We start from the raw sequence: 144,179 nt of genomic DNA on the forward strand, positions 1-144,179 counted from the left end.
GAGCATAGTGAGGAGGAGCTGGGGAACCACAGTGTCAGATGATGCAGAGAGATCCAGGAGAATCAGCCAGGAGCAGGGACCATTCGATTTAGCTGTCAGTAGATCATTAGAGGCTTTAGTGAGAACAATATTGTGATGGTGTGATATGCTATGTGACATAGTAACATAGTAACATAGTTAGTAAGACCGAAAAAAGACATTTGTCCATCCAGTTCAGCCTATATTCCATCATAATAAATCCCCAGATCTACGTCCTTCTACAGAACCATAGTAACATCGTTAGTAAGACCGAAAAAAGACATTTGTCCATCCAGTTCAGCCTATATTCCATCATGTGGGTATCATTTATGTGTATATTTCTATTTTACTTATTTTCATGGTGTTCTCTTGTAGAAGGAGTTATTTGCTAATTGATGAATGGCTGTTGCTGCAATCTGATATCAGCCCCCTCAGTACTGTATTATATGCTAATGACATGTTGAACTAGCTTGTTGAAACAATGAGCCCTTGAGACCTTCCCCCTCCTGATCTGTGAATGAGGAGAGGGACTTGTAAATATCAGGGAGGTGAGACACAGATCAGTCTTGTGTGGAATAATGTGAACAGAGCACTTCAGAGAGAAGGCGAAGCATATGGACCATTTTTTATCCTCTGTCTGCTGGATTGTTGGACTTTTATTCTGTAACTGAACTGCATTCGTGTTCTGGAATATTTTATCCTTTGTGTGGTGGATCGTATATGGACCTTTCGTACTTTTACCTAAATAAAGGTCTTGGGATTGTTCACTCTTTGCTGGCTCTGTTGATTGTGTGGTACCGGAGTAGTACTCCATGACAAATATGTATAGATACAGTGCAAATGTTCAGTCACTAAGGTGCTTCCCAGTGGAAGGCCATAATATTGTGTGAGATTCCAACATGGCGCATTGTGATAGCGGAGGTGCTGTGCACACAGGATCATTCACAGAAACAGATGAAGGTTCTGCTGGTCAATGTCAGCACATTCTGATTTCAGCATATAGCAGTTTGGTGTAGAAGTGGCAGAACACAGACAATGACAAAAATGTAATTGACACTGCATGTTCAAATGCCAGTCATTGGGGCAGATGGACGGTCAGCAGATACTGATGGTGGTGGCAATGGGCAGTCACCAGATGCTGAATATAGAGGAGACAGGTGGTCACTAGATACTGATGATGGAGGTGACGAACAGTCACCAGATACTGATGATGGCGACAATGGGCGATCACAGATACTGATGATGGAGGTGATGGGCGGTCACCAGATACTGATGATGAAGTTAATGGGTAGTCACTAGATACTGATGTTAGAGGCGACGGATGGTCATCAGATACTGATGATGGAGACAATGGGTGGTCACCAGAAACTGATGATGGAGACAATGGGTGATCACAGATACTGATGATGGAGGTGATGGGCGGTCACCAGATACTGATGATGTAGTTAATGGGTGGTCACTAGATACTGATGTTAGAGGCGATGGGTGGTCATCAGATACTGATGATGGAGACAATGGGCGGTCACAAGATACTGATGATGAAGACAATGGGCAGTCACAGATACTGATGATGGAGGTGATGGGCGGTCACCACATAGTGATGATGGTGACAAGGGGCAGTCACCAGATACTGATGATGGAGGAGACAGGCGGTCAGCAGATACTGATAATGGAGGGGATGGACAGTCACCAGATACTGATGATGGAGACAATGGGCGATCACCAGATACTGATGATGGAGGCAACGGCCAGTCACCAGATACTGATGATGGAGGCAACATGCAGTCACCAGATACTCAAGATGGAGGTGACAGGCAGTCACCAGGTACTGATGATGGAGACAATGCGTGGTCACCAGATGCTGATGATGGAGACATTGGGCGGCCACAGATACTGATGATGGAGGTGATTGGTGGTCACTAGAAACTGATGATGGAGGAGACGAGCAGTCACCAGATACTGATGAGATTTACATTTCTCTTTTGTTCATTCACTTTAAATTTTGTTACATAATATAAATAATCTATTAACGCTTCCATCTTTAAAAGCTTCTTACTTAATTTGTAGTATTTTTTACCTAAACCTTTTGTAAAGTAGTGTTTGTATAAAGGTATTATCCCCTCAATCATTCCACTGTGTAACCTGCTCTGGTCCTGCTGTCTCCTTTCATTTGGTCTCAGGTGTGATCTCTCTTGGGTCTTCTCCCATGTCCCTGGCATCTCTTCGGCTGACTATCTTGTGACATTATGCAACGCCATGACATTGGGACACAGCCAGCTGGAGAAACTCTGGGCACTGTAATATATGGGACATGGCCAGTGAAAAGTGTACCAGTCACCGTAGACAGAGGAGGGATGGCTATCTCTTTTAAAGAAAAAAGTTTTCTCTTTCCTCCGAATCAATCAAAATTGCATTGGCCACCATTTTGCTGGATTTGTGGAAATAAAACAACTTTTTTTCTGAAATTCCATTTAAATTTGATTCATCTCATAGCGTTTCACTTATCTCTTATTTTAGACCCTTAACAGTGAATTTTAGTATGACTTGGATAACCCCTTTCTTTGCCAGTTGGGGAACCCATAGTTCTCGTTGGTAGGACATTTATGGCAGTCTGTACGCTCAAGTAGTGGTAGTCATCACCCAACTGGGAATCATCAGGGAGTTTCTGGGTAATGGTGACCAGGTTCATTGGAGCTGAGTTATAATATCAGACACAACCTATAGACAAGTGTGGCGCTCTTTCTAAAATAAAGCAGCCATATATTTTATTCCTATACATCCACCACACAGATTTTCTTGGCTCCTTTTCTGTAGTACAGTCTCTTTCAGCACAGTGAGGTTTTTCCACTCTCTAAACATTTCTCAATAATCAGATGCAGATCAATGACGAGTTAAGTGATCACAAGGAAAGTCAATTAAGGCAATTTGAGTTTAGAATTTTATTTGTTCGTCTCTTTATTGCTTATTGATTTCTTGCTTTGCTCTAACTTTGCAGCCGGACTGGAGCTGCGGCGCAAAATGACTTTCCTAATTCCTATTAGTCATTGGTCTTACGCTACAAAGTGGCATTAAAATAGAAATTAAAGGTTCGCGAAGCAAGAAATAACAGCAGCAGTCAGGAATGTCATTCAGATGTCAGCCAGTAAGGAAATAATAGGGTGAGGATCACAGGACGTCTGCTAGGAACGAGAGGGACACTTGGGGAAAGGACAATGCTTTCTCCTGTAATTGTGAGCTCAGCTGGAATGTAACACAGCGGTCACAATGCAGCAATGCAAAATGTGTCAAAAAAGAAAGTCTTCACTGCTTTAGATATTTATTGCTATACAGAAGATATGTCACCGTCATAAATGTCTGGTGGGTGGAGGCGCCCCTCCAGTATAAAGATGTCGCCTTTTTAGAAGACATAGATTGCCTGCAGCCTGCAGCAAGGGGTATGCGACTATCTCCACTCTCCAGTAACATCTGTAGGAGCCATTGAAGAAGCCAAACAGGTTTTTGAAACCCTCAGATGTGTTTGTGGGCTACTTGTGGCATCTGCCCCAATCATTCTCTATTTGATGGATGAGTGACTCCTAGTCTGGCAGCACAGCAATCAGTGGTCCCCAATATGTGGAGTTAGAATTGGCACAAAAGTAATATATATACAGTGGGGCAAAAAAGTATTTAGTCAGTCAGCAATAGTGCAAGTTCCACCACTTAAAAAGATGAGAGGCGTCTGTAATTTACATCATAGGTAGACCTCAACTATGGGAGACAAACTGAGAAAAAAAAATCCAGAAAATCACATTGTCTGTTTTTTTTTTACATTCTATTTGCATATTATGGTGGAAAATAAGTATTTGGTCACAAACAAACAATCAAGATTTCTGGCTCTCACAGACCTGTAACTTCTTCTTTGAGTCTCCTCTTTCCTCCACTCATTACCTGTAGTAATGGCTCCTGTTTAAACTTGTTATCAGTATAAAAAGACACCTGTGCACATCCTCAAACAGTCTGACTCCAAACTCCACTATGGTGAAGACTAAAGAGCTGTCAAAGGACACCAGAAACAAAATTGTAGCCCTGCACCAGGCTGGGAAGACTGAATCTGCAATAGCCAACCAGCTTGGAGTGAAGAAATCAACAGTGGGAGCAATAATTAGAAAATGGAAGACATACAAGACCACTGATAATCTCCCTCGATCTGGGGCTCCACGCAAAATCCCACCCCGTGGGGTCAGAATGATCACAAGAACGGTGAGCAAAAATCCCAGAACCACGCGGGGGGACCTAGTGAATGAACTGCAGAGAGCTGGGACCAATGTAACAAGGCCTACCATAAGTAACACACTACGCCACCATGGACTCAGATCCTGCAGTGCCAGACGTGTCCCACTGCTTAAGCCAGTACATGTCCGGGCCCGTCTGAAGTTTGCTAGAGAGCATTTGGATGATCCAGAGGAGTTTTGGGAGAATATCCTATGGTCTGATGAAACCAAACTGGAACTGTTTGGTAGAAACACAACTTGTCGTGTTTGGAGGAAAAAGAATACTGAGTTGCATCCATCAAACACCATACCTACTGTAAAGCATGGTGGTGGAAACATCATGCTTTGGGGCTGTTTCTCTGCAAAGGGGCCAGGACGACTGATCCGGGTACATGAAAGAATGAATGGGGCCATGTATCGTGAGATTTTGAGTGCAAACGTCCTTCCATCAGCAAGGGCATTGAAGATGAAACGTGGCTGGGTCTTTCAACATGACAATGATCCAAAGCACACCGCCAGGGCAACGAAGGAGTGGCTTCGTAAGAAGCATTTCAAGGTCCTGGAGTGGCATAGCCAGTCTCCAGATCTCAACCCTATAGAAAACCTTTGGAGGGAGTTGAAAGTCTGTGTTGCCAAGCGAAAAGCCAAAAACATTACTGCTCTAGAGGAGATCTGCATGGAGGAATGGGCCAACATACCAACAACAGTGTGTGGCAACCTTGTGAAGACTTACAGAAAACGTTTGACCTCTGTCATTGCCAACAAAGGATATATTACAAAGTATTGAGATGAAATTTTGTTTCTGACCAAATACTTATTTTCCACCATAATATGCAAATAAAATGTTAAAAAAACAGACAATGTAACATAGTAACATAGTAACATAGTTAGTAAGGCCGAAAAAAGACATTTGTCCATCCAGTTCAGCCTATATTCCATCATAATAAATACCCAGATCTACGTCCTTCTACAGAACCTAATAATTGTATGATACAATATTGTTCTGCTCCAGGAAGACATCCAAGCCTCTCTTGAACCCCTCGACTGAGTTCGCCATCACCACCTCCTCAGGCAAGCAATTCCAGATTCTCACTGCCCTAACAGTAAAGAATCCTCTTCTATGTTGGTGGAAAAACCTTCTCTCTTCCAGACGCAAAGAATGCCCCCTTGTGCCCGTCACCTTCCTTGGTATAAACAGATCCTCAGCGAGATATTTGTATTGTCCCCTTATATACTTATAGATGGTTATTAGATCGCCCCTCAGTCGTCTTTTTTCTAGACTAAATAATCCTAATTTCGCTAATCTATCTGGGTATTGTAGTTCTCCCATCCCCTTTATTAATTTTGTTGCCCTCCTTTGTACTCTCTCTAGTTCCATTATATCCTTCCTGAGCACCGGTGCCCAAAACTGGACACAGTACTCCATGTGCGGTCTAACTAGGGATTTGTACAGAGGCAGTATAATGCTCTCATCATGTGTATCCAGACCTCTTTTAATGCACCCCATGATCCTGTTTGCCTTGGCAGCTGCTGCCTGGCACTGGCTGCTCCAGGTAAGTTTATCATTAACTAGGATCCCCAAGTCCTTCTCCCTGTCAGATTTACCCAGTGGTTTCCCGTTCAGTGTGTAATGGTGATATTGATTCCCTCTTCCCATGTGTATAACCTTACATTTATCATTGTTAAACCTCATCTGCCACCTTTCAGCCCAAGTTTCCAACTTATCCAGATCCATCTGTAGCAGAATACTATCTTCTCTTGTATTAACTGCTTTACATAGTTTTGTATCATCTGCAAATATCGATATTTTACTGTGTAAACCTTCTACCAGATCATTAATGAATATGTTGAAGAGAACAGGTCCCAATACCGACCCCTGCGGTACCCCACTGGTCACAGCGACCCAGTTAGAGACTATACCATTTATAACCACCCTCTGCTTTCTATCACTAAGCCAGTTACTAACCCATTTACACACATTTTCCCCCAGACCAAGCATTCTCATTTTGTGTACCAACCTCTTGTGCGGCACGGTATCAAACGCTTTGGAAAAATCGAGATATACCACGTCCAATGACTCACCGTGGTCCAGTCTATAGCTTACCTCTTCATAAAAACTGATTAGATTGGTTTGACAGGAGCGATTTCTCATAAACCCATGCTGATATGGAGTTAAACAGTTATTCTCATTGAGATAATCCAGAATAACATCCCTCAGAAACCCTTCAAATATTTTACCAACAATAGAGGTTAGACTTACTGGCCTATAATTTCCAGGTTCACTTTTAGAGCCCTTTTTGAATATTGGCACCACATTTGCTATGCGCCAGTCCTGCGGAACAGACCCTGTCGCTATAGAGTCACTAAAAATAAGAAATAATGGTTTATCTATTACATTACTTAGTTCTCTTAGTACTCGTGGGTGTATGCCATCCGGACCCGGAGATTTATCTATTTTAATCTTATTTAGCCGGTTTCGCACCTCTTCTTGGGTTAGATTGGTGACCCTTAATATAGGGTTTTCATTGTTTCTTGGGATTTCACCTAGCATTTCATTTTCCACCGTGAATACCGTGGAGAAGAAGGTGTTTAATATGTTAGCTTTTTCCTCGTCATCTACAACCATTCTTTCCTCACTATTTTTTAAGGGGCCTACATTTTCAGTTTTTATTCTTTTACTATTGATATAGTTGAAGAACAGTTTGGGATTAGTTTTACTCTCCTTAGCAATGTGCTTCTCTGTTTCCTTTTTGGCAGCTTTAATTAGTTTTTTAGATAGAGTTTTTTTCTCCCTATAGTTTTTTAGAGCTTCAATGGTGCCATCCTGCTTTAGTAGTGCAAATGCTTTCTTTTTACTGTTAATTGCCTGTCTTACTTCTTTGTTTAGCCACATTGGGTTTTTCCTATTTCTAGTCCTTTTATTCCCACAAGGTATAAACCGCTTACACTGCCTATTTAGGATGTTCTTAAACATTTCCCATTTATTATCTGTATTCTCATTTCTGAGGATATTGTCCCAGTCTACCAGATTAAGGGCATCTCTAAGCTGTTCAAACTTTGCCTTCCTAAAGTTCAATGTTTTTGTGACTCCCTGACAAGTCCCCCTAGTGAAAGACAGGTGAAACTGCACAATATTGTGGTCGCTATTTCCTAAATGCCCAACCACCTGCAGATTTGTTATTCTGTCAGGTCTATTAGATAGTATTAGGTCTATAAGTGCTGCTCCTCTGGTTGGATTCTGCACCAATTGTGAAAGATAATTTTTCTTGGTTATTAGCAGAAACCTGTTGCCTTTATGGGTTTCACAGGTTTCTGTTTCCCAGTTAATATCCGGGTAGTTAAAGTCCCCCATAACCAGGACCTCATTATGGGTTGCAGCTTCATCTATCTGCTTTAGAAGTAGACTTTCCATGCTTTCTGTTATATTTGGGGGTTTGTAACAGACCCCAATGAGAATTTTGTTACCATTTTTCCCTCCATGAATTTCAACCCATATGGACTCGACATCCTCATTCCCTTCGCTAATATCCTCCCTTAAAGTGGACTTTAGACAAGACTTTACATAGAGACAAACCCCTCCTCCTCTCCGATTTTTACGATCCTTTCTAAACAGACTGTAACCCTGTAAGTTAACTGCCCAGTCATAGCTTTCATCTAACCATGTCTCGGTTATTCCCACTATGTCAAAGTTACCTGTAGATATTTCTGCTTCTAGTTCTTCCATCTTGTTTGTCAGGCTTCTGGCGTTTGCGAGCATGCAGTTTAGAGGATTTTGTTTTGTTCCAATCTCCTCACTGTGAATTGTTTTAGAAATGTTCTTACCTCCCTTCTGAGTATGTTTTCCTGGGTCGTCTTTGTTCAAGTCTAATGTTTTTCTTCCCGTCCCCTCTTCTTCTAGTTTAACGCCCTCCTGATGAGTGTAGCGAGTCTTCTGGCGAATGTGTGTTTCCCAGGTTTGTTGAGGTGTAGTCCGTCTCTGGCGAGGAGTCCATCATACCAGTAATTCACACCGTGGTCCAGGAATCCAAATCCTTGTTGTCTGCACCATCGTCTTAGCCAGTTGTTTGCATCAAGGATCCTGTTCCATCTCCTGGTGCCATGCCCGTCTACTGGAAGGATAGAAGAAAAAACTACCTGTGCATCCAGTTCCTTTACTTTCTTCCCCAACTCTTCAAAGTCCTTGCAGATTGTCGGTAGGTCCTTCCTTGCCGTGTCATTGGTGCCAACATGTATCAGAAGAAATGGGTGGACGTCCTTGGAGCTGAAGAGCTTTGGTATCCTATCGGTCACATCCTTGATCATCGCACCTGGAAGGCAGCATACTTCTCTTGCAGTTATGTCCGGTCTGCAGATGGCTGCTTCGGTGCCTCTCAGTAGTGAGTCTCCCACCACCACCACTCTTCGTTGCTTCTTGGCTGTACTTTTTGCTGTCACTTGTTGCTGTGTGCCCTTTTCTTTTTTGCTTGCTGGTATTGCTTCATTCTTAGGTGTGCCATCTTCATCCTCTACAAAGATTTGATATCGGTTCTTCAGTTGTGTGGTTGGTGATTTCTCCATGGTCTTCTTGCTTCTTTTGGTCACATGCTTCCACTCATCTGCTTTTGGAGGTTCTCTGACACTTTTTGCACCTTCTGTGACCAGTAGAGATGCTTCTGTTCTGTCTAGAAAGTCTTCATTCTCTTTGATGAGTTTCAAAGTTGCTATTCTTTCTTCCAGACCCCGCACCTTTTCTTCTAAAAGGGCCACTAGTCTACACTTCTGACAAGTGAAATTGGATTCTTGGAATGTGATTTTCTGGATTTTTTTTCTCAGTTTGTCTCCCATAGTTGAGGTCTACCTATGATGTAAATTATAGACGCCTCTCATCTTTTTAAGTGGTGGAACTTGCACTATTGCTGACTGACTAAATACTTTTTTGCCCCACTGTATTTATATCATAGCATAAATTAATTTCAGTCCAACACTTGCGTGCATCTACTCTGGAGCTTGACAGCTGAAAGATGCACCAATATCATGAAGTGGCACATGCAAAATGATTTGCAGGAACTTGGTCCATCGGCAACATTGGTAGTTTGTGGCTGTGATAACCTCTTCCTACCTGCCGGAATGTCCACTCCTGATTAGTAAGTTTGATGAGCTTTCATAGTTGCAGCGTGACGCACGCGTGATATCACAACGAATCTTCTAATCAGGAGTGGCCCTGGGGATGAAAAATGCTAAATGCTATAAAATTGCCTTCTCCAAGAAAACATATTGCTAACCCTTTCACTCCTCCTGACATAACTGTCCTTCACAGCCCGGGTGCGTATTTGCAGAGAGGCTTCCGTAGCTGTGCTACACAGCTTCATTGGCTACAATACTGTTGAACTATTTAAATGCTGCTATCAATCATAGATTGTAACAGTTAAATATCACAATTGCCCTCTTCCAATCCCACGGGGTCTCCTCCCCATCCTGCCCCGGGTCTGTGATTCCCAGGCCCCTCTCCCTGCCTCTGGTCTGTGATTCCCAGGCCCCTCTCCCTGTCTCTAGTCTGTGATTCCCAGCCCCCCTCCCTGCCCCTGGTCTGTGATTTCCAGGCCCCTCTCCCTGCCTCTGGTCTGTGATTCCCAGCCCCCCTCCCTGCCTCTGGTCTGTGATTCCCAGGCCCCTCTCCCTGCCTCTGGTCTGTGATTCCCAGGCCCCTCTCCCTGCCTCTGGTCTGTGATTCCCAGGCCCCCTTTCCTGACCCTGGTCTGTGGTTTCCAGGCCCTTCTCCCTGTCTCTAGTCTGTGATTCCCAGGCCTTTATCCCTGACCCTGGTCTGTGATTTCCAGGTCCTTCTCCCTGTCTCTAGTCTGTGATTCCCAGGCCCCTCTCCCTGACCCTGGTTTGTGATTCCCAGGCCCCTCTCCCTGCCTCTGGTCTGTGATTCCCAGGCCCCTCTCCCTGCCCCTGGTCTGTGATTCCCAGGCCCCTCTCCCTGCCTCTGGTCTGTGATTTCCAGGCCCTTCTCCCTGTTTCTAGTCTGTGATTCCCAGGCCCCTCTCCCTGAACCCTGGTCTGTGATTTCCAGGCCCCTCTCCCTGCCTCAGGTCTGTGATTCCCAGGTCCCTCCGCCTCCCTTTGGTCTGTGACTCCCAGGCCCCTCTCCCTGCCTCTGGTCTGTGATTCCTAGGCCCCTATCTCTACCTCTGGTCTGTGATTCCCAGGTCCTTCTTCCTACCTCTGGCCTGTGATTCCCAGGCCCCTCTCCCTGACCCTGGTCTGTGATTCCCAGGCCCCTCTCCCTGCCCCTGGTCTGTGATTCCCAGGCCCCTCTCCCTGCCTCTGGTCTGTGATTCCCAGGCCCCTCTCCCTGCCTCTGGTCTGTAATTCCCAGGCCCCCTGTCCTGACCCTGGTCTGTGGTTTCCAGGCCCTTCTCCCTGTCTCTAGTCTGTGATTCCCAGGCCTTTATCCCTGACCCTGGTCTGTGATTTCCAGGTCCTTCTCCCTGTCTCTAGTCTGTGATTCCCAGGACCCTCTCCCTGACCCTGGTTTGTGATTCCCAGGCCCCTCTCCCTGCCTCTGGTCTGTGATTCCCAGGCCCCTCTCCCTGCCCCTGGTCTGTGATTCCCAGGCCCCTCTCCCTGCCTCTGGTCTGTGATTTCCAGGCCCTTCTCCCTGTTTCTAGTCTGTGATTCCCAGGCCCCTCTCCCTGAACCCTGGTCTGTGATTTCCAGGCCCCTCTCCCTGCCTCAGGTCTGTGATTCCCAGGTCCCTCCGCCTCCCTTTGGTCTGTGACTCCCAGGCCCCTCTCCCTGCCTCTGGTCTGTGATTCCTAGGCCCCTCTCTCTACCTCTGGTCTGTGATTCCCAGGTCCTTCTTCCTGCCTCTGGCCTGTGATTCCCAGGCCCCTCTCCCTGACCCTGGTCTGTGATTTCCAGGCCCCTCTCCCTGACCCTGGTCTGTGATTTCCAGGCCCCTCTCCCTACCTCTGGTCTGTGATTCCCAGGCCCCTCTCCCTGCCTCTGGTCTGTGATTCCCAGACCCCCTTCCTGCCTCTGGTCTGTGATTTCCAGGCCCCTCTCCCTGACCCTGGTCTGTGATTCCCAGACCCCCTTCCTGCCTCTGGTCTGTGATTTCCAGGCCCCTCTCCCTGCCTCTGGTCTGTGATTCCCAGGCCCCTCTCCCTGCCCATGGTCTGTGATTCCCAGGCCCCTCTCCCTGCCTCTGGTCTGTGATTCCCAGGCCCCTCTTCCTGCCTCTGGTCTGTGATTCCAAGGCCCCTCTCCCTGCCCCTGGTCTGTGATTCCCAAGCCCCTCTTCCTGCCTCTGGTCTGTGATTCCCAGGCCCCTCTTCCTGCCTCTGGTCTGTGATTCCCAGGCCCCTCTCCCTGCCCCTGGTCTGTGATTCCCAGGCCCCTCTCCCTGCCTCTGGTCTGTGATTTCCAGGCCCTTCTCCCTGTTTCTAGTCTGTGATTCCCAGGCCCCTCTCCCTGAACCCTGGTCTGTGATTTCCAGGCCCCTCTCCCTGCCTCAGGTCTGTGATTCCCAGGTCCCTCCGCCTCCCTTTGGTCTGTGACTCCCAGGCCCCTCTCCCTGCCTCTGGTCTGTGATTCCTAGGCCCCTCTCTCTACCTCTGGTCTGTGATTCCCAGGTCCTTCTTCCTGCCTCTGGCCTGTGATTCCCAGGCCCCTCTCCCTGACACTGGTCTGTGATTTCCAGGCCCCTCTCCCTGCCTCTGGTCTGTGATTCCCAGGCCCCTCTCCCTGCCTCTGGTCTGTGATTCCCAGACCCCCTTCCTGCCTCTGGTCTGTGATTTCCAGGCCCCTCTCCCTGACCCTGGTATGTGATTTCCAGGCCCCTCTCCCTGACCCTGGTCTGTGATTCCCAGACCCCCTTCCTGCCTCTGGTCTGTGATTTCCAGGCCCCTCTCCCTGCCTCTGGTCTGTGATTCCCAGGCCCCTCTCCCTGCCCATGGTCTGTGATTCCCAGGCCCCTCTCCCTGCCCCTGGTCTGTGATTCCCAGGCCCCTCTTCCTGCCTCTGGTCTGTGATTCCCAGGCCCCTCTCCCTGCCCCTGGTCTGTGATTCCCAAGCCCCTCTTCCTGCCTCTGGTCTGTGATTCCCAGGCCCCTCTTCCTGCCTCTGCTCTGTGAGTCCCAGGCCCCTCTCCCTGCCTCTGGTCTGTGATTCCCATGCCCCTCTCCCTGCCCCTGGTCTGTGATTCCCAGGCCCCTCTCCCTGCCCCTGGTCTGTGATTCCCAGGCCCCTCTCCCTGCCTCTGGTCTGTGATTCCCAGGCCCCTCTCCCTGCCCCTGGTCTGTGATTTCCAGGCCCCTCTCCCTGCCTCTGGTCTGTGATTCCCAGGTCCTTCTTCCTGCCTCTGGTCTGTGATTCCCAGGCCCCTCTCCCTGACCTTGGTCTGTGATTCCCAGACCCTCTTCCTGCCTCTGGTCTGTGATTCCCACGCCCCTCTCCCTGCCCCTGGTCTGTGATTTCCAGGCCCCTCTCCCTGCCTCTGGTCTGTGATTCCCAGGCCCCTCTCCCTGCCTCTGGTCTGTGATTCCAAGGCCCCTCTCCCTGACCCTGGTCTGTGATTCCCAGACCCTCTTCCTGCCTCTGGTCTGTGATTCCCACGCCCCTATCCCTGCCCCTGGTCTGTGATTCCCAAGCCCCTCTTCCTGCCTCTGGTCTGTGATTCCCAGGCCCCTCTCCCTGCCCCTGGTCTGTGATTTCCAGGCCCCTCTCCCTGCCTCTGGTCTGTGATTCCCAGGCCCCTCTCCCTGCCTCTGGTCTGTGATTCCCAGGCTCCTCTCCCTGCCCCTGATCTGTGATTCCCAAGCCCCTCTTCCTGCCTCTGGTCTGTGATTCCCAGGCTCCTCTCCCTGCCCCTGATCTGTGATTCCCAAGCCCCTCTTCCTGCCTCTGGTCTGTGATTCCCAGGCACCTCTCCCTGACCGTGGTCTGTGATTCCCGGCCCCTTCCCTGACCCTGGTCTGTGATTCCCAGGCCTGTTTACCTGCCTCTGGTGAATGACTGGTGACTGCTGAGATTTTAAACAGAGGAGGCTAGTCTGAAATGGGAATTTACCAATTTTGGTTTTTTTAAAATCTTGATTTGCAATGCTAAAAGCCTCTAATTGTTTGGAAAACACATGTATAGCATTCAGAGTCATAGTTAGAAATTACTTTCTCATCTTGGCATCATCACAGTTATGATTAGAATAGGAACGGCGGCTTTCCCTGCACAATGACCTCTGCACAGGTCACAGAGCATGCCCACAGCTGTTTCTTACTGAAGTTAATTACTTATATTGGGACATCACTTTCTTATATTCCATGAGAAAGCTGTAACTAAAACCTGCGACGTGTTGTCAGAAGACGAGAGCTAATCAGCAGCTTGTGTCATTCACTATGACAAATAATAAAATAATAAACTAAAAAAAAGTAAAAAATAAATAAATAATGCAAGATGAATAAATATGATACAAATTTGTTTTGAATTTCCCAGAATTCTCATGAATTCAGGAGAATCCAAATTTTAGGTAATTCCTTTCCAAGCTGCAATTTTGCTGATTTATAAAAAAAAACAAGAATGGGTTAAAAAGTGTAAAAAAAAAAAATTATACTCACTATGTCCTGGTTCTCACCAGTTTAACTATGCAGCCCCTCTCCGCTCCAGACTTTGGTTTTCTGCCTTGTTCTGGCAGCTTAGACATGTCTGTCCATCTGACAAAATGTCAAACTAAGAAATCCCATGACGGAATAAGGACGTGTGTCGCCCTGACCTCATGATGTCGTGTGCAGTCTAGTCAGTGACAGGCAATGTCATGACATTTTAAGGCTTGGAGGGGGTCAAAGATGACAGGACGCGGGGAGACTGAAGACCATTGTACTGAGACGCCGCCAAATAATAAGATACATTCGATTTGCAATGAAGAAATTCAATTCAATTAATATTTCCTTCCCAAATTCGAGCAAATTTCAGAAGATTCGCTCCCAACTAATTCTAATCAGGAAAAATAAAATATGGTCAAACATTATCTTTAAGGGGTCAAAATATACTGTAAAACATTGAACATGATACAACTCTTTTAAGGGAAGATATTTGGTTCTCTTTAGAATGTAGAAGGAAACTTTATTATTCCTTAAAAGTACATCCTCTGGTAATAACGGAGGCTTTGTACAATGTATCCTCCGAAAATACAGCAAAAAAAAATGAGGTCGCAGATTATCAATAGTAATGGCTGATTTTTGTCTTTTAGAAACTCCACAAAAGTCTGAAAGCTATCTGGCTCCATTGTGATTACCGAGAATATTGTGATGACTTTCTCTATTGTAACATCCTATGTATTTCATTCAGATAACACCCATTATCTCTAATCTTATCCTGCTAAAAACATAATGATGTAATAAGGGCTATTCATGAATATAAAACAGTCATTATTACTCGCTGATAGGAAAATGTTTAACTGGGACTCGCAGCATTGACTCGAGGGAAAAAAAAAATCCTGCATTTCCCGCAAACTTTTGTAGAATTCGTCGTAGAACGTAAGATCCATTTCTTCCTCTCCTTATGTTTAATCTTCTATGTCTAAGAAAAAAGAAAGCGACTATGAAATTAAGCCGGTACTTAACTAATTCATCCGAATATGTGATGAAGACATTAGCATTTCAAGGGGGGGGGGGGGGGAAGATAAAATGTTTAAGCAGATTATCTCTATTGCCGGCGTTGGTAGGAGTGGATGATAGAGTGGGTTTATCTGTTCTAAAGACAATGAAATAATCATCGTGCTGGAAATAATGAAAAGTGGCTACGACTTAATAGATATTCTATTGCAAACATAATGATGGGTCATCTCTGGAATTTTAAGCTTTTTTTTTTTTTCTATTTTTCGTCTCATATATTCAATTGTAATATCATTAAAGGGAACCTATTAGGACATTTTTAATTTCCATTGTCCTTAAACGGCCACCATTGCCTCGTGCGGTAGGAGAGTAGGTTTATAACTGCTTCCTTATCTACACCATGTTCCAAATTATTATGCAAATTATATTTTTCTCGTATTTTCCTAACTGGTCGGTGCAAATGGCAGTCAGTCTAATAAAAGTCATCACCCGTTAGATTATACATCGAATTTTATTGAAGAAACCTCCCAATGATAACAGGATAATCTCCAAAATAAATAAAACCTCAAAATGCATTGTTCCAAATTATTACGCACAGTAGAATTTCTAAATATTTGATATGTTTTAAAGAACTGAAAAGTCTCATTTGTGGAATTTGCAGCATTAGGAGGTCACATTCACTGAAGAAAAAAGCTATTTAACTCCAAAACATCCTACCAGGCCAAGTTACATCGTAACATAGGAGCCTTCTTTGATTTCACCTTCACAATTCTTGCATCCATTGAACTTGTGAGTTTTTGGAGAGTTTCTGCTTGTATTTCTTCCCTCCCAGAGCTGCTGTTTGGACGTGAACGGCCTCCCACCCTCATAGATCTTTTGCTTGATGATCCTCCAAAGATTCTCCATAGGGTTGAGGTCAGGGGAAGATGGTGGCCACACCATGAGTTTATCTCCTTTTATGCCCATAGCAGCCAATGACACAGAGGGATTCTTTGTACCATGAGATGGTGCATTGTCCTGCATGAAGATGACTTTCCTCCTGAAGGCACGTTTCTGCTTTTTATACCATGGAAGAAAGTTGTCAGTCAGATACTCTATATACTTTGCAAAGGTAATTTTCACACCTTCAGGAACCTTAAAGGGCCCTACCAGCTGTTTCCCCATGAGTCCGGCCCAAAACATGACTCCTCCACCTCCTTGCTGACGTTGCAGCCTTTTTGGGACATGGTGGCCATCCACCAACCATCCACTACTCCATCCATCTGGACCATCCAGGGTTGCTCGACACTCATCAGTAAACAAGACTGTTTGGAAATTAGTCTTCATGTATGTCTGGGCCCACTGCAACTGTTTCTGCTTGTGAACACTGTTTAGGGGTTTCTGCCCCACATCAAGCTTTTGAATGATCCTACACCTTGAGGTTCGAGGGACTCCAGAGGCACCAGCAACTTCAAATAACTGTTTTCTGCTTTGTAATGGTATTTTGTCAGCTGCTCTCTTAATCCAATGAATTTGTCTGGCAGAAACCTTCCTCATTATGCCTTTATCTGCATGAACTCTGTCTGTGCTTTGTTTCAGCCACAAATCTCTTCACAGTATGATGATCACTCTTAAGCTTTCGTGAAAAATCTAATGTTTTCATACCTTGACCAAGGCAGCAGAGAGATCCTTTTTATTTCCCATATTGCATGAAACCGCTGGCCTGCTTAATAATGTGGAACATCATTTTTAAGTAGTTTTCCTTTAATCAGAATCACCTGGAAAACTAATTGTCACATGTGTTTAAGATTGATTTCAGTGATCCATTGAGCCCTGAGACACAATACCATCCATGAGTTTATTTGAAAAACAAAACAATTAAATCTTTATGACACTTAAGTCCAATTTGCATAATAATTCGGAACACAGTGTATATTCTTTGCTGTTGCAATAGATAAAAAAAATACTTTTAGCACCACAAATGAAATACCAGACAAAATCAATTGAGGGGGCACCACAGATATGTTCTGAAAGGATCCACCCAGACCTATACTTGAAAGGTCACAATTTTAAGAAAAAGGAATAGGTCATGCATAGGGGATCACCTGAGGCAGGAAACCAACAATTAAAATATTGAATTTTATTAGACACAAGAAAAACATGCAGCCTTGATGAAGCCACAGGCGTCGGGTCTCTGCTCTGCCTAGCTTAACTCCATATGGGTCTCTCTTATCACTAGCACCACTCCATGTTATTTGTCATGTTACCTGCCTCAGGTGATCCATTATGCATGACCTATTCTTTTTTCTTTCTTAACATTGTGACAAATGAAATACCAGTAATGCAAGGAGTCATGAGGGAGGGGACAAATTCCTGAAGAGTCATGTTGGTGCACCCTTTCTTGACTTTCCTCATTTTGACATAGGTCATCCCTAGTCAGCATATAAACATGCGCAAGGTGCACAAGTGTGACTGCTGCCTGTGCCAGATGGCAAGAAAGTTGGCTTGTGATGACGAATATTGACCTCAAGATTATCAATAAAGCTAAAAAGGAGAATGACTCCCAAGGAGAGTAACAACACCCGCAGGTGATACTACATGGTCATACTTTTTCAAATTTTTATTTTTTGTTTAATTTTACCAAAAAAATTGGATTTAGCAAAATCCAAATTGTGTGTGGTTCGACGAGCTGCCTAGAAAGCAAGAAAAGTGATAAAAAATAATCCAATACTCATCTCTCATTGGCTCTCCCCTCGTCCCATCACCGCCAGTCCTTCATCAATTGGCTCTTCTATTTTCCGTCTTCAATTCGCCAAGCCCAATGCCTTGACTAGGGGCGCAATGCATGTCAATGATGTGGATCCCAATCCATGTGACTTCATACTGCACACAGATGTGACAAAAGGGAAGTGGAAGGGAAAAAAGAGAAGATAGAAGAGCTGATCCGGCAGAAGATGAGGGGTGAGAAGTGAATATAGGATTTTTTTTAACCCTTCCTGGAAAATTTAATCTTCATCTTATTTAGTGGAGGCAAATTTAATTCCCATCCCCCCTAACCTGAATTGAGTGTATCTTCCCCAATGTGAAATGCGTATAACTCTAGTGAATAGTGTAGACTCTATTCTTTGGGGTTGGCTCTTATAGAGGAGTCCAAAGTCGGTAGTTTTCTGCTCTGAAATCCATATTTCCTAACATGACATGTGGAATGGAGTTATACTGATGAGATGCCACCTCAGATGGCATATACAGTGGGGCAAAAAAGTATTTAGTCAGTCAGCAATAGTGCAAGTTCCACCACTTAAAAAGATGAGAGGCGTCTGTAATTTACATCATAGGTAGACCTCAACTATGGGAGACAAAGTGAGAAAAAAAATCCAGAAAATCACATTGTCTGTTTTTTTAACATTTTATTTGCATATTATGGTGGAAAATAAGTATTTGGTCAGAAACAAAATTTCATCTCAATACTTTGTAATATATCCTTTGTTGGCAATGACAGAGGTCAAACGTTTTCTGTAAGTCTTCACAAGGTTGCCACACACTGTTGTTGGTATGTTGGCCCATTCCTCCATGCAGATCTCCTCTAGAGCAGTGATGTTTTTGGCTTTTCGCTTGGCAACACGGACTTTCAACTCCCTCCAAAGGTTTTCTATAGGGTTGAGATCTGGAGACTGGCTAGGCCACTCCAGGACCTTGAAATGCTTCTTACGAAGCCACTCCTTCGTTGCCCTGGCGGTGTGCTTTGGATCATTGTCATGTTGAAAGACCCAGCCACGTTTCATCTTCAATGCCCTTGCTGATGGAAGGAGGTTTGCACTCAAAATCTCACGATACATGGCCCCATTCATTCTTTCATGTACCCGGATCAGTCGTCCTGGCCCCTTTGCAGAGAAACAGCCCCAAAGCATGATGTTTCCACCACCATGCTTTACAGTAGGTATGGTGTTTGATGGATGCAACTCAGTATTCTTTTTCCTCCAAACACGACAAGTTGTGTTTCTACCAAACAGTTCCAGTTTGGTTTCATCAGACCATAGGACATTCTCCCAAAACTCCTCTGGATCATCCAAATGCTCTCTAGCAAACTTCAGACGGGCCCGGACATGTACTGGCTTAAGCAGTGGGACACGTCTGGCACTGCAGGATCTGAGTCCATGGTGGCGTAGTTTGTTACTTATGGTAGGCCTTGTTACATTGGTCCCAGCTCTCTGCAGTTCATTCACTAGGTCCCCCCGCGTGGTTCTGGGATTTTTGCTCACCGTTCTTGTGATCATTCTGACCCCACGGGGTGGGATTTTGCGTGGAGCCCCAGATCGAGGGAGATTATCAGTGGTCTTGTATGTCTTCCATTTTCTAATTATTGCTCCCACTGTTGATTTTTTCACTCCAAGCTGGTTGGCTATTGCAGATTCAGTCTTCCCAGCCTGGTGCAGGGCTACAATTTTGTTTCTGGTGTCCTTTGACAGCCCTTTGGTCTTCACCATAGTGGAGTTTGGAGTCAGACTGTTTGAGGGTGTGCACAGGTGTCGTTTTATAGTGATAACAAGTTTAAACAGGTGCCATTACTACAGGTAATGAGTGGAGGAAAGAGGAGACTCTTAAAGAAGAAGTTACAGGTCTGTGAGAGCCAGAAATCTTGATTGTTTGTTTCTGACCAAATACTTATTTTCCACCATAATATGCAAATAAAATGTTAAAAAAACAGACAATGTGATTTTCTGGATTTTTTTTTCTCAGTTTGTCTCCCATAGTTGAGGTCTACCTATGATGTAAATTACAGACGCCTCTCATCTTTTTAAGTGGTGGAACTTGCACTATTGCTGACTGACTAAATACTTTTTTGCCCCACTGTATTATACATGCTCAAAGTATTTTGGCAACCTCAATTAGCCAGATGCAACATGAGCTGGATTGTCAAGATAATTGCATGTCAATCAAGCCAAAAAAAGAGCTTTGGAAGTGGCCAAGTTGACTTTGGGAGAGCAGCACCACAAAAATGTCCTAAAATGTTGCGAATATTGTTTCTGAATCTATTTTTGAAGGTGGCTAATAAATAATCCCTACCAGTCCTACTGTACATCCTAACATTATATATTGTCATTATGAGATTCCTTCCCATTTTCACATAAGCTATTATACTGCTGATTTATTGGAAGGTGTTTGGCCTTCAGGACTCTCATCTCTTGAAGTGGAAACCCGTTTTCCGAGTTAGACGGACGACCCATTGATATGAAAGACCACTGCGTCATGACTGATATCTCAGTTAATATTTTACAGTATATGATGGTGCACATTGATGTTAAGTTACAGGCCGGGTACATTGTCTAAGATTGTTTTAAGAACTTTTGTCTTTTTTAGTTAACTGTTAAAATCTCTTCATGTCTTAGTCTACTTTACATTAAGTATCTTCAGCTGGTTCTCGGCTCTTGATGGTTTTGCTGCCGAACGACTGAAGCGATTAACAAGTCTTTATCCAAGAACCACATTGGCTCCTACGATTTTATTACCCTGCACATGAAAGATGACAACTATTTCATCTTTATTGAGTGGTTTATTCTCCAACCCATCCAATCAATCTTCAATATACAATACTTAACCCGGAGATAAATCTGTCTTAAGAAGCTTCTCATTGACATTTTAAGGCATTTGCCTGGAGCAATAATTAATTGATCTTTTACTTTTATGTTGGATATTTCCTCTGTAATTACTCATTCAACAGTCGTGAGGTTACCAATTAATATGCTTTATTAAGACGGAATGACAGCTATAGAATCAATAGTGGATACATTATTCCAATTTTAACTCCCCCTAACCCCCCACATCCCCTAAAAAATCTAAGTCTGAAAGTAAAGTTGAATATGAAATATTAGTTTTTCATCAACGGAGACTGATAACTTTGATGATGGTGAAGAAATGCCAAACATTGTTTCCAAGGTTGTAGATTTATAACAAATATCCTATTATGCCTACTATGAAAGGGACACTGCAATTTGTACATGTCCTGTGGATCAGGTAGGGTAATGGCAGATAAGCATAAGTGTGTCCTTCAAAGGGTTAAATAATTTACGTCACATGTACAGTAGATCGGACAGCCTTCTGTACCTTCCCAACAGCACTCTCATCCATAAGTTGGAGACAGAGTCATCATATCATTACAAGACAAGGTCAAATGAGTCAATTCTTTATTATTTGAAGGACGAGTCAACAGAATCATCTCTGTATCATCAGAAGAAGGAGTCCACAGAGTGATCTCAATATCATCAGAAGGAGGGGTCAACAGAGTCATCTCAGTGTCATCAGAAGTAGTCAGCAGAGTTATCTCATTATTATTAGAAGGAGTCAGCAGAGTCATCTCATTATCATTAGAAGAAGGGGTCAGCAGAGTCATTTCATTATCATTAGAAGAAGGGGTCAGCAGAGTCATCTCAGTATCATAAGAATAAGGGGTCAGCAGAGTCATCTCATTATCATTAGAAGAAAGGGTCAGCAGTTATCTCAGTAGCATCAGAAGAAGGAGTCCACAGAGTGATCTCAATATCATCAGAAGGATGGGTATACAGAGTCATCTCAGTGTCATCAGAAGGAGTCAGCGGTGTCATCTCAGTATCATCAGAAGGTGGAGTCAACTGAGTCACTTTTGTATCATCAGAGGGAGGGGTCAGCAGAGTCACCTCAGTATCATCAGAATGAGGGGTCAGCAGAGTCATCTCAGTATCATCAGAAAAAGGGGTAAGCAGAGACATCTCAGTATCATCAGAATGAGGGGTCAGCAGAATCATCTCAGTATGATCAGAAGAAGGGGTCAAGAGAGTCATCTTATTATTATTATAAGGAGAGATCAGCAGAGTCCTTTCATTATCATTAAACGATAGGGTCAGCAGGGTCATCTCATTACTATTAGAAGGACGGTCAGCAAGGTCATCTCATTACCATTAGACGGAGGGTTCGGCAGAGTCATCTCAGTATCATCAGAAGACGGGGTCAACAGAGTCATCTCAGTATCATCAGAGGGAGCGGTCAACAGTGACATACTGTCCAAATATATGTCCAAAGACATACTGATAGGGAATTTAGATTGTGAGCCCCATCGGGGACAGCGACGATAATGTGTTCAAGCTGTAAAGCGCTGCGGAATATGTTAGCGCTATATAAAAATAAAGATTATTATTATTTATTATTAACAGAGTCATCTCAGTATCATCAGGAGAAGGGGTCAACACAGTCATCTCAGTATTATTATAAGGACGGGTCAGCAGTCATCTCAGCATCATCAGATATAGGGTCAGCAGAGTCATCTTAGTATGAGATTGCTGATTGGCAGTAGAGAATACAGAATACTGCTGTCCCTCCTCCACAGACATTGACACGGCAGGCGGCGGGGTCCTGCATACAGAGCACTATGTGTATATTGTACGATTTGGTTGTGTTTCCACATCTAGGTCTCTCATTGTAAGTTTGAGACTTTTCATAAAGAGTTTGACTTTCCCGATATTTCAAAGGGCTTTGAAGTCAATATAGTCATAGAGCTAAAATGTAATTAATGAATAGAAGAGCACATCATACATCCCCTTTACACATTAGGCTACGTTCACACTAGCGTTATGCTAGTTTGCGTCGGGTGACGCAGCGGCGACGCATGCATCATGCGCCCTTATATTTAACATGGGGGATGCATGCGTTTTTGTTTGTTGCGTTGTGCGACGCATGCGTCTTTTTTGCCGCAAGCGTCGGACCAAGAAAACGCAACAAGTTGCATTTTTCTTGAGTCCAAATTTCAGCAAAAAACGACGCATGCGTCGCAAAACGCAGCGTTTTTGCGTGCGTTTTGGTGCGTTTTTATTTGCGTTGTGCGTTGCGTCGCCGACGCAGCGGCGCACAACGCAAATGTGAACGTAGCCTTAAATGTACAAAATGTCCTTTTTTATGCTGAATTCCTAGTTTTAGCAGAACTGTTAGCAGCATTACGACCATTGCTATTCGTGGACCCGCATATTCTGTTTCTATTACTCATGGGGCGTTTCATATCCGGTAATGCCGAAACATCTTGTATTCAGAAAACATGTCAAGCTTTTGTGCCGAGGTATTGATTGGGACGAAAAACGATCAAGCATATCTGTGCCCCCCATATCCTCTGGTATCTGCATGTGCATTCTATAGAAATATCTGAGAGCCATGCAGTGTGAACAAGGCTTAAATCCACATCCAAAAATATTACCATATACCGCAGTGATAGAATTCCAGGGTCTCTGGGGGGCTATCCAATGTGTCTTTCAACCCCTCCTCTACACTCCCTGACAGAAGTTATGTCGCTTATCCATGTTATGTAAATAAAAGCTTATAACCTGACGTTAAATTCATCCATTGGTTGTATAAATTATTCTTTTGAAAGCTGAAACCCTCCAAAATGGGATTTAGGTTAAGAAAATAAATTGGCATCAATGCAGAAATATTGATCAGTTAATGGACACAGAATGGTCAGATTTTGGCAAGACAAAGGTTTTGTTGCCCACAGAAAGTAATGTGATATTCAAACAAATAATTAACTTAAAATACAAATATATGTTGCATAACATTGGTGAATGAAGTTGTGGTGCTACTAGAGTCATATTTAATATTTTGTGTGACTTCCATGAGGTTGGAGGACTGCATACATGCGGTTCAACAATGATTCATATAATTTATTAATGAAGTCATCAGGAATAGCACAGAATGCCGTCTTACATGCCTCCCAGAATTCATCTAGATTCCTTGGTTTTGTCTTCCAAGCTTCCTCTTTCATCCTACCCCAAACACGCTCAATGATGTTCACGTCTAGTGACCGGGCTGGCCAGTCCTGGAGAACCTTGATCTTTTTTGCCTGGAGGACCTTTGTTGTAGAGATGGATGGATGAGATGGAGCCCCATCCTGCTGCAGCATTTGACCCCTTTTATGATTTGGAATATAAGAGGTAGCTAATACTCCTTGATATTTTAGGCTATTGATATTGCCTTCCACCTTTCAAATGTTTCGCACACCCCCATACTGAATGTAACCCCAGACGATGATCTTTCCACCACCAAATGTAACTGTTTTCTGGGTGTATTTTGGATCCATACGGGCTCCAGTAGGTCTCCTGCAGTATTTGCGGCAGCTGTGGTGTAATTCTACTGAATATCCACCTTCTGCCACTTTCCAGCTTCCATCTGTTTAGCAGCTCTGGGACTTTGCAAATGCCACGCGGTTTTTTATTCACCTTTTGTTTAGTACTGGCTTCTGGGCACTGATTCGACCATGGAGGCCATTTCGAGACAGAATCCTGCAAACTGTTCTAGTTGACACAGGGACTTGAGGTGACCAGGCCTGTTGGAGCTCTGCTGCAGTGGAAGAGGGGCTTGCTTTGGATTTTCTAACCAACAAACGTTCCTCCTGAGCAGTAGTCTTGCGGGGTTTACCAGACCTGGGCTTTTCAAACACATCTCCAGTCTCTTCAAATCTTTTTTTAATTCTTTGCACTTGACGCTGAGACACATTAAAGGTGCCTGCCACCTCTGCAGTGGATCTGGTCTTCAGCCTCTTGATAATCCAGGCTTTGGTCGCAGGGTGGATTTTTGGCATGTTGTCAGAGCTCAAGTTGCAGTTCAAGTGAAGGTCTGGGGTGCTGGGTTTCTTTTTATACACACACACTAATTAACCGATCATTTACTGAGCACAGTTGAGGATGTAAACTAGGATTGGGTGCATTATATTTAATGTATGTTTAATGTATTTGTCTATATTTGCCCCGTATTCACATGTAAAGCGCCATGGAATAAATGGCGCTATAAAAATGTATAATAATAATAAAAATAATAATAATTATATGACCAGGCGACAAAACCTTTGTCTTGCCAAAATCTGACCATTAACTGATCAATATTTCTGCATTGATGCCAATTTATTTTCGTAACCTAAACCACATTTCGGAGGGTTTCAGCTTTCAAAAGAATAATTTATACAACCAATGGATGAATTTAACGTCAGGCTATAAGCTTTTATTTACATAACATGGATAAGCGACATAACTTCTGTCAGGGAGTGTATATGATTGGTCAATAAACAGCAGATATCCCGCATTTTCCACATTAATCACGTGATTATCCACCTTACTATAGTTGTACATGCAAAACATATTATTAACCTCATCCTAAATGGGTAATTTTTTTTCAATTTGAGCTTCTATTAAATTTTCTCCCCATTTTTCCAGAACTATAACTTTTTTATTTTTTCTAACATTGGAAGGTTTTGTTTTCTTGTGGACAAAGCTGCAGTTTTGGTTGAAAGCATTCATTTCATTTGATCATATAATGTACTGAAAAAACGATTAAAACAAAAGTGTCAAATGTCAAAACGCAATCCGATTCCGCCATTGATACTTTAGTTGGTTTGTATGGTGTCAATTGTGCATTAAAATCGACCCAACAACATGATTTTGCAAACCATGTGTGAGCGCAGCGTGAGCCAGCGACGCTGATGAGCGATGTCATCACTACCCTGAGACTGTGAAGAGCGGTAACTTTACTGCTATTCACAGTCGCCGGGGACGGATTTGATGAATGATGGACTACTTCAGAGCTGCAAGGGAGAATTTTTGCTAATAAATTGGTGAACGAGAGACTTTCTCTTGGGTTTCTTTTTTTCTTTTTATGTTTTTCAGGTATTCATTTCTGGACTACATCGGATTCAGTGGATTATGGCGGACCTGCATGGAATTTTTTCTTCATTAAATGGGTGAATGGGAAAGAGCATGTCGAAGTCTGTATTCACATAAAGGTTTTTTTGTGTATGTTTATTTTACTACTGTGTTAGTAATGGAAGTGTCTGAAAGACCCCTCTGCATTACTAACCCCAGGGCTTGATGCCAGCTTTGATATTTGACAATTCACTGCTGTCATCAACCCCAACTACCATTACTTCAATTGCCACCACACCAGGACAATTGGGAAGAGACAGGCAAAGCACCAGAATTGGAGCATCTAATGTGATATTCCACTTCTCAGTCAGCTGGTATTTTTAGGCTGTAACAGATCCAATAACCAAGGATCTTCCCAGCCTGATAATATAAATACACAGCTGTCTGCTTTACCTTTGCTGGTTATCAAAAATAGAGTAAAGTGCAGGAAACTACACATGCAGAGCACTAGGTAGACATCTCACAGATATCTATCTATCACGACTGAGAGCACCTCTATGTACAGTAGATAATACAGGATCTGCTAACAATGACTGCTAACACCTCTGTATACAGTACATAACACAGGATCCACCATTCACAATAGGTGATGTCACAGCTCACCTCCTCCTCCTGTACAATGACTGCTAACACCTCTATATACAGTAGATAACACAGAATCCACCATTCACAATAGGTGATGTCACAGCTCACCTCCTCCTCCTGTACAATGACTGCTAACACCTCTATATACAGTAGATAACACAGGATCCACCATTCACAATAGGTGATGTCACAGCTCACCTCCTCCCCCTGTACAATGACTGCTAACACCTCTGTATACAGTAGATAACACAGGATCCACCATTCACAATAGGTGATGTCACAGCTCACCTCCTCCTCCTGTACAATGACTGCTAACACCTCTATATACAGTAGATAACACAGGATCCACCATTCACAATAGGTGATGTCACAGCTCACCTCCTCCTCCTGTACAATGACTGCTAACACCTCTGTATACAGTAGATAACACAGGATCCAGCATTCACAATATGTGATGTCACAGCTCACCTCCTCCTCCTGTACAATGACTGATAACACCTCTATATGCAGTAGATAACACAGGATCCACCATTCACAATAGTTGATGTCACAGCTCACCTCCTCCTCCTGTACAAAGACTGATAACACCTCCATATACAGTAGATAACACAGGATCAACCATTCACAATAGGTGATGTCACAGCTCACCTCCTCCTCCTGTACAATGACTGATAACACCTCTATATACAGTAGATAACACAGGATCCACCATTCACAATAGGTGATGTCACAGCTCACCTCCTCCTCCTGTACAAAGACTGATAACACCTCCATATACAGTAGATAACACAGGATCAACCATTCACAATAGGTGATGTCACAGCTCACCTCCCCCTCCTGTACAATGACTGATAACACCTCTATATACAGTAGATAACACAGGATACACCATTCACAATATGTGATGTCACAGCTCACCTCCCCCTCCTGTACAATGACTGATAACACCTCTATATACAGTAGATAACACAGGATACACCATTCACAATAGGTGATGTCACAGCTCACCTCCCCCTCCTGTACAATGACTGATAACACCTCTATATACAGTAGATAACACAGGATCCACCATTCACAATAGGTGATGTTACAGCTCACCTCCTCCTCCTGTACAATGACTGATAACACCTCTATATACAGTAGATAGCACAGGATCCACCATTCACAATAGGTGATGTCACAGCTCACCTCCTCCTCCTGTACAATGACTGATAACACCTCTATATACAGTAGATAACACAGGATCCACCATTCACAATAGGTGATGTCACAGCTCACCTCCTCCTCCTGTACAATGACTGATAACACCTCTATATACAGTAGATAACACAGGATACACCATTCACAATAGGTGATGTCACAGATCACCTCCCCCTCCTGTACAATGACTGATAACACCTCTATATACAGTAGATAACACAGGATACACCATTCACAATAGGTGATGTCACAGCTCACTTCCTCCTCCTGTATAATGACTGATAACACCTCTATATACAGTAGATAACACAGGATACACCATTCACAATAGGTGATGTCACAGCTCACCTCCTCCTCCTGTACAATGACTGATAACATCTCTATATACAGTAGATAACACAAGATACACCATTCACAATAGGTGATGTCACAGCTCACCTCCTCCTCCTCCTGTACAATGACTGATAACACCTCTATATACAGTAGATAACACAGGATCCACCATTCACAATAGGTAATGTCACAGCTCACCTCCTCCTCCTGTACAATGATTGATAACACCTCTATATACAGCAGATAACACAGGATCCACCATTCACAATAGGTGATGTCACAGCTCACCTCCTCCTCCTGTACAATGACTGATAACACCTCTATATACAGTAGATAACATAGGATCCACCATTCACAATAGGTGATGTCACAGCTCACCTCCTCCTCCTCCTGTACAATGACTGATAACACCTCTATATGCAGTAGATAACACAGGATCCACCATTCACAATAGGTGATGTCACAGCTCACCTCCTCCTGTACAATGACTGATAACACCTCTATATACAGTAGATAACACAGGATCCACCATTCACAATAGGTGATGTCACAGCTCACCTCCTCCTCCTGTACAATGACTGATAACACCTCTATATACATTAGATAACATAGGATCCACCATTCACAATTGGTGATGTCACAGCTCACCTCCTCCTCCTGTACAATGACTGATAACACCTCTATATACAGCTGACAACACAGGATCCACCATTCACAATAGGTGATGTCACAGCTCACCTCCTCCTCCTGTACAATGTCTGATAACACCTCTATATACAGTAGATAACACAGGATCCACCATTCACAATTGGTGATGTCACAGCTCACCTCCTCCTCCTCCTGTACAATGACTTTTTACATTCTCATTAGATGCTTCAATACAAAAGATTTGGTCAGAGTCATCGCTCTGCAAACATTAATGTCACTCTGTGCGGTCTGTGACTATGTGAGTAAGTAATTGCTACATTGCCCTTTAGAAAGAGATAATTCTTAAACCAGCAGAAAATAATGAGCAAATGTGAGAATAAACTCAGACGTACATAGATGATCAGGAGAATTTTACAGAAGACATTTTTTTTTTAAATTTAGTTCTAAATAATCACGACTTGTATCTAAGCCTCCAAAATGAAGAATAAAACTTATTGAACTTTCTTTTTTGGCAAAGAACTTCGCGAGATCCAAGAAGATAATGAGCTCCAAGAGTCATTCCTGTTCGCAGTCTGTGAACATCTCAGAGTCCTGAAACTTGCGATATCTTGTCAGAATCTACAGGAGAACAATCCAAACAAACAATCACATCCACGGAGGAAAAAATAGACTAATGAAACAAAACAGGACGAAGGAATTTACAAAAGTTCCTGGGGCGTTAGATCCATCACCATGGTAACTACTGCGCTACATTCTCTATCCTGAGAATATATTTAGGCCTTTTTTAGAATAATTTGGAATCAATGTTTTATTTACTATCAACACTGGAAAGTGCAAATCTCCATCAGCGGGAGCCATATTGTGCGGACCTCAGTGGTCGACCATGAATTTCTTATGCTACGAAAAATGCTGAATTTTAAACTGGCTCCTGTTGTTTTAGAGCAAAACTGTGTCTTAGTAATGCAACATTTTTCATTTTTGTACCATTTTTTTTTTTACACATCTCACTATATTGTGCAGGTTGTTTTAGTCGAGGTTGCTGAGAATCCACTTGACTATTACTTTGAGTATAAAGGGCTCATTTCATGGAGACAGTTCCAATATATATCTCTTATTATGTCTCAAGGAGATTGGCAAAACTTGGAATCCCCCCCCCCAAAAAAAAAAAGTCAGAATAAAGAACCCCTCTCCTCTGAATACAAAAAAATATTTGTATTTAAATATTTGTTCCTGGTATAACAAGTACTTTGCCCCATGACCAGCAGTTTTGTGTAACCCGCAAGTGGATTTGTGCAACATCATAACAGTTAGCATGTTGCACCATGTGCATCACTTTCTCGTTGAGCTGCAGGGTAATTTTTAGACAAATTTGGAGACTATTTTGACCCACTGTTTGTTTTAGGTCAAAACAATAAAATAATGGGACATTTAAGAATAAAGAAATCACATTGATACACATGTTAATCCATTTCAGGCAGGATATGCATGAATTCACACTTGGAAGACCACCAACATTCATGCGGTAGAGCAAGGGCTCATGCATAGAATGGCTACCTTGCTACACAGTATTTGCACCCATGGGGGGGCAGGGGGAGTGCTTTATTCTTGTGTTATTGCCCTCATTGATCCAAAGGATATAAGTGACCTATAGAAATGAGAGGATCAGACTGAACTGAAAGCCACCTGTTTGAAAATTTCAGCGCCCACGGCGCCAATCAGAAGATGCACAGAGGACAATATGGGTGACATGAGGAGTGGAGGGGTCAGAGAGGTGAGTGGTAAAGTGAGTAGAATGATTTTTCTTAGCTGAATCCGTGCATAAGTCATGTACCAAAAAAAACAATCAGCATTTTGGCAAATGAAGATTTTTGTAATATTTGAGTTTAATTAAATTCCACTCAATTCTGTCCGCTCATCCCTAATTACCAATATTTGGATTCACAAAATATATGAAGTTTTTGCCATATCTGGGTTTACTACAAATTAAGTTTTGATTATTTCTAAGCCCATATTCAAAAGCAATTGCCAGAATTTGTATAATTCAGCTTCAGCTGGGGATTGGTCTGAGCAACCATACCATGATTTAATGGAAGGCAGCACAAGAAATGGAACTTCCTTTGCTGCGGTCTAAGCAGTGAAGAGGTAAAATGGCAGGTCCAAAGCAGAACTTAGAACTATAGATTGTATGAACCACAGAAGTCTGCAGCGGTGATTGTAGCATGATGTGAGTGCAGCGCCCCAGAGACCTGGTCGTTGCAGTAGTGTCGCTCTGCCACTAAGGGGAATGATGGTACGTCTGATGGCACTAAAGGAGTTCACCTGACCAGGTATCACCAGCACACAGTACACTTCACACTCCGGCCACTAGGGGGAGCAAAAGGTTTTATTTATTAGGCCACTCCTCACACTGGTAAAACTAGGGGTTGGATAGAAAGTTAGTCAGAAGCTGACTGGGTTTTGTCCAGGCAACATCCCGTGGCAGGGGGTGTTGCGGGGAAGATTCAGGGGGGTCCCTGTCAGGCGTGGGAACCTGGCAGGTACCTAGCGACAAGGCAGAACGTTATGGAACCGCGCCTGCACTACCTTGCGGCGGTATCCTTAGAAAGGACACGAAGAGAAGGATATTGTGGAAAGTGAGAAACGAGATCAAGCACAAAGGAGAGCCAGTAGGAGTCGTGCCCCGAGAACGGCATCATCCTACTGAGGCGCGTAGCCGGTGACCGGAACACCGAGGAAGTAACTGACTCTAGTCCTTACTTCAAATACCGCAGGACAGTTAATTATAGGTTGGCTGTCTACCATACATCACCTAAGCAGACATAGGGGGCATGTTGTGAATTCTGTGATCAAGCTCCCTCCTGTGGTCACGAGTGGTACTGCGGCTTCTGAGTTTCCTTCCTCAGGTGATGAGGTTAAGTCGTTAGGTGCTGCTCTATTTAACTCCACCTAGTGCTTTGATCCTGGCCTCCAGTCAATGTTCTAGTATTGGTCTTGCTTCTTCCTGGATCGTTCCTGTGGCCTGTCTGCTCAGCATAAGCTAAGTTCTGCTTGTGTTACTTTTGTTGCTATATTTTCTGTCCAGCTTGCTTTTTTGGTTTTTCTTGCTTGCTGGAAGCTCTGAGACGCAGAGGGAGCACCTCCATACCGTTAGTCGGTGCGGAGGGTCTTTTTGCCCCTCTGCGTGGTTGTTTGTAGGTTTTTGTGTTGACCACAAAGCTATCTTTCCTATCCTCGGTCTATTCAGTAAGTCGGGCCTCACTTTGCTAAATCTATTTCATCTCTGTGTTTGTATTTTCATCTTAACTCACAGTCATTATATGTGGGGGGCTGCCTTTTCCTTTGGGGAATTTCTCTGAGGCAAGGTAGGCTTATTTTTCTATCTTCAGGCTAGCTAGTTTCTCAGGCTGTGCCGAGTTGCATAGGGAGCGTTAGGCGCAATCCACGGCTACCTCTAGTGTGATTAGGTTTAAGGATTGCGGTCAGCAGAGTTCCCACGTCTCAGAGCTCGTCCTATGTTTTGTGGTTTTTGTCAGGTCACTTGTGTGCTCTGAACTTCAAGGTCCATTGTGGTTCTGAATTACCTATTCATAACAGTACTGGAGGCCCAAAGTACTATGCTTCTCAATAGAGGGAAAAAAGAAGTTCTGAGACCATTTTTTTTTCTTTGCACTGTGTTTTGCCTTTTTTTTCCCCTAGACATTTGGGTGGTTCAGGACACAGGTGTGGTGATGGACATTAAAGGTCTGTCTTCATGTGTGGATCTTCTCACTGCAAGAGTACAAAATATTCAAGACTTTGTGGCTCAGAATTCTATGTTAGAACCAAGAATTCCTATTCCTGATTTGTTTTCTGGAGATAGAGCTAAATTTCTGAGTTTCAAAAATAATTGCAAACTGTTTCTGGCGTTGAAACCTCGCTCCTCTGATGGCCCAGTTCAACAAGTTAAGATCATTATTTCTTTATTACGTGGCGACCCTCAAGACTGGGCATTTTCTCTTGCGCCAGGAGATCCTGCATTGAGTAATATTGATGCGTTTTTTCTGGCGCTCGGATTACTGTACGATGAACCTAATTCAGTGGATCAGGCAAAAAAATTTGCTGGCTCTGTGTCAGGGTCAGGATGAGATAGAGATTTATTGTCAGAAGTTTAGAAAGTGGTCTGTGCTCACTCAATGGAATGAATGTGCTTTGGCAGCAATCTTCAGAAAGGGTCTCTCTGAAGCCCTTAAGGATGTCATGGTGGGATTTCCCATGCCTGCTGGTCTGAATGAGTCTATGTCTTTGGCTATTCAGATCGATCGACGCTTGTGTGAGCGTAAAACTGTGCACCATTTGGCAGTATTACCTGAGCATAAACCTGAGCCTATGCAATGTAATAGGACTTTGACCAGAGCTGAACGGCAAGAACACAGACGACGGAATGGGCTGTGTTTTTACTGTGGTGATTCCACTCATGCTATCTCCGATTGTCCTAAGCGCACTAAGCGGTTCGCTAAGTCTGCCACCATTGGTACGGTACGGTCGAAATTTCTTTTGTCCGTTACTTTGATCTGCTCTTTGTCTTCCTATTCTGTCATGGCATTTGTGGATTCAGGCGCTGCCCTGAATTTGATGGACTTGGAGTTTGCTAGTCACTGTGGGTTTGTCTTGGAGCCCTTGCAGTGTCTTATTCCATTGAGAGGAATTGATGCTACGCCTTTGGCCAAGAATAAGCCTCAGTATTGGACCCAGCTGACCATGTGCATGGCTCCTGCACACCAGGAGGATATTCGCTTTCTGGTGTTGCAAAATCTGCATGATGTGGTCGTGTTGGTGTTGCCATGGCTACAAGTCCATAACCCAGTATTAGATTGGAAATCTATGTCTGTGTCCAGCTGGGGTTGTCAGGGGGTACATGGTGATGTTCCATTTCTGTCTATCTCATCATCCACCCCTTCTAAGGTCCCAGAGTTCTTGTCTGATTACCGGGATGTATTCGATGAGCCCAAGTCCGATGCCCTACCTCCGCATAGGGATTGTGATTGTGCTATCAAGTTGATTCCTGGTAGTAAGTTCCCTAAGGGTCGACTGTTTAATTTATCTGTACCTGAGCACGCCGCTATGCGGAGTTACGTAAAAGAATCCTTGGAGAAGGGTCATATTCGGCCGTCGTCATCGCCATTGGGAGCAGGGTTCTTTTTTGTGGCGAAGAAGGATGGTTCGCTGAGACCTTGTATTGATTACCGCCTTCTGAATAAAATCACGGTCAAATTTCAGTACCCCTTGCCGCTGCTATCTGATTTGTTTGCTCGGATTAAGGGGGCTAGTTGGTTCACCAAGATAGATCTTCGTGGTGCATATAATCTTGTGCGTAGGGTTGAGCGAAACGGGTCGTTCATTTTCAAAAGTCGCCGACTTTTGGCAAAGTCGGGTTTCATGAAACCCGATCCGACCCCTGTGCGGGGTCGGCCATGCGGTACGCGACTTTCGCGCCAAAGTCGCGTTTCAATGACGCGAAAAGCGCCATTTCTCAGCCAATGAAGGTAAACGCACAGTGTGGGCAGCGTGATGACATAGGTCCTGGTCCCCACCATCTTAGAGAAGGGCATTGCAGTGATTGGCTTGCTGTCTGCGGCGTCACAGGGGCTATAAAGGGGCGTTCCCGCCGACCGCCATGTTACTGCTGCTGATCTGAGCTTAGGGAGAGGTTGCTGCCGCTTCATCAGAAGCAGGGATAGCGTTAGGCAGGGTCCATTAACCACCAAACCGCTTGTGCTGCAGCGATTTGCACTGTCCAACACCACCTTCGGTGTGCAGGGACAGTGGAAGCTACATTTTTTTTTTTTTTTCCTCAGCGCTGTAGCTCATTGGGCTGCCCTAGAAGGATCCCTGATAGCTGCATTGCTGTGTGTACGCCGCTGTGCAAACCAACTGCTTTTTTCAAAGCACAAATCCTCTTGTTCCTTCCTTTCTGCACAGCTATCTTGTTTGTTTGTCCACACTTTTTATTTAATTTGTGCATCATTCCACTCCTTATTGCTGCCTGCCATACCTGGCTGAGATTACTGCAGGGAGATAGTAATTGAAGGACAGTCCCTGTTTTTTTTTTGTGGGAGATTAAGATTGGCATTTCTGCTAGAGTGCCATCCCTGTCTGTGCCATCTCTCAGTCAGTGGGCCATAGAAAGCCTATTTATTTTTTTGCTTGGTTTTATAAATTCTCCCTGAAAAAAAAAAGGGAGATTAATATTGGCCTTTGGGCTTGTGTGCCAGTCCTAAGCGTGCCATCTCTCTCTCAGATAGTGGGCCATAGAAAGCCTATTTATTATTTTTTTAATTGGGTTTATAAATTTTCCCTGAAAAAAAAAAAAAAGTGGGAGATTAATATTGGCCTCTGGGCTTGTGTGCCAGTCCTGAGCGTGCCATCTCTCTCACAAATAGTGGGCCATAGAAAGCCTATTTATTTTTTTGGTTGATTTGGGTTCTAAATTCTACCTGAAAAAATCAATAAATCAATCAGTGGGAGATAAATATTGGCCTCTGGGCTTGTGTGCCACTCCTGACCCCTGTGTGCGTCATCTCTCACTCAGTGGGCCATAGAAAGCCTATTTTTTGTTTTATTTGTTTTCTAAATTCTCCCTGAAAAAATCATTTTATTTTATTTGGTTTCTAAATTCTTCCTGAAAAAATCATTTTTTTTTATTATTTTTTTTTCTAAAGTCTCCCTGAAAAAAAAAAAAAAATCAAATCAGTGGGAGATTAATATTGCCCGTTTTGCTTGTGTGCCAGTCTTGACTCCTGGGTGTGCCATCTCTCTCTCTCTCTCCAATTGTGGGCCATAGAAAGCCTATTATTTTTTTAGCTTGATTTGGGTTCCAAAATCTACCTGAAAAAATCACTACATCAATCATTGGGAGAACAATATTGGCCTCTGGGCTTGTGTGCCACTCCTGACTCCTGTGTGCGTCATCTCTCACTCCGTGGGCCATAGAAAGCCTATTTTTTGTTTTATTTGTTTTCTAAATTCTCCCTGAAAAAATCATTTTATTTTATTTGGTTTCTAAATTCTTCCTGAAAAAAATCATTTTTTTTTATTATTTTTTTTTTCTAAAGTCTCCCTGAAAAAAAAAAAAAAATCAAATCAGTGGGAGATTAATATTGCCCTTTCTGCTTGTGTGCCAGTCTTGACTCCTGGGTGTGCCATCTCTCTCTCTTTCTCCAATTGTGGGCCATAGAAAGCCTATTATTTTTTTTGCTTGATTTGGGTTTCAAAATCTACCTGAAAAAAATCACTAAATCAATCAGTGGGAGATAAATATTTACATTTGCGCTTCAGTGACAGTCCTGCGTGTGTGCCATCTCATTTGTTGCCAACAACAACAGAGTGTGTAACATTGTGCCTGATTTTCGTTGTGGTCTCACCCACCTGTAAAGGGGTAGCTAAATCATACTGAAGTTATAGCTCACCGTGTAAGTTGTGTGACAGCAACAAATACCGTTAGTTTGGTTACATTTTTAAAACAATGAGGAAGTCTGGTGGAAGAGGTCGTGGCCGGGGGCTTTCATTGTCAGCTGGTAATGAGGGTAGTGGTAGTGGTGGAGCATCAGGTGGTCGTGGGAAAAAAAATATGGCACCTAAGTCTGGAGCTGTGGAGCCAGGTTCGTCGTCTGGCTACACAAGGCCTCGAACGCTCCCTTTTCTGGGAGTAGGAAAACCGCTTTTAAAGCCGGAGCAGCAAGAGCAAGTTTTGGCTTATCTTGCTGACTCAGCCTCTAGCTCTTTTGCCTCCTCTCGTGAAACTGGTAAATGTAAAAGCAGCGCGTCGTTAGTGGATGTTCACGGTCAGGGACAAGTCGCTTCCTTGTCCTCTTCAGCAAAAACAACAACAGAGAAGAATGCAGCAGGCGACACAACGGGTTACTCCATGGAGCTCTTTACACATACCGTCCCTGGCTTAGAAAGTGAAGCAGTTAACAGTCCATGCCCATTACAAGTTGAATCTGACATGGAGTGCACTGATGCACAGCCACAGCCAGACTACTATGCTGGTCCTTTGACTCAGACCACAACATTGCCCTCGCAGGGTGCTGATCAAGAATCAGACCCTGATGAGACTATGTTGCCCCATCACGAACGCTATATCACCGACCGACACGGTGACACAGACGAAGTTGCACACGAGCTACAAGAAGAGGTAATAGATGACCCAGTTCTTGACCCCGATTGGCAGCCATTGGGGGAACAGGGTGCAGGCGGCAGCAGTTCTGAAGCGGAGGAGGAGGGCCGCAGCAGGCATCAACATCGCAACAGGTTCCATCTGCCGGGCCCGTATCTTGCCCAAAACGCGTGGCAAAGCCAAAACCTGTTGGAGGACAGCGTGGCCATCTGGTTAAAGCTCAGTCTGCAATGCCTGAAAAGGTATCCGATGCTAGAAAGAGTGCAGTCTGGCATTTTTTTAAACAACATCCAATTGATCAGCGCAAAGTCATCTGTCAAAAATGTTCAACTACCTTAAGCAGAGGGCAGAATCTGAAAAGTCTCAATACAAGTTGCATGCATAGACATTTAACCACCATTCATTTGCAAGCTTGGACTAACTACCAAACGTCCCTTAAGGTTGTAGCACCCTCGGCCAATGAAGCTAGTCATCAACGCAACATCCCTTCCGGCAGTGTAGGGCCACCATTTTCCGCACCACCTGCAGTATCTGTGCAGGTTTCTTTGCCAGGCCAAAGCAGTCAGGATCAGGGAATCACCAGTTTCGTAGTAGGAAACACTGCATCTAGGGCACCGGCGGCAACAATACCATCTCCCACCGTCTCTCAGTCTGCCATGTCCACCGGCACCCCCGCTAGTTCCACGATCTCCAGCTCTCCAGTCCAGCTCACCCTACATGAGACTATGGTTAGAAAAAGGAAGTACTTAGCCTCGCATCCGCGTACACAGGGTTTGAACGCCCACATAGCTAGACTAATCTCGTTAGACATGATGCCCTACCGGTTAGTTGAAAGCGAAGCTTTCAAAGCCCTGATGGACTACGCTGTACCACGCTACGAGCTACCCAGTCGACACTTTTTTTCCAGAAAAGCCATCCCAGCCCTCCACCAGCATGTTAAAGAGCGCATCGTCCATGCACTCAGGCAATCTGTGAGCACAAAGGTGCACCTGACAACAGATGCATGGACCAGTAGGCACGGCCAGGGACGTTACGTGTCCATCACGGCACACTGGGTGAATGTTGTGGATGCAGGGTCCACAGGGGACAGCAAGTTTGGGACAGTTCTGCCTATCCCACGGTGTAGGAAACAGTTGGCTGTAGCCGTTCGCACCCCTTCCTCCTCCTCCTCGTCCTCCTGCAGAAGCGAGAGCTCGTCCACAGACCGCAGTCGCACAACTACTCCATCCGCAGCTGCCACTGTTGCACACCAGGTCTCCCATTATGGGGCAGCTACTGGCAAACGTCAGCAGGCTGTATTGGCTATGAAGTGTTTGGGCGACAACAGACACACCGCGGAAGTTCTGTCCGAGTTCTTGCAGAAAGAAACGCAGTCGTGGCTGGGCACTGTAGATCTTGAGGCAGGCAAGGTAGTGAGTGATAACGGAAGGAATTTCATGGCTGCCATCTCCCTTTCCCAACTGAAACACATTCCTTGCCTGGCTCACACCTTAAACCTGGTGGTGCAGTGCTTCCTGAAAAGTTATCCGGGGTTATCTGACCTGCTCCTCAAAGTGCGTGGACTTTGCTCACATATCCGCCGTTCGCCCGTTCACTCCAGCCGTATGCAGACCTATCAGCGTTCTTTGAACCTTCCCCAGCATCGCCTAATCATAGACGTTGCAACAAGGTGGAACTCAACACTGCACATGCTTCAGAGACTGTGCGAACAGAGGCGGGCTGTTATGTTTTTGTGGGAGGATACACATACACGGGCAGGCAGTAGGATGGCAGACATGGAGTTGTCAGGTGTGCAGTGGTCGAAGATTCAAGACATGTGTCAAGTCCTTCAGTGTTTTGAGGAATGCACACGGCTGGTTAGTGCAGACAACGCCATAATAAGCATGAGCATCCCCCTAATGCGTCTGCTGATGCAAAGTTTGACGCACATAAAGTATCAGGCGTCTGCAGCTGAGGAAGAGGAAAGCCTTGATGACAGTCAGCCATTGTCTGGCCAGGGCAGTGTACAGGACGAGGTAGCGGGCGAAGAGGAGGAGGAGGACGAGGAGGATGATGGGGATGATTATATTTTTAATGAGGAAGCTTTTCCGGGGCCACTGGAAATTGTTGGCGCGGCAATGCCGGGTTCTGGTTTTTTGAGGGACACAAGTGACGTGGATTTGCCTGAAACTGCCCCTCAACCAAGCACAACCGCAGATTTGAGAACTGGAACTTTGGCCCACATGGCGGATTATGCCTTACGTATCCTCAAAAGGGACACACGCATTACTAAAATGATGAACGATGACGATTACTGGTTGGCCTGCCTCCTTGATCCTCGCTATAAAGGCAAATTGCAAAATATAATGCCACATGAGAACTTGGAACTAATATTAGCAACCAAACAATCAACTCTTGTTGACCGTTTGCTTCTGGCATTCCCTGCACACAGCGCCCGTGATCGTTCTCACACGAGCTGCAGGGGCCAGCAGACCAGAGGAGTTAGAGGGGCAGAAATCAGAAGTGGCGTTGGCCAGAGGGGTTTTCTGACCAGGTTGTGGAGTGATTTTGCTATGACCGCAGACAGGACAGGTACTGCAGCATCAATTCAAAGTGACAGGAGACAACATTTGTCCAGTATGGTTACAAACTATTTTTCATCCCTTATCGACGTTCTCCCTCAACCGTCATTCCCATTTGATTACTGGGCATCCAAATTAGACACCTGGCCAGAATTGGCAGAATATGCATTGCAGGAGCTTGCTTGCACGGCAGCTAGTGTCCTATCAGAAAGAGTATTCAGTGCTGCAGGTTCAATACTAACAGAAAAAAGGACTCGTCTGGCTACCCAAAATGTAGATGATCTAACCTTCATTAAAATGAACCACAACTGGATTTCGAAATCTTTTGGCCCACCTTGCCCGGCTGACACCTAGCTTTCCTATGAAAAGGTCTTGCCTGTGGACTATTCTGAATGACTTTTCCAATCTCGTAATTTTCTGCACCTGATTGTCCAGCATACGACATGTTTACACCTCACTAAATGGCCAAACTCCCCACACAGGGCCGTGGTATCGCCACTTGGCGCCAGCACCCGTGAGAGTGCTGTTTGTCTGAAGAGGTGGGTGTGCCCGCTTTTGTTCGACGGCACTGCCACTGGGTCCCTCATAGTACAATAAAGTGTCTCTGGCGGTGGTGGTGCGCACCCAACGTCAGACACACCGTTGTAATATGAGGGGCCCTGGGCCTGTACCGCCGGCCACAAGACAGTTCCCCCCCCCAGCTCAAACAGTGCTCTACCACTTGCAAAATTATCTCTCACAGCTCCACCAATGTTTAGTCTATGCGCTGACATCCTTCAATGCCTGGCACTGACAATACCATTGTATTGACATTTTTGTTATGTTAGGCCTTCGAAGCCTGTCTGCGGTCCCTCCTTCCACTAGGCCTCCACTGACCATTGTACTGCTGCCCGTGTACCCCTGGAACCAATTTTAAATTGCCAACAGCCCTATTTTTTTATGTTAGGCCTTCGAAGCCTGTCTGCGGTCCCTCCTTCCACTAGGCCTCCACTGACCATTGTACTGCTGCCCTTGTACCACTGGAACCAATTTTAAAATTGCCAACAGCCCTATTTTTTTATGTTAGGCCTTCGAAGCCTGTCTGCGGTCCCTCCTTCCACTAGGCCTCCACTGACCACATCACTGCTGCCCGTGTACCCACGGAACCAATTTAAAATTGTCTACAGCCATGTGTTATTATGTTAGGCCTTCGATGCCTGTCTGCGGTCACTCCTTCCACTAGGCCTCCACTGACCACACCACTGCTGCCCGTGTACCCCTGGAACCAATTTAAAATTGCCTACAGCCAGCCCAATTTTTTTATTTTAGGCCTTCGATGCCTGTCTGCGGTCCGTTCTTTCTACTACTACTACACTGACCAGGCCACTGCTGCCCGTGTTCCCCTGGAACCAATTTAAAATTGCCAACAGCCATGTGTTATTATGTTAGGCTTTCGATGCCTGTCTGCGGTCACTCCTTCCACTAGGCCTCCACTGACCACACCACTGCTGCCCGTGTACCCCTGGAACCAATTTAAAATTGCCTACAGCCATCTGTTATTATGTTAGGCCTTCGATGCCTGTCTGCGGTCCTTCCTTCCAATAGTTCTCCACTGACCAGACCAATGCTGGCCGTGTACCCCTGGAACCCAGCTGAAAGTGCATGTAGCCTCCTTTTTTTCTTTGTTTTATATTTAGAAAGCCCAGACGAACTACGCTGTGCAACGGTTCAAGCTACCCAGTCGACATTTCTTTTGCAAGAAAGGCCATCCCAGCCCTCCACCGGCATGAAAAAGTCTGCATTGTCATAGCACTCAGGCAATCAAACAGTAGAAAGGTGCACCTGACAAGAGACGCATGGACCAGTAGGCATGTCCACAAAAAGTTACGTGTCCAAAACGGCGCACTGGGTTAATGTGTTGGATGCATGGTCCACAGGGGACAGCCTACAAAGTCTGTCTGCAGTCCCTAATTCCAATTTTCCTCCGCTGACCACACCACTGCTGCCCGTGTACCCCTGGAACCAATTTTACAGTGTCTACAGCCTAATTTTGTTATGTTAGGCCTACTACGCCTGTCTGCGGTCCCTCCTTCCAATACTCGTCCACTGACCACACCACTGCTGCCCGTGGACCCCTGGAACCTATTTTTAATTGCATAGAGCATCCTTTTTTTAATAGTAGGCGTACAAAGTCTGTCTGCGGTCCACTATTGAAATTGTCCTCCACTGCCCAGAGCACTGCTGCTTGTGTACCCCTGTAACTTTTTTAAGCTGCAGTGAGCCACATTTTTGGTTTAAGTCCTACTACCTGTGTCTGTCTGCGCCACTCAATTCAGCTGTGTTCCTTTGAAAAAAGCTGAGCGTCAATAGTCTTGTTTTCAGCCTCTAGGAATTTTAAAACTGCATTGGGGGTACAACTTTGGTAGGGCCTACTAACGGTGTCTGCCTCCCCAAGGTGTGCCCCAGGTTTCCTCGCCATTGCTTCGATCTTAATGCTCTCGTTTAGTAGTTGTTGGAAACTACACTGCATTAGGCCTACAAATTGGGTATGGGGTGTAGAGAGATGGTGTGTTCCACTCCAAGGTGTTCCCCAGGTTTCCTCTCCATTGCTTCCATCTTCATGCTCTCGTTTAGTAGTTGTTGGAAACTACACTGCATTAGGCCTACAAATTGGGTATGGGGTGTAGAGAGATGGTGTGTTCCACTCCAAGGTGTTCTCCAGGTTGCCTTTCCTGAGCTTCGATCTTCCGGCTCTCGTTTAGTAGTTGTTGGAAACTACACTGCATTAGGCCTACAAATTGGGTATGGGGTGTAGAGAGATGGTGTGTTCCACTCCAAGGTGTTCCCCAGGTTTCCTCTCCATTGCTTCAATCTTCATGCTCTCGTTTAGTAGTTGTTGGAAACTACGCTGCATTAGGCCTACAAATTGGGTATGGGGTGTAGAGAGATGGTGTGTTCCACTCCAAGTTGTTCCCCAGGTTTCCTCTCCATTGCTTCGATCTTCCGGCTCTCGTTTAGTAGTTGTTGGAAACTACGCTGCATTAGGCCTACAAATTGGGTATGGGGTGTAGAGAGATGGTGTGTTCCACTCCAAGGTGTTCTCCAGGTTGCCTTTCCTGAGCTTCGATCTTCTGGCTCTCGTTTAGTAGTTGTTGGAAACTACGCTGCATTAGGCCTACAAATTGGGTATGGGGTGTAGAGAGATGGTGTGTTCCACTCCAAGGTGTTCCCCAGGTTTCCTGTCCATTGCTTCGATCTTCCGGCTCTCGTTTAGTAGTTGTTGGAAACTACGCTGCATTAGGCCTACAAATTGGGTATGGGGTGTAGAGAGATGGTGTGTTCCACTCCAAGGTGTTCTCCAGGTTGCCTTTCCTGAGCTTCGATCTTCTGGCTCTCGTTTAGTAGTTGTTGGAAACTACGCTGCATTAGGCCTACAAATTGGGTATGGGGTGTAGAGAGATGGCGTGTTCCACTCCAAGGTGTTCCCCAGGTTTCCTCTCCATTGCTTCGATCTTCCGGCTCTCGTTTAGTAGTTGTTGGAAACTACGCTGCATTAGGCCTACAAATTGGGTATGGGGTGTAGAGAGATGGTGTGTTCCACTCCAAGGTGTTCTCCAGGTTGCCTTTCCTGAGCTTCGATCTTCTGGCTCTCGTTTAGTAGTTGTTGGAAACTACGCTGCATTAGGCCTACAAATTGGGTATGGGGTGTAGAGAGATGGTGTGTTCCACTCCAAGGTGTTCCCCAGGTTTCCTCTCCATTGCTTCGATCTTCCGGCTCTCGTTTAGTAGTTGTTGGAAACTACGCTGCATTAGGCCTACAAATTGGGTATGGGGTGTAGAGAGATGGTGTGTTCCACTCCAAGGTGTTCTCCAGGTTGCCTTTCCTGAGCTTCGATCTTCTGGCTCTCGTTTAGTAGTTGTTGGAAACTACGCTGCATTAGGCCTACAAATTGGGTATGGGGTGTAGAGAGATGGTGTGTTCCACTCCAAGGTGTTCCCCAGGTTTCCTCTCCATTGCTTTGATCTTCCGGCTCTCGTTTAGTAGTTGTTGGAAACTACGCTGCATTAGGCCTACAAATTGGGTATGGGGTGTAGAGAGATGGTGTGTTCCACTCCAAGGTGTTCTCCAGGTTGCCTTTCCTGAGCTTCGATCTTCTGGCTCTCGTTTAGTAGTTGTTGGAAACTACGCTGCATTAGGCCTACAAATTGGGTATGGGGTGTAGAGAGATGGTGTGTTCCACTCCAAGGTGTTCCCCAGGTTTCCTGTCCATTGCTTCGATCTTCATGCTCTCGTTTAGTAGTTGTTGGAAACTACACTGCATTAGGCCTACAAATTGGGTATGGGGTGTAGAGAAATGGTGTGTTCCACTCCAAGGTGTTCCCCAGGTTTCGTCCACATTGCTTCGGTCTTCCGACTCTCGTTTAGTAGTTGTAGAAAACTACACTGCATTAGGCCTACAAATTGGGTATGGGGTGTAGAGAGACGGTGTGTTACACTCTAAGGTGTTCCCCAGGTTTCGTCCACATTGCTTCGATCTTCCGACTCTCGTTTAGTAGTTGTTGAAAACTACACTGCATTAGGCCTACAAATTGGGTATGGGGTGTAGAGAGATGGTGTGTTACACTCCAAGGTGTTCTCCAGGTTGCCTTTCCTGAACTTCTATCTTCAGGCTCTCATTAAATTGTGGTTAAATGGAACAGCTGCATTTGGCGTACTAGTTGGTTTGGGGCCTACTATCGGTGTCTGCCACTCCTTGCTGTTCTCCTGGTTTCCTGTCCTGAAATTCCATTTTCAGGCTCTCGTTAAGTAGTTGTTAATGTTAGACTGCATTTGGCCTACTAGATGGGTTGGGGCCTACTATCGGTATCTGCCACTCCTTGCTATTTTCCTCCACTGAACAAAGCTGTGCCGCCTGTTTACTACGGTTGCCAATTTTGAACTGCATTTCGACTACTTACTGATTTGGGCCTACTCTCTGTGTCAGCCTCTCATTCCAGTTGTCCTCCACTGCAATGCCCCCTGGTTAGTCCTGTGTTACCAATTTTGAACTGCATTTAGCCAACTTTATTCTTTGGGCCTATATCTGTGTTTCCCCCTCATCCTGCCCATTGCCCAGCCAGTGATAGATGAGTCTGCTGGTACATTGACCCATAACGCAAAATTCCCCGTGCACGCTACACAGCAAGATTGTGACCCTGCTGAAAGTCAGGTTCCTCTTCCCGCATACCATACCACCTTACACGGGGACAAAGAGGAAGGTGCAGATGAAAGTGCAGGTTCCTTCATCAGGTGGGGGGAGGAATACTAGTTGGCGACGTCACTGGCACAGGACCTCTCATAGTACGCAAAAGTAATGCTGCCGGTGGGAGGCGCCCCCGCCGTGCAAACACACCGCTGTACTTTGAGGGGCCCTGTGCCAGTGCCAATGCCAACGAGTGGGCCCCCCCTGCTTGCTCAGGATCACAGCACTTGCAAAGTTGAAATACTTACCTCTCCCTGCTCCACTGCCGTGACGTGGTCCAGATTTACTGGGCCCACTAATTACTTGAACCAGCCCTACCCCCCACAACTTTAGCCAAATGACCCCCAATTTCAAATGCCTTCCAATTATTATAAGCTAAATTACGATTGACAAGCTTCTGTAACAAGAATGGATGTTTTTGCCATTAAAATGGGCAGTGTAGGTGTTTTCCTGGCCTCCACTCACTGCCGACTATGCTCCCCCATTGACTTGCATTGGGTTTCGTGTTTCGGGCGATACCCGACTTTTCGCCATAATCGGCCGATTCCACTCGACTTGACTTCTAAGATAGTCGGATTTCGCGAAACATGACTCGACTCTAAAAAGGTCAAGGTCGCTCAACACTACTTGTGCGTATTAAACGGGGCAATGAATGGAAAACTGCATTTAATACGCCCGAGGGCCATTTTGAGTACCTAGTTATGCCATTAGGACTTGCCAATGCTCCATCAGTATTTCAGTCCTTTATGCATGACATCTTCCGAGAGTACCTGGATAAATTCCTGATTGTATACTTGGATGATATTTTGGTCTTCTCGGATGATTGGGAGTCTCATGTGAAGCAGGTCAGAATGGTGTTCCAGGTCCTGCGTGCTAATTCTTTGTTTGTGAAGGGATCAAAGTGTCTCTTTGGTGTTCAGAAGGTTTCATTTTTGGGGTTCATTTTTTCCCCTTCTACCATCGAGATGGACCCTGTTAAGGTCCAGGCCATTTATGATTGGACTCAGCCGACATCTCTGAAGAGTCTGCAAAAGTTCCTGGGCTTTGCTAATTTTTATCGTCGCTTCATCTGTAATTTTTCTAGTATTGCTAAACCATTGACCGATTTGACCAAGAAGGGTGCTGATGTGGTCAATTGGTCTTCTGCTGCTGTGGAAGCTTTTCAAGAGTTAAAGCGTCGTTTTTCTTCTGCCCCTGTGTTGTGTCAACCAGATGTTTCGCTTCCGTTCCAGGTTGAGGTTGATGCTTCTGAAATTGGAGCGGGGGCTGTTTTGTCGCAAAGAGGTGCTGATTGCTCGGTGATGAAGCCATGCGCCTTCTTTTCCAGGAAGTTTTCGCCTGCTGAGCGAAATTATGATGTTGGCAATCGAGAGTTGCTGGCCGTGAAGTGGGCATTCGAGGAGTGGCGTCATTGGCTTGAAGGAGCTAAGCATCGCGTGGTGGTCTTGACTGATCACAAGAACTTGACTTATCTCGAGTCTGCCAAACGGTTGAATCCTAGACAGGCTCGTTGGTCGCTGTTTTTCTCCCGTTTTGACTGTGGTTTCGTACCTTCCGGGCTCTAAAAATGTGAAGGCGGATGCCCTGTCTAGGAGTTTTGTGGCCGACTCTCCGGGTTTGCCTGAGCCGGCGGGTATTCTCAAAGAGGGAGTAATTGTGTCTGCCATCTCCCCTGATTTGCGGCGGGTGCTGCAAAAATTTCAGGCTAATAAACCTGATCGTTGCCCAGCAGAGAAACTGTTTGTCCCTGATAGGTGGACGAATAAAGTTATCTCTGAGGTTCATTGTTCGGTGTTGGCTGGTCATCCTGGAATCTTTGGTACCAGAGATTTGGTGGCTAGATCCTTTTGGTGGCCGTCTCTGTCGCGGGATGTGCGTTCTTTTGTGCAGTCCTGTGGGATTTGTGCTTGGGCTAAGCCCTGCTGTTCTCATGCCAGTGGGTTGCTTTTGCCCTTGCCGATCCCGAAGAGGCCTTGGACACATATCTCTATGGATTTTATTTCGGATCTCCCCGTCTCTCAAAAAATGTTGGTCATTTGGGTAGTTTGTGATCGCTTCTCTAAGATGATCCATTTGGTACCCTTGTCTAAATTACCTTCCTCCTCTGATTTGGTGCCATTGTTCTTCCAGCATGTGGTTCGTTTACATGGCATTCCAGAGAACATCGTTTCTGACAGAGGCTCCCAGTTTGTTTCAAGGTTTTGGCGAGCCTTTTGTGCTAGGTGTTATGGCTGGCAATCAGGCAACACAGCGTGCAGTAATCAGCGCACATACAGAGATCTGGCAATAACCAAAAACAATAGGACGAGCTCTGAGACGTGGAATCTCTGTAGACTGCAGTACCTGATCTATCCTCACACAACTATAAGCAGCAGTGGATTGCGCCTATCACTACCTATGCAACTCGGCACTGCCTGAGGAGCTGACTAGCCTGAAGATAGAAATACAAGCCTGACTTACCTCAGAGAAATACCCCAAAGGAATAGGCAGTCCCCCACATATAATGACTGTTAGCAAGATGAAAAGACAAACGTAGGAATGAAATAGATTCAGCAAAGTGAGGCCCGATATTCTAGACAGAGCGAGGATAGCAAAGAGAACTATGCAGTCTACAAAAAACCCTAAAACGAAAACCACGCAAAGGGGCAAAAAGACCCACCGTGCCGAACTAACAGCACGGCGGTGCACCCCTTTGCTTCTCAGAGCTTCCAGCAAAAGTTAATAGCAAGCTGGACAGAAAAAACAGAAAACAAACTAGAAGCACTTATCTAGCAGAGCAGCAGGCCCAAGGAAAGATGCAGTAGCTCAGATCCAACACTGGAACATTGACAAGGAGCAAGGAAGACAGACTCAGGTGGAGCTAAATAGCAAGGCAGCCAACGAGCTCACCAAAACACCTGAGGAAGGAAGCCCAGAGACTGCAATACCACTTGTGACCACAGAAGTGAACTCAGCCACAGAATTCACAACAGTACCCCCCCCTTGAGGAGGGGTCACCGAACCCTCACCAGAACCCCCAGGCCGACCAGGATGAGCCACATGAAAGGCACGAACAAGATCTGGGGCATGGACATCAGAGGCAAAAACCCAGGAATTATCTTCCTGAGCATAACCCTTCCATTTGACCAGATACTGGAGTTTCCGTCTAGAGACACGAGAATCCAAAATCTTCTCCACAATATACTCTAATTCCCCCTCCACCAAAACCGGGGCAGGAGGCTCCACAGATGGAACCATAGGTGCCACGTATCTCCTCAACAACGACCTATGAAATACATTATGTATGGAAAAGGAATCTGGGAGGGTCAGACGAAAAGACACCGGATTGAGAATCTCAGAAATCCTATACGGACCAATAAAACGAGGTTTAAATTTAGGAGAGGAAACCTTCATAGGAATATGACGAGAAGATAACCAAACCAGATCCCCAACACGAAGTCGGGGTCCCACACGGCGTCTGCGATTAGCGAAAAGCTGAGCCTTCTCCTGGGACAAGGTCAAATTGTCCACTACCTGAGTCCAGATCTGCTGCAACCTGTCCACCACAGAATCCACACCAGGACAGTCCGAAGACTCAACCTGTCCTGAAGAGAAACGAGGATGGAACCCAGAATTGCAGAAAAATGGAGAGACCAAGGTAGCCGAGCTGGCCCGATTATTAAGGGCGAACTCAGCCAACGGCAAAAATGACACCCAATCATCCTGGTCAGCGGAAACAAAACATCTCAGATATGTTTCCAAGGTCTGATTGGTTCGTTCGGTCTGGCCATTAGTCTGAGGATGGAAGGCCGAGGAGAAAGATAGGTCAATGCCCATCCTACCACAAAAGGCTCGCCAGAACCTCGAGACAAACTGGGAACCTCTGTCAGAAACAATATTCTCAGGAATGCCATGTAAACGAACCACATGCTGGAAGAACAAAGGCACCAAATCAGAGGAGGAAGGCAATTTAACCAAGGGCACCAGATGGACCATTTTAGAAAAGCGATCACAGACCACCCAAATGACCGACATTTTTTGAGAAACGGGAAGGTCAGAAATGAAATCCATCGAAATATGTGTCCAAGGCCTCTTCGGGACCGGCAAGGGCAAAAGCAACCCACTGGCACGTGAACAGCAGGGCTTAGCCCTAGCACAAATTCCACAGGACTGCACAAAAGCACGCACATCCCGTGACAGAGATGGCCACCAGAAGGATCTAGCAACCAACTCCCTGGTACCAAAGATTCCTGGATGACCGGCCAGCACCGAACAATGAAGTTCAGAGATAACTTTACTAGTCCACCTATCAGGGACGAACAGTTTCTCGGCCGGACAACGATCAGGTTTATTAGCCTGAAATTTCTGCAACACTCTCCGCAAATCAGGGGAGATGGCAGACACAATGACTCCTTCCTTGAGGATACTCGCCGGCTCAGATAACCCCGGAGAGTCGGGCACAAAACTCCTAGACAGAGCATCCGCCTTCACATTTTTAGAGCCCGGAAGGTATGAAATCACAAAATCAAAACGAGCAAAAAATAACGACCAACGGGCCTGTCTAGGATTCAAGCGCTTGGCAGACTCAAGATAAGTAAGGTTCTTATGATCAGTCAAAACCACCACGCGATGCTTAGCACCCTCAAGCCAATGACGCCACTCCTCGAATGCCCACTTCATGGCCAGCAACTCTCGGTTGCCTACATCATAATTACGCTCAGCAGCAGAAAATTTCCTGGAAAAGAAAGCACATGGTTTGAACACTGAGCAACCAGAACCTCTCTGTGACAAAACCGCCCCTGCACCAATCTCAGAAGCATCAACCTCGACCTGGAACGGAAGAGAAACATCAGGTTGACACAACACAGGGGCACAGCAAAAACGACGCTTCAACTCCTGAAAAGCTTCCACGGCAGCAGAAGACCAATTAACCAAATCAGCACCCTTCTTGGTCAAATCGGTCAATGGTCTGGCAATGCTAGAAAAATTACAGATGAAGCGACGATAAAAATTAGCAAAGCCCAGGAATTTCTGCAGACTTTTTAGAGATGTCGGCTGAGTCCAATCCTGGATGGCCTGAACCTTAACCGGATCCATCTCGATAGTAGAAGGGGAAAAGATGAACCCCAAAAATGAAACTTTCTGCACACCGAAGAGACACTTTGATCCCTTCACGAACAAGGAATTAGCACGCAGTACCTGGAAAACCATTCTGACTTGCTTCACATGAGACTCCCAATCATCTGAGAAGATCAAAATGTCATCCAAGTAAACAATCAAGAATTTATCCAGATACTCACGGAAAATGTCATGCATAAAAGACTGAAAAACAGATGGAGCATTGGCAAGTCCGAACGGCATCACCAGATACTCAAAATGACCCTCGGGCGTATTAAATGCCGTTTTCCATTCATCTCCCTGCCTGATTCTCACCAGATTATACGCACCACGAAGATCAATCTTAGTAAACCAACTAGCCCCCTTAATCGGAGCAAACAAGTCAGAAATCAATGGCAAGGGATACTGAAACTTAACAGTGATCTTATTAAGAAGGCGGTAATCAATACACGGTCTTAGCGAACCATCCTTCTTGGCTACAAAAAAGAACCCTGCTCCCAATGGTGACGACGATGGGCGAATATGTCCCTTCTCCAGGGACTCCTTCACATAACTGCGCATAGCGGTGTGTTCAGGTACGGACAAATTAAATAAACGACCCTTAGGGAATTTACTACCAGGAATCAAATCGATAGCACAATCACAATTCCTATGCGGAGGTAGGGCATCAGACTTGGACTCTTCAAATACATCCTGAAAGTCCGACAAGAACTCTGGGATGTCAGAAGGAATGGATGACGAAATAGACAAAAATGGAACATCACCATGTACTCCCTGACAACCCCAGCTGGTTACCGACATAGAGTTCCAATCCAATACTGGATTATGGGTTTGTAGCCATGGCAACCCCAACACGACCACATCATGCAAATTATGCAGTACCAGAAAGCGAATAACTTCCTGATGTGCAGGAGCCATGCACATGGTCAGCTAAGCCCAGTACTGAGGCTTATTCTTGGCCAAAGGTGTAGCATCAATTCCTCTCAACGGAATAGGACACCGCAAAGGCTCCAAGAAAAATCCACAACGTTTAGCATAATCCAAATCCATCAGATTCAGGGCAGCGCCTGAATCCACAAACGCCATGACAGAATACGATGACAAAGAGCACATTAAGGTAATGGACAAAAGGAATTTGGACTGTACAGTACCAATAACGGCAGAGCTATCGAACCGCCTAGTGCGTTTAGGACAATTAGAAATAGCATGAGTAGAATCACCACAATAGAAACACAGTCTGTTCAGACGTCTGTATTCTTGCCGTTCTACTTTAGTCATAGTCCTGTCGCACTGCATAGGCTCAGGTTTACTCTCAGACAATACCGCCAGATGGTGCACAGATTTACGCTCGCGCAAGCGACGACCGATCTGAATGGCCAAGGACATAGACTCATTCAAACCAGCAGGCATAGGAAATCCCACCATTACATCCTTAAGAGCTTCAGAGAGACCCTTTCTGAACAAAGCCGCTAGTGCAGATTCATTCCACAGAGTGAGTACTGACCACTTCCTAAATTTCTGACAATATACTTCTACATCATCCTGACCCTGGCATAAAGCCAGCAGATTTTTCTCAGCCTGATCCACTGAATTAGGCTCATCGTAAAGCAATCCCAGCGCCTGGAAAAATGCATCAACATTACTCAATGCAGAATCTCCTGGTGCAAGAGAAAACGCCCAGTCCTGTGGGTCGCCGCGCAAAAAAGAAATAATAATCAAAACCTGTTGAATAGGATTACCAGAAGAATGAGGTTTCAAGGCCAAAAATAGCTTACAATTATTTCTGAAGCTCAGGAACTTAGTTCTGTCACCAAAAAACAAATCAGGAATCGGAATTCTTGGTTCTAGCATCGATTTCTGATCAATAGTATCTTGAATCTTTTGTACATTTACAACGAGATTATCCATTGAGGAGCACAGAGCCTGAATATCCATGTCCACAGCTGTGTCCTGAAGCACTCTAATGTCTAGGGGAAAAAAAAGACTGAAGACAGAGCTAAGAAAAAAAAATGATGTCAGGATTTCTTTTTTCCCTCTATTGGGAATCATTGGTGTGGCTCCTTGTACTGTTATGGCTGGCAATCAGGCAACACAGCGTGCAGTAATCAGCGCACATACAGAGATCTGGCAATAACCAAAAACAATAGGACGAGCTCTGAGACGTGGAATCTGTGTAGACTGCAGTACCTGATCTATTCTCACACAACTATAAGCAGCAGTGGATTGCGCCTATCACTACCTATGCAACTCGGCACTGCCTGAGGAGCTGACTAGCCTGAAGATAGAAATACAAGCCTGACTTACCTCAGAGAAATACCCCAAAGGAATAGGCAGCCCCCCACATATAATGACTGTTAGCAAGATGAAAAGACAAACGTAGGAATGAAATAGATTCAGCAAAGTGAGGCCCGATATTCTAGACAGAGCGAGGATAGCAAAGAGAACTATGCAGTCTACAAAAACCCCTAAACGAAAACCACGCAAAGGGGCAAAAAGACCCACCGTGCCGAACTAACAGCACGGCGGTGCACCCCTTTGCTTCTCAGAGCTTCCAGCAAAAGTTAATAGCAAGCTGGACAGAAAAAACAGAAAACAAACTAGAAGCACTTATCTAGCAGAGCAGCAGGCCCAAGGAAAGATGCAGTAGCTCAGATCCAACACTGGAACATTGACAAGGAGCAAGGAAGACAGACTCAGGTGGAGCTAAATAGCAAGGCAGCCAACGAGCTCACCAAAACACCTGAGGAAGGAAGCCCAGAGACTGCAATACCACTTGTGACCACAGAAGTGAACTCAGCCACAGAATTCACAACAGCTAGGATGGGCATTGATTTGTCTTTTTCCTCGGCTTTCCATCCTCAGACAAATGGCCAGACTGAACGAACCAATCAGACTTTGGAGACATATCTGAGATGCTTTGTTTCTGCCGATCAGGATGACTGGGTGTCCTTTTTGCCGTTGGCTGAGTTCGCTCTTAATAATCGGGCCAGCTCGGCTACCTTGGTTTCACCGTTTTTCTGCAATTCTGGGTTCCATCCTCGTTTCTCTTCAGGGCAGGTTGAGTCTTCGGACTGTCCTGGTGTGGATAGTGTGGTGGACAGGTTGCAGCGGATTTGGACTCATGTAGTGGACAATTTGACCTTGTCCCAGGAGAAGGCTCAACGTTTCGCTAATCGCAGACGCTGTGTGGGCCCCCGACTTCGTGTTGGGGATTTGGTTTGGTTGTCATCTCGTTATATTCCTATGAAGGTTTCCTCTCCTAAGTTTAAGCCTCGTTTCATTGGTCCGTATAGGATTTCTGAGGTTCTTAATCCTGTGTCTTTTCGTTTGACCCTTCCAGATTCTTTTTCCATCCATAACGTATTCCATAGGTCATTGTTGCAGAGATACGTGGCGCCTGTGGTTCCATCTGTTGATCCTCCTGCCCCGGTTTTGGTGGAGGGGGAGTTGGAGTATATAGTGGAGAAGATTTTGGATTCTCGTGTTTCGAGACGGAAACTCCAGTATCTGGTTAAGTGGAAGGGTTATGGTCAGGAAGATAATTCCTGGGTCTTTGCCTCTGATGTCCATGCTGCCGATCTTGTTCGTGCCTTTCATATGGCTCATCCTAGTCGGCCTGGGGGCTCTGGTGAGGGTTCGGTGACCCCTCCTCAAGGGGGGGTACTTTTGTGAATTCTGTGATCAAGCTCCCTCCTGTGGTCACGAGTGGTACTGCGGCTTCTGAGTTTCCTTCCTCAGGTGATGAGGTTAAGTCGTTAGGTGCTGCTCTATTTAACTCCACCTAGTGCTTTGATCCTGGCCTCCAGTCAATGTTCTAGTATTGGTCTTGCTTCCTCCTGGATCGTTCCTGTGGCCTGTCTGCTCAGCATAAGCTAAGTTCTGCTTGTGTTACTTTTGTTGCTCTATTTTCTGTCCAGCTTGCTTTTTTGGTTTTTCTTGCTTGCTGGAAGCTCTGAGACGCAGAGGGAGCACCTCCGTACCGTTAGTCGGTGCGGAGGGTCTTTTTGCCCCTCTGCGTGGTTGTTTGTAGGTTTTTGTGTTGACCGCAAAGCTATCTTTCCTATCCTCGGTCTATTCAGTAAGTCGGGCCTCACTTTGCTAAATCTATTTCATCTCTGTGTTTGTATTTTCATCTTAACTCACAGTCATTATATGTGGGGGGCTGCCTTTTCCTTTGGGGAATTTCTCTGAGGCAAGGTAGGCTTATTTTTCTATCTTCAGGCTAGCTTGTTTCTCAGGCTGTGCTGAGTTGCATAGGGAGCGTTAGGCGCAATCCACGGCTACCTCTAGTGTGGTTTGATAGGATTAGGGATTGCGGTCAGCAGAGTTCCCACGTCTCAGAGCTCGTCCTATGTTTTGTGGTTTTTGTCAGGTCACTTGTGTGCTCTGAACTTCAAGGTCCATTGTGGTTCTGAATTACCTATTCATAACAGGGGCAACCGTGGATAGGGGCGTCTCTAGGGTCCCAGAATAGCTCCGAGCCTTCCCGTCATATGGGTGCGTCTTAGCCATAACAAACCTGGGGGACGGAGAGAGAAAAGAACTAGAAAGAACGAGAACAGAAGTTGTGAGGAATATCCCGAATGCTCAACAGGGAAGGACTACAACACACAGGCGCTAGTAGTAGGCACTGATTTCCACCTGCAAAGGGAACTCTGGATGTGCCTTCGGACCGGCTGGTCTCAGATAGCCCTGTTGACAGTGCTCTGGATTGAGGATCCTGAAGCCTTCAGTAAAAGGTAAAGAGACTGCAACCCTGTGTCCTCGTTATTGACTGCGCCTCACACCATTACCACCTACACTACCGGGAAGCCCTGGGGATATACTTCACATGTGGGAAGGCATACCATCTAGCTGCCATAACATCACCCCAGTGGACACCAAGCAGCGTCAGTCACCCTGACCGAATACCACAGGTGGCGTCACAAAACCTTAGCCGACTTTCATCATCCATTTTATTGGATGCCCCTTGGCAGGGTCATGGACCGGGTCCAGCCACCATGACAACCCAAGAACTGAGACAGAGAGGACCGGTACCGAGTAACCCGCGGCCCTGCATCTGGGGGCGCTCCATGAGCATTCAATAAAAAGAAGTTTGCAATGATACAGCAATTGATGGGTAAATCATGAGGTCACAGAAGCAGCAAAGCAGATGAAGAGGAAAATGGCAGGTCCAAAGCAGAACTTAGATATAGATTAATGATAATGATACAGCAATTGATGGGTAAATCAAGAGGTCTCAGAAGCAGCAGTTGTAAGTTGTAGAATCTACCCCAGTTTGCAGCATATTGAGCACAGATTGTATTAAGAGTTCGTAATACTTACAGTAAACAATTAGATAACTAGCAGGTCTCTGGTGCAGTTTTCTGCAAAGATTCAGCTGAAGGAACTGTATTGTGGCTAGCCAAGACACGTGGCAACAGAATATTCAGAAACCTCGAGCGTGGACCTTAAAAGGCCTTGGATGATTATGTCATTGAGGTAACTCGAAAAATCCGAGATGGAGCATAGCAAACGGCACAGGCCATAGAGGAAGGGAATGGAGCACAAATCAGAAGCTGAGATAGGTGCATAACACATATATTTATCACCTATAAAACAGTTTATGTTTATGGGACCCCTGTAATCTGTGGCCAGGTAGGAGGACTTTTCCATTAGGGGATCTTACAGAGGCATTTCCAATATTTCCCATGTTAAAAAGTCTGAAAACCAAAGAAAGAGTCAATGAGCTAATTCTATCCCGTTAAGACGGCCACCATAGTTTTCTTCTAGTAATTGCTATTAATTTATGGGTGGCCTGGAAAAGGTTAAAATTAGCAGGGAAATAAATATTTGTCTTGGATTGTGGTAAAAAAAAAAAACAGTCACAGAATTCTCTGTCTTCTCTCTAAATCCCCTTGAGAAACAGTAAATTGTCTTACACGACCCCTCGTGGCTTCTGACCCAGCTACGATTCAGGTGACAGACCTGCAATTATTCTATGGAGTCAGAGTTGTGTCTTTTAATATCACAATCCGTGAAGTAATGTGGCCGTAAAGATTAATTTACACTCATCGTGTCTTCAACATCCTTCCTCAACGGGGAGAAAAGACATTTGAGAGCTTTATATTTAAAGGGAACCTCTCAGTAACAATTTTACTACTAAATCTCGTGCTGTAGATGTATGGGTCCTGGTACAACAATAAGATCGATACCCATCTTGTAGTAATCTGATTTCTCAGTGCTGAGAAATCAAGCTCTGAAGTCACATGCAAATTAGTCTGGAAGTGCAGTGTAGGTGTGTCAAGTCATTCTACACTACTACTTCCAGGCTTATTTGCATGTGATTTCAATATTTAATTTCACAGCGCCGGGAAATCAGATTACTAAAAGACAGGTATCATTTTTATCATCGTTCTAGGACTTAAACAGACGTACTGTTAAGGGTTTACCATAATAAAGAGGAGACAGAAGACCGCAGCATCTGATTTCTCCTACTCCTGCACTGTTTAGAAGCATTTCATCTTCATATTAAACGGTGTAAGTTTATTTTAGCAGTGCAGGGGTTAATCTGCTCTGTTGAGAGCTCATGGAAGCTTTCCTGCATTAAGGCTCTCAGCTGTTCACTGTTAACCATTCCTATTTCCTATATAATCTGGGCCATGGCTAGCACTGATTGTCAGAGTTAGCTTATACTGCATGGCTGAAGGTTGTTGTTGGTTATTATTGGAGAAGGCGTTTGGTGCATTTATCTGTGACTGTTTCTAGGTTTTGACTGTGTGATAATTCTCTTTCTTCTCCTACTTTGATTTAAACCCATCCTCCACTCCACAGTGTTTACCTCTGTTTTATATGTGAGTATATTTGTATGTTTGGTATTTTCCTTTATCCCTGTTTGTATTACCTTGTTAGTCTGGTTGGTGTATTACAATACATTACTACTCTTCTCTTCTCTGGGTGGGGAAGGGCACAGACTGAGGATGGATTCAGAAGCTAATGAAAGGTATGTGGCTTCGGCGTCTTCTCCTTAAGATCTTGTAAGATCTTATTTTTTCCTGAAGTTTTATTGCAGTCTTGGAGCGGAGCAGATACAAAGACGTGACATGTACTTTGTTTTTTTTCCACTATACCTCTTTTTCCAAACCTGTAGCCAAAAAAAAACAAAACTGAAAACACAAGAAATGAACAGAAAAGAGATGCTAAGATAGAAATGAATAGGAAGATTCAAGTAATGTTTCAGTTGTTTTTAGAGTAAGTCTGTAGCATCATGACACAAGTCACAACATGCGTTGTCAGCTTGTGCCATGACATCTGCAGTGTACTTGAAAGAAAACATGGAGGAAGAGGATGCCGTTATGCCGTGGAAAAGAACAGATGAGTGTTACGCAGATGACATGATGGGGAGCTGCAGGATATGTGACCGGAGAAGTGAGCATTATTTCTAATTATTTATTTGGAGAAGAAAAGATGAGGCCGGTGGGAGCTGAGTGAAAGACTGGAGATTCGCTGGGACAGGTGAAGGCAGAGTGAGATGAGGTTCATTTTTTTCACATAAAAAATTAATTTTAAATCAAATTTGAGCGAAAGCCAAATTCTAGTTTTGGAAGCTTTGATCATCACTCATCACTATTGTGCAACCATCAACCTACGTCTATCTAGCATGAATGGCCGCCTTTAGGAGATGGCTACCGGCTGTGGCTAGTTCTAACGTCTTTAACCTAAGTGCACACAGCATTTTTGTCTACTGTTGGTCGTATACTGTTATGGGGTATACGTACATAGTCTTGATGAAGGCTTTGTCCACATGTGTCCACACACACATAGTGGAACCACGGCCATGTGAAGGAGGCCATAGATTTAGTCTGGCTAACGTCGGCCTGTGAAGGCAGTACAGAATACACGGGAAGCCTTTTCTGCCTTATTATTTTGGATTATTGCAGTGTGAAGTATAGACAAATGGATCGGTTGCCAAAATTTCTGCATCAAATCAGCCAAAGGTGACTTCACCCATAGAAAAAGAAAAATAGCTTCACAAAACAGGATTTGCTGCGCTTAAGCAAAATAAAAATCCCACGCACAACGTGATGAATGGCTGCTACTTCAACAGCTTAGAAGTGCAGTGAGCGTTGGAGGGGTCCGCGGGTCATCACCGCCTCCTGACTCTCACATTCCTCTTGTTTCACACAAGCACCAGCGACTTTCCTTGCAGATTATTATTTAACGATTGTGTATCCAATTTAGAAATGTGAATGGTAAATATTTACATTTGGCCATTGCGCGGATAAAATGTTTTCTGGCGGGGTCCTGATAATGATGCGTCGTCGGTGCGTAGACGATCTTTAAGCTTTGCAATCATTTCACCTTCTTTGCTACTGTCTCCTCAGATCTCCAAATGGAACAGAAAAAATTAACACGGCTCCATCGTAAACAGATGCAAAAAAAGTCCATTAATATGTCATGAGCTTCATTACCGTTCTGCAATGAATACTTTGTTGCCAAGCTGTTGTCTCTGTCAGCGAAACCTGCAATACTAATTAACATAGGGGCTGGAGACAATTTGCTTGGACGGTAATGGTAGGTGAGGATAATGATGCTCAACACTGATATTCCGGCAGGAGATGAATGTAATGTCATCTGGTGTCTGCATGTACAGAAAATCAAAAGATACTTAATTTGATAAACCAGCCAAGTGTGAACGATGGCATGTAAACCGTTGTATTAATGGGGTATTATTGCAGAAATCAAATGCGTTTTGGTTTCTATTTGGCCTTTGGAGGAACAATGAGAAGACATTATGTAACGCCTGCTGCAGCGCAGTGGCACACAACCTCCACCTGGGAGTGTGGGTGAAGGAAAACAGGTACACTCACAGTGAAATCACAGAGCAGCAGGCAGAAGCCACTAGGTGGCGAAAGAGTAGTCAGAAAAAGCCAGGTCAGCAACAGAGAGGAAACAAAGTACCAGAGGTTACAGCAATACACGTGGTCAGAAACAAGCCAAAAAGTCAGAGCCGATCGGACGCAGGAAAGCCAGAGATACAAGACAGTCAAATAGGTCACAGGTCAAGCCGAGTTAAATACCAAGGGGTCACAACACGGAGAGCGAGTACTAAAATGAGCGAAGTCACAGGGGAACACGGGAATGGGACCTAGGTAAACGGGGAAAGGATAAATCAGCGTATAGCGGGGTAAGCTGCTCAAGCCAGAGACAGGAACTATAACTGACACCGCCTGCAGGTAACAGCGGACTGAAATAGCCAGACAGATCCCAAAACGAGGCAAAGAAGATTAACTCCCGCATGACCATCCTGGGGAGAGAATAATCAGAAACAAACCCCGGAACTGGATCATGACACATTACACTAGATATTGACAATGCCTATGTGCATCCATGCTTGTGACGTCATGGACTCCCGGGCTAGTTTACTTTAAGGGTCACTGTCACATTAACAAAATTTGCATAAATCAATGTTTTATGTGAACGTAAGAACCTTTTTATATATCTTATCATATCAAAAAAATCTGATTCTTTCTCCACTCATGAGCCACTTCTCCTTCTCGATATTTCCCAACATTTTGGAGATATTTAAGTCCTGCCCAAGTCTCCCCACGTGTCCTGGAAATATCCCATCCAGTCAGGTAACGGCCCCTGAATGTGTCCCACCCACCTCCTGTACTCATCAGTCCCTCAGAAAAAATGGTAAAATCCTTGGTCACCAGCTCACTGAGAGATCAGATTACAGCTGCCTGTTGAATTCTTTGAAGAGGGAAAGATGAAGTGAAGATCAGAATAAATGAGAAGCAGAGAGACACATTGGGGTACTCATTATTGTAATAGACTTTTTCCTGCTACTTTTTACCATTTTTACTATGTATTTTTCAAAATATTATCTAATACGCCATTATCATTGCGCCCTTAGGTCATTTATGGCTTCTTCAGTTGTGCAACATAAATGCAGATTGTACAAATAATTATATAAGTAGTATATGATGCATTTAATGTGTAGCGTTTAATATTTCCTTATTGACTCTCAATAAACATTAATAGTCTCAGTTTATTTTGTGAAAAAAGCGGAATAAAAATGTGTCATTTTTACTAGAAAAGCTGTTTTTGAAGGCACATAAAAGCAAACAACATAGTCTTGCCTGACCGTCTCTCCAAGGGATCAGATCCGTAGTTTACCTTTATCGTACTTATGCTTTTGTCCACCACATCTGCAAAGATGATATATATATATATATATATATATATATATATATATATATATATGATATATCAATTTATCAATTTGTAACTAATCAAAGTCATTACAAATTTTCCCAAAATTTAAGATTGTGGCGAATTTTCAATTTTCAGGATTCATTTGAGGACCACCTCCACCTCCACCACTGCTGTAACTTTTCTGGTCCTCAACACTTCTTTGGTTCTTTCCCTAGCAGGCCCACCTGGTCATATGGGGGGCATTGAACGTTACTGATGTCAATTACTTGCGTTCCCCCACATGACCATGTGAGCCTCAGCACCAGAAGAACAGAAGATCTCAAGAACCAAAGAAGCTGTGCTGGCAGCGGTGGTGGAGGTGCCGTAAGGAGGCAGGTGAGGACAAACAAGTATATGTGTTTTTTTTCCAATTTTTGCCCCTTTCCTAACTTCTATTTATTCTGTTTTGTGATGTGCAGAGATCTCCGAGTCAAATAAATGCTTTTTTCATGGGAATTGGGGCACGTTCTACTATTGAGGAGTACAGGAACGCTACTGAAGTCCGTCTGATTTGGGCACCACGCGACCCCTTATCGAGATTGAGTGGCGGCAACTAGAGAGAATCACTTCCATTTCCAAACTTTTCAATGCAGGTACGACCCGGCGGTGCTTTCCTTTCCATGCACAATACATAACATATAGCTTGTTACAGAGTCAGCACTTTTACCTAAGATGGTAAAAAAATGGAAAGCGCTGGTCTATGACAAGGACAGGTGCGGTAATTTAGGACTCTGCCGCAGCTCTCTTGCCCGGTCCTCGCAGTTCACTGACATGATTTCCTGCTTTGTTAATTAATAACCCAAACTGCTTAGCTGTTACCTGGTCCAGTCAAAGACAGGGAATTTATTTAATCAGATTTATTAATGTAAGCTGGAATATGCAGGCAGGCGAAATCTGCAAGACATTCAATTATAGGAGTAATAACCCAGAAATCAATTACACGATGGGACCGGTTCAATGTAAAAAAGAAAAGAATAATAAAAAATTAACAAACCAACGCAATTAAAATATCATTCATTAGAGCCCGGACCAACAATTCGTTATCACGGCACGGCGCTTAAAATTATGCAGAGGATTGTCTTTTTGCGATTTGGAAGGGGAGAGGACACATCGGCCGTTATTTTCAGGCAGTGACTAATCTTTCTCAGGAGCCTTTGAGATACAACAAATGGGGAAAAGTTTTGGGACACAACTATATCACTAAGTCCTTCTTTTCCTTCATTCCCATGTGCCCCCGATGTAGATCATCCAACCTCTCGCCCCTGATGTATAACATCTGGCCCCATTGCCTTCTGATGTATAACATCTAGCTACATTGCCCTCTGATGTATAACATCTGGCCCCATTGCTCCCTGATGTATAACATCTGGCCCTATTGCTCCCTGATGTATAACATCTGGCCCTATTGCTCCCTGATGTATAACATCTGGCCCCATTGCCCCCTGATGTATAATGCAGCGCCCCAGAGTCCTGGTCGTTGCAGTAATGTCGCTCTGCCACTAAGGGGAGTGATGTTATGTCTGATTGCACTAAAGGAGTTCACCTGACCAGGTATCACAGTCACACATTACACTTCACACTCCGGCCACCCGGGGGAGCAAAAGGCACTATGTATTAGGCCACTCCTCACACTTTGGTAAAGCTGGGGGTTGGATAGGAAGTTAGGATAGAACGCAGCCTGGGAGAGCTCCAGGGAGGACCTGTCAGGGGTGGGTTCCTGGCAGGTACCTAGCAGAAAGGACAGAACGTGACGGAGCCGCGCCTGCACTACCTTGCGGCGGCATCCTAAGGAAGGACATGAAGCGAAGGATATTGTGGAGAAGTGAGAAACAAAATCGCAGCACAAGGAGATATCCAGTAGGAGTTGTGCCCCGAGATCGGCAACATCCTACTGAGGCGCGTAGCCGGTGGCCGGAACGCCGAGGAAGTAACAGACTTCAAGCATTACTTCAAACAGCGGCAGGACAGTTGATTTTAGGTTGGCTGTCTACCTTACAGCACCTAAGCAGACATAGGGGGCAAGCGTGGAGAGGGGCGTCTCTAGGGTCCCAGAATAGCTCCGAGCCTTCCCATCAAACGGGTGAGTCCTATCCAGATAAACTTGGGGGATGGAGAGAAGAGAAAGAACGAATACGAAAGTTGTGAGGACTATCCCGAATGCTCAGCAGGTAAGGACTACAACACACAGGCGCTAGTTGGTAGGCACTGATTTCCACCTGCAAAGGGAACACTGGATGTGCCTTCGGACTGGCCGGTCTCAGAAAGCCCTGTTAGCAAAGCTCTGGATTGCGGATCCCAAAGTCTTCAGTAAAAGGTAAAGAGACTGCAACCCTGTGTCCTCGTTATTAACTGCGCCTCACATCATCGCCACCTACACTACTGGGAAGCCCTGGGGACATACTTCACCTGTGGGAAGGCATACCATCTAGCTGCCATTCCATCACCCCAGCAGACCCCTAAGCAGCGTCGGTCACCCTTACCGAATACCACAGGTGGCGTCACGAACCCTTGACAACTTTCATCACCCCTTTTATTGGACGCCCCTTAGCAGGGTCACGGACCAGGTCCAGCCACCGTGACAACCCTAGCACCGAGACAGAGAGGACCGGTACGGAGTACCCTGCGGCCCTGCGTCTTGGGGCGCTCCAATAACATCTGACCCCATTGCTCCCTGATGTATAACATCTGGCCCCATTGCTCCCTGATGCAGAACATCTGGCCCCATTGCCCTCTGATGTATAACATCTAGCCCCATTGCCCCCTGATGTATAACATCTGGCCCCATTGCCCTCTGATGTATAACATCTAGCCTCATTGCCCCCTGATGTATAACATCTGGCCCCATTGCCCTCTGATGCATAACATCTGGCCCCATTGCTCCTGATATATAACATCTGGCCCCATTGCTCCCTGATGTATAACATCTAGCCCCATTGCCCTCTGATGTATAACATCTGGCCCCATTGCCACCTGATGTATAACATCTAGCCCCATTGCCTTCTGATGTATAACATCTGGCCCCATTGCCCCCTGATGTATAACATCTGGCCCCATTGCCCTCTGATGTATAACATCTGGCCCCATTGCCACCTGATGTATAACATCTAGCCCCATTGCCTTCTGATGTATAACATCTAGCCCCATTGCCCCCTGATGTATAACATCTGGCCCCATTGCCCCTTGATGTATAAGATCTGGCCCCATTGCCTTCTGATGTATAACGTCTGGCCCCTCACCCCCTTATGTATAACATCTGGCCCCATTGCCCTCTGATGTATAACATCTGGCCCCATTGCCACCTGATGTATAACATCTAGCCCCATTGCCCTCTGATGTATAACATCTGGCCCCATTGCCTTCTGATGTATAACATCTGGCCCCATTGCTTCCCGATGTATAACATCTGGCCCCATTGCCCTCTGATGTATAACATCTAGCCCCATTGCCCCCTGATGTATAAGATCTGGCCCCATTGCCTTCTGATGTATAACGTCTGGCCCCTCACCCCCTTATGTATAACATCTGGCCCCATTGCCCTCTGATGTATAACATCTGGCCCCATTGCCTTCTGATGTATAACATCTGGCCCCATTGCTTCCCGATGTATAACATCTGGCCCCATTGCCCTCTGATGTATAACATCTAGCCCCATTGACCCCTGATGTATAAGATCTGGCCCCATTGCCTTCTGATGTATAACGTCTGGCCCCTCACCCCCTTATGTATAACATCTGGCCCCATTGCTCCCTGATGTATAACATCTAGCCCCATTGCCCCCTGATGTATAACATCTGGCCCCATTGCCCTCTGATGTATAACATCTAGCCCCATTGCCCCCTGATGTATAACATCTAGCCCCATTGCCCCCTGATGTATAACATCTGGCCCCATTGCCTTCTGATGTATAACGTCTGGCCCCATTGCTCCCCGATGTATAACATCTGGCCCCATTGCCCCCTGATGTATAAGATCTAGCGCCATTGCCCCCTGATGTATAACATCTAGCCCCATTGCCCCCTGATGTATAGCATCTAGCCCCATTGCCCCCTGATGTATAACATCTGGCCCCATTGCCTTCTGATGTATAACGTCTGGCCCCATTGCTCCCCGATGTATAACATCTGGCCCCATTGCCCCCTGATGTATAACATCTGGCGCCATTGCCCCCTTATGTATAACATCTAGCCCCATTGCCCCCTGATGTATAACATCTAGCGCCATTGCCCCCTGATGTATAACACCGGGCCCCATTGCCCCCTGATGTATAACATCTGGCCCCATTGCCCCTGATGTATAACATCTGGCACCATTGCCCCTGATGTATAACATCTGGCCCCATTGCCCCCTGATGTATAAGATCTAGCGCCATTGCCCCCTTATGTATAACATCTAGCCCCATTGCCCCCTGATGTATAACATCTGGCTCCATTGCCCCTGATGTATAACATCTGGCCCCATTGCCCCCTGATGTATAAGATCTAGCCCCATTGCCCCTGATATATAACATCTGGCCCCATTGCCCCCTGATGTATAAGATCTAGCGCCATTGCCCCCTTATGTATAACATCTAGCCCCATTGCCCCTGATGTATAACATCTGGCCCCATTGCCCCCTGATGTATAAGATCTAGCGCCATTGCCTTCTGATGTATAACATCTAGCCCCATTGCCCCCTGATGTATAACATCTAGCGCCATTGCCCCCTGATGTATAACATCTAGCGCCATTGCCCCCTGATGTATAACATCTAGCCCCATTGCACCCCCTGGTTTATGACATCTGGCTCCTTTGCCCACCAATGTAAGACATCTATCTTCATTGACCCCAGTGTATAACCTCTGGCCCATAGCTTTACCATCTGCCTTTACTACCATGTGACAGAGAGGCTGGTGGTGCAGATCTCACCGATACCAGCGCAGTAATAGGAGCAACCGGAGTAACAAGTCCGTCCATCACATTCCTTCATCCTGGATCTTCCACCATCACCTATGACTGATATTATTGAAGAGTGAAATGAACTGCAGCAACTCAGCCACGAAGTGGAGACCCCACAACATTACAGAGCAGAGAGTGGAGTACTGAGGAGCAGAAGGCAGAAAAGTCACCACCGCTCTGCTGGAGTCAGCAGATTACAGATCTCTTTTTGTTGCGCCCCTGGGAGTCCTGTCGCCACAGAGGAACTGCACCTCAGCCAGAGGTGTGGTGCTCCGCTCTTGTTTAAAGAGGGAACACTACCCAGTACCCACACACTAGAACCCAACACTAGACCTCTCCAGGCCAGGGAAGGACTAGGTAGAAGGTGTGGGTGGAGAAAGTAGAAAAGGTGAGGAGCTTAGGGGAGAGTGTGGAGTTGGTGAAGGGAACTGGAGCAGTGAGGAGCTCGTCCCAAGACTAGAGAAAAGTGAGATGTAAAAGAAGAAGTCCTAGGAGCCAGGGAAATGAGGAGTCCATCCTGGTGCCTGGATTCACGCCGACCGTAGTCGGGTGGAAGGACTAGGTCGCAATGAGGGAACTGGCCCCCAGACTAGTGGAGGAACTACAAGGCTCAGCTAGCAAGCCGGAGGCTGTGGTATCTGTATGTACCACAGCCAATGCCACACACATTAGCCAAAAAGGCAGCCACATAGGATCAAGGGGGCCAGGAGGACGTCGTTCGACAGGATCCGTGGCTGCTGGCTTGGGACACTGTGTGTGAGGCGCAGGGCAGGAGGGCGAAGACAGGGCAGAGAGACGGCATGGGAAGGAACATAAGAAAGGGGGTCTCGGAAAAGTGAACCCAAATCACCTGAGAGCTGGCTGGACCACAGACCCGGAGGACACAGCACCCGGCTGGGGATTGTACCTGAAAGACCGTGAGTAAAAGTGTGAAGACTACACCTTGTTATGTCCTCAGATTTATTTACTGCGTCACCTGTCATGCACTGCAACCATTACCATCACCTTTAACCCTATAACTGCCCTTGGGCTTAGCTCTACCCTTGGAGAGCTGTACCAACTCTGCTGCGTCACCAACTGCCCCAGTGGATCAGAACTGCAGCGTTGGCCATTTTCCTTATTGCCAAACACCACAGGTGGCGTCACTAACAAATCCCCTATAAACTTTATTCCGGTTTAATTGACTTTTATTGGACTCCCAGGGCCACGGACAGGGTCATTGCTGCCATGACAACCCCCTTAAGAACCGTTGACCCGAGCACCCCACGGCCCTAGGGGGTGCTCCACTTTGGTATCATCATAAACACTGTGCCCCGCCAGGAGCGTCATGGCGAGCAGCTGCGTGCACCAAGCACAGTGCCGAGCGTCGGATGGAGAGGTGTAAAGCCGCCACCATCGGACTCTGGAGGAGACGTGTTCTGTGCAGTGACGGGTCGCACTTCTCTGTCTGCGGCTGATGGAGGAGTCTGGGTTTGGTGATTCCAGGAGGACGTTACCCGCTGACTACATTGTGCCCCCTCTACAGATGGTGGAGGGGGATAATGCTCTGGGCTGTTATCAGGGGGCGGCCTCGGACCCTCAGCTCCAGTGATGGGAAATCTTCATCTTCAGCACAAGACATTGTGGACAATTGGAGCTTTAGCTTTGCGGGAACAGTTTGGGGAAGACCCTTATCTGCCCCCATGACTGTGCCCAGTGCACAGAGTCCATACAGACATGTAGGGGGTCTAACTGTAAACTTTGTGGGTGTCCGGACACCCACTGGCCCTAGAGATGAAATTGCGGGATGACGATGCGGTACCTTGGTAACATGGTCATTGCGTACTAAAGTATTGTAGTACATAGTGCAAGCGATCAAGCGATAAGCTAAAAAATAATTGTTTCTTTTTAAATATTGAAAAAAAAATTAGCAAAAAAAAAAGTTTAAATAAACCTCTTTAACAAATCTGAAAATAAAGAAATTAAAAAAATATATAAATACAGTATTATCTGGTATCATTGCGCCTGTAAAAGTCTGCTCTATTGAATTATAAAATTAATGATCTCATACAGTAAATCCCGAAAGATAATAAATGTGAATGTCAGAATTGCTTTTTTTTTTTAGTAATGCACCACCCACAAAATATTAGAATTATAGTAATAAGAACAAGGTATATATCCGAAATTGCTGCAAATAAAATCTATGGTGCATCTTACTGTGCAATGACCAGCTCCATCGCAGGAAAAATAAACAATGATTATGATGAAAATGGCAACGTAAAGCATGTTTATTTGCCAAAGTTCAGAATTTTTAAAGTAAAATATCTAAAAAAAATCAAATGTAAAGGAGGGTTGAAATCGTCCCCAAATCCAAATATGAATGTGACTTGAGGATTTCCCTGCAGGTTTAGAGCGGAGCACAAGTATCACCCGCGCTGCAGCGGTTTTTGTGCGCTGAGGTTCCTATAAAAGATGCACTCGTTTACTGTTTTAACGAATATTTTCTTCTTTCCATCATGAACATATGATGTTTTTCCAGGAATTAATTATTTGTCCTCGTGCCGGATTCAGCCGATAAAATGTTTCCTTCAAGTTCAGAACCTTCCGAACATGAAATCTGGGACCCAGGTGCCTGAAATGTCAGCAGACGCGTTTTCCGTGAGTGCGGCTGCGGCGCACATCTGGGGCGACTTCTGTCATTATTTCCCATTTTATTACCGCCTTGACTCCTTACAACAAACCCACTGTCCGGACATGCACAGATAAGCGCATTGCACATTACTGCGCAAAATTACCTTGACATTTATTCGCAGCCAAGACAATATTAAACACCTGTGAGAAAGCGACGCGGTTATCCATTATAGGAGATGATGTGGATGACGGAGGAAACTTCTTACTGCAACCTGGAGAAATACTCATGGAGGGAAATAAATCACATTTTTTCGATGGGTTTATGGATTTAAATACATTGCATGGCTGCAGAAAAGAAATGTTAAAAAATGGAGTTAAAATTATAAAAAAGAAAAAAAAAAGGACAAAATTGACTCAAATTATTAAAAGGACTAATCTATGCAGTATAGTTATAGTTTGGTTGCTGCGCAAGTTTTTACGCATCTAAGTTTTTTTTTTAATACACATCGTATTCCTATAGATCCATATGGGAACTGTTTTTAAAGGCATTATCTAGTGCCTCCTAATTCTACATCAAAAATTTGGAACAGCAGAGCTGAGTATGCAAGTAGACATCCAGGAACAGAGAGCCGAGTATGCAAAGAGGCACCCAGGAAAAGCAGAGCTGAGTATGCAAATAGGTACCCAGGAACAGCAGAGCCGAGTATGCAAACAGACACCAAAGAACAGCAGAGCCGAGTATGCAAACAGACACCAAGGTACAGCAGAGCCGAGTATGCAAACAGACACCAAAGAACAGCAGAGCTGAGTATGCAAACAGACACCAAAGAACAGCAGAGCCGAGTATGCAAACAGACACCAAGGTACAGCAGAGCCGAGTATGCAAACAGACACCCAGGAACAGCAGTGCTGAGTATGCAAATAGGCACATGGGAACAGCAGAGCCGATTAAGCAAACAGACACCAAGAAACAGCAGAGCCGAGTATGCAAACAGACACCCAGGAACAGCAGAGCTGAGTATGAAAATAGGCACATGGGAACAGCAGAGCCGATTAAGCAAACAGATACCAAGGCACAGCAGAGCCGAGAATGCGAAAAGGCACCCAAGAACAGCAGAGCCGAGTATGCAAACAGACACCAAGGAACAGCAGAGCTGAGTATGCAAAATGGCACCAGGGAACAGCAGAGCTGAGTATGCAAACAAACACCAGGGAACAGCAGAGCTGAGTTTGCAGATAAGCACTTTGGAACAACAGGGATAAGTATGACAGATCACAAACAACAAAAGTAGCTGATCCCAGCAATACAACAGAGGTGGGTAAATCAGGGAGATGATCACAATAGCGAGGCTCATCAGTGTGGTAGTGGCAAAGATGCCAAATTACCTAAATACTCATGGGGTGTGCCACCACCTGACTCTGCCTAAAAATACCCAAGCATCATAGGTGCAGGCCCGAAATCATGACACCCAAAGCTCACAAAAGATGTGACCAATTGCTTTAGAATGAGGGTTGCAAAACTCGGTGCTGGAGCCGGGACAGGTGAGTAACCATCTGTTAATATCCTCAGAGGGAGGGAATAAATGAAAGTCAATGATTTATCCTAAAACTGTCCCAAAATTCACAATAGATAATGCGGCAAGTGATCACTGTGCACATCAGAGCCCGGTCACAACACTCTGCATTATTATCAATGGTAAGTACAATGAACAGAGCTGATGATAGTGATGGGAAAAGCTGAGAGCTCCTTCTCCCGCTTCACTCTCCTTACACAAGGAACTTAACAAAGAACAGAAATGAATGGAAAAATTCAAGTTACTTATGAAAAGATGAGACAAAGGTGAAAATTGCAACATGAAAGACATTCATGATGGCTGCCGTCATGGGGAAAAACAAGAATAAAGGTCTGGGAGATCAAAATCAAATTTCATCCCAGATTGTGTATGCCGAGAGGTGTCAGCGGACAAATAATAACAGATGAGGCAGAGATTTCGTGGAGGTGGAAGGAATACACAGAAGATCTCCGAAGAAGGATGCATCAATAAACACGACACCTGTAATGATATCATCCGCACAGAAGGACCTTCACAGCTCGAAGACAAAGTCGTAGCGTCAGATTGGCCCAAGAATTGTTGTCAATGAAGGTGGTGCCTGCAGCGTTGTGCGAATTGTGACCAACAATCTAAAAGGAAATCATCCAATAATTAAAACACGGGAAAGAAAGTTGAGAATGACTTAGTAAGCACCAGAGTAGAAGTATAAGAAGATATGATACAGTCTTCCTTATATCAATGGTCAGTAATATGAAGGCAGTTAGACCATTGGATAATTGAAAAGTTAAAAAAAAAACTAAAAAAGGGGAGAATTTCTCATGACTGTTATTTTATTAAATATAACTCACAAGAAACTGCCCTCAGTAGTATACCCCTAAACCAGGGAATCAGGTACCACTAAATACCAACTACATAAATCACATTTTTTTGGTGATTACACTATATAGTAAATCCCAAAACAAGTGGTACTCTCAAAATAAAACATCATTTATTAAACATAACTTAAAAATTAATTTAACATACAATAACAAAAATAATAATAGCAAAAAAGTGCAAAATCCAATAAAAAGAGGGACATAGCAACCATAGGAAAACCACCAAATTTCTATAACACTATGGTGTGTCTAAATACAGGGAGAGCTAAATATCACACAGAAAGACCTCTAACTGGATCTAATGGGAAAAATATCATAGCCCATACTAGCCACATAATTAATTCATGTCTGGAACTTAGACTATGATGTGTTGTGGCAGTTACGGCATATGGTAAGGTATACAAAAAATCCTTATGTCCAAAGTGGTAGATGTAAGGGTAAAGCTCCGTAAAATAAAGCAATAACACATTACCAGAAGTGTATGGTGTGGTTTTCCTCGGCGTCCCTCTGCCCCGACGCGCGTTTCACTGACCGCTTCTCTAACCCAGTTAGAGGTCTTTCTGTATGGTATTTAGCTCTCTCTGTATTTAGACACACCATAGTGTTATAGAAATTTGGTGGTTTTCCTATGGCTGCTATGTCCCTCTTTTTATTGGATTTTGCACTTTTTTGTTGTTATTATTATTTTTGTTATTGTATGCTAAATTAATTTTTAATTTATGTTTAATAAATGATATTTTATTTTGAGAGTACCACTTGTTTTGGGATTTACTATATAGTGTAATCACCAAAACAAATTGTTATTTTATTAACCAGACTAGAAGGAAAAGTTTGCTGTGGTAAGCTGAAAGATAGGAAGAGGCGCAGAGTTCTTAAAGGGTTTTGTCCAAGATGCAAATATTGATGATGTAAGATAGTAGAATAGAAGGACGGCATCCAAACTTGAGTGAAGTAAAAAATCTTATTATCAGTCTGACAAATACAGTGCAACATTTCAACAATACCAGTCTTTATCAAGCATCCTTAAGATAGGCCATCAGCATCAGGCTGTAGGCAGTAAAACTCTGATCACCTGATTCCTGCAGCCTCTGGAATTCACAGCTTGTGACAAAGTCACTGGCAAAGTATATTGGAGGAGAGATATGTATCACTGAGGTTATGACCCTCAGTGACATGAATCTAAAAAATGCTCCAGCACACTAAGTGCTGAGAGGGGTTAATCAGCCATGTTAAGGGTTAGGGTTAGTGAAAAGTTGAACCTTTTTTTCTACGTTTGTTTCCTGAGAGGACGGCTCCCCTCAGCAACACGGACTGTGACATTCCTTTTTTTTTTTTCCTGTTAGGCCAGAAAGGCCGTATTTATGTTGATGACCCTGCCCTGGTTTATGCTGTCCCTAACTAAACCAGAGGAAAATTTAAAGAGACACAAAAACAGATGTTCAACCTCAAGCCCAGGGTCCTGCGTATGTCGCTTATAAAATGCATGGTCAACCAGGATTGGCGTGGACCACAGGCCTAGATAGGTGAAATCTTAGTACTTTATAAAATGTATGTAATTCTCCTGGACTTACAGGCAGTCAGAACCATCAGCATGATCACAAACGACTAAGGGGGATAATTTTTGGACAGCTTTTTAATTTTTGCAAAACATGAACATTCTCAGAGCATTGTTTTAATAAACAGGCTGTTTTATATCATCCACTTATATTCTTATATATTGGGGTCATTTTGACATTATTAATTAGGTTAAAGCGCTCGACATACAGCTCTAGGAGACTTCAAAGTGTTACACACAACCTTTTTGGGCATTTAGAGGCTGTACAGTATTGTGATTTGTGGCAAATTGATTTGACTTAAATCACATTTTTGATAAAATTTCTCAATGCTTGCTAATATGAATATCTAAATATTGACTCAGCACTAGTGTCCAGCATCATAACCCACCCATAATAGTAGAAAAATCACGTAGGATCTGGCTTTACGCAGAGTTTTTGGGGGCAGAAACTGAGCAGAAACAACGTTTTTGAGGAGCTTTGTGATTTGGAGAGTTTCTGCTCCTCCATAATTTCCATGTGCAGATAGCCTTATGGTAGTGCAGAAATTAACCACTTCTCCAGACATCTGCAGATTATTATCTTAATGACACATCTCATCAAGCTTCTGTGCGCTTGCTAATGAATTTTATTTTTGCCTCCGATAAGACCATTAATGAAGCAAGTAATGGTTTATTAGAGAACAAACAAGCCCTTAAAATGATTTGTGCCAAAAGAAAGGAAAATAAAAGCTCATTCTATACTTAGCGGCAGCGGAGAGCTCGAATGCAACTACCGAGGAGTCAATGTATCCTCTCGATAATGGAGTTTAGTAAGAAGAGTGAGGAGCAGAGTCTGAAACTAAATGTTACATTGTTTCCATTGAACTCAATAGTCTGTATATGTAATGTATGGACGTGCTCTTTGTTTGGGTCTCCATAAGGCTAATACATGACGATTCTAAGTAATTATCTCCAAATTCTTATATAAACTTTGGAAAGGGACAATCAGTGTCGCGAAGACCTTTCTCCAGTTTGGGAGTATTTTTTTTGATAGCCCCATCTGGGATGTTTACAGAATGTCCACAGGATCTGCCTGATGTATCCTGTGAATGGCATCCACTGCGCGACAGAGGGAATTAAAGGGGTTGTCCATTATTTACTAGACAGGTGCAGACACCTGCAGAATTTCATCAGATTCGCTCATAATTTCCACCAATAAATTCCTTAAAGTTTTCAAAACATTCTCTTAAAAACGCCAAAGCCACCACTGCAATGCTTGGAGAAAGTTTGGGTAGGGTGGTGCGGCTCTGGATCTGTTGTGGTGACTCTGGGAAGCGTTGTTAGACTTGACATACGCCAATTCAGTGAGGACAACATAGCACATGGCATTTGGGGCTAGGCCACGTGAGGCCTTATCTCTAAGAACTTAGGGAAGCCCTGCGTTTATAGAGATCAGTAATCCCTAAGAGCTTTAAGATGACATTTCTATCGCTAAGGACTGAGGGAAACCTTACTTTGGAGAAATAATCATTCCCTAAGAGCTTTAATACAGCATTTATATAGCTAAGGACTGAAGGACACCTTACTTTGGAGAGATCGTCATTCCCTAAGAGCTTTAAGACAGCATTTATATAGCTAAGGACTGAAGGAAACCTTACGTTGGAGAGATCGTCATTCCCTAAGAGCTTTAAGACAATATTTATATAGCTAAGTACTGAGGGAAACCCTACGTTGGAGAGATTGTCATTCCCTAAGAGCTTTAAGACAGCATTTCTATCACTAAGCACTGAGGGAAACCCTACGTTCGAGAGATTGCCATTCCCTAAGAAGTTTAAGACAGCATTTCTATCACTAGGAACTTAGGAAAGCCCTGTGTTCCCAAAGAGCTTCAAGACGGCATTTCTTATTATTTGGGACTCAGCCCAGTAAGGACCCTTCTACTTCAGTTTCAGGATGTACCATCACATTTTACATCCGAATATATATGATATACATAAATGGCCTTACAGAGGTCCAGGTAGCTATTGGCACAATACTGTTGTTTTATTGATTAATGCATAGAAAGGGTTAATCGCTTTGTATTTTGCTCACATATAACTGTTAATTCTGTTTACGTGCACCTGCATATACTCTTAGTCAGTGCTATTGAGAGTAACATGCATTTGTTATTAATGCGTTGTTTACCTCCCATACTCTCCTTTGTTTTTTATAAACTGGTTAGTAAATATTCATATTATATTATCTAATCTTTGCGCGTGTCTACTGATTGCTGCTGTACCCCTCATCCTGTGGCCGTCCCGCGTCCACGTTTCAGATGAAGTGGATCTATGGTCAGGAAGAAGCATTTATACCACGGCTTCATGGAGAATGCACAGCATATATCCGTAATACGGCCATGGAGTCATTCATCTTTGATCTCAGTAATTACATGTACATTAAATTCATTTTTAATATGAATTTATAAATATGTAAAATAATCAATAAATATATGATAAAATAACTGAAAAATGTACAAGTGACGCCGTGGACGTGTGTTCGAGCTGAAGGTCAGGTCAGTGAAAGTTGTAGCCATTGATCTGAGCTTGTGTCAATACCTCTCGTCTATTCCTGATACACGGGCGCACACTGAGCCCAGAGCTTTAGGGCTAATTCCTATTCTGTGCATAGAAATCGCTCATTAATATCCAGCCATTGAGATGACAGACATAAGAGACCCGTTCAGTTCCTCCTCTGCCCAAACTGATTACCCCGGTAAGTAGAAGATGAATGAGTTCCATCTATAGGATACATTTCACTCCGGTTCCTCGTTACATAAATGACTAATTAACCCTTGTACTGCAGTCGCCTCAAGCAACATTCGGGGGCCGTATCTGTACAACGTGCAGAATTACTAACTCGGTAATGAATGATTGTAATAATTGTTGTTATGCAGGAAACAACCATTTATCATAGTTTATGTAAGATGTCAGATTTAATCTGCAGACAATCTGGTCTCTCTTAATATCTGTGCAGACGGTACAGAGCGAGGTGTCTGCGATGTAAGGTTTATATAAGAAAATCACATATATGTCCTTACACCTCCATACAATGCAATCAGAGGATCAGCGGTGGCAATAGCTGCTCTTTCCTTCCTCCTTATTTCCTTATTCCTTCCTTCTTCCCTTACATCTGTCTTTCCATATCGCCTTTATTCCTCTTTCCTTTTATTTCCTTTATTTCTCTTTTCCTTTTATTCAATCTCTACTCCTTCCTTCTTTATCACTTTAACAGTTTCTTTATTTTTTCTTTCTTTCTCCAAAACGCAGTGAAAATGCATCCTGGGTAGCCTGTGTGTAACACAGGATGCTTTCCACTGGGCTGCCACAATTCACCAAGTAGAGTCGGAGAGGCCGGAGTTGGAGCGTGGGAGTTTTTTGACGGTTGCTGGGCGGTTGGGACTGGTTGAAGGAGAGCATGGAGTGGAAGTGAAGCTGTGATCGTTGGAGAAAGTCTGGATCGGTCGGTGTGACTCTGGATCTATTGTTGGTGAATCTGGGACGTGTTGTTCGGCTTGTCATGAGCCGATGCGGTGAGGAAAATCTAGCACACATCGTCTTGGGCTAGGCCACGTGAGACCTTATCTGTAAGGCCTTAAGGAAACCCTGCATTGGAAAGATTGCCTGTCATGATCCAGGTTGGGGTTTGCTTCTTGCTTTTCCTTCCCCGGCCTGGTTTTGGTGGGGTTAACCTTTCCTGCCTCTCTGTGGTTCATAGCTGGCTATTTATTGGTGCCACTCCTGGAAGCATTTGATTGTCAGTGATAGTTCCAGTCCCTGGCTTGAGCAGATGACCCGTATACCCTAGTGCAGGGGTGTCAAACTGCATTCCTCGAGGGCTGCAACCAGGTCATGTTTTCAGGATTTCCTTGTACTGCACAGGTGATAATTTAATCACTTACATACATAATGATTGCAGCACCTTGTGCAATGCTAAGGAAATCTTGAAAACACACATGGTTTGCGGCCCTCGAGGAATGCAGTTTGACACCCCTGCCCTAGTGATCCTTCTGCCTTTGATTACCAGTATTTGTGCCTGACCCATTCTCTGTCCCTGACTTAGTGTGTGTTTGGTGGTTTCCTACAGTGTATGACTCGGCTTGTATTGTAAACCCTGCCTCCTGCTTTCTGTCTCTGTTACTACGCTTCCCTTCTGGCTTTGACCCTCTGACTCATACCCCGACTACATCTTGTATCTCACGTTTTGGATCCTGCGCTCCCATCTGGTTCTGATTTCTGGCTTGTCTCTGACCTCGTGCATTACTGTGACATCTGGTACTTCGTCGTAATGTTTATTGCTGACCGGCCTGTCTGACTACTCTGCTGCATCCTGCTGGCGCTCCTCGCTTTGCACTGTGGTGCTACACGGTGAGTGCTACCTTTTTCCCCTTACATGCGCCAACTGGTGGAGGTTGCATGCAACTGCCTTGCACCTTGCAGCTGCATTACATTGGCATTACTTAAGAGCTTCAAGATGGCGTTTCTGATTATTCACGACTCAGCCCTGCAAGGACATACCGTTAATATCTCACATCTGAATATACTGTACATGCACTTATATAAATACTAAATAGCCCTATAGAAGTCCAGATAGTTAGGAGAAAAGGTGCTGCGAAATCTGCTCTGAATAGGTTATTACTAAAGTACTGGCACAATACTTTTGTTTTATTGATTTATGCATAGAAAGGGTTAGTAATTGTGTTTTATTTGGCTCGCATACAACTGTTAATTCTGTGTATACTTTTAGTCGGAGTTATTAAGAACTCCTGTCATTGTATTTGTTACTTATACACTGTTTACCTGCCAATCTTTCCTTTGTTTTCAGAAACTGATTAGTAAATATTGTCTTATCTCATCGTTCTGCCTGTCTGTTGATTGTTGCTGTACCCCTCGTCCTGTGGCCGTCCCTCGTCCACGTATCACACATGATCCTTTCGAAGGTCCGGATTAGGAACGAAACGTTACAATATTATTTTGAATTGCCAGTAAAACGTTTTGCTCATTCACTGCAAAATCGAGTCCTGAACTGTTCGCACTATACCAGCTATTCAGCGATGCAATTTTCTCGTGCTCGGATCGCAGAAAGATGTACCAAGAAGCTGCGCAGGTCTATGGAGCAAGACGTAACAAATCCCAGTCTTCATAAACCCTTTTCATAAGCGCTGGTCGTCCCTGTACCTCTGTAACTCCTATGCTAAAAAAAAGTCTGGAAATGATAACATAAATGAACTTCTGACTATGCTGAGTCATTATAGAATACATTGCACATTGTTGACCCCTGGACGAAGCATTTCTTGCGAAACGCGCGTCGGGTGTGGTGGGTCCCCCTAACGCTCCTCTACCGGTAAATATGCTTAGGTCCTTTTACATGTGTTGCATTGGTATTTGTCTTTAGTGACAGTGTTGCATGCCTATGTTTTCTGTGCACTTTTTGTGATATTATTATACTTACATTCTGTGTTTAACCCTTACTTGGGGCATAGTTATGTGACTATTTCTGGCCTGTATCTATCTATGCACTGTTTGCACTTTATGGCACTGTCTTCTGGTACACCTGGATTGACACATTTTTTTTTACTAATGATTTATATATTATTTGCAAGCTATATGCTGCATGAAGGAAATAGGACTTGAGGATGTTGTTTGGCAGTATTCCACCATCTTTTTTTCCTGTAGTTTTGGGAATTGCTGTGCTTTTTACATGATTACTGTACAGTAAATATATTTTTATTATTACTTTCTTCACTATGTCGCCTTGTGTGAAGTTGTTTCTTCGGTATTGATAGAATACATTGTAGCAGATTGTTATCGTGCACCAGTAATTCTGCTCATTCTGCTCAGTCACGTCTTTGATACAATGTGTCAGTCTTTAGGGTGCAGTAAAGTTACGGTTTCCAAGGTGCATCTTCTCACAGTTTCTCAAACTTTCATGCATCAATTGACGTATTTGCAGAAGTTCAAAAGACCGCGACGTCCGTGTCGCCTTGGAAATTTAATCTTGCCATTTTAATTTTCTGGATTGCATCATGTGAGTGAACACCGCAGGGAGGCCGGGGCGCTTCACGAGGAGCAGTTTGAAGTTGTTAATTTTTTTTTTTGGCATGCTAATAAATTGCACAGATGGAAAGTTAGAGACGCGACGTAGTGTAAAAGTTTAATTTAATTTGCCGTTACATTTTACATTCGGCATCTACCTGCCGCTTTAATGGAATGTGAAAACTTTAATATCGTTACACTGGAAATTAGCAGCGAGGCCTTAAAACACCTGGTTGATTTCGCCCGTCGCTGACCTCACGCGGAAAGCAATTTATTTGCCGTTTGTTTATTTTTGCATACATCAGATATAGATTAAAAAGGATGAGAGGCAAAATAAACGAACCTGAAAATTACAGGATTACCGAATCTGGGGGAACGAAAGTTACTGCATCTGGATAGAAAAATAAGATGTTTTCCAGGAAGATCCAGTTCATTCCTAATTATACTTATGTAACGAAAGTCCTGCATTTGTTTTAACTTTATCGTTCGCCAGAAGAGTTTCTTGTTGTCAGCAAATAGGAACATTGTAAGCGAAGAGCCAACTTGACTAGCTTGAATTTAGCCAGGAAATTCGATGTACAATAAATGTATTTTCCTGTGAATTGAATGTACCCCATTCTCTACAGACCTCATGGCAAAAAAAATTTAAAAAAAAAGGAAAATCCAAAATTATACTCGCCCCCGATCCTCTATTCTGTGGTCTTCAGGTCTCCACTCCGATCCAGTCCTCCATGTCCCGGCAAAAGAAACAGGGAGAAAATGACATCACTGGTTAATTTCATCATCGCATTCTCTGATACATGATCATCTCACTGAGAAATTCTACAATGATATAATACCAGTAACTGAAATTCTTACATGTTGTGGATTTTTTCTTCTATTTTGATAAGATTATTATTTATTTACTTTAATTGATTTGTCACAATTGAGTTGCAGCTGGAAAAAAATTGAAGATCAAAAAGAAAGGAAGGAGGCACGGACAATTAATATGAGGAGTAATGGGTACAATAAAGAATAGGTAAAGAGGATAGCAAACATTGTTTATTTGTTTTTACTGAGATTTAGTGCAAATTAATATATCTACAACAATTATAGCAAAAATTATTTTTAATCTTATCTTTGCTGTGCAGATAAGAGCATGATCTCCATTTAGAGCACTTTTACATGTGCTGACCAGAGCTGTTAAATGATTGCTACATGCAAGAAGATCGGTGGTTATTTAGTGGATAGTTCAGACTGCAATTATTAATCATTCTCTGCGCCTAGAACATCATGTGTGGTTTACAACATTAATGACTTTTGTATTGTTGCCGCAGGTCACAAGTCCCCACCCCCCAAAAAAAATGTATATTAACAAAATATAAAATATAAAAATCTAATACATTTTATATATATATATATATATATATATATATATATATACAGTATATATACTGTATATATATATATATATATATATATATATATATAAAAAGAAAAGATGCCTGTAAAAATTGGGGAATGAATGGAAAGCAGGGGTACATAGCTACCTAGACTTGCGGTGCTGCGCCCCCTGCTGGCATAACCTCAGATGAACTCGAGCGTGAGAAAATATTCAGAAAAATTCCCACGCTCGAGTTCATCTGAGGTTATGCCAGCAGGGGTGCAGCACCGCAAGTCTAGGTAGCTACGTTCCCCTGCTTTCCATTCATTCCCCAGTTTTTACAGGCAGGAGCACAGTTGCATTAGCAGAGCTCCTGCTTGTAAAATTATTTAACCCCTTCAGATGGATTTACAGCGTGGGACAAGACTGAACGACGGAAGGTATGGGATATTGTTGTTTTTTTTATTTTAACTTTGTTTCAGGTGACAAGGGTCTTCAATTGGATTGACAGTATAATAAACTATTACAACACCCTGTGTCTTTATTTCAACAAAATACTTTATTCTTCATGTGTGTGTGTGTATTATTAACCATTTACTACTATTGGATTAATAATGGATAGGTGTCTTATTGACGCCTCTCCATTATTAATCTGGCTTAATGTTGCCTTACAATAGGTGACATTAACACTTCATTACCCCATATCCCACCGCTACACGGGAATGGGAAGAGAGTGGCCAAGTGCCAGAATAGGCGCATCTTCCAGATGTGCCTTTTCTTGGGGGGTTGGGGGCAGATGTTTTTAGCCAGGGGGGGGGCAATAACCATGGTCCCTCTCCAGGCTATTAATATCTGCCCTCAGTCACTGGCTTTACCATTCTGGCAGAGAAAATTGCGCGGGAGCCCACGCCATTTTTTTTCGGGATTTAACCCTTTATTTTAACAGCTAGAGTTCCCAAATTTTGCACATACACTACTAACATTGGTAGTGATAGTGAGCTATAAGCAAAAAAAAAAAAAGGTATATGAAAAGGTTTACTGCATGCAAACCATGTCTCATGAGTCATATCATGTCGGGTTTGGGAAGGAGATAGCAAAAGCCGGCAATTGAATTACCGGCTTTTCTGCTATCTAGCGCTGTATGAAATATACATATATATATATATATGTGTGTCTCGCTGATATATATATATATATAGAGAGAGAGAGAGAGAGAGACTGCATATATGTTTTAACGAATATTTGAGCCCATGGATCCATTGTCCGTTTTGCAAGGCGACGAGAAAATCTCGCTGTATGGAAGACATACGGATTACATACGGAGGATGACATGCGCAAAATACGCTGCCACACCCTGCCTACGGAGGAGATACGGATCACTGTTTTGGGAACAATTCTGCGTATTACGGACCATATTTTCATACGCCTAGTGTGATGCCGGCCTCACAGGGTTAGTTGGAGAGCTAGGCGGGTCTGAGTAACCACACACACCTCCCACCTATGGGAGTGGTTACTAGAATATCATGTGACCATGATGTGGTCACATGTTAGAGAATGTATGGACCTGATTGGTCCGTGTGTGAGGTCCTGGAAGGCCTATGTGTTGGAGGTGCTAACCTCCTGAAGAGCACGTGGTGAGGCCCTGGACCTGGGGGCCTGTGTGTTGGACAGTCCCAAGTGGGGACGGACGTCCTGAAGAGCACATGGAGAGGCCATGTATGCGAAGTCTATGTCGGCACTGCATAGGGGGGAGCTACCGTTTTTTCTGCGGGTCTGGACTGTCATCAGTGCCCTGGTCAATAGGACCGTGATCCCAGTAAGACAGCTTCCCCGGGAGACAGTACTGACAGGAGGTCAGTGTGTGGAGCAGGAGCTCCAGGAAGGTAACTCCAGCAGGAAGGTTATAATGGCAGAGAAGTACCTGCTATTGGAACTGACTGATGTGTGCCTGACAGGCAAGTCGGGGATTGATATGTTCCGTTGATGCATATAATGAACTGTATGAACGTAACTGCAGCTGAAATGGACTAGATGTTGGTCCTGTGATGTTTAAATGCCCTACGGTGGTTTATGGAGGTATAATAAACCAGGCATGGACTTTTGTTAAAGAAAATACGGTGTTGCTGTGTATTATGTCGCTGCCAAGGGAGTATTCCCCAATTTTGAACTTAATTTAACCATTAATATATAATGTATATACACTATAGAGCCATAAAAAGTTAAAGCTCTTGGTAGAAGGGGATTTAAAAACAAAAAAGAAAAATAAACAACAAAATTTGGCCATGAAGAGAAAGGGTTAAACAGGTGAGGATTGTCTTGGTTTTTTTTTGCAGATTTTTCCTTTTTCTGCACAAGCCATTTAACCCCTCGATGTGTTGGAAAGTGGTTGGAGACGTTCAGTTCTTCGCCCCTCCCGCCATGGTTTACCTCTATGGTCTGAGGTCTGCGCCCTGCTGTTACTTTATCTTTTTGCTAAACAGTTATGTTGATACATAAAATTCTGGAAAAAAGATTAAAAGGAAAATGTCTACTGAGCATCTGGCCATAGGACAATGACACCTCGAGTTCTCGGAGCAGAGAGACAGTTCAAAGATAGAAAAGAACTCAAAGCCATTAATAATTGCCGCCTTACAATGGAAAGCTCCAGGGTCCCCCGACTTAATTATGTTAATCACATCATCTATCTTAATGCAGAAAAGTGAATAATCCGCATAAGCGAGAAGTCTGCTGATTCCAGCCGCACTTGTTATGTTTTTGCCTCTTGTAGATGCAGAAAGGTCAGATACACAGTGTATCATTATCACAGCAGCATCGGAGGCTCATTAAGTAAGGACAGCAGCACGCGGATGGCAGGAGAGCGGCTCCTAAATATCCTGGACGCTTCTCTCTCCCTTAACTTCTCGCTTTCACCAACTAACAGCAAGAACGGATGAATAATGCTCAGCAAATTAAAAAGGAGACATATTTATTCTGACCCAACGGGTGAAGAAAGTAACAAAAAAGTAACAAACATTTAATTTCTGGTCTTATTTATTGAAAAAAAAACTTTCGGGGTTTGAATGTTTTTACAATTAGTACATGGAGCAGAATGTAATGTTTTGTGCACACAGCTCCCGCGCAGATCTATGCTTCTCTTTTTCTCCATCGCACAGTTTGTATCCTTCTTCAGGAGCACAGCGCTCCCCTGCCCCCTGACTTCCTGATTGCTGGAGGGGCGGGAGTTACTGAAGATTGACAGTTTGGGCCAGCAGCATGGTTGCAGGTCAGGACTGTGCGTTGCAGAGACTTCTAGGCCTCTCATAAAAATTCTCAGGGCAGGGAAGGCGGCGATCAAGCAATCATGTCAGCTTCACAGCAGCACTTAATAGAGTTTTTTGCTGGATTTTTCCCATGCATAACTCTCCAAAACACCTGTATACAAAAGTTTCACTTTTTTTAATGTTTTGCTTTTTTTAAAAAGAGCAAAAAAACATTATTTTCATTTTTTATTTAATACAGTAAATGGTTTTTTTTTGTAAAGGTCTGTACAGTCATTAAGGCAGCGATGCCCAACCTATACTGGGACACATTATCAGTGGAGATGAGGGAATCTCTGAAATCAGTTTTGGGGCAGATTCAATTAGGTCAGAATAAGATCAGTCCAATTGGATAGCTTCCCGATACATGACAGATGTTTATTATGTTCTGAGGTCTCTTCAGACCACTAAGAAAGATAAGTGGAGCCGAGAGAGAGGATTAAAAAGTAATAAAATAGATTATGCTCACCTGTCCTTAGCGCTCACCTGTCCTTAGCACTGACTTGTCCTTAGCCGTCCCTTGTTAATAGTCCTCACCTATTCTTATTGCTCACCTCTCCTTAGCCCTCATCTGTCCTTGACCTTCACCTGTCCTTAGCCCTCACCGGTTCTTAGCCCTCATGTGTCCATAGCGCTCATCTGTCCCTGTCCCTAACCGTTCCTTGTTCTTAGCCCTTACCTGTCCTTAGCCCTCATCTGTCCATAGCCCTCACCTGTCCATAGCCCTCACCTGTCCATAGCCCTCATCTCTCCTTAGCCCTCATCTGTCCTTAGCGCTCACCTGTCCTTGACTTTCACCTGTCCTTAGCCTTATCTGTCCCTAGCTCTCACCTGTTCTTAGCGCTCACCTGTCCTTAGCGCTCACCTGTCCTTAGCCCTCATCTGTCCTTAGCACTCACTGTCCTTAGCCCTCACCTGTCCTTAGCACTCACCTGTCCATTACTTTCACCTGTCCTTACCCTTATCAGTCCCTAGCTCTCACCTGTCCTTAGCCCTCACTGTCCATAGCCCTCATCTGTCCTTAGCCCTCATCTGTCCTTAGCGCTCACCTGTCCTTAGCGCTCACCTGTCCATAGCCCTCATCTGTCCTTAGCCCTCATCAGTCCCTAGCTCTCACCTGTCCTTAGCCCTCATCTGTCCTTAGCCCTCATCTGTCCTTAGCCCTCATCTGTCCTTAGCGCTCACTACCCTTAGCCCTCATCTGTCCTTGACTTTCACCTGTCCTTAGCCTTATCTGTCCCTAGCTCTCACCTTTCCTTAGCCCTCACCGGTTCTTAGCCCTCACCGGATCTTAGCCCTCACCTGTCCTTAGCCCTCACCGGTTCTTAGCCCTAACCTGTCCTTAGCCCTCACCTGTCCTTAGCCCTCACCGGTTCTTAGCCCTCACCTGTGCTTAGCCTGTTGTGAACAGGTGATTCAGAACCACAATGGACCTGATGGTTACGAGCACAGAAAATGACCTGATAGTTGCTAATAACATAGGACGAGCTCTGAGACGTGGGAACTCTGCTAACCGCAATCCCTAATCCTATCACACCACACTAGAGGTAGCCGTGGAGCACTCCTGACCAGACCTAGGCGCCTCGGGCACAGCCTGAGAAACTAGCTAGCCCTGAAGATAGAAAAATAAGCCTACCTTGCCTCAGAGAAATTTCCCCAAAGGAAAAGGCAGCCCCCCACATATAATGACTGTGAGCAAAGATGAAAACACAAACACAGAGATGAAATAGATTTTAGCAAAGTGAGGCCCGACTTACTAAATAGACCGAGGACAGGAAAGATAGCTTTGCGGTCAGCACAAAAACCTACAAACAACCACGCAGAGGGCGCAAAAAGACCCTCCGCACCGACTAACGGTACGGAGGTGCTTCCTCTGCGTCCCAGAGCTTCCAGCCAGCAAGACAAACCAATATAGCAAGCTGGACAGAAAAAAAAGCAAACAAAAATAACACAAGCAGAACTTAGCTTATGCAGGGCAGACAGGCCACAAGAACGATCCAGGAGAAAGCAAGACCAATACTGGAACATTGACTGGAGGCCAGGAACAAAGAACTAGGTGGAGTTAAATAGAGCAGCACCTAACGACTTAACCTCATCACCTGAGGAAGGAAACTCAGAAGCCACAGTAGCACTCACATCCACCAGAGGAAGCTCATAGACAGAACCAGCCGAAATACCACTCATGACCACAGGAGGGAGCTTGACCACAGAATTCACAACAGTACCCCCCCCCCTTGAGGAGGGGTCACCGAACCCTCACCAGAAACCCCAGGCCGACCAGGATGAGCCAAATGAAAGGCACGAACCAGATCGGCAGCATGAACATCAGAGGCAAAGACCCAGGAATTACCTTCCTGACCATAACCCTTCCACTTAACCAGGTACTGGAGTCTCCGTCTCGAAATACAAGAATCCAAAATCTTCTCCACTATATACTCCAACTCCCCCTCAACCAAAACAGGGGCAGGAGGATCAACGGATGGAACCACAGGTGCCACGTATCTCCGCAACAATGACCTATGGAATACGTTATGGATGGAAAAAGAAGCTGGAAGGGTCAAACGAAAAGACATAGGATTAAGAACCTCAGAAATCCTATACGGACCAATGAAACGAGGCTTAAACTTAGGAGAGGAAACTTTCATAGGAATATAACGAGATGACAACCAAACCAAATCCCCAACACGAAGTCGGGGACCCACACAGCGCCTGCGGTTAGCGAAACGTTGAGCCTTCTCCTGAGACAATGTCAAATTGTCCACTACATAAGTCCAAATCTGCTGCAACCTATCCACCACAGTATCCACACCAGGACAGTCAGAAGACTCAACCTGCCCTGACGAGAAACGAGGATGGAAACCAGAATTGCAGAAAAACGGCGAAACCAAAGTAGCCGAGCTGGCCCGATTATTAAGGGCGAACTCAGCCAAAGGCAAAAAGGACACCCAATCATCCTGATCAGCAGAAACAAAACATCTCAGATATGTTTCCAGGGTCTGATTGGTTCGTTCAGTCTGGCCATTTGTCTGAGGATGGAAAGCCGAGGAAAAAGACAAATCAATGCCCATCCTAGCACAAAAAGCTCGCCAAAACCTCGAAACAAACTGGGAACCTCTGTCAGAAACGATGTTCTCCGGAATGCCATGTAAACGAACCACATGCTGGAAGAACAATGGCACCAAATCAGAGGAGGAAGGCAATTTAGACAAGGGTACTAAATGGACCATCTTAGAGAAGCGATCACAAACCACCCAAATGACCGACATTTTTTGAGAGACGGGGAGATCCGAAATAAAATCCATAGAGATATGTGTCCAGGGCCTCTTCGGGACTGGCAAGGGCAAAAGCAACCCACTGGCATGAGAACAGCAGGGCTTAGCCCGAGCACAAATCCCACAGGACTGCACAAACGAACGCACATCCCGTGACAGAGACGGCCACCAAAAGGATCTAGCCACCAAATCTCTGGTACCAAAGATTCCAGGATGACCAGCCAACACCGAACAATGAACCTCAGAGATAACTCTACTCGTCCATTTATCAGGAACAAACAGTTTCTCCGCTGGGCAACGGTCAGGTCTATTAGCCTGAAATTTTTGCAGCACCCGCCGCAAATCAGGGGAGATGGCAGACAAAATTACCCCCTCTTTGAGAATACCCGCCGGCTCAGGCAAACTCGGAGAGTCGGGCACAAAACTCCTAGACAGGGCATTCGCCTTCACATTTTTAGAGCCCAGAAGGTACGAAATCACAAAGTCAAAACGGGAGAAAAACAGCGACCAACGAGCCTGTCTAGGATTCAACCGTTTGGCAGACTCGAGATAAGTCAAGTTCTTGTGATCAGTCAAGACCACCACACGATGCTTAGATCCTTCAAGCCAATGACGCCACTCCTCGAATGCCCACTTCATGGCCAGCAACTCTCGATTGCCAACATCATAATTACGCTCAGCATGCGAAAACTTCCTGGAAAAGAAGGCGCATGGTTTCATCACCGAGCCATCAGAACTTCTTTGCGACAAAACAGCCCCTGCTCCAATCTCAGAAGCATCAACCTCGACCTGGAACGGGAGCGAAACATCTGGTTGGCACAACACAGGGGCAGAAGAAAAACGATGCTTCAACTCTTGAAAAGCTTCCACAACAGCAGAAGACCAATTGACCACATCAGCACCCTTCTTGGTTAAATCAGTCAACAGTTTAGCAATACTAGAAAAATTATTGATGAAGCGACGATAAAAATTAGCAGAGCACAGGAACTTTTGCAGACTCTTCAGAGATGTCGGCTGAGTCCAATTATAAATGGCCTGAACTTTAACAGGGTCCATCTCGATAGTAGAAGGGGAAAAAATGAAACCCAAAAATGAAACCTTCTGAATACCAAAGAGACACTTTGACCCCTTCACAAACAAAGAATTCGCATGCAGGACCTGAAACACCATTCTGACCTGCTTCACGTGAGACTCCCAATCATCCGAGAAGACCAAAATATCATCCAAGTACACAATCAGGAATTTATCCAGGTACTCTCGGAAGATGTCATGCATAAAGGACTGAAACACTGATGGAGCATTAGAAAGCCCGAATGGCATAACCAGGTACTCAAAATGGCCCTCGGGCGCATTAAATGCTGTTTTCCATTCATCGCCCTGTTTAATACGCACAAGATTATACGCACCACGAAGATCTATCTTGGTGAACCAACTAGCCCCCTTAATCCGAGCAAACAAATCAGATAGCAGCGGCAAGGGGTACTGAAATTTGACCGTGATTTTATTTAGAAGGCGGTAATCAATACAAGGTCTCAACGAACCATCCTTCTTGGCCACAAAAAAGAACCCTGCCCCCAATGGCGACGACGAGGGGCAAATATGACCCTTCTCCAAGGATTCCTTTACGTAACTCCACATAGCGGCGTGCTCAGGTACAGACAAATTAAACAGTCGACCTTTAGGAAACTTACTACCAGGAATCAAATCGATAGCACAATCGCAATCCCTATGCGGAGGTAGGGCACTGGACTTGGGCTCATCAAATACATCCCGGTAATCTGACAAGAACTCTGGGACCTCAGAAGCGGTGGATGATGAAATAGACAGAAATGGAACATTACCATGTACCCCCTGACAACCCCAGCTGGACACAGACATTGATTTCCAATCCAATACTGGGTTATGGACTTGTAGCCATGGCAACCCCAACACGACCACATCATGCAGATTCTGCAACACCAAAAAGCTAATATCCTCCTGATGTGCAGAAGCCATGCACATGGTCAGTTGGGTCCAATACTGAGGCTTATTCTTGGCCAAAGGCGTGGCATCAATTCCTCTCAATGGAATAGGATACTGCAAGGGCTCCAAGAGAAAACCACAGCGCCTGGCAAACTCTAAGTCCATCAAATTCAGGGCAGCGCCTGAATCCACAAACGCCATGACAGAAAAGGATGACAAAGAGCAGATCAAAGTAACGGACAAAAGAAATTTCGACTGTACCGTACCAATGGTGGCAGACCTAGCGAACCGCTTAGTGCGCTTAGGACAATCGGAGATAGCATGAGTGGAATCACCACAGTAAAAACACAGCCCATTCCGTCGTCTGTGTTCTTGCCGTTCAGCTCTGGTCAAAGTCCTATTACATTGCATAGGCTCAGGTTTATGCTCAGGTAATACTGCCAAATGGTGCACAGTTTTACGCTCACACAAGCGTCGATCGATCTGAATAGCCAAAGACATAGACTCATTCAGACCAGCAGGCATGGGAAATCCCACCATGACATCCTTAAGGGCTTCAGAGAGACCCTTTCTGAAAATTGCTGCCAGAGCACATTCATTCCATTGAGTGAGCACAGACCACTTCCTAAATTTCTGACAATATAACTCTACCTCATCCTGACCCTGACACAGAGCCAGGAAGATTTTCTCTGCCTGATCCACTGAATTAGGTTCATCATAAAGCAATCCAAGCGCCAGAAAAAACGCATCAATATTACATAATGCAGGATCTCCTGGCGCAAGGGAAAATGCCCAGTCTTGAGGGTCACCACGTAATAATGAAATAATGATCTTTACTTGTTGAACTGGGTCACCAGAGGAGCGGGGTTTCAAAGCCAGAAATAGTTTACAATTATTTTTGAAATTCAGAAACTTAGCTCTATCTCCAGAAAATAACTCAGGAATAGGAATTTTAGGTTCTAACATAGGATTCTGAACCACTAAATCTTGAATGTTCTGTACACTTATAGCGAGATTATCCATCAAAGAGGACAGACCTTGAATGTCCATGTCTACACCTGTGTTCTGAACCACCCTGATGTAAAGGGGAAAAAAAAGACAAAACACAGTGCAAAGAAAAAAAAATGGTCTCAGAACTTCTCTTTTCCCTCTATTGAGAAGCATTAGTACTTTGGGCCTCCAGTACTGTTATGAACAGGTGATTCAGAACCACAATGGACCTGGTGGTTACGAGCACAGAAAATGACCTGATAGTTGCTAATAACATAGGACGAGCTCTGAGACGTGGAAACTCTGCTGACCGCAATCCCTAATCCTATCACACCACACTAGAGGTAGCCGTGGAGCGCTCCTGACCAGACCTAGGCGCCTCGGGCACAGCCTGAGAAACTAGCTAGCCCTGAAGATAGAAAAATAAGCCTACCTTGCCTCAGAGAAATTTCCCCAAAGGAAAAGGCAGCCCCCCACATATAATGACTGTGAGCAAAGATGAAAACACAAACACAGAGATGAAATAGATTTTAGCAAAGTGAGGCCCGACTTACTAAATAGACCGAGGACAGGAAAGATAGCTTTGCGGTCAGCACAAAAACCTACAAACAACCACGCAGAGGGTGCAAAAAGACCCTCCGCACCGACTAACGGTACGGAGGTGCTTCCTCTGCGTCCCAGAGCTTCCAGCCAGCAAGACAAACCAATATAGCAAGCTGGACAAAAAAATAAAGCAAACAAAAGTAACACAAGCAGAACTTAGCTTATGCAGGGTGGACAGGCCACAAGAACGATCCAGGAGAAAGCAAGACCAATACTGGAACATTGACTGGAGGCCAGGAACAAAGAACTAGGTGGAGTTAAATAGAGCAGCACCTAATGACTTAACCTCATCACCTGAGGAAGGAAACTCAGAAGCCACAGCCCCACTCACATCCACCAGAGGAAGCTCATAGACAGAACCAGCCGAAGTACCACTCATGACCACAGGAGGGAGCTTGACCACAGAATTCACAACGTTAGCCCTCACCTGTGCTTAGCCCTCACCTGTCCTTAGCCCTCACCGGTTCTTAGCCCTAACCTGTCCTTAGCCCTAACCTGTCCTTAGCCCTCACCTGTCCTTAGCCCTCACCTGTCCTTAGCCCTCACCTGTCCTTAGCCCTCATCGGTTCTTAGCCCTAACCTGTCCTTAGCCCTAACCTGTCCTTAGCCCTCACCTGTCCTTAGCCCTCACCTGTCCTTAGCCCTCACCGGTTCTTAGCCCTCACCGGTCCTTAGCCCTCACCTGTCTTTTGCACTCACCTATCCTTATCCCTCACCGGTTCTTAGCCTTCACCTGTCCTTAGCCCTCACCTGTCCTTAGCCCTCACCTGTCCTTTGCACTCACCTGTCCTTAGCCTTATCTGTCCCTAGCCCTCACCGTTTCTTAGCCCTCACCTGTCCTTAGCCCTCACCTGTCCTTTGCACTCACCTGTCCTTAGCCTTATCTGTCCTTAGCCCTCACCGGTTCTTAGCCCTCACCGGTTCTTAGCCCTCACCTGTCCTTAGCCCTCACCTGTCCCTAGCTCTCACCTGTTCTTAGTGCTCACCTGTCCTTAGCCCTCACCTGTCCTTTGCACTCACCAGTCCTTAGCCCTCACCGGTCCTTAGCCCTCACCGGTCCTTAGCCCTCACCGATCCTTAGCCCTCCCCGATCCTTAGCCCTCACCGGTCCTTAGCCCTCACCTTTTCTTACCTGCCTCCGCGGCTTCTTCCCAGGCCTATTCTTTCATCGCTCCCTTCTGGCACTAAACCTACATTGGTAGATAAAGCACAATCCCGGCACCAATGACAGGGGTTATCCCCAATATGATCCCCCGAGGCCAATTACCAGCCATGAAGCTGATAAATATCCCCCAGAAGTGTGGACACCGCACGAGAAATCAGATGACAGCAGGTTAAAAATGTTTTAAAAAATATGAAAAAAATAAAAAAAAATAACAGTTCAAATCACACCCCTCTTTTTCCTCCATTAAAAATAAAGCTAGTAAATAATTCACATATTTGGTATCGCCAAGTTCAGAAAAGTCCAAACTATAACAGTTATTAATCCAATCAGTAAACCCCGTAAATGAAAAAAAAACAATAACGTCAAATTTTTAGTTGCTGCAATACCACGAAATATGTTGTAACAACAAGCCGTCGAAACGTCACATTTATTAAAAAATCATACAAATAAAAATGTAATTTCACTCCGCAAAAAATAAGCCATTACACAGGTCCATCAACTGAAAAAAGAAAACATTGCAGGTCTGGGAAATAGTGACGTCACATAACCCCAAAATTTGTTTTTTTTGCAAACTTCTACATTTTTTTTCACCACTAAAATAAAAAAAATTGTGCATGCTTGGTATCGCCATAATCATACTGTTGAGCAGAATCATAGCGCAAGGTCATTTTACCACACAATGTACACCATAAAAACAATTATCACAAAACAACGTCAGAATTGTGTTTTTTTCACAATTTCTCCCCATTTGGAATTTTTTCCCTGTTTTTCAGTACACTTTGTTGTAAAAATGTCCTTTACATTCATGCTGTGCGGGTACATCAGGAATAACACCACTACTGGCCATTGCTGTAATATTTTTGACTAGTTTTTTTCTTTTGCAGGCTCCATCTCAAATTTTTTGTTTCCTCTGAGCCATTGGGTGTAGATTAGTTGCATCTCTGTCATACAGAAAACCACAGAAAAGAATGTTCAGAAGCAGAAGAAACATGGAGGACCTAATACAGCACCACTGAGCAGTGTAACTGTGAATCTTGTGCTGGGGTAAGATGAAATTCTAAAAAGCAGCAGCACGGAGGACATAATGTATCAGTACTGAGAAGTGTTGCTGTGAATCCAACTTTGGAGTGATATAAACACTTACTAGAAGGAAACAACAGCATGGAGGATAATAGCACCAGACAAAAAAAGAAGAATGAAGAGCACTCACCGTCATTAAAATTCCAATCCTTTATTGTGACGTACAAGTCATAAGCAGGGACTTGTATGTCACAATAAAGGATTGGAATTTTAAGGACGGTGAGTGCTCTTCATTCTTCTTTTTTGTCTGGACACGTACTTTTATATTCATGAATTAGCACCCGGTTTCCTTTCGGGCATGAATAAGCAACCAGCTGGCTGACATTGTGTGTGTTTGTGGCCCATTCATTGCAGGAGGTGCGGTAAAGTTATCTTTAAGGATAATAGCACCACTGAGCAATGTAACTGGGAATCCTGTGATGGGGTAAGATAAAATGCTTTTAAAAAAGCCACAGCATGGAAGACATCAAACAGTACCACTGAGCAATGTAACTGTGAATACTGTGCTGGGGGGGGGGAAGATTAAATGATTACTACAGTAGAAAGCAGCAGCATGGAGGACATCAAACAGCACCACTGAGCAATGCAACTGTGAGTCCTGCACTGGAGGGAAGATTAAATGCTTCCAAGAAAGCAGCAGCGTGGAGGACATCATACAGCACCAGTGAGCAATGTAACTGTGAATCCTGTGCTGGGGAACATGAAATGCTGGAAAGCAGCAGCATGGAAGACATCATAGAGCACCACTGAGCAATGTAAAAGGGAATCCTGCGCTGAGGGGACAATGAAATGCTAGAAAGCAGCAGCATGGAAGACATCATACAGCACCAGTGAGCAATGTAACTGTGAATCCTGTGCTGGGGAAGATGAAATGCTGGAAAGCAGCAGCATGGAGGACATCATAGGGCACCACTGAGCAATGTAAAAGTGAATCCTGCACTGGGGGAATATGAAATGCTAGAAAGCAGCAGCATGGAGGACATCATAGAGCACCACTGAGCAATTTAACTGTGAATCCTGTGCTGGGGAAGATGAAATGCTGGAAAGCAGCAGCATTGAGGGCACCACTGAGCAATGCAACTGTGAATCCTGTGCTGGGGGAAGAAGAAATGCTGGAAAGCAGCAGCATGGAAGACATCATAGGGCACCACTGAGCAATGTAATGGTGAATCCTGTCCTGGGGGAAAGATGAAATACTAGAAAGCAGCAGCATGGAGGACATCATACAGCACCACTGAGCAGTGTAATTGTGTATCCTGTGCTGGGGAAGATGAAATACTGGAAAGCAGCAGCATGGAGGACATCATACAGCACCACTGAGCAATGTAAAAGTGAATCCTGCGCTGGGGGGAAGATGAAATGATAGAAAGCAGCAGCATGGAGGACATCATCGAGCACCACTGAGCAATGTTACTGTGAATCCTGTGCTGGGGGAAGATGAAATGCTGGAAAGCAGCAGCATAGAAGACATCATAGAGCACCACCGAGCAATGCAACTGTGAATCCTGCGCTGGGGAAAGATGAAATGCTAGAAAGCAGCAGCATGGAGTACATCATAGAGCACCACTGAGCAATGTAACTGTGAATCCTGCGCTGGGGGGAAGATGAAATGCTGGAAAGCAGCAGCATGAAGGACCTAATGTATCAGCGAAAGTCAATAATAACTTGTTCTTAAAAACATATTTCCGCGAATGATCGACCATGTGATTTAGGGTCGTGTTGATTCTTTTAGATATTTTCAGTTCTCTTTATGCAGGGAGATTCTATAAGTATGTGGGTGCTGTGGTATTTGGACAATGAATGACACTAATTGTATGTGAACATATATGTGTATGTGACATTTTTCTGAGCACATCCGTCTGTTTATCAGGAGTGTACGGCACTACTGCAGTATGTTGCTATTGTTCATACCTGCAGTAAATATTATTGACATTGTCACAATGTGGTTAAAGTGGCAGGATATAACATTTAGAAAAAAAAAAATCAATTCACGGGAACAGCAGGTCTCCGGTCATAGAAATTCACTAATTACTGAGATTTTCGTGAATTTAAAAAAAACATTATTTTTTTTTTAAGAACTTAATGGCGTCTCTGGTGAATTCCGTGTGCGGAGCTGATAATGGCGCTGTGTGCGTGGAGCTGATCCTCGGGGGATGGCGTTGCACATGGCGCGGGATGTGGAGCCGGCAGCAGCGGCGTCTGCGGAGCCAAATTCTTTACTCCGCGTCTCTGTAATCTGGGGCATAATGCTAATTATTTGTTTAAGCCTGTGAAGCTCTTGCTCCTGGTTTATTATACAGACTTTATGCATTTGTTTCATTATCACCTGGGGCGGCATTGGCAGGTGTTTTCCCTCCGCTATTTCCACAAATGCCGGATTTAACTTAATAGACATACAGCACTCAGTTACATTGTGATATTACACATAGTAATCAGACAATGCGGGACGTGGGGGGATTAATGGCTCCGCAGCCGCCACTTTCCTCCTGCTGCTTTAATTCCCCCTCTAAATGCTTCATCCTCCATTCCACGTTACTTCTCAACTCTGCTGAAATACTCTGTGCTGATGGGGACTCTTCTCCGTTCATTAGGATCCCTTTAAGTCTGCTGCCTTTCCTTCTTGTATCATGACTCTGCCACTGTCCTCACTGACATCGCAGGAGGCGTCTAGTCATGGGGGTGCAGGGGCTGCAATCGCCCCCAGGATCTTCCCCAACCCTTAAGAAGACATCCTTATTACAAGTTACTTACAGCAGTGGACCCCATTACAGAACCGGTGCATCAAGCTATGCCATTATTAAGGGGATATCATAGAATCCTAGAATGTTACAGTTGGGAAGGACCTCCGGGGTCATCGTGTCCGACCCCCTCCTCAATGCAGGAGTCAATAAACCATCTCAGACAGATGTCTGTCCAGCTTCCGTGTGAAGACTTCCATTGAAGGAGAACTCACCACCTCTCGTGGCCGCCTGTTCCACTCATTGATCACCCTCACTGTCAAAATGTTTTTTTCTAATATCTAATTTGTGTCTTCTCCTTTTGAGTTTCATTCCTTCTCGAGTTTCCATGTGTAAATGAGAATAATGATGATCCCTCTACACTGTGACAGCCCCTCAGATATTTGTAGACGGCTATTAACTCTTCTCTTAATCTTCTCTTTTGCAAGCTAAACATTCCCAGATCCTTTAACCGTTCCTTGTAAGACATACTTTGCAGTCCGCTCACCATCCTGGTAGTTCTTCCCTGAACTTGCTCCAGTTTTTCAATGTCTTTTTTATAATTTGGTGCCCAGAACTGGACACAGTCTTCCAGAAGAGGCCTGACCAAGGAGGAGTAGAGGGGGAAAATGACTGCACATGATCTAGACTCTATGCTTCTCTTAATACATCCTAGAACTGTGTTTGCCTTTTTTTCTGCTGCATCACACTGTTGACTCATGTGCAGTCTGTGATCTATTAGTATTCCCAGGTCTTTTTCACACGTGCTGTTGCTTAGTTCTATCCCTCCCATTCTGTAGATGTAATTTTCGTTTATCTAGCCCAGATGTAGAAGAAAAACAAAAATGACATATTATCTCCCGGAAAAGCTTCCCCTTAAATACTTTGTGCTGCTGAGAGCCCTACTTCTTCTAGTGTATAACTGGATTTGTGACCTCTCTAATCCGCCTCCTCACTGATATCAACATGACACAATGGGTCACTTCTTCCAACATCCTGAAAATCTCTGCTGCTGTGAAATATTACATCGTTTCCATTTGGTAGCGTCCTGATTAGCGCACTCTTCTCTCAGTATACTCTGCGCTGCTGGAAACGCTCATCTATCTGCTGTGTGACTCCCCTGACCTCTTCTTCATATTCCTAGATCATGATGCTGCGTCCTTCACAATCAGATCTTTTCTCACGGTCATTTCATTCCTCTGCTGAAATCCTCTGTGCTGCTGAAGACACTCATATTTCTGCGCTGTGACCTCTCCCTCGCTTCTCGTCCACCTCCACACGTCTGAAGCCTCTCCTGCCACCTGCACTTCTCTCCTGTAATGCTCTGTGCCACTGGGGGACTCGCATACTTCTGCCATCTAACTCGCATCCTGATGTAATAACTCTCCCGTCACATACCGCCATGGCTACAGCTATACGATAGGCGCAGGTACACATCAGCACACACTTCTCCTGTAATACTCTGTGCTGCTTTGGAGCCTGTTCCATTCACTATTGCCCTCCTCGTGTCATAAAGAACAGCCTCCTATCACTCGTCTCCTGCTGCTACAGGTGTTTCCATGTTTTCTTTTTGTTTGATACAATGTATCAATTCTTGAAAGGGCAACTTTCACTTCTTTGCTCCTGAATAATTAGCCATGGGCGAGTATGCTTAGATAAGGTGTTATATGAAATCCAATATGTACCAAATACGGAAGCACTAGTCATAAATATAATCCAAAAAATAATTTTATTAAGGATAACAAATTTATCCACAAATGGTAAAAAATAGTATTAAAAAAATGGAGATGCACATGCAACATCACAGCAGGTACAGAAACAGTATCACATCTATTGGTGAGTCTCAATATAAGTATACATAGAGAATATAGAATTATTACACATACCATCCAAAATAAATACAAAAAGTTGAACTGAATGATATATATAGGCTATATCAACATCTCATCTACATCTGCAAATGAGGCCAGAACAATGCTGTGCCTCATCACATTATATGCCAGTGCACACAGATGAAGTTCTCATAGAGCCCTATCAGGTCTGTCTCTCAAGTGTTAGCCCAATGCTGGTAGTCAATCAGTGCTGCCGCACACATAATACACATTTAAGCCCATCTCTATGTTATATATAAGTAAAATAAGGGTGATACGTGACCTGCACACGCTGTGAAGAGCCCCAACGCGCGTTTCGCGTTAGCTTCGTCCGGGGGTTGCTGTTGTAGGTGTTAAGATGTGGGGTTTATATAGTTCTGCGCTCCGCCTCTGGGCTGTTTCCTCGCGCTGCTGTGGCAACGCATCTGGTACGTTGCTGGCTCCGCCCCCCGTCTTGACGCGTCAGACGGGGAAGTGGAACAGTGACGAGGACGCCGACCTGCGCATGCGCTGGGACTCGGCACAGGGAAGCGAGCGCCATTACCACGCCGCCCCCACCAATGTAGGCAGAACTATATAAACCAAAAATATTTTTGGGAGATAATAAAACTTCAAATTTATTGTAAATATTGAAAAAAAAATGTCAGAGCAAATCCAGATTGATCCACATTAGGACAATTTGCTTTATCTACGGGTGGTTTCACATTTTTTGCGGTAAAAAATGCAAAAAAAGTATGCGTTTTTTCCCCTATATTTAACATAAAAAACGCATGCGTTTTTTTGTATGCGTTTTGACGCGTTTTTGCAACGCATGCGTTTTTTTCTGCATGCGTTGTGTTGCAGAAATGCAACATGTAGTATTTTTAGCATGCGTTTTTTTACGGCAAAAAAATGCATTGCTGTCTATGTAAACGCATGTGTTTTAAAAAAAAAAAAAACTAGAAAACACACTGATAAACCACCCCACACCATAAAATTGATAAAAGGATCCTACCCCTAAACCTAACCCTAACCCTACCCCTAACCCTAACCCTACCCCTACCCCTACCCCTAACCCTACCCCTAACCCTACCCCCAACCCTAATCCCTTTAAGGGTAGGGTTAGGGTTAGGGTTAGGGGTAGGGTTAGGGTTATGGTTAGGGGTAGGGTTAGGGTTAGGGGTAGGGTTAGGATCCCTTTAGGGTTAGGGTTAGGATCCCGTTAGGGTTAGGATCCCTACCCCTAACCCTACCCCTAACCCTAACCCTAGCTCTTTCTGTTTATAGTGGGTTTTTACTTTATTTTGATGATTGGCAGCTGTCACACATTTATCTGCATGCGTTTAAAAAACGCAAACGCATGAAAAAACGCATGTAAACGTATCAAAACGCCGCGTTTTTTTCACCACATGCAAAAACGCATGCGTCAAAAAAACGCAGCGTTTGCACGCGTTTACATGCATTTTTTCACCATGCGTTTTTTTTTTTTTTAAACGCATGCGTTTTGAAACGCAAGTGTGAAACCAGCCTACCTTTTTGGAATATTTCCCAAATTCTAACACATAAAATTACGCCGACTCGATCATTTTCACCCCCATAGCGACAATCAATGTACATGACCGGCAGATGGGCGCAGTGGCTGTACGGATTGGACTCAGCCGTATTGTACAGCCGGCATCCGACTGCGGAAGTTTAACACTAGAAGTCACAGAAATTTCGAGCTCCAAAAGGTAGAAATGTTAAATGACCCCTCTCTGGAACTTCTAGTGTTAACCCTTTAGATGCTGCTGTCAATCTTTAGGCGGTTGAATATTGGGAGGTGCGTTTTTAGCGATCAATTGAGACCCTCCCTCCTCAAAATTGGAGCTTGCTGATGGCAGTGTCATGACAGCCGGGGGTCTACTGTGGCCCCCCATCACTGACATGTTTGTACTTCTGTGAAGCCAGAGTCTACAATGTAGATATCAGAACAGACGGCAGTGTTACAATGTTGCCAACAAATTATGGAACATTCAAGTCTCTAGTTAAAGAAAGGGCTACATGTGGCCCCCCGAGGCTGACCTTGTGCTGTATGGGATATAACACTAGTGGTAAAAGATGGCTGTGTGTAAAAATGCTCACCCAGATATTACAGAATACTACTGTAGCTAAGCAAAATGATCAGAACCGAATATGAGGTTCTTGGGTAATATTTTGATCAGAAAGTAAAAGTTTCGGCCGCTTCACGGGGAACTCTGTAGTGGATCCCTATTCTATGTGGTGCAGCATTGTATGGCACTTGTGATCGCCAGCAGGGGGAGCAACCCAAATGCCCCCATGCACACAAGCTGCCAGGCAACAGCAGACGGCTCTAGGTCACACAACCCAACACCAACCACAAGTGAACTGATCCAAAAATCTTCTTGTCCACATGGCCTAAGGTAAAAAGTTGAGGACAAATAGTCATGGTGGCTTTGCCTGGCATATGGGAGCCATGGGGCACCTGGGTCACTCGGTCATGGTGGGAGTAGTTTCTATGAAGCCCTACTCCGAGTAGAGCAGAGACCCACTATAGAGGTAAATCAACGTGAACTAAGGCCCCCGTGCTCGGTTCTGACCGCTGTTCTCGCCTCCGTGGATCCACATACAATATTCGGGTCTGTGCTCTACGTCTTTTTTTCTACAGTTACGGAATGACCGATGATCAGATTGTCGTTACTTATGGAAGAGCGTTCCAAAGAAGTTAAGAGAGATCAGCGAAGACGTCTCCTGCGGATATTGATAGTTATCAGTAAGATCTGATGCAGAACGTCTTATCTCCTCCCCCCTAGAATTACCATTTCTTATCAATACCGGTGTCCACTCCGACATGCAGCCTCATTAATTACTTCAGGGAAGAGATGGCATTATGTCGTCCTTCGTTAGCATCCGTGCATTGTCCTCTACGAGAAGGACGCGGTCTCGTTCTCATGTATCCGGGATGGATTAGATGGGAGGGAGGCGGCAGCAAGTTCTCCTGAAATTACATTTAGGACTGAAATAAATATAAGAAATTTCCTATTTTCTATTCATTTTACCTAGAATTGGGCAGAACTAAAGGAGATCTCTGCCTGAATACAGATCAGAAGAAGCAAAGTGAGTGGTCGGGCTGTCACAACCTGTAGCTCTTACCAATAGAACAATTGTGCGTGTTCCCTTTTTTTGCTGCCCATTTTTGAGAGTTCTTTGTTGCCCCTATTGGTAATGTGTCCAGGTTTACCCCCACTTTTGATAGAGGCTAGAGGCCTGTCAGAACATCTCCATTTTTGCCATCAATCGTACAATACTTTTTAAAAAGATACAATGTAGCAACAACCATAAAATGGAAAACAAATAAACCAAATCAAAAGAAGAAGAAGAAATAAATACAAGAAATAAAAAAAAGAGAACTTCCTCGAAACTCCTTAAACCTGCTTGGTTTGAGTGTGGAGCAACAAAGAAAATAATCCCCACACAAAAATGAGTAAGAAAGAGTGGAAGATAATTTCACATCCTTGTCCTGAGTGTCCTGCTGCCGTTATTCAGTGAGTGAATGTGACGTTGAGGCATAAGGGACATGACGGTGGTGCAGACTCTGGAGATGGCGCCTCACTTGGGGTAGGGGGGTTTCATGCTGTTTGTATAACCTTTGTATGATAGCAGCTGCCGTCCACGGAGAGCGCTGGCACTGCGGCCTGTTCCTAACAATTGACAGCAGAGAGCGTTGGCACTGCGGCACGTTCCTAACAATTGATAGCAGAGAAGCGTTGGCACTGCGGCATGTTCCTAACAATTGATAGCAGAGAGCGTTGGCACTGCGGCATGTTCCTAACAATTGATAGCAGAGAGCGTTGGCACTGCGGCATGTTCCTAACAATTGATAGCAGAGAGCGTTGGCACTGCGGCACGTTCCTAACAATTGATAGCAGAGAGCGTTGGCACTGCGGCACATTCCTAACAATTGATAGCAGAGAGCGTTGGCACTGCGGCATGTTCCTAACAATTGATAGCAGAGAGCGTTGGCACTGCGGCATGTTCCTAACAATTGATAGCAGGGAGCGTTGGCACTGCGGCATGTTCCTAACAATTGATAGCAGAGAGCATTGGCACTGCGGCACGTTCCTGACAATTGATAGCAGAGAGCGTTGGCACTGCGGCACGTTCCTAGCAATTGATAGCAGAGAGTGTTGGCACTGCGGCATGTTCCTAACAATTGATAGCAGAGAGCGTTGGCACTGCGGCATGTTCCTAACAATTGATAGCAGAGAGCGTTGGCACTGTGGCATGTTCCTAACAATTGATAGCAGAGAGCGTTGGCACTGCGGCATGTTCCTAACAATTGATAGCAGAGAGCGTTGGCACTGCGGCACGTTCCTGACAATTGATAGCAGGGAGCGTTGGCACTGCGGCACGTTCCTAACAATTGATAGCAGAGAGCATTGGCGCTGCGGCATGTTCCTAACAATTGATAGCAGAGAGCGTTGGCACTGCGGCACATTCCTAACAATTGATAGCAGAGAGCGTTGGCACTGCGGCATGTTCCCAACAATTGATAGCAGAGAGCATTGGCACTGCGGCACGTTCCTAACAATTGATAGCACAGAGCATTGGCACTGCGGCACGTTCCTAACAATTGATAGCAGAGAGCGTTGGCGCTGCGGCATGTTCCTAACAATTGATATCAGAGAGCGTTGGCACTGCGGCATGTTCCTAACAATTGATAGCAGAGAGCGTTGGCACTGCGGCACGTTCCTAGCGAGTCATCTGTATGTGTATGGATAGAATCATCAAGCAATTTATCACAATCTTCTGCTCGGAATGTTGCAAGTTTTTGTGCAATTCACAGTTGTGCAAAAATGTTGCTACTTTTGTCGCTCTCATGCCAGTGTTGATCGGCTCCATTTTTTTGGAAAGTGGGCAGAGTCCGGACAGAGCGGGGTGTTGCCAAGCACATGGGCAAATTCATCACGATTTATACCACAAAATTGGTGTAATGTGGTCCGGTCGCTGAGTGAAGAGCGACAGATAAAAGATTCTCCAAATTAATTACAGAGCCCGACTTCATAAATCAGAGACAATACCTGATAATGAAACGTACAGAGCGTACAATAACTCATCCAGGAGACCACCCAGAATATCTGAGACCACATCTCACAGCAAAAGTCCACCATTGGCTGTACAGGTACAATGCTGCCCTTCCCTGCACATTTCAGATCCCTCGGACCTTCCATATCACAACTGGTCTTGGATCATTTACCATTTGCTGATAGGATAAAACAGCTGAAAGAATGTGAAGCATATTAGATTCATGTCATTCAAACTATGGAACCCTCAATAGGGAATATGACATTTTTTATTAAATATTTAATAATCACAGTAAAGTCCGGTGTAAGTTCGCTTCTCTTATGTATTCACATCTTGGTTCAGCAATAACTCATGTCCAATTCTTTTTATTCTTCTTTTCGATCCCACAGTCATCCCTGACACGTCCCTGACACATTTTTGGTGCTGGTGCTTGATAGATAAAAGATTTGCCAAATTCATCAAAATGCCCAACTTCATGAATCAGGGACATAATCTATACCGGAACCGGATAAGGCTAGTTTCACATTTGTGTTTAAAACGCATCCGCAGGTGGTGAAAAAAACGCATGTAAACGCGTACAAACGCTGCGTTTTTTAGACGCATGCGTTGCCGCATGCGGTTAAAAAAACGTCGCGTTTGTACGCGTTTACATGCGTTTTTTCCTGCGTTTGCGCTTTTGGTACGCATGATGAGAAATTTCACAAGAGAAAAATCAAGATCCAGACACCGCCAATGGGACTACAGAGGGCGTGTGACATGACTCTGTGGACCAAAATATGGAAAAATTGTAGCTCTCAAAATGTGGAAACGCAAAAAATATTTTTTGGAATAAAAAGCGTGTTTTAGTGTGTGACAGCTGGCAATCATAAAAATCAACTAGAAAACCCACTATAAATAGAAATCAAACGCCCCTTCATCAACTCCTTAGTTAGGGAAAAATAAAAAAATTGTATTTATTTCCATTGTCCCATTATGGTTAGGGGTAGGGTTAGGGCTAGGGTTAGGGTTATGGCTAGGGTTAGGGGTAGGGTTAGGGTTATGGCTAGGGCTAGGGTTAGGGTTATGGCTAGGGTTAGGGGTAGGGTTAGGGTTATGGCTAGGTTTAGGGTTAGGGGTAGGGTTAGGGTTATGGCAAGGGTTAGGGTTAGGGGTAGGGTTAGGGTTATGGCTAGGGTTAGGGGTAGGGTTAGGGTTATGGCTAGGGTTAGGGTTATGGCTAGGGTTAGGGGTAGGCTTAGGGTTATGGCTAGGGTTAGGGTTATGGTTAGGGTTAGGGGTAGGGTTAGGGTTATGGCTAGGGTTAGGATTAGGAGTAGGGTTAGGGTTTGGATCCCTTTATCACCTTGATGGTGGGGTGTGGCTTATCAGTGTCTAGGCTTGTTTTTCTCTATTGAAACGCATGCGTTCAAAAACGCAACCAAACGCATGTGCTTAAAAACGCATGCGTTTACATAGACAGCAATACGTTTTTTTGACGCATGCGTTTTTTTGCTGCAAAAAAAGCCTCTAGAAATTACAACATGTTGCATTTCTGCACCAAAACGCAAGCATCGAAAAGACGCATGCGTCGTCAAACGCGGCCAAACGCGTACAAAAAAAACGCACGTGTTTTTAATGTTAAATATAGGGGAAAAAACGCATGCATTTATATGCGTTAAAACACAGTTGCAAAAAACGCAAATGTGAAACCAGCCTAATAAAGAGCACAGAGCAAATAATTACTCACCAAGGCCGCAGCAACCATAGGAGGTGGAATGGCAGCAGTCACCTCCAAATATCGGTGGCCCAAAAATACTTCTTTGCCACCTAACGGGTATTATCAGTGATACGAGGTGCAGATATCAAATACTGTATCTTATAAAGTTATGATCAACGCGCCACAATTCACTTATCTCGCCAATTGTTCTTATACTATCTGTTGGCATGGCCGCTCCAATGCCAAGTATATGGGTGGCTACTAAAGTGGAATAGTGTGCCATGACGGTCATTGGAGAGATTGCTCTGTTAATGGAGGCCCTGCAGATTTTGCATTGGGGTCCTGTAGCTTACACCTGTGATCTCTCTACTCTTTGTAAGCTCCGTGCTGCTCTGCACATAAATAACTACGACCTACGAGTCCCATGGAATCAACAGAGAAGACACCGAGGTAAAGGGCACGACTCCATCATATGTAAGTCACCATCTACAACTGTGCTGTGATCTTCACACGTTCTGTAGGACTGGGGTCTACCACTATATGTCACCGCATGGCGGTAACTCAGCAAGAATCGGGTCATCTGCTGATGTTCTCCTCCGTCCGCTGCAGCCAGGGAGCGCCTACATAGTTGTAAACTCAGTGTTTTTAGATTAGGAGCTTCTCAGATGGGTTTTGTCCCCCTGGGCTGATCCCCTCGCTACGTCTTAGATGGCATACAATGCCTGATACTGAGAGAACAGGATATAAATACGGGCGACATCAGGAGATTGTTCAGTAAGTGTGGCCCGACAAATCCTCTACTTACCGGCTGCTCCTGGACAGCGCTGCATCACTACATGTTAGATGACATGCAGCTGCAGGACCGTAATCAGGGGTCCGGGGGGCACTGAGTGCGAATCACCGCACTGATATACTAAGTCATTGTAATAGTAGAAGAGGAAAAATCGTCATAGTATATAATAACAAATACAGCCACAATATAACCAGTTCACGCTCATCAGGTTGTAACACGCTGTGGTATGCACAACACTTTCTGCTCTATCCGTCCCTCCTAGACTATCCCCATGTTCACTGGTTCGCTCAGCCCCTGGGATTTCCCATCCTGAGATCCCATATTATGGATACTGTTCTTTAGTTTTCCCAAATTATTCTGCTCCCACTTACCTACACATTATCTAAAGCCCCCTAGTGATCCATATTATAAAACTGTCCTGCAGCACGTGGTCCCATCAGCATCTTCAGACTATGTATAGCATCCCCTCGATGATTGCCAAAGCCGCTGCTCTTCCTCTGATTGACATGGGTAATGTCTCCTATGCCAACCATATTTGAGAAGAGGCCGCCGATTTGTGATTCACCTTTCTTTGCTAAGGGCAATGGGAATAGTTCTTCTGTGCATGCGTAGATCCTCTTTTCAGCCGCAGAGGCGGACATTTTGCCTGGCTCTATGATTAACGTAGCAGATAGTGATGCTAGTCACTACTCACAGACAGGCAGTGAGGCAGAAAAGTCAGATGTTCGGGGGTCAGTACCAAGAGAACACGTAGTAAGCTTAGGAAAAAGACAAAGACTTAGGTCATGTCACAGTCTAAGGTCAGAGAAATAGCGGATCAGTTGTGATAGGCAATTCAGTATCACAATGGACATAGTGGTCAGAGCACATACAGTGATCAGACAATAACCCAAAATAATAGAACGAGCTCTGAGACGTGGGAACTCTGCAGACCGCAATCCCTAATCCTCTCAAAACAACACTAGAGGCAGCCGTGGATTGCGCCTAACTCTGCCTATGCAACTCGGCACAGCCTGAGAAACTAACTAGCCTGAAGATAGAAAATAAGCCTACCTTGCCTCAGAGAAATACCCCAAAGGAAAAGGCAGCCCCCCACATATAATGACTGTGAGTAAGATGAAAAGACAAACGTAGGGATGAAACAGATTCAGCAAAGTGAGGCCCGACTTTCTAAACAGAGCGAGGATAGGAAAGATAACTTTGCGGTCTACGCAAAACCCTAAAGAAAACCACGCAAAGGAGGCAAAAAGACCCTCCGTACCGAACTAACGGCACGGAGGTACACCCTTTGCGTCCCAAAGCTTCCAGCAAAACAATTAGACAAGCTGGACAGAAAAAATAGCAAACAAATAGCAAAGAAGCACTTAGCTATGCAGAGCAGCAGGCCACAGGAATGATCCAGGGAAAAACAAGTCCAACACTGGAACATTGACAGGAAGCCAGGATCAAAGCATTAGGTGGAGTTAAGTAGAGAAGCACCTAACGACCTCACCAGATCACCTGAGGGAGGAAACTCAGAAGCCGCAGTACCACTTTCCTCCACAAACGGAAGATCCCAGAGAGAATCAGCCGAAGTACCACTTGTGACCACAGGAGGGAGCTCTGCCACAGAATTCACAACAGTACCCCCCCCTTGAGGAGGGGTCACCGAACCCTCACCAGAGCCCCCAGGCCGACCAGGATGAGCCACATGAAAGGCACGAAAAGATCGGGAGCATGGACATCAGAGGCAAAAACCCAGGAATTATCTTCCTGAGCATAACCCTTCCATTTAACCAGATACTGGAGTTTCCGTCTTGAAACACGAGAATCCAAAATCTTCTCCACAATATACTCCAACTCCCCCTCCACCAAAACCGGGGCAGGAGGGTCAACAGATGGAACCATAGGTGCCACTTATCTCCGCAACAATGACCTATGGAATTCGTTATGTATGGAAAAAGAATCTGGAAGGGCCAGACGAAAAGACACAGGATTAAGAACCTCAGAAATCCTATACGGACCAATGAAACGAGGTTTAAACTTAGGAGAGGACACCTTCATAGGAATATGACGAGAAGATAACCAAACCAGATCCCCAACACGAAGTCGGGGACCCACACGGCGTCTGCGATTAGCGAAACGTTGAGCCTTCTCCTGGGACAAGGTCAAATTGTCCACTACATGAGTCCAAACCTGCTGCAACCTGTCCACCACAGTAACCACACCAGGACAGTCCGAAGACTCAACCTGTCCTGAAGAGAAACGAGGATGGAACCCAGAATTGCAGAAAAATGGCGAAACCAAGGTAGCCGAGCTGGCCCGATTATTAAGGGCGAACTCAGCCAAAGGCAAAAAGGACACCCAGTCATCCTGATCAGCAGAAACAAAGCATCTCAGATATGTTTCCAAGGTCTGATTGGTTCGTTCGGTCTGGCCATTAGTCTGAGGATGGAAAGCCGAGGAAAAAGACAAGTCAATGCCCATCCTACCACAAAAGGCTCGCCAAAACCTCGAAACAAACTGGAAACCTCTGTCAGAAACGATATTCTCTGGAATGCCATGTAAACGAACCACATGCTGGAAGAACAATGGCACCAAATCAGAGGAGGAAGGCAATTTAGACAAGGGTACCAGATGGACCATCTTAGAAAAGCGATCACAGACCACCCAAATGACTGACATCTTTTGAGAAACGGGAAGATGTGAAATAAAATCCATAGAGATATGTGTCCAAGGCCTCTTCGGGACCGGCGAGGGCAAAAGCAACCCACTGGCACGAGAACAGCAGGGCTTAGCCCGAGCACAAATCCCACAGGACTGCACAAAAGTACGCACATCCCGCGACAGAGATAGCCACCAAAAGGATCTAGCCACCAACTCTCTAGTACCAAAGATTCCAGGATGACCAGCCAACACCGAACAATGAACCTCAGAGATAACTTTATTCGTCCACCTATCAGGGACAAACAGTTTCTCCGCAGGACAACGATCAGGTTTATTAGCCTGAAATTTTTGCAGCACCCGCCGCAAATCAGGGGAGATGGCAGACACAATTACTCCTTCTTTGAGGATACCCGCCGGCTCAGACAAACCCGGAGAGTCGGGCACAAAACTCCTAGACAGAGCATCCGCCTTCACATTTTTAGAGCCCGGAAGGTACGAAATCACAAAGTCAAAACGGGCAAAAAACAGCGACCAACGAGCCTGTCTAGGATTCAACCGCTTAGCAGACTCGAGATAAGTCAAGTTCTTATGATCAGTCAAGACCACCACGCGATGCTTAGCTCCTTCAAGCCAATGACGCCACTCCTCGAATGCCCACTTCATGGCCAGCAACTCTCGGTTGCCCACATCATAATTTCGCTCAGCAGGCGAAAACTTCCTGGAAAAAAAAAGCGCATGGTTTCATCACTGAGCAATCAGAACCTCTCTGCGACAAAACAGCCCCTGCTCCAATCTCAGAAGCATCAACCTCGACCTGGAACGGAAGAGAAACATCTGGTTGACACAACACAGGGGCAGAAGAAAAACGACGCTTCAACTCCTGAAAAGCCTCCACAGCAGCAGAAGACCAATTGACCACATCAGCACCCTTCTTGGTCAAATCGGTCAATGGTTTGGCAATACTAGAAAAATTGCAGATGAAGCGACGATAAAAATTAGCAAAGCCCAGGAACTTTTGCAGACTTTTCAGAGATGTCGGCTGAGTCCAATCATGGATGGCTTGGACCTTAACAGGATCCATCTCGATAGTAGAAGGGGAAAAGATGAACCCCAAAAATGAAACCTTCTGCACCCCAAAGAGACACTTTGATCCCTTCACAAACAAAGAATTAGCACGCAGGACCTGAAACACCGTTCTGACCTGCTTCACATGAGACTCCCAATCATCCGAGAAGATCAAAATGTCATCCAAGTACACAATCAGGAATTTATCCAGGTACTCTCGGGAAAGATGTCATGCATAAAGGACTGAAACACTGATGGAGCATTGGCAAGTCCGAATGGCATCACTAGATACTCAAAATGACCCTCGGGCGTATTAAATGCAGTTTTCCATTCATCGCCTCGCCTGATTTGCACCAGATTATACGCACCACGAAGATCTATCTTGGTGAACCAACTAGCCCCCTTAATCCGAGCAAACAAATCAGATAACAATGGCAAGGGGTACTGAAATTTAACCGTGATCTTATTAAGAAGGCGGTAATCTATATAAGGTCTCAGCGAACCATCCTTCTTGGCTACAAAAAAGAACCCTGCTCCTGATGGCGACGATGACGGGCGAATATGCCCCTTCTCCAGGGATTCCTTCACATAACTGCGTATAGCGGTGTGCTCAGGCACGGATATATTAAACAGTCGACCTTTTGGGAATTTACTACCAGAAATCAAATTGATAGCACAATCACAATCCCTATGCGGAGGTAGGGTAACGGACTTGGGCTCATCAAATACATCCCGGTAATCAGACAAGAACTCTGGAACCTCAGAAGGGGTGGATGACAAAATTGACAGAAATGGAACATCACCATGTACCCCCTGACAACCCCAGCTGGACACCGACATGGATTTCCAATCCAATACTGGATTATGGGCTTGTAGCCATGGCAACCCCAACACGACCACATCATGCAGATTATGCAACACCAGAAAGCGAATAACCTCCTGATGTGCAGGAGCCATGCACATGGTCAGGTGGGTCCAGTATTGAGGCTTATTCTTGGCCAAAGGCGTAGCATCAATTCCTCTCAATGGAATAGGACACTGCAAGGACTCCAAGAAAAACCCACAACGCTTAGCATATTCCAAGTCCATCAAATTCAGGGCAGCGCCTGAATCCACAAACGCCATGACAGAATACGATGACAAAGAGCAGATCAAGGTAACGGACAGAAGAAATTTTGACTGTACTGTACCAATGGTGGCAGACCTAGCGAACCGCTTAGTGCGCTTAGGACAATCGGAGATAGCATGAGTGGAATCACCACAGTAGAAACACAGCCCATTCAGACATCTGTGTTCTTGCCGTTCAACTCTGGTCAAAGTCCTATCGCACTGCATAGGCTCAGGTTTAAACTCAGGTAATACCGCCAAATGGTGCACAGATTTACGCTCACGCAAGCGTCGACCGATCTGAATGGCCAAAGACATAGACTCATTCAAACCAGCAGGCATAGGAAATCCCACCATGACATCCTTAAGGGCTTCAGAGAGACCCTTTCTGAATATAGCTGCCAGCGCAGATTCATTCCATTGAGTGAGCACGGACCACTTTCTAAATTTCTGACAATATACCTCTATCTCATCCTGAGCCTGACAAAGAGCCAGCAAATTTTTTTCTGCCTGATCCACTGAATTAGGCTCATCGTACAGCAATCCAAGCGCCAGGAAAAACGCATCGATATTACTTAATGCAGGATCTCCTGACGCAAGAGAAAATGCCCAGTCCTGAGGGTCGCCACGCAAAAAAGAAATGACGATCCTAACCTGTTGAACTGGGTCACCAGAGGAGCGAGGTTTCAAAGCCAGAAATAGTTTACAATTATTTTTGAAACTCAGAAATTTAGTTCTATCTCCAAAAAACAAATCTGGAATAGGAATTCTCGGTTCTAACAAAGAATTCTGAACCACAAAATCTTGAATATTTTGAACTCTTGCCGTGAGCTGATCCACACATGAAGACAGACCTTTAATGTCCATTGCTACACCTGTGTCCTGAACCACCCAAATGTCTAGGGGAAAAAAAAGGCAAAACACAGTGCAAAGAAAAAAAAATGGTCTCAGAACTTATTTTTTCCCTCTATTGAGAATCATTAGCACTTTTGGCTTCCTGTACTGTTGTGATAGGCAATTCAGTATCACAATGGACATAGCGGTCAGAGCACATACAGTGATCAGACAATAACCCAAAATAATAGAACGAGCTCTGAGACGTGGGAACTCTGCAGACCGCAATCCCTAATCCTCTCAAAACAACACTAGAGGCAGCCGTGGATTGCGCCTAACTCTGCCTATGCAACTCGGCACAGCCTGAGAAACTAACTAGCCTGAAGATAGAAAATAAGCCTACCTTGCCTCAGAGAAATACCCCAAAGGAAAAGGCAGCCCCCCACATATAATGACTGTGAGTAAGATGAAAAGACAAATGTAGGGATGAAACAGATTCAGCAAAGTGAGGCCCGACTTTCTTAACAGAGCGAGGATAGGAAAGATAACTTTGCGGTCTACACAAAACCCTAAAGAAAACCACGCAAAGGAGGCAAAAAGACCCTCCGTACCGAACTAACGGCACGGAGGTACACCCTTTGCGTCCCAGAGCTTCCAGCAAAACAATTAGACAAGCTGGACAGAAAAAATAACAAACAAATAGCAAAGAAGCACTTAGCTATGCAGAGCAGCAGGCCACAGGAATGATCCAGGGAAAAACAAGTCCAACACTGGAACATTGACAGGAAGCCAGGATCAAAGCATTAGGTGGAGTTAAGTAGAGAAGCACCTAACGACCTCACCAGATCACCTGAGGGAGGAAACTCAGAAGCCGCAGTACCACTTTCCTCCACAAACGGAAGCTCCCAGAGAGAATCAGCCGAAGTACCACTTGTGACCACAGGAGGGAGCTCTGCCACAGAATTCACAACACGGATCTAAGCAAAGGGGCAAAAACAGATAGTCAAAATACGGTCCAAAGGTCAGGCAATGGTGGATCAGAACTCACAGCACAGGAATCAGGCAAACACCAGAGAGCAGAAGCTTTGACAGGCAGTGATCTGGGCCATACAGCTGACCTAAACAGCAGGCTAATGACTAAGAACAGGGAGCACCTGGAGACAGCTCTGCACCTCCCAATCTCAGATAGGTCAACTGAGCTGTCAATCAAAGCACCGACAGCTCAGCACGCCCCAAAACAGGATAGGATGACAGAGCTGTCCATCACTGAGCCTCAGACACACCGAGCGGAGAAATCATTACTCAGATGTTATCCATGTCAATCATAGGCAGAGGGGGAGTGTTTGCAGGCACAGTGTTAAGTTGCAGAGCAGCATAAACAGATGGTGTTGGAACAGGTCGGAGCAATGGAGGCCATGATGTTGGATTAGAGTGGAAGACTATAGGAAAGCTGATGAAACTGCAAACACAGACCGGAGAAAAAGTCAAGATAATGGCATAATAGTAGAGATTCATAGATGTAGAGGAGCTGAGTTAGGAAATACTTTTTAGTAATGTAGCGGACCCCAGAGATGTAAATAACACAGTTGTAGTAGAGCCCAGCAGCGTAGCAGATCTCAGGATGGCAGGTGGATCATTTGTAGCCAAGCAGAAAAGCCCATTTATGCAACAGAAGTGGATATGTCAAGAGACTCATTTGAAGATCTATAGCAGATCCCAAAAAACCAAATCACAATAATGCGGAATCCCAGAAAAACATATACACCAACTTAGAAAAAAAACAGAGATCCCTAAAAAATAACCTTTATTAATATAATTAAAAAAGACTATATTTATCCACAATCAATAAAAAAGTATTTAATGTACCTAGTGGACCCTAGACCGAGCTACAATGCACCCTGCCTAACAGTGGAGGTTGGCACCCTACTTTACCGCGGTAGGCGCCCCCACTCCTCGGCGGCTAGCCCTTACAAGCCCTATAAGGACCTATAGTTAGAGAAAGACTAATTAGCCCTACTGAAATCTATACTAATACCCTACCTAACAGTGGAGGTTGGCACCCTAATTTACTGCGGTAGGCGCCCCCACTCAACGACGGCTAGCCCTAGGGTCCCTAACAGTCCCTAAGGTTCGGGATAGACAAAAAGATATGTCCCACAAACACCACTGATACCCGTAATGGAGAAAAAACAAAAATAGAAAAAATATTCAAAACAAAGAATAAATGTATATCACAAAAATATATATATATACTAGCACCTTATAATACTAGTGTAGAAAGATGCTATGATGGAAGAAACATATACCACAGGTGCTGTATAATAAAAATACCTTAACCCAAATACGGGTATACTGGATGCAATAATATGTCCAAACAAGATAATACACAGCACTTAGATGAAGTCCATTTCTTAGAAAATGGACTTCATCTAAGTGCTGTGTATTATCTTGTTTATAGCAGATCCCAGCAGAACATCAGAGCTAGGTATGTCAAGAATCTCACTGGAAACGATGTAGGAAGGCAATGTGGAACAGTTGAGCTAGCTATGTCAGGAGACTCTTTGGAAGAGATGTAGCAGAGACCAGCAGACGAGCAGAGCTAGATATATCAAGAAGCTCACTGGAAAAGATGTAGGAGAGCCCAGTGGAACAGTTGAGCTAGCTATGTCAGGGGACTCTTTGGAAGAGATGTAGCAGAGACCAGCAGACGAGCAGAGTTAGATATATCAAGAAGCTCACTGGAAAAGATGTAGGAGAGCCCTGTGGAATAGATGTAGCAGAGGCCAGCAGAACAGCAGAGCTAGGTATGTCAAGAAGCTCACTGGAAAAGATGTAGGAAGGCAATGTGGAACAGTTGAGCTGGCTATGTCAGAAGACTCTTTGGAATAGATGTAGCAGAGACCAGCAGACAAGCAGAGCTAGATATATCAAGAAGCTCACTTGAAAAGATGTAGGAGGGCAATGTGGAACAGTTGAGCTAGCTATGTCAGAGACTCTTTGGAATAGATGTAGCAGAGACCAGCAGACGAGCAGCGCTAGATATATCAAGAAGCTCACTGGAAAAGATGTAGGAGAGCCCAGTGGAACAGTTGAGCTGGCTATGTCAGGAGACTCTTTGGAAGAGATGTAGCAGAGACCAGCAGAACAGCAGAGCTAGATATATCACGAAGCTCACTGGAAAAGATGTAGGAGAGCCCAGTGGAACAGTTGAGCTGGCTATGTTAGGAGACTCTTTGGAATAGATGTAGCAGAGAACAGCAGATGAGCAGAGCTAGATATATCAAGAAGCTCACTGGAAAAGATGTAGGAGAGCCCAGTGGAACAGTTGAGCTGGCTATGTCAGGAGACTCTTTGGAAAAGATGTAGCAGAGAACAGCAGACGAGCAGAGCTAGATATATCAAGAAGCTCACTGGAAAAGATGTAGGAGAGCCCAGTGGAACAGTTGAGCTGGCTATGTTAGGAGACTCTTTGGAATAGATGTAGCAGAGAACAGCAGACGAGCAGAGCTAGATATATCAAGAAGCTCACTGGAAAAAATGTTGGAGAGCACATTGGAACAGTTGAGCTGGCTATGTCAGGAGACTCTTTGGAAGAGATGTAGCAGAGACCAGCAGAACAGCAGAGCTAGATATATCACGAAGCTCACTGGAAAAGATGTAGGAGAGCCCAGTGGAACAGTTGAGCTGGCTATGTCAGGAGACTCTTTGGAAGAGATGTAGCAGAGAGCAGCAGAATGTAGAGATAGATACAGTATACCCAGAAACTCGGTGATAAAGAAGTAGTACAGCCCTATGGAACAATCAAGACTTATTTGAAAAAAATGTAGCAGAGACCAGCAGAAGGAGCAGAGGTAGATATGTCAAGAGACTAGCTGAAAGAGATATAGCTATATAGATATAGCCGATCCCAGCAGTGCTGGAGTTGTCAGGAGACTTTCTAGAAGACATATGGCAGAATTGAATAATAGTTAAATGAACCTCAGTAGTGACTATTCATCCTATATGTCCTAAGTGTTTAGGCTATCAAGGTAACCTGATGCACACAGGAACACACAGGAGAGCAAGGGCAAAATTTAGCACAGGGATACAGGTCAGCGGAAGAGCTGTAGAGAAGTTTAAAGGAGGTGAATAAAAAGGATAAAATAGGTAAAACCCGTTGACAGGTTCCCTTTAATTAACGGCCATGTTTGCCTCGGATCCCTCCCTGTATCCAGTGTTACCCTGCCTCGTGGAGAAACACAGAGAACGTCAGTGCGTGGTATCTGGCCACTTCTCCGAGACAGTATCCACCTCCTCCTCGGGTTTCCTTTGAAGAAATTAGCCCGGACAGAGCGCAGCACAAGCCTAAAATGGTGTCAAACTCGATTTCTGTTTATATGATTCACAAAAGAAACAAACATCACTTAAGGGCTGAACGGGGGCCGATCTTTATCAATAGATAATACCCACTGATCCCACATGTCACAAGCAGTTACGTGAGCGCCGGGCGGAGGCTAAGCGCTCAGAACGCCGTCTATACTCGCTGTGCCGGGATCTAGAGTAAAAGGCTTCTGACAGGTTATTTTCTGCTTACAGTAAGAAATATTGTATTCCTGTCTGAAGCAGTCACATCCTCCGCACTCGCGGAAATATCATCCTCCATTTCTTACCAATTTCAGAAAATGGTTCTAGAATAGATACAATGTATTTTATAAATAGTCAATTTCAGAGAAAGGACAACGATCAGTGTCAGAGTGCGACTCCATCAACGACCCATTGAGTATGGAAGCGGACAGGACCGCCACGGGACGGCAGGTGCACTCCGGGGCTCCCCCTATTGGTGACAGCTAGAACTGTATTATTAATATTATCATTATTTACTGACCATTTAGGGGGACATTTTTGGAATCAGTTTGGCTTGTGGCCGCTTTACCTTTTTTTAGTGAGAAATTTATCAAAGCACGTTTTCTTACATTTGATACTTTTATTTATCAAAGCACGTTTTCTTACATTTGATACTTTTATATATATTTATATATATCACTTATTCCACAGTTTTCTGATTATTTTGAAGCCATTCCCTGCTGGATTGGGAAATGTGACTTTTTAGAAAGTTGTTGCAACTTAAATAAACGGTCTTGCACCTACATTCATAGCTAAATTCTCCCGTTTCAAAAGTGATGTAAAACAGCCACAAAAATATACTACTTTTTGGTATTAGAAAACAGGGGTACAACCCTTCACAGCCACATAAATAGGACTAAAAAAAACCCTTAAAGAAATGAACTGGGATACAAACCGGTGCGCACGCAGGAAACAGAAAAAAAAAGTTTTAAAAAAACATAATATTCTAAGCACTGTCTTTTTTCTGACCATTAAAAAAAAAAACAAATGTATAAAATAAAAACATTCAGTATCAACTCAGGTGCAAACGTCCAATGTGTCAAAATGCAAAATATTATCACCTACACGTTAATTGAAGTAATGCAAAAAAAATCAAAACATCAGAATTGCCATATTGCAATAAAAAATGATCAAAACATTGCATGCGTCCCAAATAAAAAGTGTAACTCAGCGTGCAAAAATCCAAACCCTCCATGGATAAAAAATAAAAAATGTTTGGGTCTCAGAAAAATGACAATACAACATTTTTTTTAAACATTTTTTTTTTTTAAATAAATTTCAGACTTTTTCTCCCATTAAACTAGAAGATGAGGTTGTAATTGTCGCAGTCGTACTCACCTGAAAAATCATGCGGCCAGGTCGTTTTTATCTGTAAAAAATGAAGAAGCAAAAAATAGTCAAAAATTGTAGAATTGTGTTTTATTTTTTCAACATTTCTCCACAGTTGGAATTTTAGCAAAAATAGTCAAAAATTGTAGAATTGTGTTTTATTTTTTCAACATTTCTCCACAGTTGGAATTTTTTTCCTCGTTTTTCGGCATGTTATATAGTGATATGAAAAGTTTTCGCATAAAGTGTTTATGGACGAAAAATAAGAAAGTTAAGACTCTTGGAAGAAATAAGGAAATAACGAATGCGCAAAATGTAAACTTGTCAGAGGTTGAAGGGGCTGAGTTGTGTCGCTGTGACCGGATCATTGGGACATTAGTGACTATTTCGGAGGAGCCGGCCCTTTACCATCATGCGGAATCTGATACAAAGTATCCAAGTGTTTACAATCTGACGCTTGCTACATCTGTGACAGCAGATAGGAGAGTGTTGGCCTCGGAGCCGCAGACCTTTGCTTCAGATTACAAGTTCTATGTTAAAAAACATTTAACTCCGATTTTTAATTTTATTCTTTCAAGTGTTCACAGTGAAGCAGAATAAATTGCCTTCTAAAACGATTTCCAAAATGCATCTTTGAATCAGAGTCTGCCATAAGCCGAGGGAATTAACAAAAAGGCTGCAGCTGACACTTCACAATCTAATTCATATTTTAATCACCGCAGAATTGAAATTTCGGTAACATATGACAAACGATCTTCCGGTGTCTATATTTGTATGTAAATTTAGAGCAGCGCGTTCCTCCATGGCTGATCGCCCCTCAATAGATTCTGCTGTTCCTGCATTTTGCCATAAAATAGGACACAAATGAAAATATGTTGAAAAAAAAAAAAAATTCACTGATTTTAGACTCTAATTTATTTTAATGGAAAGTTTCTGCCTCGAGTCTCCAGAGTTCACGTTGCCAGAGAAGACATTGTACAGGACATCTGTGTGTGGGCAGCTGGGCCAACTCCAACCAGCCGCCACATGTCTAGTACCAGGCTAGGATCGTATGGGATGGATGTGATATACGGTAGTAATAACTATAGGGGGGCACTGTTTGGCAGTCAGTTTTTACTATATGCCACAAGATGTATAAAAATAAAAAGTGTCCAAGACATGGTTGATCTAGCCTGACAAAGCAGCAGCTTCCTTGGTGGGCTAAGATGTCTACAAAGAAAATTTGGTCTGCTCAAGACAAGAACCCTTAAGGAATCAGAATACATCTACCTATTAAAGTTTACGTCGCCGGCGTCTGATATCATTGTCAGTCGCCGGCGAGTGCGTGCTGCTGGAGGGAGCTTCGCCGAAGGAGCGCAGACAGGTTAGGAGAACTCGGTTTTTCGGGTTTTTTTTTATTGCGAATGGCAATCCGGGGGGCCCGGGCTAGAATGCTGAATACACTGGGGGCAGAGATGCTGGACACACTGGGGGCAATATGCTGGACATACTGGGGGCAATATGCTGGACACACTGGGGGCAATATGCTGGACACACTGGCGGCAATATGCTGGACATACTGGGGGCAATATGCTGGACACACTGGGGGCAGGATGCTGGAGACACTGGGGCAGATTGCTGGACACACTTGGGGCAATATGCTGGAGACACTGGGGCAGGATGCTCGACAAACTGGGGGCAGGATGCTGGACACACTGGGGGCAATATGCTGGACACACTGGGGCAGGATGCTCGACAAACTGGGGGCAATATGCTGGACACATTGGGGGCAGAGATGCTGGACACTGGGGCAGAGATGCTGGACACTGGGGCAGAGATGCTGGATACTGGGGGCGGAGATGCTGGACATTGGGGCAAAGATGCTGGACACTGGGGGTAGAGATGCTGGACACTGGGGCAGAGATGCTGGACACACTGGGGGCAGAGATGCTGGACACACTGGGGGAAGATTTGCTGGACACTGGGGCAGAGATGCTGGACACACTGGGGGCAGAGATGCTGGACATTGGGGGTAGAGATGCTGGACACTGGGGCAGAGATGCTGGACACACTGGGGGCAGAGATGCTGGACACTGGGGGCAGAGATGCTGGACATTGGGGCAGAGATGCTGGACACACTGGGGGCAGAGATGCTGGACACTGGGGGCAGAGATGCTGGACATTGGGGCAGAGATGCTGGACACTGGGGGCAGAGATGCTGGACACATTGGGGGCAGAGATGCTGGACACACTGGGGGAAGATTTGCTGGACACTGGGGCAGAGATGCTGGACACTGGGGCAGAGATGCTGGACACACTGGGGGCAGAGATGCTGGACACCCTGGGGGAAGATTTGCTGGGCACTGGGGCAGAGATGCTGGACACACTGGGGGCAGAGATGCTGGACACTGGGGGCAGAGATGCTGGACATTGGGGGTAGAGATGCTGGACACTGGGGCAGAGATGCTGGACACACTGGGGGCAGAGATGCTGGACACTGGGGGCAGAGATGCTGGACATTGGGGCAGAGATGCTGGACACTGGGGGCAGAGATGCTGGACATTGGGGCAGAGATGCTGGACACTGGGGGTAGAGATGCTGGACACTGGGGCAGAGATGCTGGACACACTGGGGGCAGAGATGCTGGACACACTGGGGGCAGAGATGCTGGACACACTGGGGGCAGGACTGGAGACAGATGGGGCAGGATTGGAGACATGGGCAGAATGTTGATACGGGGCATGATTGGAGACACGGAGCAAAATGAAAGACACGGGGCAGGATTGGAGACAGATCGTGCAGGATCATGGGGCAGGATGGATACAATGGAGACTGATGGGGCAGGATGGGGAGATCATATGGGGCAGTGACACTATGCTGCCTCTTTTTCTTCATGTGTTGTAATGTAGAAGTTGGGAAAAATTAAGTAATGTGTCCTGCAAGCGGACCTCGAGATAACTGTGCTATTTCCTGCAGAGACGAGTCCTGGCTGGATGAAGTGATGGCGGTCTGTGCTGGATGGAAGATGAAGGACTTCACCTAGAGACGTCACTGGTGAGTCAGTGTGTTACCTATACACTGACACTATACACTGTATACTATATACAGAGCTCCTGTGTATAATGTCACTGGTGATCACTGTATTACCTCTACACAGACACTGCATACTAAGTACAGATCTCCTGTGAATACTGGCACTGATGGTGATAGTATTGTGTTTTTTTTTGTTTTGTTTTTTTTCCTAACTGAAGGGTAAATTGACTAGATCAATGGATGTTTGACAGGTTATAGTTTCACACAGCAACTATTTTTCTGGAATAATCTGATTCAGGTATATGATGACCCCGTCGCAAGACCCCGTCACATGACCGGGGGGCCCACAGTCTCTGAACAGCCCGGGACCCTGGCTACCCTTAATCCAACGCTGGTCTGAACATGTGCCTTATGGAGACATTAGAGCAGGATTCCCTTATGAATGTGTGTGCTTGGTAAGGGAGACATCATAGTAGATAATCTCCTCCCAGAATTTCATCGACAACTGAAAATATGAGGGATTGTGCCAGAAATTTGCTGTAGAATTAGTGGTGGCTACAGACAGATTTTTGCAGCACAATATTGTAACTATTGCTACAATGCGTCTTTCAGTTTTGATTGGACAAAATTTGAAGGCTGGAGTCAATCAACGGCCAAAAACCCAGTGATTGATGCTACCTACCAATTTTTCAACATGATGAAATTTACAGAGATTGGTATTGGGTTAATCCTGGGAAATTTGAGATTGTTGGCAAATTTACACTTGTAATTATGTGACCTAATGAGCAGTTGGCTGAGGCTTTCCCAGCTACAGTAATAGCCAGGATCGAAGAAACCTCTAATCCTGGACATTTAACCCTTTCAGAATTTAATTGGATGCTGATCTAGAGGAGAGTCCCATTGTCTCCCCTGCATTACAGCTCTATATAGTGACAGCATTGATATGGCCACCACCTTTCAGGCCTGATATACAGCATTCTATAATGCCGTATATCTGCCCCCAACTCGACCTGTAAGAGAAGAAAAATAACTTTTATTATACTCACCTGTGGTGCGGTCCGGCCCGATGGGCATCGCTCCATATGCACTGGGCCTTACTGCAATCTTTGGGAGGCAGAATGAACAAATCAACAGCAGGTAAAGAATTGGTTTTATTTTTTTTTAAGCCGTTCCTCGTGTGGTATAAGAGATTAGACAACTTTATTTTTCGGGTCAGTGTGATGACAGCGATACTAGATTTATGTAGTTTTTATGTTTGGCTGCTGTCACACACTAAAAGACGCTTTTTATTGCACATTGCCATATTTTGAGAGCGAAAATTTTCCATATTTCAACTGACACCGTCATGTGAGGACTTATTTTTTGCTGGATGAGTTGAAGTTTTTATTGGTACTATTTTTGAGCACGTGATAATTTTTGATCTCTTTCTGTTCCAATTGTTTTTGGACAGAATTAAGCTTACCGCCCTCCCTGTTGAGGGCAGAGAACTATGCCTGCACAGGAGCGCGATGCCGATGAGACACTGTGGATGATGCAGGGGTGCGATATCTACATGAACCAAGAGGGGGGCCAACGATCGTAAGAATAAGGGAGGCACCGGACCAAGAAGAGTGACACCCCTCGGAACGGACCGCCCTGCAGGTGAGTATAATAAAAGTTATTTTTCTACTCTAACAGGTCGGGTCGGGGGCAGAGGTACAGGATTATAGAATGTTGTATATCAGCCCTGAAAGGTGATGGATGTATCTCATATCTGTCAAATCTGGTGACAGGTTTGCTTTAAGCTTAATAAAGACCCCCAGATCTGCCCTGTAATATGTCTCTTACATTTATGCCCTGCACTAGGTTTAACATGGTGCATCAGTTCTGGCTAGAGTGTCTCTTTAAGAAATAATAATAATTATAATTATCGTTGTTACTCTATTTCTATAGCTAAACACATATTCTGGTGTGGTATGCCACACCGGAAAGGAAGTGAAAAAAGAGGAAATTGTTAAAATAAAAAGATAAATTTTATTACATAATTTGTTAACATAATACAACAATAGAATGAATGAAAGAAAAAACAGGGGAATAAAAAGGAAACAGGGGGGGTGGTGGAAAAACACCAGACTACCACGGGAATAGATAGCACCGAAGTCAAATGCTCCTAGAAAAGATGGGAGCAAAAATATTGGAGCTATGTAGCAATATAAAAAATAATAAATAAGCAAACCAGCCAAAATGGTTACATATAGTAATCTGATGGATAATTACATCATAGTAACTTCAGCCAACTGTGACAGGCACTAAATGTAAAGGGTACTTAGACATAATATAACAGGTACTGGGTATACAAAGTACTTGGTATGATATACATCCCCCAGAGGAATATGCTAACTAACGGAGAGAGTCAGATAGCCGAATATGTTAAATATAAGGGCTAAAAGTGAAGGCAATGATAGACCAGAGAATGCAACAGGAGTTGCTACTACACCTGGTGTGTGCACTAAACACTACCACAGTGCCTGCAATGTAATATGCCCAGTATGAGAGAGATTCCAAAAGGAGAGATGGTAGTTACCTGTAGTATAGCTGCTATATGGAAGAAGGCTGGCTATGCCGAATGAGGGATGACCGCTGCTATGGTCCCGAGCCCGACGAGCGCCGTTTCGCACAAGCTTCTTCAAATGGGGCGTGTGAAGGAGTGGTAAGGCATATCAGATTTATATCGCCGCTAAGTGCTAAACCGGAAGCATACTCGCGGAGATCAAACAGTGCGCGCGCGCACAGGGCCGCCCCACCGTTGCCAAGGGGACCCTCCGAGGGCACTCCGTGACACGCAGTGGAACGCACTGCGGTCACGTGAGGCGGCGCCGTCAGGAGGTCAGAGGCGGGGTATACGGAACCTGCGCACGCGCGTGAGAACTCCAAGAGATGCCAGCGGAGGGTGAGGACAGGGAGCTGGGATGGTTTGCGCGTGCGTGGATTGGAGCAGAAGAGGAGGGGAGGGGAAGTTCGTAGTGAGTATATACAAGCCTGAGGCTTCAGACTGGAGCGTTATGGGAATTTAAAGTGGCACCCACTGAGACGGTGAATGTGAAGAGGGAGGGGGAGGCAAGAATATGGGACTAAGGCATAATGTGAGCATAAGACAATAAGAATATGCCACATAAAGGTGACGTGGGAAGTCTAAAAAAGAAGTGTGGCAAAAAAAAAAAAAAAAAAAAGGTTTGGCCAGAAGGCAAATGGTGCGTGGCCTGAAAATATAGTGTAAAATCCCCTATAATTGAGCAAGGGGATATTTAATAGTATATAATAGTAAAAGGAAGGGGGACGATATTGTAAACTCCCCTATAATTGGGCAAGGGAATATTTAAAAATATATAAAAATAAAAATAAAAAAAGAAGAAGCAAGGGGGGCAACATCAGATGACGGAGTTCATAGATATGAGAGATTGAGTGAAGGATAAAATATGCGGCCAAAGAAGGCAAATGGGGCGTGACTTGCGGATGCTAGTGTAACCTCCCGTATGGTTTGAGCGAGGGAATAAGCCCCTACAAAAGTACAATAGTGCAAATAGGGCTAAGGAAGAACATCCGTAGTATGTTAGTATTTTATCCTAAGTTGGGAGATGATAAACTATGAATGCTAATTACAAAGCTATATAATACATATTATATAGTAATAATACCATTGTGATACATGAAAAAAAAAATATAAAACAGGCCTGAATATGTGAGGACCTGAGATAAATAAAGTGCTGATGTGACAATAGTGGAAATGATGAAGAAATAAAAATAACTCTTTTTGCCTCCTTATGTCTCAGGTAGTTGCACACACATAAGATACCCCCCCCCCCCCCCATCCCGAAAACATCTACTCCCGAATCCGGAAGGTCTCGGCACACAGTCCCATGGAGGTAGAGAAAGACTTGGATGCACCAGGTAAGGTCCATGGGGATGAGAAGAATAGCTGAGTCCCATTTAATTCTGCGAGCATCTCAGATGTTCCTACTGGGTATTGCACGTGATTAGCAGCGTAAATATATAAACCTATAAGATAATATAGAGGTTAGTGTATGAAGTGATGTAGGGCCAAAGATAGAGAATAAAAACAAGAAAAGTGAGGTTATAAATCTAAAAACTACATACTAAGAACGAACAAGTTAAAAAATGCCTTAAAAACACTAATAAAATGAAGGGATACAGATTACAAGAATGAATTAAAGCCGAAGCTTTCATTTAGGCCACGTGGTGTGATTGTGCCAAGTCTATATATCCATTTACTCTCTAGTTGTGCTAGAGACCTGGCCAAATCACCTCCACGTGAGCCCAAATCGATTTGATCAATAACCTTAAATAGAAGGCCACTAGGATTACAGCTGTGATGGGTTTTAAAATGACGCGGTACAGATTTCAATAAAGATAAGTCGTCTGTAGTTTTAGCCCTTTCGATATCACGGACGTGTTCACGGACGCGAATTTTTGCCTCACGGGTTGTCAAGCCAATATAAATCAACCCACACGGACAAGTAGCGTGGTAAATAATTCCCTTTGAGGAGCAGGTTAGATGTTTTCGAATTTCAAAGGTTTTAGATCCATCGAAGTTGGCAAATGAATGGGCCCTCTTTGTATTGAGGCACGCCTTGCACATGCCACAGGGGAAAAAACCTTGCTGAGGGGGTTTTAGAGTTATTTTTGATACTGGCTCATAATGACTGTGGACCAGTAAGTCCCGTAGGTTTTTACTTCTTCTTGATATTAATAAGGGACCATTTGGAAGAATTTTCTGTAAGACAGGGTCCGTCATTAAGATATTCCAATGCTTCTTAAATAGGGCTTTGAGGTCGTTCCAGCGGTTGTTATATGTGGAAATGTATCTAACCTGGTCACTGTTTGTTTTAGATTTTTTGTTATTGTGTGAGAAAAGCAGTTTATCTCTGGAAATTGTCTTCGCTCTCCTATATCCATTTCTTATATATCGTCTGCTGTACCCCCGATCAAGAAACCTGTTGGTAAGGTCAGCCGCCTGTTTTTCAAAATCTTGTTGTTCAGAACAGATGCGTTTTGCGCGTAAGAATTGGCCCACTGGTATTCCTTTGATTGTAGTTGATGGATGTGAAGAGGCTGCATGTAATATGGAATTTGTAGACGTGGGTTTTCTGTAGAGATTAGTACGAATCATACCATCATGAAGGACATCAATTTTGATGTCCAAAAACTCCAGTTCACGGCCAAATTGATAAGTCAAGTATATATTTAAATTGTTGTCATTTAGTTTAGCCATCAAGTTATGGAGTTCATTGACTGTGCCTTCCCAGATAAACCACACGTCATCGATGTATCTCATCCATCCGTGTGCTGACTGCATTTCAGGATACAGATCGCCCTGAAAGATCTCCCTTTCCCATGCCCCTAAAAATAAGTTAGCATAAGATGGGGCACAGGAAGCACCCATGGCGGTGCCTTGGGTCTGCAAATAAATGTGTTTGTTGAAAGTAAAGATGTTATGAGTCAACACAAACTCCAAGAGGGAGATAATCAGGGGGATTAGGGCTTGATCCAAACTGCTTGTTCTCAAAAACCATTCTACTGCCTTCAGTCCATCCTGATGTTTGATGGAGGTGTACAGAGCCTCTACATCGGCCGTGACCATAACCATGTGTTTTTCCAGAGATAGATTGTTTAGTTTTTGTAGTGCTGATGTAGTATCCTGAATATATGATGGTAATGTGGACACTATTGGTTTCAAAAAATAGTCAACAAAATCAGAAACCACCTCACACAGACCCCCATTGCCCGAAATAATGGGTCTTCCTGGTGGATCCTCAGGGTTTTTGTGTAATTTGGGTATGAGGTATAGAGTGGGTAGTTTAGGACTTAAATTTTGAATGGTATTCAGCATTTTTCGGGTAATGATTCCTTTTTCAAAGGCCTTTTCGACTATTGTAATTAATTCAATATGATATCTTGAAAGAGGATTAAATGATAACCTCTGGTAGCACTGGGGGGCATTTAATAGCTTGTAAGCTTGCTTCTCATACATATCTACTGGCCATACAACTAGATTACCCCCCTTGTCTGCTGGCTTGAATACTACGTCATGGAGAGACTGTAGGTGAGCTAGAGCCAGTTTTTCCTCTTTATTGATATTTGAGGCCCAAGATGGTATTTTTGATAGTGATTCTATTTCATCCGTAAGGACTTTAGTAAAGATTTCAATGGCCGAGCATGTGTTAATCGGAGGGAATTTTTTAGATTTGTTGAATAGCTCATGTGGGAAGTTGCTTACCTGAGTAGATGAATTTTCTTGTAAAAGTTCCTCCAGGTTCCTCAGTGCTTCCCTTTCTTCCACTGTGGAGAAGGTGTTATTGATATCATTTTTGTAATGTAATTTTTTAAGGATCAATTTCCTAGAAAAAAGGTGTAAGTCCTTTACTGCAGTGAAGGTATCTAACCGATTTGTGGGCGAGAAGGTTAGCCCTTTCTCGAGAAGTTTCACCTCGGTCGTAGACAATTGGTATTGGGATAAATTAATTACCTTAAGCTGTTGTCCCTGGGTGCGGAGAGCCTTTGATCTCGTAAAGATGTCGGGCAGTTTTCTTGATGTCTCAGCAGCTGAATTTTCAGCATCACTAGCTGAAGTATTAATATCAGAAGTTGATGCAGCAGAGCTGACCGATGGACTTCTATGCTGGTTTGATCTGGGTGTCCTCTTGTCAGTGGGTTTCCTTTTATGGGCTGGATTGATCTTCTTAAATTGCCACCGATATATTCTGTCTGTGTCGTAGTCATTTAAATCTCTTTGAAATTTTTTAGTTTTGCTTAGACACACCTCGTTTTCCCACTTGTCCACATCTTTATTAATCTCTGTCATGATTTTATCAAAGCCCTCCACCGGAATATCCTTCATTAATCTTTGTTCACATTCCTCGATTTCTAAGTCTAGTGATGTGAGGGACATTGTATTTTTGTCAATAATTATTTGAAGGAATTCCAGGGAGCAGGTCGTGGCTGTGGAAATCCATCGTTTAGTTAACACGTCATCTTCAAGTTCGAAGGAGGGGTACAGCTGCACCCTTAATCCTCTTGGAATGATCTGTTTATCAATGTAGTTTTCTAATGCAGATCTATTCCACCATATACGCGTCTTTTTATACAAGGCATTTCTATATTGTTTGATCAAATCTTTGTTAATGGTAACTGTATCCTCAGTAGTCTGGATGGCCCCCTGCCTAAATACGTCAGATGCTTTAGCTTGCCAGTTTTTTTCTCTGGCTTTGAAGTCCATTTTATGGAATAGGCGGACACTCTGTCTACAGAATACAGAAAAAGTCAATATACCCATAGTCCACAATATTGCTTATAGTCACTTCGATATACATAAACACATATTCTGGTGTGGTATGCCACACCGGAAAGGAAGTGAAAAAAGAGGAAATTGTTAAAATAAAAAGATAAATTTTATTACATAATTTGTTAACATAATACAACAATAGAATGAATGAAAGAAAAAACAGGGGAATAAAAAGGAAACAGGGGGGGTGGTGGAAAAACACCAGACTACCACGGGAATAGATAGCACCGAAGTCAAATGCTCCTAGAAAATATATTTTTAAGTATTCCCTTGCCCAATTATAGGGGAGTTTACAATATCGTCCCCCTTCCTTTTACTATTATATACTATTAAATATCCCCTTGCTCAATTATAGGGGATTTTACACTATATTTTCAGGCCACGCACCATTTGCCTTCTGGCCAAACCTTTTTTTTTTTTTTTTTGCCACACTTCTTTTTTAGACTTCCCACGTCACCTTTATGTGGCATATTCTTATTGTCTTATGCTCACATTATGCCTTAGTCCCATATTCTTGCCTCCCCCTCCCTCTTCACATTCACCGTCTCAGTGGGTGCCACTTTAAATTCCCATAACGCTCCAGTCTGAAGCCTCAGGCTTGTATATACTCACTACGAACTTCCCCTCCCCTCCTCTTCTGCTCCAATCCACGCACGCGCAAACCATCCCAGCTCCCTGTCCTCACCCTCCGCTGGCATCTCTTGGAGTTCTCACGCGCGTGCGCAGGTTCCGTATACCCCGCCTCTGACCTCCTGACGGCGCCGCCTCACGTGACCGCAGTGCGTTCCACTGCGTGTCACGGAGCGCCCTCGGAGGGTCCCCTTGGCAACGGTGGGGCGGCCCTGTGCGCGCGCGCACTGTTTGATCTCCGCGAGTATGCTTCCGGTTTAGCACTTAGCGGCGATATAAATCTGATATGCCTTACCACTCCTTCACACGCCCCATTTGAAGAAGCTTGTGCGAAACGGCGCTCGTCGGGCTCGGGACCATAGCAGCGGTCATCCCTCATTCGGCATAGCCAGCCTTCTTCCATATAGCAGCTATACTACAGGTAACTACCATCTCTCCTTTTGGAATCTCTCTCATACTGGGCATATTACATTGCAGGCACTGTGGTAGTGTTTAGTGCACACACCAGGTGTAGTAGCAACTCCTGTTGCATTCTCTGGTCTATCATTGCCTTCACTTTTAGCCCTTATATTTAACATATTCGGCTATCTGACTCTCTCCGTTAGTTAGCATATTCCTCTGGGGGATGTATATCATACCAAGTACTTTGTATACCCAGTACCTGTTATATTATGTCTAAGTACCCTTTACATTTAGTGCCTGTCACAGTTGGCTGAAGTTACTATGATGTAATTATCCATCAGATTACTATATGTAACCATTTTGGCTGGTTTGCTTATTTATTATTTTTTATATTGCTACATAGCTCCAATATTTTTGCTCCCATCTTTTCTAGGAGCATTTGACTTCGGTGCTATCTATTCCCGTGGTAGTCTGGTGTTTTTCCACCACCCCCCCTGTTTCCTTTTTATTCCCCTGTTTTTTCTTTCATTCATTCTATTGTTGTATTATGTTAACAAATTATGTAATAAAATTTATCTTTTTATTTTAACAATTTCCTCTTTTTTCACTTCCTTTCCGGTGTGGCATACCACACCAGAATATGTGTTTATGTATATCGAAGTGACTATAAGCAATATTGTGGACTATGGGTATATTGACTTTTTCTGTATTTTGTAGACAGAGTGTCCGCCTATTCCATAAAATGGACTTCAAAGCCAGAGAAAAAAACTGGCAAGCTAAAGCATCTGACGTATTTAGGCAGGGGGCCATCCAGACTACTGAGGATACAGTTACCATTAACAAAGATTTGATCAAACAATATAGAAATGCCTTGTATAAAAAGACGCGTATATGGTGGAATAGATCTGCATTAGAAAACTACATTGATAAACAGATCATTCCAAGAGGATTAAGGGTGCAGCTGTACCCCTCCTTCGAACTTGAAGATGACGTGTTAACTAAACGATGGATTTCCACAGCCACGACCTGCTCCCTGGAATTCCTTCAAATAATTATTGACAAAAATACAATGTCCCTCACATCACTAGACTTAGAAATCGAGGAATGTGAACAAAGATTAATGAAGGATATTCCGGTGGAGGGCTTTGATAAAATCATGACAGAGATTAATAAAGATGTGGACAAGTGGGAAAACGAGGTGTGTCTAAGCAAAACTAAAAAATTTCAAAGAGATTTAAATGACTACGACACAGACAGAATATATCGGTGGCAATTTAAGAAGATCAATCCAGCCCATAAAAGGAAACCCACTGACAAGAGGACACCCAGATCAAACCAGCATAGAAGTCCATCGGTCAGCTCTGCTGCATCAACTTCTGATATTAATACTTCAGCTAGTGATGCTGAAAATTCAGCTGCTGAGACATCAAGAAAACTGCCCGACATCTTTACGAGATCAAAGGCTCTCCGCACCCAGGGACAACAGCTTAAGGTAATTAATTTATCCCAATACCAATTGTCTACGACCGAGGTGAAACTTCTCGAGAAAGGGCTAACCTTCTCGCCCACAAATCGGTTAGATACCTTCACTGCAGTAAAGGACTTACACCTTTTTTCTAGGAAATTGATCCTTAAAAAATTACATTACAAAAATGATATCAATAACACCTTCTCCACAGTGGAAGAAAGGGAAGCACTGAGGAACCTGGAGGAACTTTTACAAGAAAATTCATCTACTCAGGTAAGCAACTTCCCACATGAGCTATTCAACAAATCTAAAAAATTCCCTCCGATTAACACATGCTCGGCCATTGAAATCTTTACTAAAGTCCTTACGGATGAAATAGAATCACTATCAAAAATACCATCTTGGGCCTCAAATATCAATAAAGAGGAAAAACTGGCTCTAGCTCACCTACAGTCTCTCCATGACGTAGTATTCAAGCCAGCAGACAAGGGGGGTAATCTAGTTGTATGGCCAGTAGATATGTATGAGAAGCAAGCTTACAAGCTATTAAATGCCCCCCAGTGCTACCAGAGGTTATCATTTAATCCTCTTTCAAGATATCATATTGAATTAATTACAATAGTCGAAAAGGCCTTTGAAAAAGGAATCATTACCCGAAAAATGCTGAATACCATTCAAAATTTAAGTCCTAAACTACCCACTCTATACCTCATACCCAAATTACACAAAAACCCTGAGGATCCACCAGGAAGACCCATTATTTCGGGCAATGGGGGTCTGTGTGAGGTGGTTTCTGATTTTGTTGACTATTTTTTGAAACCAATAGTGTCCACATTACCATCATATATTCAGGATACTACATCAGCACTACAAAAACTAAACAATCTATCTCTGGAAAAACACATGGTTATGGTCACGGCCGATGTAGAGGCTCTGTACACCTCCATCAAACATCAGGATGGACTGAAGGCAGTAGAATGGTTTTTGAGAACAAGCAGTTTGGATCAAGCCCTAATCCCCCTGATTATCTCCCTCTTGGAGTTTGTGTTGACTCATAACATCTTTACTTTCAACAAACACATTTATTTGCAGACCCAAGGCACCGCCATGGGTGCTTCCTGTGCCCCATCTTATGCTAACTTATTTTTAGGGGCATGGGAAAGGGAGATCTTTCAGGGCGATCTGTATCCTGAAATGCAGTCAGCACACGGATGGATGAGATACATCGATGACGTGTGGTTTATCTGGGAAGGCACAGTCAATGAACTCCATAACTTGATGGCTAAACTAAATGACAACAATTTAAATATATACTTGACTTATCAATTTGGCCGTGAACTGGAGTTTTTGGACATCAAAATTGATGTCCTTCATGATGGTATGATTCGTACTAATCTCTACAGAAAACCCACGTCTACAAATTCCATATTACATGCAGCCTCTTCACATCCATCAACTACAATCAAAGGAATACCAGTGGGCCAATTCTTACGCGCAAAACGCATCTGTTCTGAACAACAAGATTTTGAAAAACAGGCGGCTGACCTTACCAACAGGTTTCTTGATCGGGGGTACAGCAGACGATATATAAGAAATGGATATAGGAGAGCGAAGACAATTTCCAGAGATAAACTGCTTTTCTCACACAATAACAAAAAATCTAAAACAAACAGTGACCAGGTTAGATACATTTCCACATATAACAACCGCTGGAACGACCTCAAAGCCCTATTTAAGAAGCATTGGAATATCTTAATGACGGACCCTGTCTTACAGAAAATTCTTCCAAATGGTCCCTTATTAATATCAAGAAGAAGTAAAAACCTACGGGACTTACTGGTCCACAGTCATTATGAGCCAGTATCAAAAATAACTCTAAAACCCCCTCAGCAAGGTTTTTTCCCCTGTGGCATGTGCAAGGCGTGCCTCAATACAAAGAGGGCCCATTCATTTGCCAACTTCGATGGATCTAAAACCTTTGAAATTCGAAAACATCTAACCTGCTCCTCAAAGGGAATTATTTACCACGCTACTTGTCCGTGTGGGTTGATTTATATTGGCTTGACAACCCGTGAGGCAAAAATTCGCGTCCGTGAACACGTCCGTGATATCGAAAGGGCTAAAACTACAGACGACTTATCTTTATTGAAATCTGTACCGCGTCATTTTAAAACCCATCACAGCTGTAATCCTAGTGGCCTTCTATTTAAGGTTATTGATCAAATCGATTTGGGCTCACGTGGAGGTGATTTGGCCAGGTCTCTAGCACAACTAGAGAGTAAATGGATATATAGACTTGGCACAATCACACCACGTGGCCTAAATGAAAGCTTCGGCTTTAATTCATTCTTGTAATCTGTATCCCTTCATTTTATTAGTGTTTTTAAGGCATTTTTTAACTTGTTCGTTCTTAGTATGTAGTTTTTAGATTTATAACCTCACTTTTCTTGTTTTTATTCTCTATCTTTGGCCCTACATCACTTCATACACTAACCTCTATATTATCTTATAGGTTTATATATTTACGCTGCTAATCACGTGCAATACCCAGTAGGAACATCTGAGATGCTCGCAGAATTAAATGGGACTCAGCTATTCTTCTCATCCCCATGGACCTTACCTGGTGCATCCAAGTCTTTCTCTACCTCCATGGGACTGTGTGCCGAGACCTTCCGGATTCGGGAGTAGATGTTTTCGGGATGGGGGGGGGGGGGGGGGTATCTTATGTGTGTGCAACTACCTGAGACATAAGGAGGCAAAAAGAGTTATTTTTATTTCTTCATCATTTCCACTATTGTCACATCAGCACTTTATTTATCTCAGGTCCTCACATATTCAGGCCTGTTTTATATTTTTTTTTTCATGTATCACAATGGTATTATTACTATATAATATGTATTATATAGCTTTGTAATTAGCATTCATAGTTTATCATCTCCCAACTTAGGATAAAATACTAACATACTACGGATGTTCTTCCTTAGCCCTATTTGCACTATTGTACTTTTGTAGGGGCTTATTCCCTCGCTCAAACCATACGGGAGGTTACACTAGCATCCGCAAGTCACGCCCCATTTGCCTTCTTTGGCCGCATATTTTATCCTTCACTCAATCTCTCATATCTATGAACTCCGTCATCTGATGTTGCCCCCCTTGCTTCTTCTTTTTTTATTTTTATTTTTATATATTTTTAAATATTCCCTTGCCCAATTATAGGGGAGTTTACAATATCGTCCCCCTTCCTTTTACTATTATATACTATTAAATATCCCCTTGCTCAATTATAGGGGATTTTACACTATATTTTCAGGCCACGCACCATTTGCCTTCTGGCCAAACCTTTTTTTTTTTTTTTTTGCCACACTTCTTTTTTAGACTTCCCACGTCACCTTTATGTGGCATATTCTTATTGTCTTATGCTCACATTATGCCTTAGTCCCATATTCTTGCCTCCCCCTCCCTCTTCACATTCACCGTCTCAGTGGGTGCCACTTTAAATTCCCATAACGCTCCAGTCTGAAGCCTCAGGCTTGTATATACTCACTACGAACTTCCCCTCCCCTCCTCTTCTGCTCCAATCCACGCACGCGCAAACCATCCCAGCTCCCTGTCCTCACCCTCCGCTGGCATCTCTTGGAGTTCTCACGCGCGTGCGCAGGTTCCGTATACCCCGCCTCTGACCTCCTGACGGCGCCGCCTCACGTGACCGCAGTGCGTTCCACTGCGTGTCACGGAGCGCCCTCGGAGGGTCCCCTTGGCAACGGTGGGGCGGCCCTGTGCGCGCGCGCACTGTTTGATCTCCGCGAGTATGCTTCCGGTTTAGCACTTAGCGGCGATATAAATCTGATATGCCTTACCACTCCTTCACACGCCCCATTTGAAGAAGCTTGTGCGAAACGGCGCTCGTCGGGCTCGGGACCATAGCAGCGGTCATCCCTCATTCGGCATAGCCAGCCTTCTTCCATATAGCAGCTATACTACAGGTAACTACCATCTCTCCTTTTGGAATCTCTCTCATACTGGGCATATTACATTGCAGGCACTGTGGTAGTGTTTAGTGCACACACCAGGTGTAGTAGCAACTCCTGTTGCATTCTCTGGTCTATCATTGCCTTCACTTTTAGCCCTTATATTTAACATATTCGGCTATCTGACTCTCTCCGTTAGTTAGCATATTCCTCTGGGGGATGTATATCATACCAAGTACTTTGTATACCCAGTACCTGTTATATTATGTCTAAGTACCCTTTACATTTAGTGCCTGTCACAGTTGGCTGAAGTTACTATGATGTAATTATCCATCAGATTACTATATGTAACCATTTTGGCTGGTTTGCTTATTTATTATTTTTTATATTGCTACATAGCTCCAATATTTTTGCTCCCATCTTTTCTAGGAGCATTTGACTTCGGTGCTATCTATTCCCGTGGTAGTCTAGTGTTTTTCCACCACCCCCCCTGTTTCCTTTTTATTCCCCCGTTTTTTCTTTCATTCATTCTATTGTTGTATTATGTTAACAAATTATGTAATAAAATTTATCTTTTTATTTTAACAATTTCCTCTTTTTTCACTTCCTTTCCGGTGTGGCATACCACACCAGAATATGTGTTTATGTATATCGAAGTGACTATAAGCAATATTGTGGACTATGGGTATATCTATTTCTATAGCGCCAACATATTCTGCAGCTCTTAACAATTAAATGCACAAACAATAAAGACCTGGCAAGTAACACATAGTTCCATACATAGTATTAGGAATGTGCAGAGCTGTGATTACGCTTTACTTAACAATAATTGAGGAATACGGTGGTACAGAGTCTGCGCTTCCCAAGGTTCATAGATACGATCACACACAAAAGTGAAGCATGAATGCGGTTTATTATGTCAAACCTCTTCATCAGGATTCAGGACCAAACCACAATGATCCTGATTGGTCCTGATGAAGAGGTTTGAAAGCCTTGAAATATATTGACATAATAAACCGCATTGATGCTTCACCTTCGTGTGTGATTGTATTTTTGCACCTTGGGAAGCGCAGACTCTGTACCACCGTATTCCTCAATTATTGCTATGTATCTCCTTGGTGGTCCTGCTGCATCCTTTACATGATTCTATAGGCGTTGTGACTGTCACAACCCCATCATATAATATTTTATATCACTGGGTTATCAGAGAAGACCCTCTTTGTGCTTTTTTTTTATCTCTACAGTTTTACCATTTGATTTAATGTTCTACTTAAATTCGATGGAAAGAAATGGAGCTAAATCCCATAGTTCAGTCCCACAGATTGTGAAATGTAGCAAAATATTCTCCAAAGAGTAATTGTATAAAACAGATTGAAATGTAAGGACACGTTTAATATGGCGACCCAGACCCTCCTGAGCACAGATTGTCATCGTTACCTTTTTCCAACCATTCGCTGCCTCCTACCAGCTGAAATCTGCTGAGCCTGTGGGTTTTAGCTAATGGGAATGTTAATTCCATTGATCAGGATGACAATACTGTCGATACACAGTCATTGTACTGCTAATGGCAAAACTCATTACGACACAGGTCACGGTCATGAGAAAGCCAAGGGGACGTGCGATCATGATAAATGTCTTGATCATCTTGATTTTTAAGAGTTCCGGCCAAGATAAGGACATATGCAGCATCAATCTCCATCACTACTGAAGTGCCTCTCTTAAAGGAGCTCTCTGCTGCGGACAACCCCTTTTTGTTGGAAAAACCCCTGATAATACTGAAATCACATGTTGTCAGTGTTCTGGGTTCCAGCGATCTACTAGAACTAGTTTGCGAATCTGGCAGCAAGTGATCAAATTTCCTGCAGTGCCCCCACAGGTTATATTAAGTATTACAATGTTCCATTCACAGCAATGACTGATCCTTGTTACGGAAATGGTGGTCCACTACTGCCATATTGATCTCCTGGATCAGTGCCATTCCAGCAGTATTCATGCTGTAATTTCATGGTTATGCTACGTGAGCGCTGCAGCCCATCAGCAGCCACTACATTTTATAAACTCCAGTCGCAGAGGATGCAGCCCAGGTCATGCTCAATGTTCATCAAACATAAGATACGTGGCTCCCAAAGACGGGGCTTCAAGAGTGCAGCTTTATTCGAGCACTGAGTGGAAGCATTTTCTGGCTAATAGATAGTGATGCTATGTGCACAGGATTAATAGTATTAAAGGGACCCTGCCAGTTAATTCCTGCCGGTCAAACCACAGGCAGCAGGAGTCAGTGTCTGGCTCCACTACTGCAGCCAGGTAAGTTGTTCTCTGAAACTCCCAGGCCTGACGAGGACCATAGGAATAGACATAAGTAGCCCAGTGCTGCCCTCGGCTGGCCTCTGAGGGTACTGCTTCAGGTGACTGACAGGTATCTCTCATGTGTGTACATCAGGTAGCACCTGTCAATCACCTGGAGCCGTGCGAGGAGAAGCCGGCCGAGGACGGCACCGGACCAGTTTTGTCTATTCCATTGAAGTATTTCCCTGCTCCATTACCTTTTATTTCTCTGAGTGGCTCTTCTCTCTATCCTTCTTAGACTCTTTCCTTCCTTCCTTTCTTACATTTTTTGCTTCTTTTTCCCTTCTCCTTTTTCTCTGATATTCTTTCTCTTCCCCTCCTCTTTCTTCCTTCATGTCTCTGTCTCACTCTATCCTTCTCTCTCTTTTTAACACCCCTCTCTTTTTGTCTTGTCTCTCTTCTCTGACCTGTCTCTCTCTCATCCATTCTCTCTTTCTCCCTCTCTTTACCTCTTTCTCCCTTTTCTCCTCTCCCTTATTCTTCCTAGACTCTCTCATTCCTTCACTCTCTTTCTCTGCTCTCTGTAACTTTTCCCTTCTCTCTACTGTAGATTCCCTTTATCTTCTCCATCTCTATTTCTCTCCTTTTCTCACTTTTCCATTTCTCTCCCTGTTTCTTCCTTGTCCCTCTATCATCTATCTCTCCCTTTTCTCCGTTCACTTTTGCTCCTTTCTCCTTTTCCCTTCCTTGTCTCACTCATCCTTTCTCTCTCTGTTTTCCCATGGTCTCTCCTGCTCTCTCTCACTTTCTTCTCTCTATATATACTGTACATTCTCTCTCTACCTTATCTTTCTTTTTCTCTTTTCCATTTCTCTGTCAACCATTCTCTCTCTTTATCCCTCTCCCTTGTCTCTCTACCATCCATTCTTTCTCCCTTTTCTTCCATCTCTTTTCTCCTTCTTTCTCCCTATCTTTTCCTTGTCTCTCTCATTCATTCTCTCTGTTTGTCGCACTCTCTTCTGATCTCTCTCACTCTCTATACTGTACATTTCCTCTCAGTTTTACATCTCTCTCTCTCTTTCTGTCTCTCTTTTTCTCCTTGTATACTCTACATTCCCTCTCCCTTTTCCTTCTCCCTCTACCTTTCTTCCTTGTCTCTCTCACCCATTCTCTCTTTTTCACACTCTCTACGGCTGACTCGACACTATAGTTCCTCTCCATTTTCCTTCCTACACTCTGTCTCTCTCCATTTCCCTCTCCTTTTCCCTTCTCTCTCCCTTCCCTTCCATTGCCTCTTTATCCATTCTTTATTTATCTCTCCCTTTCTATCTCACTGTTTCTCTCCCTTTTCCTTCTCGCTCTCCCTTTTTCTCATTCTGTTTCTCTCCCTCTCCCTTTTCTCTCTCTCAATGTTTTTCTCCCTTTTCTCTCTCTCTCACTCTCTTTCTTTCCCAATCTCTTTTCCTTCTCTCTCACTCTGATTCTCTCCCTCTTACTTTTCTTTCTCTTTCCCTTTCTCTCTCTGTTTCTCTCCTGCTCTCGTTTCCTTCTCTCACTCTTTTTTTCTCCCTTTCTCTCTCTCTCACTCTGTTTCTCTAACTCTCCCTTTTCTCTTTCTCACTGTTTCTTTCCATTTCCTTCTCTCTCCCTTTCTCTCTCTCCTCCCTTTTCCTTTCTTTCTCTGACACTGTTTCTCTCTCTTTTTTCTCTCTGACTCTGTTTCTCTCTCTTCCTTTCTCTTTCACTCTGTTTCTCTCCTTCTCCCTGTTCCTTCTCTCCCTTTATTTCTCTCACTGTTTCTCTCCCTTTTCCTTCTCTCTCCCTCTCTCACTTTCTCTCTCTGTTTCGCTCCCTCTCCCTTTTCCTTCTTTCTCTCCCTTTCTCTCCATCTCCCTTTTCTTTCCCTCTCTCTCTCTGTTTTTCTCCCTCTCCCTTTTCCTTCTTTCTCTCTCACTCACTCTGTTTCTCTCCCTCTCCATTTTCCCTCTCTCTCCCTCCCTTTCTCTCTCTCCCTTTTCTTTCTTTCTCTCCCTCTTTTTCTCTCTCACTGTTTCTCTCCCTCTCCCTTTTCTTTCTCTCTCTCTCACTCTGTTTCTCTCCCTCTTCTTTCTTTCTCTCCTTCTTTTTCTCTCTCACTGTTTCTCTCCCTCTCCCTTTTCTTTCTCTCTCTCACTCTGTTTCTCTCCCTCTCCTTTTCCCTCTCTCTCACTCTGTTTCTCTCCCTCTCCCTTTCTTTCTTTCTCTCCCTCTCCTTTTCCCTCTCTCTCACTCTGTTTCTCTCCCTCTCCCTTTTCTTTCTTTCTCTCCCTCTTATTCTTTCTCAGTCTGTTTCTCTCCCTCTCCACTTTCCATCTCTCTCACTCCCTTTCTCTCCCTCTCCCTTTTCTTTCTCTCTCACTCTGTTTCTCTCCCTCTCCCTTTTCTTTCTTTCTCTCCCTCTCTCTGTTTCTCTCCCTTTTCCCTCTCCCTCTCTCTCTCACTCTGTTTCTCTCCCTCTCCGTTTTCTTTCTTTCTCTCCCTCTCACTGTTTCTCTCCCTCTCTCTTTTCCCTCTCTCACTCTGTTTCTCTCCCTTTTCCCTCTCTCACTCTGTTTCTCTCCTTTTTCCTTCCCTCTCCCTACCATTTCTCTTTCTGTATACTGTGCACACTAGTAATACAAAGATTTATATGGCCATGAAATGACTAATAATTGCCCCTAATGATATAATGTTCTCTGCATTTATAATGTCATTTCCCTTAATGTAGACGAGCCCAATAAATGTATGAAGTAGACGGAGAATTTGTTATAATATTCTGCATGTTCGCGGCTGCGTTTCTGCCGCTCGGGGAAAATGACAGGTAAATGTATCATGGAGCCAATACAATGACAGTGTAAATAATTTACCAGCGGACGGATATCCAGGTTTCTAGGTTAGAAAATGGATATTCAGCCGTTGCCTTTTGTGCGCCCGCAGCTCGAAGGATTTAAAACTTTTATATTGTATGGGCAGAGAGCGGCGGCTGAGCTGGATTCTTCATATTATTGCCGGATTTGGGAGATTTAAATGTCTGAAAATATTGAGCACAGAAGAGAAGATGGTGAGGACGGAGCAGAAAGAGGCAGATAATCCTCCTGTAATCGTCGGCTCTGCTCTCCGTAATGATGCGGCTTCTATTACACCTGTCTCAATTAAAATTGTGGATTTCAAGATAATTTTAAAATTAAATGAAGATGTAATTAAGAACATGATATCTGCTTTTGGGAAAGTAGCAAACAATCCGGGCATCAAGTCAGAGGTGATCGTTACTAGAGATGAGAGAACGCTGCAAACCCCGGGGTGTTCGGGTTCGGCAAACAGTTAAAAAAGGTTTGGTTCAGGTACCAGAACAGTACCCAAGCCCGAACACGGACCCCATTCACTTGAATGGTGATCCCGAACATCATGTGTTTGCCATGTGCATGACAATGCGTCAAACACTGCCTATGATCCCTGGAAAAATCATTACCACCGGTCAGAGAGCCGCGGTTCCCACGCTGTCAAGACAGCACGAGCCCACAGCTGTGATCAGAGCTAAAATGTTTCCCTATGGTCACTGGCGTCGACTGATGGGACTACTTCTCCCATCAGCCAACACCAGCTGCCACTAATAACAATGAGAGCAGGCACAGCTGATGGGATTATTAATCAGACAGCGCCTACGCTCTAAAAAAATTGAAAAACCATGAGGGTTCCCCTGAGAGCTGATGATTTTAGTCTGGGAGGCGGTCAATATCAACATATACTAATATCAGCCTGCAGCTGTCTGCCTAGCCTTTGCTGGTTATTAGTGAAATATATCGTGGCACTGCTGTGTCGGTGCTCAAGATAGGTTTCCCAGTAAGCAGAATAAATAAATAACTTGGCACTCAACAGATAGTTAGTGATGAAATTGAACAAAAGGTATTTATTACTTGGATTGTAGTCCAATTTAAACGTTTCGGTCAAACATTTAACCTTCTTCAGTAAGCCGACTGCTAGTTTCACGGTAGATGTAAGTTATCAGAAAAGAGAAGGTCCTATGTTGTGGTATTCTATGGACCTGTCCAACAATGGCGTCAGCATCTAATAATCAGATTTAATTGTCGGGCTTTGGAAGGTAGTCCAATGTACGTAATTAGATATGGATGAGGATTTAGGTGTATATATTAGGAAAACGCCCAATGAAATACCGGTGGCATAGGACAGATAAACTCAGATGCACGCAGGCTTCGGGTGCCGGAGTAGTGGTATGACATCTATCATTGAGGACTATTGGGGAGTCCCAAGAGAGTAGGAACACTGGAGAGAACCGCTAGTTGCAACTAGCGGCGGACACCGCGTTGACGCACACCATTTACTTCTCCTACACTGGAGCGGTTCTCTCCAGTGTTCCTACTCTCTTGGGACTTCCCAATAGTCCTCAATGATAGATGTCATACCACTACTCCGGCACCCTAAGCCTGCGTGCATCTGAGTTTATCTGTCCTATGCCACCGGTATTTCATTGGGCGTTTTCCTAATATATACACCTAAATCCTCATCCATATCTAATTACGTACATTGGACTACCTTCCAAAGCCCGACAATTAAATCTGATTATTAGATGCTGACGCCATTGTTGGACAGATCCATAGAATACCACAACATAGGACCTTCTCTTTTCTGATAACTTACATCTACCGTGAAACTAGCAGTCGGCTTACTGAAGAAGGTCAAATGTTTGACCGAAACGTTTAAGTTGGACTACAATCCAAGTAATAAATACCTTTTGTTCAATTTCATCACTAACTATCTGTTGAGTGCCAAGTTATTTATTTATTTTGCTGGTTATTAAACTCGAGGGGACCGCACGCTTTTTTTTAAAAATAATTATGTAAATAATTTTAAAAAATGTCGTGGGGACCCCTCTATTCTTGATAACAAGCCAGACAAAACTGACAGCTACAGGCTGCAATCCTCAGCTGTCAGCGTTAGCAAGGCTATATTTCAATAATAGAGGGGGCCCTAAGCTGTATTTTTTTATTATTTAAATAAAAAAAAATAAAAAAATGCATTTTTGATAACCAGCCTTGCTAAAACAGATGACTGGGGGCTGGAATTCTCAAGCTAGTAAGGGGCAATTGAGATTGGCACCCCCCCCAGCCTAAAAATAGCAGCCTGCAGCTGCCCACAAAAAGCGTATCCATTAGATGTGCCAAATTCAGGCGCTTTGCCTGACTCTTCCCACTTACCCTGTGATGGTGGCAAGTGAGGTTCATATTTGTGGGGTTGATGTCACCTTTGTATTGTCAGGTGACATCAAGCCCACGGCTTATAATGGAGAGGCGTCTATAAGACACCCATCCATTACTAATCTCATAGCTATAATATATATGGTAAATAAACACACATCCAGAATAAAGTCCCTTAATTGAAAGAATGACACAGACTCCTTTAATGAAACTAAATTAAACCATACTCACGTCATTGCCCAGTCCACAGAAGCCAATGTCTCCTGTCACATAATTAACAAAATTCTATACCTGTCCAAGGAGAAGATAATAATCCATTTGTCCCACGATAGATCTAATTCTGCCACATCTAGGTGGCAGACTGCATTGTTGCATGATGCGACTTTACAGTCTGCCATCTAGCAAAGACAGTGAGCAGCGTGTGCTAGCACTGCTCAGTGTCTCGAGGTGAACTCCTATGACCTGATTGACGTCACCGCATCTCAGTCACTCGCTGTTCAGTATCTCTGCTGGATGTCAGGTTTTTGGTAAATAAAGACAGCAAAAATAAATTTCTATATTTAAAATAAAAACAAAACATACCGTACTTTTCCTTTTTTGGTTAAAAATAACAAAGCTATACTCACCTAACGCCCATTTCATTGAAGCCCTTATCTCCTGTAATAAAGCAAAAATACAAAAATAAAAAAAACAACCATATCCCAAACCTGTCAGTCGTTCTATCCTACGCCGTAATTCATGTCTGGGAAAGAACAGTTTTCAACCCGGATGGTGCCAAGATGTGACCGTCCAGACTGAGAACCACTGGTGTATGAGCTGCTGTGAGTGCAGCATCAGTGACTAGCGGTAATGTCATTGAGGTTACCACCGGTTACTAAGGCCACATTCCCAGCTGGACCCCTGATCTGCGGTGACCTCAGCACCGTGAGAAAAGGTAATTGAGTTCACCAAAGTTCAAGCTCAGTGACTTCACCGCAGTTCAGCTCAGTAAGTTTACCAAGGTGAACTGCGGTTAACTCATTGACTTTTTCTCATGGTGATAATGCTGACAGCTGAGGGTTGAAGTCCGCAGCTGTCAGTTTTGCCTGACTGGTTATCAAAAGTACAGGAGAACCCACGTCAATTTTTTGTTTTAAATTATTTAGTCAATTGATGGCACTATTCCTGGTGTTTGCCCCTAATTTGAGCAGTTTTGGCAGCTTTTTCGTCCCAAGAAGGTGTTGTCTATGAGTTTGGTTTTGTCTCCCATTGAATTCAGTGGGGTTCAAACATGTTCAGGGAACATCGGGACGTTCGGCTGAACCTGGAAACATTCACTCATCTCTAGACATCAATACTATCTGTTCCTACAGCATTTACAAGAAGTCAGTACTGTCTGTGCCTACAGTATTTACAGGATGCCAGTACTATCTGTGCCTGTAGCATTTACAGGGTGTCAGTACTGTCTGTGCCTGCAGCATTTAGAGGACATCAGTACTATCTGTGCCTACAGTGTTTACGAGAATACTTACACATTCAACAGGGAGAAATGGGGAGGCAGTACTATCTGTGCCAATATCATATACAGGTGAGAGATTGTGAGTCAGTTTATATGCTATAAATGTGTATAGTATGTATAGTAGGTACATCAGTAATATAGGTTGTTACCTAGAGCACATATTGATGCCGCCACTTAGATCTATGACTCATGGACCTTAGAGTGATTCAGATTTTAGATTTAGTCATCGCAATGTCACTATTAACTCTTCAACCTTTGCATTGGACAGGAAGGGGCAAACATAATCTGTGCCCAGCATAGAAGCTGCCAAGGGGAAGGAGTCTGGAGGAGGAGGACAGAGGAATCTGGAGGAATAGGACAAATGAGTCTGGAGGAGGAGGACAGAGGTTTCTGGTGGAGTCTGGAAGAGTAGGGGACAATATAGTCAGCAGGAATAGAACAAAGCAGTCTGGAGTAGGAAGACATGATTCTGGAGGAGATAGAGACAGTAGAGTCTGGAGAAGGACAGTGGAGTCTGAATGAGGAGGACAAAGGAGTCTGGAGGAGGAAGACAGAGGAGCCTGGAGGAGAACAAAGGAGTCTGGAGAAGGAGGGCAGAGGAATCTGGAGGAATAGGGCAAAGTAGTCTGTAGGAGGAGGACAGAGGATTCTGGAAGAGGCTGAAGGAGGAGGGGACAGTATAGTCTGCAGGAATAGGACATATAAGCCTGGAGGAGGAAGACAGAGGATATGGAGGAGATAGAGACATTATAGTCTGGAGTAGGACAGTCTGAATGACTAGGACAGAGGAGGCTGGAGGTGCTGACAGAATTCTAGAAGAAGAGGGGATAGATGGGTCTGGATGAGAACAGAGCAGCCTGAATGAATAGGGGACAGTAGAGTCTGAAGGAGGAGGACAGTGGAGTCTGGAGGAGCAGGACAGAGGATTCTGGAGGAGGAGGGAACCGATGGGTCTGGATGAGGACAGAGGGGTCTAAAGGAGGAGGGAAACGATGGGTCTGGAGGAGGAGGACAGATGATTCTAGAGGAGTAGGGGACATATGGGTCTGAATAAGGAGGGGACAGTGGTGTTTGGAGGAGGAGGACAGAGGATTCTGGAGGAGGATGGAACTGATGGGTCTGGATGAGGACAGAGGGGTCTAAAGGAGGAGGGGACAGTGGATTCTGTATGGGGAGGACAGAGGATTCTAGAGGAGTAGGGGACATAAGGTCTGAATTATGAGGGGACAGTGGTGTATGGAGGAGGAGGACAGAGGATTCTAGAGGAGGAGGGGACAGACTGGTCTGGATAAGGACAGAGGAATCTGGAGGAGGAGAGCACATTGTAGTCTAGAATAAGAGGGAATAGATGCATCGGAGAAGGAGGAGGATAAATGAGTCTGGGGGAGGACAGAAGAGTCTGGCATCGGATCTTTCATAGATAGGACAGAAGCACGTGGCTGAGACGCGCGTTCCTGTGTATGAAGGATCTGGGAGCCCTAATATGTTTGGGGCATTTATTTCCGGTGGACGACGATTATAAGAGCTGTCACATTGCAGATCTGAACCTTTGCAGCGCCGCAGGGGTTAATCTCGCTCATTAAGCCTCCAGCTACAGTAAAGCATTAATAACTATATGGCCGTCACATTTTGTGCTTAACTAGAAGCTTTTTTCAGTTTTAAATTTAGGGTTATATCTGCATGACAGATGTTTCATTGAGATAGTCGCTGTTTTACTGTTTTGTTAAGTAATTGTCTAATTAAAACTGTTTTTCACACTTCATAAGAGACACATTAAAATCTGCCGAGCTATGAGAAGAGAGGAGCTTTATGGGAGACGCACAATTTAAATTTTTTCTTTTCTATAAAGAGACCGATCATACAAGTCATTAACAAATATCGCTCATTTTCTTAACTCTTTGTTCTTGGTCTTGGGCAATAGATCATGTGCAAACATTGGCATTTAATGGCATACATGGCCACGTATAAGAGTTGCCTTTATAGCTTTGCATCTTCCCAGTGTAGTGTTTGGCTCTGGCATTCCACTAAGTACTTCTGACTTCTGAATTTATACTTTAGAGCTCAATAGTTAAAGAGACAAAGCGCTAAAACAACCTTAAAAAATAGGCTAGGGATTTGTCTGTACCTATATTATTTGGAAGGTGAGACCGGAAGGCAGTACTATCTGTGCCTATATAATAATCTCTGTAGACCTACAGCATGCTGCTGCCGTTCCTTCCAGCAAGGTGATGGGCACAGAGGGGGCGCTCGCTCACCCCACACAGGGTTTGTTGCAATGAAAATCCTCCAGACATTAAAAGACAATGTATTTAGAAGAAGGTTAACCCCCCCCAAAACTGTTTAACCCCTTCCTAGACTATTTAACTGGTTAACCCCTTCCTAGACTATTGGCTGCTTTACGGATAATATCCAGTAACTTTTCTTGAGTTGTCTTCCTGAATCCACAGAAACTTCAGATGTATATATAGATGATATGATTACAATATATTCAGGTTATATATATATTATGTATAATAATAGTAGACCTTTCTAAGCGTACACTTCTGCATTTCCCGTGAGTCGGCAGTGATCACAGCGGTGCTGAATAGCAGCGGAGGTTAATGCCGTGTCGACCATTGTTCACCCCGACCGCTGCAATGTTCCCTCTCCGCAGAATATTACCATTGCTTTCCGTCGCTGAATAATAATAAAAGATACTCAGTCTTCTGAGAAAATGACACTTGAAGCATTCTTATCCAAAATCTTGCCGATATTATTCTCCCACTTACACATGTCATTAGACGTCGTGATTGGAAATTGGGACGGCAATTCTATGTTCTCAGAAGAAAATCTTCATCGAGGATGGGGCCGACTGAATACTAAAGACATTTCTGGGGAGAAGAACGTTGAAAGCATTTTACCAGGGAATTGTGGGTAATGTCATTCCTAGAAGGTGGTATAAAACAGGAAAAAAAATTAAATATTGCAATTTGATAGAAAATTACTTTTTTTTCCACATCTAAATGTGATACATTTAAAAGTTTTGTAAAACTGCGACACCTGCAGGAAAAATTAGTGAACTACCGTCTGCAACAGCGTTTCGCCACCGCTTCATCAAAAGCTACGTCTACAGTGAAGTTTCAGCTACAGTGCTAACATTGGAATAATTTTGTCGCACTGCTCACTTTTTGAGAAAAAAGCTGTGGCCATTGAAAATTGATAGAAAGTAGTGACAAAGATGCAGTTCAAATATTATGTATAACAAATTTTACACCTTTTTCATGCCAGAAAATTGCTGTAAAAAAAAAAGATAATTTATAGCATTTTTGTGCATTTTGTTTATTTTTTTCTCGTTTTTTTTTCCTATATAGAAAACTTATGGGAAAATGAAAAAAAAAAGAAAAAACAATATGCCACAGCTGAAAGATAGGAAAACCCAGGAATCAGAAGAGTTTAGTATAAATTAGACATGAGTGAATCTATTCACATTTGTGTCACACTCTTGCGAATGTGCTGAACCTTGTGAATATCAAAAATTAGCTAAAATATTCACTTCACAAATTGCAAAAGATTATATTAGCCAATGAAGGCTCGCAGGATACATCACATGGTGTAGCACAGCCAATCAGGAGGGACTATCTTAGCCTGTATAAAAGCCGAGGCAGGGAATGCAGCAGCCAAATTTTTGCAAATCTGGATAGTGAGAGAGTGAGGGTTAGGGAGAGAAATCTACAAATACTGAATACACATTACAGATAGTGTGTATGTCATGATCCGTTCCAGAGTTTAATCCTGTCTGCCCTTTTTCTGGGCAGATCAAGTCAAGGGTTAACTTTGCTCTGCCTCGTTCTGGGTTCAGGTTTGCTATTTAGCTCTGATGCATCCTGCTGGTGGCGTCAGCTATAGTTCTGCCTTCGGCATGTGAACTTGACTCTGTAGCTCTTGATCTGACCTGCTGTGATCCCTGA

This window comes from Ranitomeya imitator, chromosome 2 (genome assembly GCF_032444005.1).
Source record: "Ranitomeya imitator isolate aRanImi1 chromosome 2, aRanImi1.pri, whole genome shotgun sequence".
In the NCBI taxonomy this organism is placed as follows: domain Eukaryota; kingdom Metazoa; phylum Chordata; class Amphibia; order Anura; family Dendrobatidae; genus Ranitomeya; species Ranitomeya imitator.